At 43.7% G+C, this 122,042-nt stretch overlaps 2 protein-coding genes and 1 long non-coding RNA gene across 5 annotated transcripts; 2 read left to right on the top strand and 1 right to left on the bottom strand.

Annotated features, from left to right (window-relative positions):
* The first annotated feature begins 34,414 nt into the window (after positions 1-34,414).
* PHGDH (phosphoglycerate dehydrogenase) lies at positions 34,415-69,594 on the top strand. 2 transcript variants are annotated; one of them, XM_008516130.2, is made up of 12 exons: positions 34,415-34,764; positions 46,454-46,605; positions 48,276-48,341; positions 51,763-51,817; positions 51,916-52,014; positions 60,187-60,319; positions 60,846-60,994; positions 62,542-62,694; positions 65,713-65,845; positions 67,077-67,207; positions 68,154-68,391; positions 69,273-69,594. In XM_008516130.2, the coding sequence occupies exons 1-12, from the start codon at positions 34,627-34,629 to the stop codon at positions 69,425-69,427; spliced, it is 1,602 nt and encodes a 533-aa protein (XP_008514352.2). In that variant the 5' UTR covers positions 34,415-34,626; the 3' UTR covers positions 69,428-69,594. The 2 variants fall into 2 exon arrangements, with proteins under 2 accessions (XP_008514352.2, XP_070464203.1); XM_070608102.1 differs by lacking the exon at positions 34,415-34,764 and adding an exon at positions 44,551-44,837.
* A 1,882-nt stretch (positions 69,595-71,476) lies between these two features.
* Positions 71,477-75,243, top strand: LOC139081653 (uncharacterized). Its single transcript, XR_011536821.1, has 2 exons — positions 71,477-72,052; positions 73,171-75,243. It is a non-coding gene; the product is annotated as an uncharacterized lncRNA (long non-coding RNA).
* HMGCS2 (3-hydroxy-3-methylglutaryl-CoA synthase 2) lies at positions 73,782-93,778 on the bottom strand. 2 transcript variants are annotated; one of them, XM_008516127.2, is made up of 11 exons: positions 93,085-93,727; positions 92,253-92,770; positions 87,883-88,337; positions 84,453-84,578; positions 83,709-83,873; positions 82,108-82,273; positions 80,102-80,272; positions 78,818-78,924; positions 78,096-78,221; positions 76,455-76,585; positions 73,782-74,128 (listed from the first exon to the last, which is right to left on the bottom strand). In XM_008516127.2, the coding sequence occupies exons 2-10, from the start codon at positions 92,354-92,356 to the stop codon at positions 76,479-76,481; spliced, it is 1,527 nt and encodes a 508-aa protein (XP_008514349.1). In that variant the 5' UTR covers positions 92,357-92,770; positions 93,085-93,727; the 3' UTR covers positions 73,782-74,128; positions 76,455-76,478. The 2 variants fall into 2 exon arrangements, with proteins under 2 accessions (XP_008514349.1, XP_008514350.1); XM_008516128.2 differs by having other exon boundaries at positions 76,477-76,585; positions 92,253-93,778.
* Positions 93,779-122,042: the final 28,264 nt, after the last annotated feature.

Here is a 122,042-nt window from a genome sequence, read left to right as displayed (position 1 = left end):
GTGGTAGCAGTGTGGCTCATGCAGTCGACCGCACAGTCCTCTCTCTCTGGAAGTTTACAACCTCCTTTAGAAGACAGACAGGAATATCAAAAAGATCATCCAAGTCAGCATATGATCAGTGCTAAGTCACCAGAAGGAGAGCTGCTCTCCACGTCGGAGGAGGGAGAGATCACTTCTGAGTGGGTGGTCAAGGCAGGATTCCTGAAGGGAGGCAGAATCTGGAGAGGAAGGGAAGGTGTTTACTTGGACGTAGTGGAATCATGAAATGGAGGCATGGAGCAAGGACGAGAACGGAGTGTTTGAGAATGGTGAAGGCCCCAGGCTGACTGTAGGGAGGCCCCCTATGGAGGAGTAGGAGGGAGGCAGGAAAGGCAAGCTGAAATTAGATTGGGCAGGTTCTCGAAAACCATGCAAAGTAGTTTGAATTCATTATAATCGGGGAGATCCATAGTGTTAAACACCAGGCCCATGTGGGCACTGGATGAATGGGGGAGGTTGCTGTGCAGGAACAGCAGAAAGAGCAAGGGCTTTGGAAGGAAGCTCAACTTTGAGCCAAAGTCTAGCTCCTCAATTTACTAGTAGTGTGATTTTGGCTAGTTACTTGGTTTTTCTGAGTTTCAGTTTGTTCATCAGTAAAATGCAAATAATTCCCATTTCACATGGTTATAGAGCAGGTCAGCAAACCTTTTCTGTTATGAGCCAGATTATACATAGTTTAGACTCTGTGGGCCATATGGTCTCTGCCATTGTAAGGTGAAGGCACACAGACAATATGTAAACAAATGAGCATGGCCATGTTCCAGCAAAATTTTACTTACAAAAACAGTCAGCCAGCTGAATTTGACCTTTGGCCCATAGTTTGTTAACCCCTGTAATAGAGGATTAAATGAAACAATATCTGTAAAACACCTAGAACAGAATAAACTTTAAATAACCATTCCCACCTCTGTCAATTACTTTGCCCCACCAAAGTGGCTTGTACCCCAACTACCACACTCTGATGTAGTTGATACTTATGCCTGTATTTTTTTTTTTTTTTGAGGAAGATTAGCCCTGAGCTAACTGCTGCCAATCCTCCTCTTTTTTTTTTTGCTGAGGAAGACTGGCCCTGAGCTAACATCCATGCCCGTCTTCCTCTACTTTATATGTGGGACGCCTACCACAGCATAGCTTGCCAAGCAGTGCCATGTCCGCACCCGGGATCCGGGCCAGTGAACCCTGGCCCAACGAAGTGGAACATGCGCACTTAACTGCTGTGCCACCGGGCTGGCCCCATATGCCTGTATTCTTTATCACTTGTTTGTCTGCAGTGCTGGCCATATTGTCCCATAAAAATGGACTTCAAAAGCAATAGATTTCTTAGGGTATTATTTGCTAAAGGCATAAAGAAAAGGGACTCTTCCTGGTGGTAATCATAAATGAGAGGCATAGGAGGACATGAGGCAGTACCCTCCCTTTCCTTGCCACTTAAGGCTGTGAAAAAAGCGCAGGCATTCCACCTGCTGAATTTGTAATAGAACAGCATAGGGAATTTGGAATGAAAGGGCGCCCCCTAATGGAGATTTACAGAACTCAGTTGAATTCTATTTATTTCGCTACTCCAGCTGAAAGAATGAATGAATAAATGATGAATATACATACATTATAAGCAGTCTACTGTTTACAAGTCCCCTCACATGTGGCCTCATTTGATGAGCAATTGCCTTGTGGGATAATATTTCTCCTGAGGAAATTGAAAAGAACTGGTTAAGGACTGGAGTAAGGTCGTACTTCAGGAGGTGAAACAATAGAGGGAACAGGCTGGGCGTCGGCAGCAGACACAGTGGAGAAGGCTTACCAGAGCGAACAGTGGGAGACTTTGCCACCCCCTCAGTTTTACGCATTGCCAATGCCGTAACAAATTGAACTACAGTAAGAAACCATTGGTACATCTCACAGAAACCTCTCCCACAGCAAAGAAGTTCTAACTGAGCTTGACATGCCCTAGGCAGAGCAATGTTCCAGCTGGTAAGCCAAACTACCCAATAGGGATGACCCGATGGCTCTTTACCAAAGTCACTATTTGGAGTCAGAGGACACTCATCTGCAGCTGGCTCATCATCCCCTTCCCCTTCGCCAATAAGTCACTGCCTTAGCTGCTGAGTGAGGTTTGTTGACTGTGGGACCAAGTCCACTCATTACATACAGTACACACAGTCACCCTGAAGCCCTCTGGTAGTCACCCAGGAAAGAAGTGGAAGCACAAGGCTCAGAAGTAAGCAGGACCGTGTTAAAGAAGGAGAAACCAGCTCTTGTTCCATACAGTAACATCTCAATAAATCGGACATCTGATTCATCTTTGATCTATTTCAATAACAGGATTTGCAAAGTAAATTAAGAGCAAAACCAAGACTGTGGTAGGAAGTGTTTAACTTAAGACAATGGGTCTGAAGCAAGTGGAAGTATAAATCCTAATGAGTCTTGCTTGTTCCTTAGAGCAGTGGGAAAAGCATTCCCTTGTTTTCCAGGCTTTAGGACCTTTTACCTTCTGAATGCAGAAGCAAAACCAAATAAAACAAGACCAAAAGGCAGATGTAAGTGGCCATGAAGAACTTTTCCTTTCCTTCCTGAGTGGTGGTAAGAGCTCTGCAGTGAGGCTCCATGATTCCACCCTTTCTACAAGAGTGCACATCGTCCCTTCAGATGTCTAGCTACTGTAGCATAACATGTGCACCTTTCATATAGCCTACACATCCCAGAGCAGAGAAGACTGTTGCTGGAGACCTGCAGCCAGTATTAGGGGGAGAACTGCAAGGCTTTTCTTGTAACTGATCTTGAAAGGGACAACTTTTCTCTTAAGCCATTTCTCTAGGGGTCGATGTGTTAATTTAAGTGGAAAGGATCTGTTAGGACCAAATCACAGAGAAGGAAACAAATCTGGGATGGCATGGGGATTTCATGAATTCCTATTCCAGAGAGCAATGCATAAAATGTACCAGATTGGTTTTCTCTCTCATCACATTTGGGCTAGGGAGTTGGACTTTTGCAGAACTATTTTTCCCTTTGCGTCAATCATTGACTTAGCTGTCTCCAAATTATTAGCATACTTGGGCTGGTGGATTAGAGCTTTGAAAAGATTGGGAGAGAAAGGGGCCTAAAAACAATGTTTTTAAAAAATAAACTAAAACCAGATTTATGAATTGTGCAAAATGGGTTTTATGCCACCAGTGCTAGTAGCAAGCACAGTTAAGAAACCACAAGCAAAAGACATGACCATGTTAATGAGGAAGCACAGGAAATGAAAGAGGAAAGAGGTCACCTGAACACTGTTAAGAAAAATAGTTCTATCACACAGAGGTTAAAACATCATGAAGGAAGCATCATAAATCAACGGTGGAAGATGGAACTACTGAATAAACTGTGGCTCCCAAAAGCTAGTTGGACATTTGGGGGAAAATTTAGAAATTCACATGATACATCAATATATATTTTGATGGATAAGAGTTGAATATGGAGAAACATATTAAACCATTAGCAAATATAAACAAAGCCTGAAAGAAAGTCTAATTTCTGGAGAGGAAAGACAATTTTGAAATATCTTTCTGAATTTTGAAATTATCACGTCCTTTGACTCAGCAATTTAACTAGGAAAATGCAAACTTCATCTTTAGAGATCTAAGACCATTGACTATCTTACTTATTGCTGCCTCCATAGAATGGTAGGAATTCAATAAATGTGTGGAATAAACAAAAAAAATGTTGCACAACTTAAAGGTGTGTGTGCAAGGATGTCATTGCAGTTCTGGTTGTCTGAGTCAGGTGCCAGCAGTCACTCTATAGGTTCAATCTTGAGATTTAATCACCTGGAGATTTAAATCAAGTTGGCTTGAGAATCCTAACCCTGTGGGATGTTCGTTGCCTTACCTATGATTTTGGTGAGTTTTGGCTGTTTTATTTTCTGATAATTATTTCTGTCTTGCTCCGAGTTCTGGTCCCGTCCGAATCTTTGATCCCACTTGTGTCTCACCTCTTACAGCTGGCCTCATCTTTTTTTTTTTTTTTTTTTGAAGAAGATTAGCCCTGAGCTAACATCTGCTGCCAATCCTCCTCTTTTTGCTGAGGAGGACTGGCCCTGAGCTAACATCCATGCCCATCTTCCTCTACTTTATATGTGGGACACCTACCACAGCATGGCTTGCCAAGCGGTGCCATGTCCACATCCGGGATCCGAACTGGCGAACCCTGGGCCGCCAAAGCGGAACGTGCACACTTAACCGCTGAGCAACTGGGCCAGCCCCCGGTCTCATCTTTTTTTTTATCTGAACCAACCTACACGTTGAACTCAGTCCCCTTTCCTTGTTTTTCCATCTTCTTCAAACAAGACAGAGCAAAACAACAGAAACACTTCCCAAGGCATTTGGATGTATAGCAACTTTTACAGGTTTGAGATGACAAGTGGGATTTTTACTATCACACAAACTGACCCATTCAAAAATTCATGTTAGACATTCTCACACATACAAGTCCTTTGGTGGCTGTCTCATGAAGAATTTCTCACTGCTCCATTTCTCCACGGGCTCCTGTCCTGATTGTCACTTGACCTCCTCTATTCACTTCAGGACTTTCCTCCCATCTCACTAGTTCTGTGTTTCCAGTGTGTGCTTCCCCTTGGGCTACTTAGGGACAGTCAGAATGCCGCCCTTTGTTATGTAGAGCAATTTCTGCTCTCTATGCCCTGCCCAGACTGAGCCTATCTTTGCATATCTAAAGCTTCAGTAATAGGCTGGACTACTTAAGGAACCACGAATTTGGCCTCAAGCTTTAGCAACACAGATAATGGATAGAGATTTTTCACACTTCAGACTTTTCCTCTTTTACCCACCAGGATTTATAAAGAAAAGGGAAGCAGTACGGATGTTTGTTTCCTCTTTGATATGAAATATGCCTTTCCTCTCCTCTTAAAAAGCAGAAGTGAGTACAGACAGTTTGGGTTTAAAATAATATTTTTTCACCTAGCTACATTAGTAATACATAGTATGAAAATTAGAAATGATCCAAATGAGGGCCAGCCTGGTGGGACAGCAGTTAAGCTTGCACATTCCACTTCTGGGGCCCAGGGTTCGTGGGTTCAGTTCCCAGGTGTGGACCTACACACTGCTTAACAAGCCATGCTTTGGCAGATGTTCCACATAAAGTGGAGGAAGATGGGCACAGATGTTAGCTCAGGGCCACTCTTCCTTGGCAAAAATAAAAAATAAAAAAAAGAGGAGGATTGGCAGTGGTTGTTGTCTCAGGGCTAATCTTTCTCAAAAAAAGAAAAGAAAAGAAATGATCCAAATGACCATCAGTGAAAGGTCTCAGGTTAAATAAATCATGAAACAATAAATTAAAAAATGTAATAGATCCAGATGTTCTGAAATGGAAAGATGATCAAGCTGTGTTATTAAGTTAAAAGGAAAGAAAGAAAGAAAAGCAAGTTGCACGAAGGCAAGTTTAGCATGAAATTGTTTGGCAACGTCTGGATACATTTTTGGTTGTCACAACTGCGGGCGGGGGTGGAGTGGTGGAGGGGGTGGGTTACTACTGACATCTAGTGGTTAGAGGCCAGGGATGCTGCTAAACATCTTAGAGCGCACAGGGCAGTCCTCCAAACAAAGAATTTTCTGGTCCCAAATATCAGTAGTGCTGAGGTTAAGAAACTCTGTTCTAGACGAATGTACGCCAAACTCTTATCGGGAGGATCTCCAAGAGTTGAATTATAGAAGAATTATGCCCTTTTAAGTCACTAATTTCTCTGTTCGCATTTCTTTTACTGAGCTTATTATAATCTGAAAAAAATATTTTGAAAAGCTATAAACAGTTCGAAGAGATGGCACATTTAAAAAATCAATATATTTAATCAAATTACGCAGCTGATGAACAGAGAGGCAGAGGGCAAGACCAGAGCAGCTACGAGGAGAGGCATGGCTTGTTCCCAAAGGGCACCGCGAGCTGGGCAGTGAACTCAGAAAAGAATCAGCCCTCCGTCCACAGGCGGGAACGTCCTCCTGAGCGCAAGCCTCACCGTTGGCCGGTTCTGGCCCCGCCTCACTCTGAAATGCTCCACCTTCAGATTTGTGTCGGCCCAGCAGGAGGCGGCGTGGGAGCTGATTCGACTTCCTCCTGTCCAAACGTCACACCCAGAGCCCTGGGGGTTGGGGAATGTAACAGTTAGAGGGGCGACAGAACATAAAAGTACGCAGGAAATAGAAGTCATAATGCTGTTTGTTCTTCCAAGGGGTAAATTTTGCTTTTTTTCCCTTTCTTTCTTGTAGTTGCTTTGTTAAACTGGAATCTCTTGAGCGCCATCTGGTGGACAGACTTCTATTACCAAGTCGGATGTACTCTCCCCACTGCCCGCAAACACTGTTCACATTAGCCGCTGTCTTCATTTTAAGTTCCTCTCCCCGCAGGACTATGTCCTGTTTTCAATTTCTCAGCACCTTGTGCAATTCACAGATTATAGGCAACTAGAAATTGTTTGTTGAAAGAGTGAATATTGATCCATTATGAGCTGGGTGTGGATATTGGAATCAAGTCTGAACTGGTTTTGGGAGAATGAGCTGAACACAAGAAATAAGGTGTCCTGGTTGTGAAGAGTGAGTGCAAAATCCTTGCAACTAAGGAATAAAGCCAACTCCAGGCCAGAGAGCATCTGAGATCGTAAACAGGCTCCTGGGGAATACACGGGGAGCCGGATGGAATTCTCCTGGAGCCTAGACAGCTTCTGACAGAGTGGGCTCAGCCCCTCTCCGGGGATGAGAGCCATGAGGTGCACAAGCTCTCTAATATGTCATCTAACTCTTCCCTGTCATTTCAACTCTGCCCCTCCCTTTTTTTTTTTTTGAGGAAGATTAGCCCTGACCTAACTACTGACAATCCTCCTCTTTTTCCTGAGGAAGACTGGCTCTGAGCTAACATGCATGCCCATCTTCCTCCACTTTATATGTGGAACGCCTACCACAGCACGGCGTTTGCCAAGCGGTGCCACGTCAGCACCCAGGATCTGGATTGGTGAACCCTGGGCCGGCCAGAAGCGAACGTGCGAACTTAACCGCTGCGCCACCGGGCCGGCCCTCAGCTCTGCCCCTCTCAATTCCCCAAGAACACAGTTTCTGGCCTCCAGAGTGGGCCCCAGGGGAACTAGCGAGCACTTCCCCTTCTAACAGGGACAGCTGCCAACGAGTGGGCCCAGTGGATACTTGAGGACAGTGTTGCAATATTTTCAGACTTTTCAAAAGAAATGGAAATCCTGATTAGCATGTGAAATCCCTTAATTTCCAATATTGGCTCAAATTACTTTTGAAACACTCAGTGGGCCAAAAAACATATGTGTTTGTGGCCAGCAGTTACTGACCCATTAACCAGAGGATCTCTAAGCTCCTTTCCACTCTTCTGATAACTGTGGCTCTGACCTCTGCCCACATCCATGCTTGGCTGGTTTTGAAATGAGGTCGATTGATAATCCTAGCTCAGTGTGAACCCCAGGGTCAGGAGTGCTCTTTCTTTGAAGTTTCAGGACAGCGAGCTTCTCTTTAGGGAAAAGACCAAGGTGTTCCTCTTTAGGTAAAGTACTCCCAGAGCACCCCCACCCCGAGCCCCGCAGGACCACCCCATCTGAATACAGCTGTCTCCTGTGCTGCTTTCGGCTACAGTTCTCTGCTGCGTGTTGTGTTTTGCGCATCTTAACTAGATCAAGCCTCTGCATTCTGGTCTTTTCCCCAGGGTGTGGTCTTTTTCCGACTTTCTGTTTTCATTTACTTAGAAGCCTATGATGCTATCAAACTAGTTAGACTAATTGCAATCACACATCACATCCTAAAGGTAGTGAATCACTTTGCCAGTTGGTCTTTAAAAAGGGCAGGGTTGAATGTAGATCCCAATGTGTATATACATATATAATTATATATGTATATATGTGTTTATCAGTCATAATCAAAATACATATCTTCACTTTATTCACAAGTTGGAAGGTCTAGAGAACTCAGTGTTGCGAGAAAGAGTTCAGGAAAAATGTTTAACCCCTTCCCTCAGCCTTGCTGAGAGTTGTGGGGAAGTTTCTAGAGTTGTCAGTCACGTGTTCGTATGAGAATCTGATCTAAGCGACTGAGCCTTCTCTGAAGAAAAACACTCGGAGGCTTACTGTTGCCCAGTACCTGCACGTAGACCCCTTGGAATACGTGGACCCCCAGTTAAGAACACCTAATACAAATGAGGGGCGAGGCAGCTGCACAGAGCCTGTAGATCTAATTTGATTTGAAGATGCCCTGTTGACCATAAACTGTCCCTCAGTAAATCACACCTTTCATCAGAGCTGAACTAAGATTCCAAAACACCCTTTTTATGCTCCCTTAGGAACTCAGGGCCCTGTTGCATGCAGTTTCCCTGTGTCATTAAGGCCTATTAAGATCACATCCAACCAATAAGCATTCCCCCCTCTAGGTTTTTGCTGGAATCCTGTCTCTTCCATTTATGCTTGTCTCTCTCCCTTCAGCAGGATTAGGGGTAAGTTTCGGGTCAGAACTGGGGTTCTGTTAGCATTTGGGATGGGCTAACCAGAAGAAGGTGAGATCCAAAACAACCTGACTGTTCTACCAGATTGGGCTAGGCTTCAGTAGGAGGCAACGTGAGGATGTCCAAGGAGTTGTAGCAGGTAAATAACCAGGCAGGTGTGCAGTGTGGAGCCTCAAGAAAGCCTGGAAGGATATCAGGTGGCATCAGGAAGCTATCCAGGAAATTGAGGGTCAGGGCTTGGACTTTAATCTCTTAAGATTGGGAGAAGCAAGAGAAGAACTGGAGTTCCAAGCCAGGAGTCAATGTAGGAAATTAGAGACAAGAAAAGAAAACGGACACCCAGTCACCACTGTTACAGTAGAAAGTGGGGCATTTGAATTAAGGACAAACTCCACAAACAAAAGTGCAAGGTCTCAGCAGGACTAGCAGGAGGTTGACTTGCTTCTCAGTCAAGGACCTTTGGCTCTGTAGTTCCGAACACTCTTCCCAGGTATCAGTCCCTCTCTGAGTCGAGGATGGAGCTGAGCCTGCTAGTGGGAACCAAATGGATCTACTAGTAGGTCTTGGAGGTCTTGAGGAGATAGAGAGCCAGGCGGAAACCAACAGGAATGTCACTGGGATGCCCATCCTTGGTAGTATTTTATATAAACAATCAGAGGGAGAAGTCGGTGCTGAACACACCCTAAGCCAGAGGCAGGTAGTCTAGGGATATTTTCCTGGTTTTATTTATTTATTTGTTTTCCATAAAGCAAGTAGAAAGACAGCAGTGTTGCAGTTATAAGTATGAACTTTGGAGCCAGACTCCATGAGTTCAAATCTCAATTCTGCCATGAGGTTAGCTGCATGACATTGGCATGTTCTAAAACCTCTATACTCCTCATATAGAGGTTAATATAATTTCTATTGTATTATGGAAGAGATTGGAGGGGTTGTTATGAGTAATGAATGAACGTATATATAAGTGCTCATAACAATGCCTGGCACAAAGTAAACGCTGTATTCGTTGAAACAGAAGTAAAGCAACTGAAAACACTTTGACTCAGGCCACCTCAGTATGAATCCTGAGTCTCAAGTGAAATCTCTTGGATGAGGAGGTGTTCAAGAAATGGTGCACAATGATGACAGTACTGGGGTGGCATGAGGTGCTGACCACAGGACTCCAGAGACCTTTCGATATTTGGCCCTGATATATTTGGGTCTGGGTTTCTGGAATCCACAGTGTCTGCCTGAGAATGAAGAATAGGAGCCAGTACATCCATGAGGAGAAGCGTCAGTGTGGAAAATTCATAAGGTAATGGAATTGAACATTATTTGTCCACACAATGCAGTCCCCTCGGACTTCTCAAATTTTAACAAAGTAAAAAAGAAACCCTTGGTTTAGCCAAATATTATTTAAGGCCAGTTGATCTGAGCTTCTCAAAGTTGAGGACTGTGTTCAGTTCTTGTTTATATCCTCTGTGCATGGTAGAGGCCCTGCATCTGTTGAATCAAGTCCTTAACACAAAGCAAAGGTTTTTAGTTCTTACTCTGCTTGTGTGTGTCTAGGTTTTAAGAAGTTTGGAAAGACTGAGCACTAAACACAGGTGAAGTAGGGATTGCCTCAGAAAAAGAGGGATACATCATAAGAGGAGAGTGGGGAAAGAAAGGAAGAAAGGAGGAAAACAGAAAGGGAAAATGGAGGTTAAGAAGGAAAGGATTCTGACTCGAGGATTCTGTGTTAAACGGCATGTTGTTAAACAGAGTAGCACTGGGTTCTGTATTAGTGAGGGTTCCCTAGAGAAACAGAACCAATAGGATGTGTACATATACATGTAGAAAGAGATTTATTCTGAGGCATTGGCCCATGCAGTTATGGAGGCTGGCAAGTCCACAGTCTGCAGAGTGGGCGGGCAGGTTGGAGAGCCGGAAGAAGCGAGGGTGAGGATAAAATCTGGAGGCAGTCTGCCGCCAATCCCCTTCTGCTCAGGAGGCCAGTCTTTGTTCTGTTCTCTCAACCGATTGGATGAGGTTCACCCTCACATTATGGTGGGCAGTCTGCTTACTCAAAATTCACCAGTTTAAATGCTAACCTCATCTAAAAGTGCCCTCCAAGTTGACACATAAAATTAACTCTCACAAGCTCTACGCCCCCTTTGAAACCAAAAAATAACCTGTGGTTTTAATACCCTTATTCTGAAAGATAATTAATACATTTAATACATTTCTACTGTTCTTTTCTAATATATACTTTTCAAGTAAACAAGTACAAGTGTACTTCTATTGGAAAATTTTGGACATTGTTTGCAGATAAGTTCCTGCAATAAAAACAATTTGATCATGATAACAAGGAAAGTACCAAAGGAGATGGCACAGCAACAAGGTGGAAGGAACATGAGTCCCCGAATTAGCTCATGGAGTAGAGTTGCTGGCCAGCTTGGACTGCTCACTATGGGACCATTCTCTGTGAGAGACATAAACTTCAGGTTTTTTTAAGTAACTATATTTTGGGGCCATTGTTACAGCAGCATAGACTTTCCTAATAATATAAACTTTGGAACCTAGAAATGATTGTTGCCATAAAAAAACCTTAAATATGTAGCAACTGCTTAGCAGTCAGGGGTCGGCAGTGAGCACAAATATTGTGGTCCAGAAAGCTGATGAGCCTTGTGGCAGGCAGACACTCTCCCTTCTTTTCTCCGAGGGAAAAGTTAGCAACTCTCTCAACTGTGTTCCACAACATACATAGCTAATAGGAAATGCTTTTGATACCTAATTATTTCTGTGTATCTCTTTTCTCAGGAATATTTGCTTAATGGAGTTATCACCATCTAATGCAATGCCAGGTCTGTAAACATAAGTTGGATGAATAAGTACATAAATGCTCAATGAATGAATGAGTGAATGATGAGGGAATTATTTTCTGAGACTAAACAGGATGGGAAATATGTGGAATCTCCAGGTGTCCGGAGAGCCTTTCATTCACCCTAAGCTGTGCGACTCCCGTTATCATCCATCAATGTAACTCACTGGTAGAGCTTTGGGAGAGACTGGAAATGCCAGATAATAAATTCCAAACTTTGCTGACTCACATCATCGTTGCTGGCCCGGGGGAAGTTCTCTTTGTTTGCTACCTCAGATTTCTTCCTATAAAAAAAGCCATGATCAATCTCCAGGAGAATGGTAAACTTGCTATGAGATGACAGACAGGAAGGAAAAGATTTTCTAAAATTCTAAAATATGCTTTATGATAGATCTATGTTTGTTTCAGAATATGCCCTGGTCAGAGGAGATCTTTATATCTTATTCTTTCTGTTCTTCTTATGTCTATGCTATGAGAACAAGAAGGAATAAATTATTGAGAAATTTTAGGACAAATAACTGGAGAATTGAATTGTGTATCATATTAGGTTCTATAAAAACAATAATAAAATGAACAGAAACAAAAGAAAAAATTATCTATAATCCTACCATTTTACTATATTTAAGTTATATGTTCTGTTTCATACTTTATGCCATGTGGGTCTCTCAGACAGGCCCAAATATGTTTAAAGACTCGGATGAACACAATTTAAGGTATCTGGGCCTCCTGATACAATAGCATAGATCCAGTTCTGGGTTTTGCCTTGTTCATTTCACATTTTGAATGTGAAGCCAGGTTCCACTACGTGGTTCTCATAATTAGTATGTAAGTAGTTATAACAAATATTATATAGGATGAATATATCATAATTTACCTAATTGTTCCCTTATTTTGGACATTTAGGTTATCACTGATTTTTCTCTAGTTTGAATAGTGTGAATTGAGCAAGCACAATTTAAGCTGTCTTGACTGCGTGTTTTCCTATGGAGATATATTAGTTAAGGACATCGTAGTTTCTGTAACTCCCCAAAGTTCAAGGAACGTCACACTGTAACCGTTTATTTCCCCCTCATATAACTGTCCAGTGTGGAGTTCTTGGTTAGGAGTGTTGGGGAGGGTTCTGCCCCATATATCCACTAAGGGACCCAGGTGAAGGGGCTCTACCATTGTCAACACATGGCTTCCAAGACTTCTCTTGGTGCCACCATCAGCCAGCAGATGAGCAGGAGAGAGAGGTTCACGTGAGGGTTTTGTAAAATAAGATTCACCCATTTTAACGGTACAGTTTGATGAACGTTTGGTAATTGTGTACAGTTGTATAACCACAGTGACAATAAAAATATAGCCATTTCCAACACCGTAGAAAGTTCTGGTGCCACTTTAAATCTGAATCCCTCTCTCAACCCTTAGCCCCAGGCAGCTTTCTGTCAATATAGATAAATTTCAGCTGTTCTCGAATTGCATCTAAATGGAATACAGCATGTATTATTTCATGGCGTGCTTCCTTTTCTCAGCATATCCATGTTGATGATTGTATCAGTAGTTCACTTCTTTCTATTGCTGAGTAGTATTTCATTGTATGGATGCACCATGATTTGTTAATCCATTTACCAGTTGATGGACATTTGATTGAGTCCCAGTGTTTAGTTATTAGGAATAATGCTGCTATGATTTGCATAGATGCCTTTGTGAGTACCTATATTTTCATTTCTCTTGCGTAAATATGTAGGAGTGGGATTACTGGGTCAGATGGTAAGGGTATACCTAATTTTATAAGATATTTCCATACTGTTTAGTAAAATGGCTGTGCCATCTTGTATTCTCAACAGTAATGTCTGAGAGCTCCAGTTGTCCCATGTCCTTATCAATACTAGGAATAGTCAGTTTTTTTTTTTTAAGATTTTATTTTTTTCCTTTTTCTCCCCAAAGCCCCCCAGTACATAGTTGTATATTCTTCGTTGTGGGTCCTTCTAGTTGTGGCATGTGGGACGCTGCCTCAGCGTGGTTTGACGAGCAGTGCCATGTCCGCGCCCAGGATTCGAACCAACGAAACACTGGGCCACCTGCAGTGGAGCGCGCGAACTTAACCACTCGGCCATGGGGCCAGCCCCTGTCAGTGTTTTTAATTTACACATTCTAGCGGATGTGTAGTAGAATCTTGGTTTTCGTTTGCATGGTCCTAACAATTAGTAATGTTGAGCATCTTTTCATAATCTTGCTGGTTATTTGTATACTTCCTCGATTTAAGATGGGGTTACGTTCCGATAAACCCATCATAAGTTGAAAATATTCTAAGTCGAAAATACATTTAATACACCTAACCTACTGAGCATCATAGCTTAGTGTAGTCTACCTTGAACATCCTCAGAACACTTACATTAGCCTACAGTTGGGCAAAATCATTTAACACAAAGCCTATTTATAATAAAGTTTTGTAATTTACTGAATATGGCACTGAAAATGAAAAACAGAATGCTTGTATGGGCACAGAATGGTTGTAAGTGAATTGGTTGTTCTTCCACGTGATCACGTGGCTGACTGGGAGCTGAGGACTCACTGCCACTGCCCAGAATCATGACAGAGTATTTTACCACATATGGCTAGTCTAGGAAAAGATCAAAATTCAAAGTTCGAAGTAAGGTTTCTACTGAAAGCCTGTCACTTTCACACCATTGTAAAGTTGAAAAATCATAAGTCAAAACATCGTAAGTCAGAAACCATCTCTATTTTATCTTGTGAGGGATCTGTTCAAGGCTTTTGCCCATTTTTAAAAATTGGTTTGTCTTCTTATCATTGAGTTGTAACTGTTCTTTATATATTCTCAATACAAGGAAAGAGTGTACTATTCATTATCCAGTACTTTCCAATACCTTTAGATAGCTGTTTTTTGCATTATGTTCAGACTTGACAGTTGTTTTCTGTGAGGGGTTTGGTTCTGTAGCATCTTTTTCTCTCATTACAGGAAGTGGAAATTATGAAGAAGGTTTTAGGGGCCAAGACTGGAATTGGCTCTTATCAATTCTGCTTACATCCTGTTGCTAGAATTCAGTCACGTAACAACACCTAACTCCAAGAAGGCTGGGAAATGTGGTCTGTGAGCCCACAGGGTATTGTTCCCTGGAGAAGAACAGGATGATGATTGGCTAGCAGTATCTGCTGTGCTGGACTTGGAAGGAACATGTAATGGCAGAAATTCTGGTCCAGGAACATGCTAAGTCTATGTCTAGATCCCTTCCACAATAAGTAATCATGTAGGACCTACTGTATGCTAGATGTTGGGCTCTAGTAACTGAGGCTAATGTTTACTGAGCAGTTCCTATGTGCCAGGCGTATATAGACTCCCTGTAAATGCTTCTTGAGTGTTGAATGGGCCTAACTTCCTGGGGTGGCCTGAGGAAGACTATCCATACTTTCACTGCTACTGCTGTACCATGATGTGTTGAATGATGCCTCCCGATCTTGACAGCCACAGCAGGAGCAAGGTTGTAAGTAATGAGGCTGCTTGCTAAGCACACCCAGTTCCCCTGAGGGAAAGGATCATTGAAGAAACACAGCATTATTAATAGTCCCCAAACTTCAACAAGCCACTTTTTCCAGTCTCTGGATCATTATTTGTGGGCTTCTGTTGACCCTCAGGGGTTTGGACAAAATTCCAGTTTGCAAGCTGTCCTGCTGCTCTCTGCTTTGTCACTACACCAAACTCATCACAATGCACAACATTCTGTTCTAGAGCAGTTCACAGACCTATGTTTCTGATCTTTCAGTGGATTTCCTGCTTCCCTACATGGTTTTGCCAGATTTACTTGTAATAGCCCTTTGATTATCCAAACAGATTGGAAATTCTGCCTATGTTGTCATCTCTCTATCCAAAGCATCTAGGCACAAAATATATATTATAATAGTAATAGCTAGCATGTTGTGGGCACTGTGGCTCACAAAGCGCTTCCATATACATTATTCCAAATGGTCCACTCCATTTGGATGACCAGTGGTAGAACAACTTCACTTGTTCATAGACTTAGTAAAGTAAAATGTTTAAATTTTAATTTACCTTTTTCCTCATTTTACTTTCTTGATGCAAAGGTTATAGACATTGAAATGGTCCAAAGAGGTTCATTAGGATGGCCAGTAAGAGAAATAAAAGGACCAGACAATGCAAATAAGATCAAAGTCTTCACAATATTTTATAACTGAATGCTATCAACATATCCACACCTAGAATCTCTCATATATATACTCCAGACAAAACCCCACCACCTGATCATCCTCTCTATCCCTTCAATGCTTCCTGATCTCTTTTTTAATAACGTGCACATTCCTTTGATTGCATGGCTCTTCCTGATTTGGCCAATGTCCATTCTCTTGTGTCAGGACTCATCACTACTCCCTCACACCCTACACTCCAGTATTACTGATATACTTGCAGTTTCCTGAATATGCCATGGTTTCTCATGCATCAGTACTTTTAGGCATCTCATTCCTTCTGCACAATGTATGATTTATTTACTAGATTGCTCCAGAGGTTTTTCATTATTCAGCTCAGTGTCCCGGGCATTGGGAGCTTCCTCAGACTAGCCCTGAAACTCACCTAGCCAATCTAATTTCTATTAGAGCATCTGAGAACACCCTCATCAGAGTACTTTTCACACTGTTTTGTAGTAGTGCCACTGATTTGCATGACTGTGTGGCTCACACACTGTGAGCTCCTTAAGGATATAGATTCTTATTTTCATGGTTCCTGGCATATTTTAATTGAGCCACAAATATGAATAATCAAATACATAGATGAATAATTCACGCCATATGCTTCGATACTTTGTTTGACTTGTATTTGAGGTACCTTCTATAACCTTGTACAGATGAGCAAAGCAAGAAGGTATATTGGAGCAAAGGAAAGACCAATAAATAAAATGGCTTCAGGAAAAATAGGTTCAATGAAAATGGTTATAGAATAATAGAAAATAAATGGTCATCTTTGAACACATTTGCCTTTTTTTTTTATCAAGTATATACTCTTCAAACATATGCAGAACAATAGTGGCTCTTACTTCTCATCACTGTACAGTAATAACAAGTAACAGTTGTTTAGGATGCGTGTTTTCAAAGCGTTTTCACATACATTTTCTTCAGAACATGTTCACAACAACCCTGTTTTTCAGATGAGCTACATAGAGAAGTGATTTCTCAAAGATTCTGTAGCCACTGTATGACCAAACGGAACCTCTGTCATCTCTGGTCCTTAATTCAGTATGGGGTCATTTAGTGACAGCTTCTGATTATTGGATTGCCACATTATACTTTATCTGCCCATAAAACTTCCTAAGAGTCTCTGTTTGCCTTCTGGGGAACACAGAAACATACTGCTTATCTGCATATACTACACATCATCTAATAACTGGTTATACAGATAGTTGGAGCAAGTTGCTAATGAAGATATAATCATGGGCTTAATTCTAAAATTTACCAGTTAGCATGTCTTTTTTCCTCCTCTATTAACAGCCTAAGTCCTGTGTTAGCCTGTATATTAAAAACCTCTCCATGGCAGAAAAGATTTTTCCATAACCTACTTTTCCAAACTAATCTCCTTTCTTCCCCAACAAGAAATGTCCGCTACACCCTGGCCAGGATCCTCCCCCTTCACCTCCACCAACCTCCAATTCACATTGCTGCTTCCACATCTGTGCTTAGAACTCTCTGGAAAGGCTTGCTCTTTTTCATTGCTTATCCTATTCCTTCCTCAAGGCCCATTCAGCCAGTCCATGATGCTTTCCAGAAATTCTCGTCCCTCATGGTCTAGCTCTCCTCTGAGCCAACCACTGAATGCATGGTCCATTTTATTTTCTTGGTACTTAGTAACACTGATAATAATAACATAGTGCCTTATTACAGTTTTTGTATCCTCAACATTCACTACAGCTCATAACAAAGCCCTCAATAAATGTCAAAGAAAAGAATAGAAATTATACTTTCATTGAACTCTTCTAATACCAGACTCAGTTGAACTATCAATAAGAACTGTTTTAGGACCATCACAGGGCCTGGGCCCTGAGTCTGTAATGCCTGATGAATGAAGTGGGCTTGCTCTTGATTAAAAGAGAGCCCATGATACCAGTGCTCTAATTTGCAATTTTGACGGTGCAGTTCCATTTTCAGGTTATATTCAGCACTTTCCATGCCCTTTCCTAAACTTAGCCCTTTCTTTTCCATGTCTGATTTCCCAAATAGAATGTAATCTCATTTGGGAGCAGAGCATATATTTTATTTACTATTAGATTCCCCACATTGCCAATCTTGCACAGCACTTTGTAAAGAATAGATGTGTGATCAGTGTTTGTTAATTAGATAAATGGCATAGTGTTATGCACAGCTGCATGGTATAATGGTTAAAGATTGACATTGATGTCAAAAGACCTGCACTCAAGTCCCTGGTCTGCCACTCTCTGACTTTGGGCAAGTTATGCAGCATCATTGTATTTACCTACATATTCAACATTTCCAGGGCTCTTCATTTGTTTGTGTAGATCCAGATGGTATCATTTTCCTTCTGCCTGAAGGACTTCCTTTAACCTTTCTTAAGGTGAAAGTTTGCTGATGATTCATTGTTTCAGCTTTTGTATGTTGAAAAAGTTGTCTTCATTTTTGTAAGATGCTTTTGCCAGCTATAGATTTCTAGGAGGATAGATTAACTTTTTCCTTTCAGTACTTTAAAGGATGTTGTTCCACTTTCTTCTGCCTTGCATTGAACAGAAATCTTCCATCATTCTTATCTTTGTTCCTCTGTATGTAGCATCGTGGTTTTTTTTCCCCTCCTCTGGCTGCTTTTAAGATTTTAAGATTTTTCCTTTCCCCAGCCCCAAACTTAATTATGTGACAGTTGGTCTAATTTTCTTCACATATCTTGTGCTTGGGGTTCATTGAGCTTCTGAATCTGTTAATTAAAGTTTTCATCAAACTTGGCACAATTCTTGGCCAATGTTACTTCAAAAGTTTTTTCTCTCCATTTGTCCCCTCCTCTCTTTTTTGGGACTCCAATTACATTTATATTAAGCCACTTGAAGTTTTCCACCAACTCACTGATGCTCTCTTGTTTCATTATTTTCAGTCATATTATTCTATGTATTTTATTTTGGATGCTTTATATTGATGTTTTCAAATTCACTATAATGTCTAATCTTCTGTTAGTCCCATCTGTGACTTTCCACCTCAGACACTGTAGTTTCCATCTCTAGAAATTTGATTTGGGTCTTTGTTATATCTTCCATGCCTGTACTTAACATGTTCAATCTTTTCTTTATTCATTTGAATATATAGAATACAGTTATCGTACTTGTTCTATGTTCTTGCCTATCAATTCTATCATCTACGTCACGTTCTAGGTTGACTGACTTTTTTGCTTATTATGGGTCATTTATTCCTGCTTCTTTGCATGCCTGGTAGTTTGTTATGGGATTCTATATGTTGCAAATTTTACCTGTTGCGTGCTGGCCATTATTGTATTTCCATATATAGTCTAAAGTTGCTCTGGGATGTGGTTAAGTTAATTGGGAACAATTTGATCTTTTCGGATATTTCTTTTAAGCTTCCGTAGGTAAGACAAAGCAGTACTTTTGCCTACAACTTTTTTTACTTAGTACTGAGGCAAGAGAGAGTATCGTGTGAATTATGAGGGTTTCCAGTCTGGCTGGTGAGAATAGAAACTATTCCTGCCCCGTGTGAGCTCTGGAGATTGTTCCCTCTAATTCTTTCAAATTATTTCCCTGGCCTCTGGTAGTTCCCTTGCATGCATACCATGGCTGAAAACTCAAGGGCCTTCTGCTTACAGAGCTCCGGAATTATCTCTGTTTTTGGCTCTCTCCTCTCCACCACTCTGCATCACACAGCTCCATCTCCTTCAGTCAGTGAAACCACTAGGCTTCACCTGGTTTCTCTATCTCCGCCATGTGGCCTGGAAACTCTCTCCAGACAGTTAGCTGGAGCAATCGTAAGACTGACCTTGTTTGTTTCTTGTCTCTCAGAAATCACAATCTTTTGTTTTGATGTCCAGAGTCTTGAAAATCACGTTTTATGTGTTTTCTCCATTGTTTTATTTGTTTCAGGTAGGAGGGTAAACCTGGACGCTGTTATTCTGTCTTGGCCAGAAGCAGAAATATTACGCAGTTTCTTTTAGCCTCAATTTTCTCACCTTTGAAATGGTTTTGATAACGTCAGTCTGTTTTATGTGACTGGCTCATTGCTATTTTATAACCTATGCAATTCCTACGTAAGATCTTATTTGAATAGACAAAATGTGCATACAAATAACTGTGAGAGAAGTTACATTAAGATCATATCAATCATTTGCACATTAGTGAGAATGTGTTAATTAGAGCTTTTGCAAAAACAGAGTCAGAGTTGACAGTAAAATTGCTGGTAGGCCATTATTCTCTCTTTTCCCAGGCCTTCTAACTCTCCATGATACAAGATAGAGATTAGGGGTCTCATGTGGAAGAATGAATCCAGATGAGAGTAAATTAGTCAAGGAATTATTCCAGATGGCTCTAAAATACAATGTTAAATATTTCTACCGGAAATTAAACTACTGGACCTAAAGCCTGGTAGAAAAGGACATTGCCTCTTTGAGGACACGAGGGCTTGGAAAGAGGCCAACCCTGGCCTGAATGTGTGAGAAGAAGACCTAAGAAGAAAGAACAGTAATTCCAAGGTCAGGATTAGGAATGGGGAGTTTGCTGTCTAGAAGAGGAATAAAATTAGAAGAATTTGGACAAGAAAAAGATACAATACAGTACAGTCTAGTCTAGTCCAGTACAGCTTACAGTACGGTCAATGCAAACTAAATAGATGGAGACTTTGAATTTGTAACTTTTCTCACCCATATATATTTGTATTCTGAGATCCCCTGTGCACTGAGCTATAAAAGTATAGACTCTCGGGCTTGATATATATTGAAGAAGCCTGACCTTGGAGCCTGAGTTTTGAGGGGAAAATGATGATGTTTTAGAAGGTGCTATGGAGTGATGTTTGTCTGTCCTCCCCCAGAAATTCATTGTTGAAGCCCTAATCCCCAAAGTGATGGTGTTTGGAGATGAGACCTTTGGGAGGGAATTAGGTTTTAATGAGGTCAAGGGAATGGAGCCCCATGATGTGATTGGCTCCTCTCTAAGGGGATGAAGGGACCAGAGCTCTCTCTCTGCCATGTGAGGACCAGCAAGAAAGTGACCACTTGTAAACTAGTTCACCAAGAACTCAGCCATGCTGGCATCCTGATCTTGGAATTCCAGCTTCCAGAACTGTGAGAAATAAGTGTTTTCTGTCTAAGCCACCCAGTCTATGGTATTTTATTACAGCAGCTCAAGCTGACTAAGCTTTTTGCAGGAAAGTACCTCTGTCCTCCTCAGGTCTCTCTCATTCATTCTGGTAATGACAGGAGATGAAATGGGATGAAACTCTGTCCGGTGTCTACTTAAAGATGCCCATTTTGTCTTGAATTACACTTCCTATGTACATGGCCATCATTAAAGGGGTGAGAGTGCCAGGGTCTTCTCCCAACTCTGTCCTGCCTAAGACCCTAGTGGCATGGACAGATCAAACTGCACCTTTTCTAGGCGTTAATCACAGTGGTTGAATCTTCAAAGGTGTGTCAGGGGACTGTACCTCAAGCCACAGAAGATCCTTTTATCTAGATGTAGCTTCCATGTTCTTACACTACATCAATACTGCAAGGCTGAATTCCCTGCTTCATGCCCCATTTGCTTACATAGCTGCGTGCATTTGCCTCCCTTCTCTTACTCTTACTCTTACTCTGCTGATGCTCACTGTGAGGACACACAATCTCTGCCAAAGAGGCAGCCCAAATCCTGGAGGTACTAGAAAGATGCTCCATGCATGCCCTGCTCTCTGGACGCTGGCCACGCTGGCCTTCTTTCAGTTTCATGAACACACCATGCTCTCTCCATCTTCAACCCCTCTACAGATCTGCCCTCACCCTATCTCCTCTGCCTGGAGCATTCTTTCCCCTTTTCATGCTGTCTTTCTCCCCCTGAAAGGTTCAAAGGGCCTAGTTAACTTCTATTCTTTCTTCAGATATCATCTGAAATTTCACTTCCTCAAAGAAAACGTCCTTCCTTCCTCATAAGTCTTTTTTCATTAAAGACTCTCAAAGAACCAATTCTATATAACATTTGTCCTAGGTTGTAATTATACCCTCATTTGTGTGATTATTTGATTAATGCTTTTCATCTCCACTAGAAGTAAATTCCTTGAAAGCAAGGACCCCAGCACCACCTGGCATGTTGTAGTTACTCAATGATACATGTTTGTGGAAAGAATGAATGCGGAGTGAGGACAGTGTACCCCCTCCCCTCTCCTCACCTGCCACTTGAGCAGCATTCCCCTGTGACTCAAGATCACCTCCCTTAAATAGCTCTTTCATATATTGCCTATAGTATGTCACACATTGGAGTGTTCCAATGGCTCAATATCCAGCCCTTTGAACTGGTTGAGGGATGGGACGCATATTGTCCTGCATTTTCTGTCTCCTTTGTCTCTGGCCTCAGCCTCCTTAATAAACTAATTACTCTAGAGTGTAGATGCTTGAAGAGTGGAGAGGGGAAGGTGGGGAGAGTTCTCTAGTCACATTCATCTGGTCTCACTTTAGGCTTAACTGGCATGACCCAGTGTGTTTGTTTTTTTGTTTGTTTCTTTGTTGTAATGTAAATTCCATGGTTAATTAGATGTAAGGGGTCCAGTAATGTTCCTTCTACTCTTCCTATCCTCTAAAATTTCTTTTTGTTTTACTGCTCCTTGATCTCTCTGTCCTGGATGAAATTTTGTTCTTTTCATTTTGTATTGTTTCCAAGTATATTAGTTTTCTATTGCTGCTGTAACAAATTATCCCAAATTTAGTGGCTTAAAACAACACACATTTATTCTCTTAGAGTTCTAGAGTTCACAAGTCTAGTTTCACTGGGCTAAAGTCAAGGTGTCAGCAGGACACCTGGCTCCTTCTGAAGTCTCTAGGGGAGAATCCATTTCCTTGCTTTTCCAGTTTCTAGAGGCCATCTGTATTCCTGGCTTGTGGCCCCTTCCTCCATTTTCAAAGCACAACACTCCAGTCTCTGCTTTCATCATCACACGGCCTTCTCTCTCACTCTGACACTCCTATGTTAATCTTATAAGCACACTTGTGATAACATCCACCCAACTCAGATAATCCAGGACCACGTCCCCATCTCAAACCCTTAACATAATCACATCTGCAAAGTCTCTTTGCCATATAATGTAACATATTCATAGGTTCTAGGCATTAGGATGTGGACATCTTTGGGGGGCTATTATTCTTCCTAGGACACCAAGATACATTTCTCATTAAATATCAATATCTTGGATAAGTTCTCAGGCAACATAGAATCCCTGATTTCTGCCTGTTGTCACTGGTTATAACATTCAAGCCTTTGTGCTATTGTTTCTAAATTGAATATAACATTTTAGAGACAGAAGGACCTTCCATTTCATTTTGAAAGATTCAAGAACGGCACAATTAGAAGTTTAACTAGAGATTTAAAGAAATACTATAATCCCAATTTTATGACTTATTGTTGTGTAACTTTTGGTAAGTTATTTTATTTCTCTACATTGTAAAGTTGGGGTAACTATAATAATGTGTCAGATTTATCATTTTTAAAATGAGAATAATAGTGGTGTCTAGTCCATAGAATTGTTGTGGGGATTTGCTGGATTATACTTATCTAACACTTAAAAATGATCAAGAAATATTTGTATTATTGTTATGGCTATTTTGCATTTGCCTAATCCATGGAAAATATGAGTTTCTAACAAGAGGTTTATGGGATCCTAAGAGGCCCATGAATAGGTGTCAGGAGTTGCATGAGTCCTCAAAACTGTATGCACAATTTAGAAGGTGAGAAGGTTTATAGTTTCATCAGATTCTTATAAAGTTCAGTGACCTAAACAGGTTTTGAGACACTGGTTGAAGATAAGGTGAAGACAGCTTCAGATCTCAGAGAGAAGCCATCTGATTATTAGACTTTCAAGGTGGTAGCTCAAAGTCCCTTCTCAGATCAATAACCTTAAAAGATTTTATTAGAGCCTCTAGTGTTAATCTGAGTTTTGGAGACCACCATTAGCCTAACCCATAAAAGATTAGAATACAAACTCAAATGCTCCCATGTTTATCAATAGGGGGATTGCTTGTCTAGTGACTATAATACCAGTTCCTTGGCCCCCGTCACTCAACAGTTTTCTCTGTTGACAAGAGTCCTTCAGAAAACAGCACTTTAGCTTCTGCCTGTTTCTCCTTTTGCCATGGGACTTAAAGACGATGGGATCTGGAAAGAAACAGATCCACCCAGTGGTCCCTTACTGGCATTGGGGTATCTGGAATATAAAATAATTACTCAGAAGAATGGTAAAGAAAGGGAATTACACAATCAGAGGGATATTTTTATACAGACTATGATAGAGTCTGATGAATTCTTCCTGTACCACATCAAAGTACACCTTGCTAATGATCATGGCACACCTGTCTGTCACGTGCACTGTCTCCCTCTCTTTCTCCTGGAGCAGGGTGGGGTAGAAGCCAAGACTCACCTTGCCTCATATTTTTGGACATGCAGATCAGCCTTTCTATTAATACATTCTTCCTGAAGAAAAATGATGATATGATTAATTGTAGTAAGAGATTTTTTAAAATTGTATTTGGATGAAACAGTATTCTTTATCCCTTAATTTGATTTGGTGGCTCCCCAAACACCTTTTTCAGGCATTTACTTTCTCTCAGGATGGGTTACCTTCTCAGGTGATTAACTTCATCCATTATTCATTAATTCTTATTAGTTTCACTGTCAGAGAGTTGCATTTTCAAGTTCTGAGTGTACCTTACTGAGTGACTTCATGTGCCAAATTAGGGACTTGCTCCTCTGCTAATCATTATTATCATCATATGCACTGTCATCCTCATCATAATGACAATAAAAACAACACTGTAGGTGATGTCAGCATCATGGTGGAGTAAGTTGTTCCCTTTGTCTCTCCCCTTTAAGTTACAACTAAATGGACATTCATTAGCTAGCAGAGGATTCCCTGCAGAGGAGAAAAGGATATCTGAGAGATCCATGCAGCCATGCATCTGAAGGTGGAGAAACTGGATCCCTGGGAGGCACTGGAACTGGGTGAACACACCTCTCACCCTCAGTGCAAGTTATCTAGGTTACAGGTCCTCACACAATGGCCAGTGAGACTGTAAGAGGAGGTGGGGCAGCCTGGCCTGTGCAAACACTTTTGGAGTTGTAGCCCAGCCCACGGGAGTGGCCACCAGACCATGGTGGCTCTGCCCATGGAAACACTTACCACTCAGTGGTGCAGCTCTGCCCCCATGAAGGAGCCCTCACCAAGTGCAGCAGCTCAGCCCAGCTGACCATGAGTGCAGAGCAGCATGCCCAAAATAAAGTGTGCACCCCACCCACCTAGAACACCAGTTCGGCCAGTCCCATGCCAAATGTAGTGGTGCTGCACCAGAGTGACCTGCGAGCAGAGCACAGAGGCCCTGCCTATGCATGTGTGCGTGACCTATCAAGCAGCTGCAGCCAGCATGCAAATGCAGAGAAGCCTTACTGGCACAACTTCAAGCAGATGGGATGGGATCCGAAAACATAGCTTCTGGCCCCACCTCCTCAGCGGTGGCAGGTGGAACTTGCAACCTGATACTACCACAAATGCACTGGAAAAGGATCACTTCATCAAACACCATGAAAAACTACATTAACACTTCAGAGCAGAAGGAAAATGACAAGTGTCCAGAAACCAATCCTGAACTCACAGAAATTTACAATGTAAATTACAGAGAATACAAAATAGTTATCATAAAGAAACTCAACAAGCTACAAGAAAACTCAGAAAGACAGTTCAATGAGCTCAAGAATAAAATTAATGAGCAGAAGGAATACTTCACCAAAGAGATTGAAACTGTAAAAAAAAGAAAAAGAAAAATTCTAGATATAAGGAAAAAAATTAATGAAGTAAAAAATAACCTAGACTCCAGAAAAATAGAGCTGAATTATGGAAAACAGAATTAGTGACTTAGAGGATAGAATATTGGAATGATTCAGGTGGAGGACAAGAAAGAACTAAGATTTTTTAAAAATGAAGAAATTCTTCAAGAAATATCTGACTCAATTAGGAAAAGCAAGATAAGGATTATAGGTATTCCAGAGGGAGAATGGTGGGAGAAAGGAGCAGAGAGCTTGTTAAAAGAAATAATAGTTGAGAACTTCCCAAACCTGGGGAAGAAATGGGACTTACAAGTACATTAAGTTAATAGAACTTCTAAAGACATCAATGCAAAAGACATCAATGCAAAAAGACTTTCTCCAAGGCATATAATATTAAAAATGGCAAAAATCAATGACAAAGAAAAAATATTAAGGGCAAGGCAGAAGAAATTAAGATACAAAGGAACACCTATAAGACTTTCTGTAGATTTCTGAGCTGAAACCTTACACGCTAGGAGAGAATGGAAGGACATATTCAAAATACTGAAAGATAAAAACATTCAGCCAAGAATACTCTATCTAGCAAAACTATACATATACAATAGACAAATAAAAGCTTTCCCAGATAAACAAAAACTGAGATAGTTTATTACCACTAGACCTCCCTTACAAGAAATGAGGAAGGAAGCCCTCCTAACTGTAACAAAAGGGCAAAGGTTCACAAAAACTTGAACAAGGAGATAAATAGATAGAATCAGAAAGTTGCAGCTCTATATCAGAATAGGTTAGTAAACATTTAATTATAACATAAAAGACAAAGGGAAGGGAAGTATCAAAAATAACTATAAACACTTCAGTTTAGTCACAAACATACAACACAGAAAAGGAAAATTTGTGACAACAATGACTCAGAAGGGGAAGAGGGAGGGGATGGAACCTACTTAGGCTAATGGAGATAACAGGCTATCAGAAAATGGACCATCTTATCTATGAGATCTTTTATATAAACCTCAGGGTAAACACTAAACAAAAAATCAGACCAGAACCACAAATCATTTATAAAAAGAAAACCATCACAGAAAACCACCAAACTGAAATGGCAGTCAGACATACAAGGGAAAAGAAACAATGGAAATATAGAACAACAATATAACAAGAGGCAAAATGGCAGTATTAAGCCTTCATATATCAATAATCACTCTAAATGTAAATGGATTGAATTCTCAAATCAAAAGATACAGAGTAAGGACTGGCCCCATTGCTGAGTGGTTAAGTTCACATGCTCCGCTTTGGTGGCCCAGGGTTTTGTCAGATCGAATCCTGGGCATGGACATGGCACCACTCATCAAGCCATGCTGAGGCGGCATCCTACATGCCACAACTAGAAAGACCCACAACTAAAAATACACAAATATGTACCAGGGGGCTTTGGGAAGAAAAATGAAAAATAAAATCTTAATTAAAAAAAAGAGTCACAGAGTAGCTGGATGGATTAAAAAACAAGACCCAACAATATGCTCCCTCCAGGAAATACACCCCAGCTCTAAAGAAAAACATAGGTTCAGACTGAAAGGATGGAAGACGATACTCCAAGCTAATGGCAAACAAAAGAAAGCAGGTGTTGCCATACTTATATCAGACAAAGTAGCCTTCAAGTTAAAAAAGACAATGAGAGACAAAGAGGGGCATTATATAACGATAAAAGGGACATTCCATTAAGAGGACATAACACTTATAAATATATATGCACTTAAAACAGGACCACCAAAGTATGTAAAGCAACTATTAGCAGGCCTAACGGGAGAAATTGACAGCAACACAATAATAGTAAGGAACCTCAACATCCTACTTACATCCAGACAGAATGTCAACAAGGAAATAGTGGCCTTAAATGTAATACTAGGCCAGATGGACTTAATAGATATATATATAAAACATTCCATCCAAAGACATCAAAATACACATTCTTCTCAAGTGCATATGGATCATTCTCAAAGATAGACCATATGTTGGGAAACAAGGAAAACCTCAATAAATTTAAGGAGAATGAAAACATCTCAAGCATCTTTTCCATCCACAATGCTTTGAAACTAGAAATCAACTAGACAAAAAATATGGGGGAAGTCAGAAATATGTGAAGACTAAACAACATGCTACTGAACAACCATTGAATGAATGAATAAACGAAAGGAGAAATTTAAAAATACCTGGAGACAAAGGAAAATGAAAATACAACATACCCACTCTTATGGGATGCAGCAAAAGCATTCATGAGATGGAAATTCATAGCAATACAGGCCTACCTCAACAAACAATAAAAATCTAAAGTAATCCTAAATGACACCTAACAGAACTAGAAAAAGAAGAACAAAGCCCCAAATCAGCAGAAGGGTGGAAATACTAAAAATTAGAGCAAAACCAAATTAAATACATACCAAAAAAAAAAAAAAAGAAAAGAAAAGATCAATGAATTAAGAGCTGGTTCTTTGGGGAGATAAACAAAATTGACAAACCCTTAGCCAGACTCACTAAGAAAAAATGAGAGAAGTTTCAAACAAATAAGATTAAAAACGAAAGAGGAGAAATTACAATGGATACCACAGAAATACAAGGATTATAAGAGAATACTACGAAAAACTACATGCCAACAAATTGGACAACCTCGAAGAAATGGATACTCATACAACTTCCCAAAACTGAGTGGAGAAGAAATAAAGAATCTGAATAGACCAATCACAAGTAAAGAGATTGAAACAGTAATCAAAAACTCCCCCTCCCCCAAAATTCCAGGACCAGATGGCTTCTCTGGAGATTTTCAGACCAAACATTCAAAGATTTAATACCTATCTTTAATCTATTCCAAAAAGTTGAAGAAGACATAACTCTTCCTAACTCATTCTACGAGGCCAACATCACCCTGATACCAAAACTAGACAAGGACAATACAAAGAAGGAAAATTACAGGCCAGTATCGCTGATGAACATAGATGCAAAAATCCTCAACAAAATATTGACAAACCAAATACAGCAATACATTAAAAGGATCATACACTATGATTAAGAGGGATCCACACCAACCTTGAGGGTATTATGTTGAGTGAAATAAGCCAGACAGAGAAAGACGAACTCTCTATGACTCCACTCATAGGTGGTAGTTGACACCTAGACAAAGAGAACTGATCGGTGGTTACCAGGGGAAAGGGGGTGGGGGGTGGGGGGAGGGCACTAGGGGTGAAGTGGTGTACCTACAACATGACTAATAATGATGTACAACTGTAATTTCACAAGGTTGTTAACTATCATAATCTTAATTAAAAAAAAAAGAGGGATCTATACCAAGGTTGCAGGGATGGTTTAACATCTGCAAATCCATCAATGTGATACACCACATTAACAAAATGAGGGATAAAAACCACATCATCATCTCAATAGATGCAGAAAAAGCATTTGACAAGATCCAACATCCATTTATGATAAAAACTCTCAATAAAATGAGTATAGAAGGAAAGTAACTCAACATAATTAAGGCCATATATGACAAACCCACAGCCAACATCATAATCAATGGGGAAAAACTGAAAGCCATCCCTCTGAGAATACGAATAAGACAGGGGTGCCCACTCTCACCGCTGCTATACAACATTGTACTGGAGGTTTTGACCGGAGCAATTAGGCAAGAAAAAGAAATAAAAGGTATGCAAATGGGAAAGGAAGAAGTAAAACTTGCACTGTTTGTGGAGGATGACATGATTCTATATATAGAAAACCCTAAAGAATCCACCAGAAAGCTATTAGAAATAATTGACAACTACAGCAAAGTTGCAGGGTACAAAATTAATTTACAAAAATCAGTTGCATTTCTATACACTAATAATGAACTAGCAGAAAGAGAAGTCAAGACTACAATCCCATCTACAATCACAATAAAAAGAGTAAAATATCTAGAAATAAATTTAACCAAGGAGGTGAAAGATCTACACACTGAAAACTACAAGACATTCTTGAAAGAACTGAAATTGAAGAAGACATAAAAAAATGGAAAGATCTTCCATGCTCATGGATTGGAAGAATAAACATAGTTAAAATGTTCATATTACCTAAAGCAATCTACAGATTCAATGTAATCCCAATCAGAATCCCAATGACATTCTTCACAGAAATAGAACACAGAATCCTAAAATTTATATGGAACAACAAAAGACCCTGAATAGCCAAAGAATTCCTGAGAAAAAAGAACATAGCTGGAGGCATCACAATCCCTGACTTCAAAATATATGACAAAGCAATAGTAATCAAAACATCATGACACTGGCAGAAAAACAGACACACAGATCAATGGAAATAGAATTGGAAGCCCAGAAATAAAACTACACATCTATGGACAGCTAATCTTTGAGAAAGCACCCAAGAACATACCATGGAAAAAGGAAAGTCTTTTCAGTAAATGATGTTGGGAAAAATGGACAGCCAGGGCCAAAAGAAGGAAAGTAGACCATTATCTTACACAATACACAAAAATTAACTCAAAATGGATTACAGATTTGAATGTATGACCTGAAACCATAAAACTCCTAGAAGAAAATACACACAGTACACTCTATGACAACAGTCATAGCAGCATCTTTTCGAATACCATGTCTACTCAGGCAAGGGAAACAAAAGAAAAAATGAACAAATGGGACTACGTCAGACTAAAAATCCTCTGCAAGGGAAAGGAAACCATGAACAAAACAAAAAGACAACCCACATACTGGGAGATAATATTTTTAAATCACATATCCAACAAGGGGTTAATTTCCAAAATATATAAAGAACTCATACAACTCAACAACAAAAAGACAAACAACTCAATCAAAAAATGGGCAGAGGATATGAACAGACATTTTTCCAAAGAAGATCAACAGTTGGCTAACAGACACATGAAAAGATGTTCAACGTCACTAATTGTTAGGGAAATGCAAATCAAAACTACAATGAGATATCACCTTGCACCTGTCAGAATGGCCATAATTAACAAGACAAGAAATAATAAGTCTTGGAGAGGATGTAGAGAAAAGGGAACCTTCATGCACTGTTGGTGGGAATGCAAAGTGGTGCAGCCACTATGGAAAATAGTATGGAGATTTCTCAAAAAATTAAAAATAGAAATTCCATATGACCTAGCTATCCCACTATTGGGTATTTATCCAAACAGCATGAAATCAACAATTCAAAATCTATGCACTCCTATGTTCATTGCAGTATTATTCACAACAGCCAAGACATGGAAGCAACTCAAGTGCCCATTGACTGAAGAATGGACAAAGAAGATGTGATACACACACACGCGCGTGCGTGCACACACACACACACAATGGAATACTACTCAGCCATAAAAAATACAAAATTGTCCCATTTGCAACAGCATGGATGGACCTTGTGGGTGTTATGTTAAGTGAAATAAGCCAAACAGAAAGACAAACACCATATAATTTCACTCATATGCAGAAGATAAACAAACCCATGGATAAAGAGAATGGATTAGTGGTTACCAGAGGGGAAGAGGGTGGTGGGTGAAAGGGGTAAAGGGGCACATATGTGTGGTGATGGATAAAAACTAGATTACCAGTGGTGGTCACAATGCAGTATATAGAGAAACTGGTATATAATAATGTACACCTGGAATTAAACAATGTTATAAACCAACATGACCTCAAAAAACCCACACCACTGTAAAAGGAGATTTTTTGGTGTGTTAATATAGAGTGATCATAGATAATACTTGCCTCTCCTGATCGCTAACCCTTCAATGCTTTCCTGTCCTACTTAGAATAAAATCTAAACTCTTTACCTTGGTGGAGTGGTCAACGGTTGGTGTTGCCAGCCTGTCCAGTCCCCACTCCTCTTGTTTTGGTTCAAAACCCTGAACTGGATTTTCCTTTGGAGACCGACTTTCCTCACACTCTTAGTGTACACTTCAGATGGATGTGATGCTTTCCTCAGATCTGAAGTGGGTGTTTTCCTCAGGACTGACCAGTCAGTATATCCCTTCTGCTGGCCTCAGTGATTGGTTCTAGTACAGATACATGACCCAAGTTTGTCCAGTGAGGATCAGATGTGGAAATTTTGTGGCAATTATTGGAAAATTTATGAAATCTTCTAGGAAGCTAAACTGCTAGAATATATAGCTGAATCTTATATTCTTCACTAAATGTGACAGTCTTGCCACGTCTTGCCTTTCTGGAAATGAAGCAAATCCAGAGGAAAACAGAGAGAGGAGAGAGACACGGATGGTCAGTGATATCGTTTGAGCTCATTTTTGTTGGCATTTGATCTTTTCAGACACCTGAGTGCTCCCTTTTCTCCTTGAGCCAGTTTAAATTGAGTTTCTGTCATTTGCATGCACAAAAGTCCAGACTATTCACATGGCCTGAATGGTGTGGCCCCTGCCGACCTTTCCACCTTGTCTTGGGCCACGTTCCCCCTTGTTCTCCATGTGTCAAGAGCTCTGAACTTCTGTCAGTTCCTAGAAAAAACCATGTTCTTTCCTACCCAAGTGACTTTTTGCTTACTCTTCACTTTCCTCCAAATGTTGTCCACTGGCTCTTCCTCCACTTTCGTATCTCAGCCTAAGTGCTGCCTGTCAGAGACTTTCCTGACTCTCCCATACATTCCACACACAGCACACACACTCACATGCCAGACTGTGAGCCCACTGAGGGCAGGGTTCTCATTTGAAGTTGGGTACCTGAGCGTTACTGTAGATATTCAGTAAGCTTTCTTGTTTAACCTGACAGGTGACTCAGGGCCTGTGGGGATTTGTGAGCCTGTCTTGCAGAAGAAAGAGAATGCTTCCAGGGAGGTTGCAATCACCAGATGACCAGCCCCCAGCTGCTGCTGATGCCCAGAAGTCAGATTGCCCAAGGGCTTCCCCGGAGTGAAAGATTACCCCTTTGTTTCTCCAAAACTCCTCCTGCCAAGCCCCTTACCTCTATAACCACCCCCTGCTTTCTTCTCTTAAGGTGGATTTGAGAGAACCCATCCTCCCACCTTCTCATTATTGCCAATTTGAATAAAACCTTTCTCTGTCTCCAAGCACCAATGTCTCAGTGATTGGTTTACTGTGCGTCAGGTACATGAACTTGAGATTAAGAAGTTCAGTATCAATTGCCTTCAATGAGCATCAAATGGGCAGCTCAAAGGCAGCCTTGCTGGAAGCCTTCCTGGTGCCCCTAGGCTCTGCTGGGGTTCTCCCCCCTCCCCCGTCTCTATTTATAGTTCTAAAGCTTTAATGTGTAAAGTTCTAATACTTTAAATCGTTTTTTTTTCTGTCTGAGGAAAGAGGTGTGTCTTAGGTATCATCACAACCCTAGTGGTAAACATGGTACCTGGTACAGAGTAGGTGCTCGAAAATTAACTTTTGAAAGAAGCCTCTACAGTGTGGAAAGCACTGTGCTAATAGGCACTATTAGAAGAACATAAAGTTGAATCTCTGATCTTAATGAGAGTTGAGGGGCACAAGACATAAAATGTTCACATATGTTATATGACGCATTGTGAGATAACTTGAAGACGATGCTATAGAAATTTAAAGAGGTACCTTTCTGTTTATGCTTGTTTATGCTTGTTTATGGTAAAAACTATTACACACACTCCTTTCCATCTGGAAATGAACTCTTATCTGTTAAGTATTTTCTTAACAGGTTTAGAAGTATCTTTCATTGTATAGCTTGGATCCATTTTGAAAGTAGGTGGGGCATAAATAACAAATAAAGAAAATAATGCCCAGGTGACAGATGTGGAAGGGCCTGTGAGTTCAGACAGTAACCAAGATGTTTGACGTGGGGTAAAGGGGCGGGATTATACTTTAGAGATAGATGGTTTAGATTCTACACTGAACCTCTGAACGAAAGTAGAGGGTGAGTCCTGGGAGGAGTTGAATGACAGTGGGAACAAAAATGGGTGCTTCCCAAGCCCCTTCATTAGACTCCAGGGTTGCTGTCCGTTCCCAGGACCCCTGGGGGCTGCTGGGTACCTCCTGAGAGGAAGAGAAATGGAATACTCATGACTGCTGGAAGGTGGGAACAAGAAATCCTCCAAACCAGTAAACAGGACAGACAAATGATCTTTCCCATTGGGAGCATTTGGTCTAAAACCTGATTTGTGCCTAAACATTATCAGTTTCCAATCTTCGTTACTTTATAGTGTTGATACTGCATAGTTCTATAGGATGAGGAGCCAGCACTTGAGTTTTGTGAGTGGTGCAGGACGACAGCACACACGGTTAACTGGGCTGGATATGTCTATAAAACTGAATTCTAATTCATCTGTGAGCATCCCTGATTCTGCTTCTGATCCTCGGTGGCTTTAAATAATCCAAAACAGGATTTTCCACTTTTCTATAAAGTGGGGCATGGGAGAGCATGTTTGTTGTGGAGTTTACACATAAGGACTTAAGAGCTGGGAAACGCCTCCTTGGGCAATATATAAATTAGACCAGACTGATATCTCACTTTTCTTTTCTTCTTTTTCATAATTAGAGAGGAAGTGGAGGAAGAGAAACTGAACTTGAACAAACATTCTGGCTGATCTAAATGCACCAGCTCCTTGCTCTCTTTTAAACTCATAATTCACGCTGCATCATTCATTTGGAATTAATCACTGCTTTGTAAGGTCTCAGAAACAGTTTCCTATTGCCTTTTATTATTTAACTTTCCATGTCTATGTCTTTGGTACCCGTACCCTCTGATGTTAGGCCACCAGAGGAAAGGGGCTATGTCTTTAAGATGTTCGAGCTCCTTCAGCATCCAGCACAGTGCCTTGCACATAATTGGTGCGTTCAATAAATGCTTGTTAAGGAATTAAAGAATGAGTTCTTAGGAGGAAAGAAGATGAAACATTTCTCTCAGCGTGGGAACAAATATTTCTCAATTTATTTCAGATATGAATCAGCTAGTCAGCTTAAACTGTGCTTCTCTGTGCTCACCAGGCGTAGGCAAGGGCTTTGGGTGAGAAAGTTTTTGCCAGAGACTAATAAAGTAGGAGGGAATCTGAAGGCTCAGAACCGTGAGGAGGAGGCGGAGCCACCGACGGTTGGACCACTTCTGTCCAATCAAAAAGAGACAGTGGGAGGAGGAGGGGGAGGTAAAGGGGGAGCGGGAGATCGCGAATCTTGCCTAGTTACAGGAGCCCGCCAGCCGGAACGGCAGCTTCTTGCTTGAGGTGCTTCTGCCTAGGGGGAAGAGGCCGATTCCGAAGCCGTCTCCAGCAATGGCCTTTGCAAATCTACGGAAAGTGCTCATCAGTGATAGCTTGGACCCTTGCTGCCGGAAGATCCTGCAAGATGGAGGGCTGCAGGTGGTGGAGAAGCAGAACCTGAGCAAAGAGGAGCTGATAGCCGAGCTGCAGGTAAGGCGAGCGGGAGAAAGACAAGAGCTCCGTGGCATCCTGCGCCGAAACAGTCTGGCCGCACCCGGGCCAGCACGCTCCCCCCGCCACCCCCCCGACTCCCCACTCCCCCCCCCCCTCCAGTCCCTGGTATCAGTCAGTCCTGAGGCCTACTGAAATTATTGGGGCATGAGGGAACGGGGAGAAGCAGGGAGGAACAAACGGTGGCGAGCTGCAGGATGCAAACTTTCCGTTCAGTTTGCACCGCGTGTTTCACGTTGGCTTGCCTCCCGCGAGCTTTGCAAAGTGCAGGCTGTTCTAGCTGGTCCTGCAGGCTGCCCGCGGGGATGCCAGCGCGGCACCCTCAGCGCCTTCGCGCGCAGTGGCCCTGGCAGCCGAGCGCCGCCTCTTCCCCCTGCTCGGGGGCACTGGGGGGGAGGGGCGCCAAAGTGGCTTCCCGGCCGGGAGCCCAGGGACCCGTGATCCTTCCCCGACGAAGCCCTGGCTCGCCTGGCCGCGTCCTGCCTTCCCTGGGGGGCGCTGGCGGAGTTCCAGCCTGTCTCTTGGCTGCTGGAGAAGCTGCAGGGAAGGCGGCCCGGCTGGAGCAGCAAACACCTTGCCCGCCTTTCTGATGCAAGACTGCTGCGAGTTTTCTCCGCCCCTCGGTCTCCTGGGAGCTCTGGCAGGAAAGGGGGCGGGCCGGGGGCGCCCGAGATCCCTGGGGCCGCCCACGCTGCCGCCGCTGCCAACCTCCGGGCTCAGTCTCAGCCCGCGGCCGCAGTGGATCGCCTCACCTTCGGCCTCATCGCTGGTCAGGAATGACCAGACTGGACTAGAATCCGATCCCAAACGCCCCCAGGAAATTTGTATTTCTTAGCAAATCTTTCTCAGGAATGTATCTCAATTTGTTGTGATACACAATTAGCACCATCTGCATCAAATCTTTCCCTGCCTTGTTTGTAAGGGTCCTGCAAGGCTTGGCGGCCTCGTCCAGTCTTAGGACATTTACTTTGTGAACTCTTCAGCCCAGTTCCTGCACTTTTTACCTCTGTACTGCACCCAGCACCCCGGTATTTTCAGCACACTGACTCGAGGTATTCTCTCACCCCCAAACTCCCACACCCGCAGTGTAGCCTTCTATTAACCTCGCCAGCCTCAGTGCAGATCCACTCCCACGATTCTCTCTTCTGGGGCCCCTGAAATCAAACCTCTGAGGCGGCTGCTGTTGCTTTAACCGCATGGTCCTCAAAACTGCCTGCGCCTCCTTGTCTGCCCTTGTATTTGCTGCTGTTTCTCCATGGACTCTCCCCCATTCCCCCTCCACCCCACCATGGTGCTGTATCTAGCCCTGTCCTGCACGCAAGAGAAGTTTCTGACCCGTCCTTGCCTTCGGAAAGCTTGTAGGCTAGTTAGGGAGCCTGGCCAACTCTGAGATGATGGACCAGATGACCCAGTACTTGAGTGCTAAATGAGACCATCCAGCCGCCAGCCTCTGCCTGCTCACTACTGGAAGAGTAGAGACAAGGGAGCTATTAGCCTGGAAGGTGGGGTCAGGGGCTCAGGACTTGATCCTTGGAGCACAGTAGGACTGGATGGGAGGCAGGCACCTCACACTTGTCACCTTCTCTGTTGTGTGGGTGGTATCAATGGCCTTGACTCTGAGCAATGGCCAGAAGGCAGTGGTGTGGCCTCTAGGCAAGCTTCTGATCCTCAGCGCCACCAGACTACCAGGTTGGGAAGCCTGGCTTTGGCTTGGGGCTTTGCACCTTTCTTATGGAAATGAGAAATCTTACACTCTGGGGATGGGGTGGGGACAAGGAGGGATAAGCACAGAATTGACAAGGGGGGCCTCCCCTGTGGTGGAAGGGTTCCATGAAGTCGGAAAGTCAGCTGAGTGGGTGCTCAGAGTCTGGAGCTGAAACTTGGAGGACATTTTAAAGGCACTGAAAACTCCTGGCAGGAGAGCAGGTGTGTTTGTCATTGTTGGGCTCCTTGGGAGCACCCAGCCTTCGTGTCTGTCTTTGTAAAGCATTAGGTTCAGAATGCTGGTCAGCCCCTTTGGGCAGCCCCTGGAGGAGGGTCCTCATAACCCCGCTATGCTTTTTCACTCTGCGTGGAGAGGTGTCTGGGTTAGTGCCCTGCCCTCCCGGTTTAAACACCTTTAATCCTGCAGGAAGCTTGAGCGCGTTGCCTGAGCAGGCCTGGCCTCTGTGCCCACTCCTTGGTATTCTGGGCAGCACAGTTTGCTCTTTCTCACTCCGTGGTCAGAAGTACAATCACCTCCCAGAACCGTGCTCTTCAGGCTTGAAGCAGGTCACAGCTCGTTAGTGGGTGGTAATGAAATTGTTTTAATGGGTCAGCATTAGCATTTAAAAAAACAAAATAAAGAATATCAGAGAGCAAAGCAGATAGTAAGGCTAAGTGTTGTGTCATGAAATTTGTTTCAATTATGTGTGTAGTTGTGTGTGTGTGCTATGTGAGTATAAAATCACAGTTTAAACGTGTGTTTCTTAGTGTAGGTCTTAAAAAAGTTTGGAAAACACTGGATTGGAATAATAAAGTATCTTGTTTGGAACTCACAAAACTCTTAGATTTTGTACCCGTCTTCTGTCAGTAGGTGTCACATCTTAAATAAAGCTAATATGCAGGAATGTTTAAATAATCTTACCACGTATCAGTGGCTTTTAAACTTTGACCATGACCCACAATAAGAAATTCATTCTACATCATAACTCAGTATACACATATTGTACACACGTACATGCGTGTGCACACACACACACTAAAGTTTCGTGAAATAACATCCTTACTATATGTGATGCATTCTGATATTTTGTTCTGCTTCATTAAATAGCAATGCTGGTCAGAATTCACTCGCATGCTGGTAATGCATTTAACTTATGGAAGCACATTTATATCTTTTTCTCAGAATTTTAAGAAAGATAAAGAAAGGAGTAAATTTCCATGCAAGAGTTCTTCTTTTGAAAGTCTCTTTTAAAATAAGTTCCCAGTCTTTTTTTCTTCAAAGATTGGCACCTGAGCTAACAAGTGTTGCCAATCTATTTTTTTTCTGCTTTTTCTCCCCAAACCCCCCGAGTACATAGTTGTATATTTTAGTTGTGGGTCCTTCTAGTTGTGGCACGTGGGATGCCGCCTCAACGTGGCCTGATGCGTGGTGCCATGTCCATGCCCAGGATCCGAACCAGCGAAACCCTGGGCCGCCACAGCACAGCGCGTAAACTTAACCACTCGGCCACAGGACCGGCCCCAAAGTTCCCAGTCTTTACACTGGGGTTTAGTTTGCAAAGGTTAAATTGCCATCTACTTAATTAGGATTACACATATTATGCCAAATGCTGCCTACCTGCATTTTCCATAGCTGGGGAATGTGACCTGGGGAGTTTCTTTGACCTCCACTGTGATATAAGTCAGAGGAAAGAACAATGCTAGATTTGCCCCTAAGGCCAAGCCTGTCCTCCCTGGGAAAGGAGGCATGTGTGAGTCTGAGGAACGGGAATGGGTTTCCACGCTGAGTTAGCATAGTTTGTTGGGGACAGCCATAAATCCAGCAGAACAGTGGCCTGTTGTTTCCCAGCTCTAAGGCAGCTGAGGGATGGGGAGCTGGGAGGACAATGAAGTGTAGGGAGTGCCTGTTCCAGCTGGCGCTCATTCACTGACGCTGAATGCAGAGAGCAGTAGACATCAGAGGTGGTGTGTGTTGAGACAGATGCATTCCTGCCAGGGGAGTGCCGAAGAGGACCTCAGAAAGTTATAATCACCGCAAACTGCAGGGGGGATGCGGATGGATTTGAAAAGGCCTGCCACGGTTTGCATAAGTAGAGGAAAGGAGAGGGGGTAGCTTAGAGGGCGGCAGGGAGCCAAGTGTTGGAGAGATGACATGTGACCTGAGAAGGGGATGGTGCCTGGGAGTGCAGGGGTTTTTGAGGGGTCAGTGGAAGATAGGTTGACATAGACTCTCGATAAATATATCCTGATTCAATGAATCAATCGATGATGCAATTGAATGAAGTGGAGGTAGTTGAGGGTGTAAGACCTTGAAAGCTAGTGGACTCTGATCACGTGGGATGCCCCGTTCAGTGTGGGACCAGGGTCTGCTGAATGGGAGTCTCCACAGGCAGATTCGCCCTTTGGGACAGGTGAGCTCTGAATGCACGTCTGTACTGGTCTGACTGGATGCTCTTCAGCCTTCCTGGCTTCAAAGAAAGGTGGTTTGAGGGACACCACCCTTGAGGGAAAAGTAGAGAGAATACAGATTAACTCTTTATAAGGGCGATCTTTCCATAGCGAAGCTGTGCTTGTTAAAAAAAAATAGTACTGGGCCAGCCCGGTGGCGCAGCGGTTAAGTGCGCACGTTCTGCTTCGGCAGTCTGGGGTTGGCTGGTTGGGATCCTGGGTGCAGACATGGGACTACTTGGCAAGCCATACTGTGGTAGGAGTCCCACATATAAAGGAGAGGAAGATGGGCATGGATCTTAGCTCAGGGCCAGCCTTGCTCAGCAAAAAGAAGAGGACTGGCAGTAGATGTTAGCTCAGGGCTAATCTTCTTCTTCTTCTTCTTCAAAAAGTGCTGTTTCTGTGCTTGTCCTGAGTGCCTGCAAGAATGGGATGGACTGCTGGGGAGTCTGCATCCTTTCCTACAGCCACTCTGTCCTGTGGGAAGCAGATTCTCAAGGGTTCGGGAGAGTGGTGGCAGCTTTGGAGGGAACATTCAAGGAGGCCAGCCCTTTGGGGCCCAAGGGAATGATTGGGTCTAGCATCTGGAGCAGGGCTGGGCCTGAGATGTTGGATGTTGACCCTGAAACTTGATACTAGAGAGGCAAGGTAATAAAATTGTGGCTCTTTGGGTGGTTCCTGCTCCATACCTGCTTCTCATCAATTGAACTCTGACCTTTGGTCCTGGGCTGACCACTTCAGAAGAGGTTTTATTTCCTTGGTGTGTACCTCAGTGATACCTGAGGTACCATTGCTGGTGGTAAGGGAAGGCACACTAAAAATGTGCTTACACACTGCCAGATTGCCCTCCAAAAAGATTGTGCAATTGACACGATTTCCCTACATTCTCACCAATGCGGAATATTATCAGTTTTCTTTTTGCCAGTAGGATGCCTGAAAATACTGCATTTTATAATTTCCATTTCCTTGATAGGTAGTGTTTAAGAGTCATTTTATAAATTGCTGACCACTTTGCAGTTATTCTGTGAATTACCTACATATATCTTTGCCTATTTTTTACTGGATTCTATATCATTAAAAAATGATTTGTAGGAAGTCTTGATCATTTTAGATGATGAATCCTTGTTCTGTTTTATATGTTGCAGGGAGTTTTCTCCTCATATCAAGCCTGTCACTTGCCTTTGACTTTGTTTATAGGATCTTTTCCATACAGAAGTTTAAATTTCAACTGTAATTGGATTTGTCAGTGTTTTCTTTTTTATGGTTTCTGGGATGTGTGCCTTGCTTATGAACCTGTCCCATCCCGAGATCATAAAAATAGCCCCTGACATTTTCTTCTAAGGTTTATATTTTAAAAATTCTTTAATTCATCTGGATTTTTAATCATCCGTAGTGAGATAGGAATTAAATGTTTTTTCCCTACATTTTCCTAATTCCATTTATTGTGTAGATCTTTCTTTCTCCATCAATTTGAATTCTACTTTCATTACTTTCTAAATTCCCACATGTATGTGGGTCTGTTTGTCTAGCGCCTATTTGGTTCTGTTGACCAGTTGTCAATTTCTGAACATTTTCCTCCTGGCTCCCTTGCAACTTGCTCGCCCTTTTCAGAAAACCCTTGAGCACTGTCATATGTAGCTCTTATACCTTCTTATCATGGTCAAGAGAAGGGATTTCTGATGGTGGATTTTCAATCATGTGACATGTTTGAATTATAGTCACGTGCTGCATAACAGTGTTTTGGTCAACAACAGACTGCATATACAATGGTGGTCCCATAAGATTAGTACCATATATACAAGGTGTGTAGTAAGCTATACCATCTAGGTTCGTGTAAGTACTGTAGGGGAGGAAGAAATTTCCCTCTACCCTTCTAGGTTCTTCTGGCTGGTCTAAGGATTAAACTGACATGAGACAGAATAACAGGAGAAAGACAAACAAAAGTTTACTAACACATATACATGGGAGAAACCCAGGAAAACCAAGTAACTCACCAAAATGGCCAAAGCCCTTACCTTAAATACCATCCTCAGCTAAAGACAAAACTGGTGTTGGGGGTGGAGAGGGGGTCAGGAACTTCAAAGGGAAGGAAGACCATTCACAGGTCAGTGAAAAGGAGCAAACATTTGGAAAACAACTGTTTGTTTGGCCACACAGAAACAGAAGAACACGGAGGGGAGCCCAACAAACAGGCTTTTCTAGGTTCCTCCCTGTCTACCACCTAATTCATGTTTTGCTAAGGTGATAGCTCACTTCTTGAGACAGTTTTTTTATCTGAATTCTTTTAGACAGTTAAGCAAGGGGTAACAAGAAAAACTTTTTGAGTCTTTTGTTTCTTAAAAACAATCAGCCTGGGCCAGCCCTGGTGGCCTAGTGGTTAAGTTCAGTGTGCTCCTCTTCTGTGGTCCAGGTTTGGTTCCTGGGCACGGACCTACACCACTCTGTTAGTGGCCATGCTGTGCTGACAGCCCACATACTAAAAAATAAAGATAGATTGGCATGGATGTTAGCTTAGAGTAAATCTTCCTCAGCAGGAAAAAAAAAAAAAAACAACCTAAAATAATCCTCATGTTAAAGAGATACATTTTGGGGTAGCAAATGTTGTTCCTCTTCAGTACACTCTATGATATTTGCACAAGGACTAAATCACTTAATGACGCATTTCTCAGAATGTATCCCTGTCATTCAGCGACACATGACTGCATAAGCATACCTTGTTTTGTTGTGCTTCGCAGATATTGTGTTTTTTACAAATCGAAGGTTTCTGGCAACCCTGCCTCAAGGAGTCTGTTGGCACCATTTTTCCAACAGCATTTGCACACTTCATGTCTGTGTGTCACAGATTGGTAATTCTTGAACTGTTTTAAACTTTTTCATTATTACTATATTTGTTATGGTGGTCTGTGATCAGTGATCTTTGATGTTACTATTGTAATTGTTTTGGGGCACCACGAACCGTGCCCACATATGATGAACTTAATCAATAAATGTTGTGTATGTTCTGACTGCTCCACTGACAGGCCATTCCCCTATCTCTCTCCCTCTCCTCGGGCTTCCCTATTCTCTGAGACACAGCAATATTGATTTTAGGCCAATTAACTGTCTTACAGTGGCCTCTAAGTGTTCAAGTGAAAGGAACAGTCGTGTCTCTCTCACTTTAAATCAGAAGCTAGAAATGATTAAGCTTAGTGAGGAAAGCATGTTGAAAGCTGAGATAGGCTGAAAGCTAGGCCTCTTGCGCCGGTTAGCTAAGTTGTAAATGCAAAGGAAAAGTTCTTGAAGGAGATTAATAGTGCTACTCCAGTGAACACACGAATGATAAGAAAGTGAACCAGCCTTATTGCTGATATGGAGAAAGTTTTACTGGTCTGGATAGAAGATCAAACCAGCCCCAGCATTCCCTTCAACCAAAGCCTAATCCAGAGCAAGGCCCTAACTCTCTTCAATTCTGTGAAGGCTGAGAGAGGGGAGGAAGAGGCAGAAGTGAAGTTGGAAGCTGGCAGAGGTTGGTTCATGAGGTTTAGGGAAAGAAGCCATCTCCTTAACATAAAAGTGCAGGGTGAAGCAGCAAGTGCTCATATAGAAGCTGCAGCAAGTTATCTAGAGATCTAGCTAAGATAATTAATGAAGGCGGCTACACTAAACAACAGATTTTTCATGTAGGCGAAATGGCCTTATATTGGAAGAAGATGCCATCTAGGACTTTCATAGCTAGAGAGAAGTCAATGCCTGGCTTCAAAGCTTTGAAGGACAGGCTGACTCTTTTTAGGGGCTAATGCAGCTGGTGACTTTTTTTTTTTTTTTTTTTTTAAGATTTTATTTTTTCCTCTTTCTCCCCAAAGCCCCCCAGTACATAGTTGTATATTCTCCGTTGTGGATCCCTCTAGTTGTGGCATGTGGGACGCTGCCTCAGCGTGGTCTGATGAGCAGTGCCATGTCCGCGCCCAGGATTCGAACCAACGAAACACTGGGCCGCCTGCAGCGGAGCGCACGAACTTAACCACTCGGCCACGGGGCCAGCCCCTGCAGCTGGTGACTTTAAGTTGAAACCAGTGCTCATTTACCATTCTGAAAATCCGAGGGCCCTTAAGAACTATGATATATCCACTCTGCCTGTACTCCATAAATGGAACAACAAAGCCTGGATGACAGCAGATCTGTTTACAACCTGGTTTACTGAATATTTTAAGCCCACTGTTGAGACCTACTGCTCAGAAAAACAGATTCCTTTCAAAATGTCACTGCTCATTGACAATGCACCTCGTCACCCGAGAGCTCTGATGGAGACGTACAATGAGAGTAATGTTGTTTTCATGCCTGCTAACACAACATTCATTCTGCAGCCCATGGATCAAGGAGTAATTTCAAATTTCAAGTCTTATTATTTAAGAAATACATTTTGTAAGGCTATAGCTGCCATATATAGTGATTTCTCTGATGGATCTGGGCAAAGTAAATTGAAAACTTTCTGGAAAGAATTCACCTTACGGAGGTAGGCTGAAAGCTAGGCCATTTGTGATTCATGGGAAGAGATCAAAATATCAACAGTAACAGGAGTTTGGAAGAAGTTTATTCTAACCCTCATGGATGACTGAAGTTCAAGACTTCAGTGGAGGAAGTAACTGCAGATGTGGTGGAAATAGCAAGAGAACTAGAATTAGAAGTGGAGCTGAAGATGGGCCTGAATTGCTGCAATCTCAGGGTAAAACTTAAATGGATGAGGAGCTGCCGCTCATGGATGAGCAAAGAAAGTGGTTTCTTGAGATGGAATCTACTCCGGTGAAGATGCTGTAAAGAGTGTTGAAATGACAACGAAAGATTTAGACTGTTACATAAAACTAGTTGATAAAGCAGTGGCAGGGGTGAGAGGACTCCAATTTTGAAGGCAGTTCTACTGTTGGTAAAAGGCTATCAAACGGCATCAGATGCCTCAGAGACATGGTTCATGAAAGGAAAAGTCAATCAATGTGGCAAACTTCATTGTTGTCTTATTTTAAGAAATTGCCACAGCCACCCCACCTTCAGCAACCACCACCCTGATCAGTCGGCAGCCATTAACATTGAGGCAAGACCCTCTACCAGCAAAAAGATTACGACTCGCTGAAGGCTTGGATGATGGTTAGCACTTTTTAGCAATAAAGAATTTTTTAATTAAGGTACATACATTGTTCTCGTAGACATAATGCTATGGCACACTTAATAGAACACAGTATAATGTAAACATAACTTTTATATGCACTGGGAAACCAGAAAACTCCTGTGACTCATTTTATTGCAATATTAGCTTTATTGTGGTGATCTGGAGCCAAACCCACAATCTCTCTCAGGTATGCCTGCATTTGGGGAAGGAAGGTTGGGGCGGGGAAAATGGTGAGGATAGGTTTCCTTGGGCCTCGCAATTACTGAATTCATTTATTCGGCAGAATGTTTTACTGAGTATCAGCTATTCAAATGACCCTTGCTTTAGGGACGTAAAACATAAATAAGTAGGCCAGACTGCAGGTCAGAGAGAGGACAACTAAATGTGAAACAGGTAATACAAAACTAGGGGGAGGGAGTGATCTTCAAGTCCAGGGTTGTTGGCAAAATTTTCCTGGAAGAGAGGTTTATTGTGCCTTGTAAAGTTTGGGGTGTGTCCAGGCAGGTGGATCCTTTTCTTTGCAGCCAGTGTGGTGGCCTTGAAGGTGGGACAGACTGCAGTGGTCACTTTCTGCCCAGGCATTGGCTGATGTTCATCTAGGCTGCTCCATAGGAGGGGTTCAGAGTGCCCTCAAGAGTCCACCTGGTGCAGGCTGAGTGTTGACAGTCAGCCTGGACAGGGTGGCTCCTGTTTCGTTCCTCTAACCTTTCCATGTTGCTGTGCTTTGTAAACTCTGCGGACGTAGCACACGCGTGTAATGGTGAGTTTTGGTGTGTCTGTCACTGTGAGCTCCTTGAGGGCTGGGGCTGTGACTTAACTCATCTTGTGTTGACAGAACCTAGCATAATGCCAGCTACATACATCCCAGGCACCCCATAGATGGAAGGAAGAAATGAAAAGGGGAGGAGGAGGGAAATGGGCAGCCTTGATTTTGTTCGGCTTCAGTTTCTCAGCTGTGAAATGGGGTTGGACCAGATGCTTGTAAATGTTTCTTTGAATCTTACATTTTGAGGTTCTATTTCAGAACCACAGACATAAGGGGGCTTGGGGTGCCCAAGAGCACTCCTGCATCTGCCTCTCTGCTGTCAGGCACACCTCCAGAGAAATAACTCTGCAGCCTCTCTTGAACAGTCATTCCATGGTTTGGAAGCCCTCCAGGTCTAAATATTGTTTGCTTCAGCATAAGCTTCAGTCATCTTCTCCCCTCAGTTGAAAAAAATAGCCCTCTGCTCTCTCTCCATGTAGCTTGTCCGGACTTGTTCTTGGGCTCTGGGCTCGTGTACGGTAAATGCACTGGGGCCCTCGCCCTCGGAGCCAGGTGCCCGTTGACCTTTCTCTGTCTCCAGAATCCATGTGATAGGGAGGGAAGAGAGAAGTTTCTCATGGGATCCAGCTGGGGAAAATTCAGAGAGATTTACACTCATGGGTGTCAGATCAGATGTGGGAGGAACCTGAGAGGCCATCTGGCCGAACCCTCTTATTTTATCCTGATAGAGACCAGGGCTGGGGGTGACGTGACTTGGTGTTGGCAGACCTAGGACTAGAACCTCAGCTTCCTGATTCCAAGCTTGCTGCTCATGCAACGACGCTTGCTGCTGCTTTACCTGGGATGGCCAATTTGGGGCAGAGTATGCACTTGTTCACCTGCTCCATTTCTTGGGGATTCTCATTGGGTATCTGGGCAACAATATCCTGATTCTGAGAAGATACCTTAGGATTCTGGATGAACCTAAGGAAGACGGTCTTCCTTAAGGATCTAGCTTGGCCCAAGTAAAGTGGCTATGATGAATCCAGTAAATTTTATTTTGCACATTTGTATATTTTTAGTCTAACGCTGCCTGGTTTTCTGAGCAACTCTAGACCAGTTTAATTGTTCTCCCTCTTCCCCCTACTTTGAGCTCTATTTTAGGAAATGTTTTTCTTTCAACAACTTTGTCTTTTATTCACTTCATTTGTTCATTCAGCCAACCAACATGTATTGAGTGCCTCCCATGCGCCAGGCAGAGGGGCTTACAAAGTAGAATTTGATCCCACCTCTCGCCTTCAGTAGTTCAATGTCAGTGGAGGGAGTAATTTCCAATGAGCAGGGCCAGCTATGGTGCCATGTGCTGTCTCTGTCCTATCTCATTTCCTCCCCACACACTTGAGGCCAAAGCTCAGATTCATAGCTCATGAGTGGAGCTTGGATTTGAACCCAGGCCTGACTGATGGCAGAGCCTTTCAGATGTGTAAACAATATACGGATGCCATTGCCCTCCCTTCCTTGAATATATCCAAAGTCGGCCAGCATGTAGGAACTCCTACTTTGGGCAAAGAAGCTCTAGGAGGTCTTCTAGACCAATTCTGTGGACCCAGATGTTTCTTCTTCTGCCTCAGGATTGCGAAGGCCTTATCGTCCGCTCGGCCACGAAGGTGACCGCTGATGTTATCAATGCGGCAGAGAAGCTCCAGGTGGTGGGCAGGGCTGGCACAGGCGTGGACAATGTGGATCTGGAGGCCGCAACGAGGAAGGGCATTCTGGTCATGAAGTAAGTCTAGGAGGCCGGATCGGGGGCGAGTGTGGAGACTGACCACAAGGAGGAGGAAGAAACTTACTTTAGAAAAAGCCCAGTCAGAGTTAGAAGGACTTCCAGGAGGATGTCTGGTCTAGGCCAAGTCCAGGCAGGTGGCACGCACAGCTTAGTGGTTCTGAAGGTTTTTGACGTTGAAGCTCTCTTTGTAATCTTAAAATGCTTCCCAAACCCACTCCGCAGATATTTGCTTGTCTCCAGCCTGGTTCAGAATCAGAAGAATGTTGGTGAATTTATCTGTGTTCCTGCCCTGGCTCTGCCCCTCCCCTCATTGTTCTTCCAGAGCCGTGTTTTGTTAGCTCTGCTTTTCTCTGTCTCCCTGTGCAGTTGCTAGTAGGGTGACTCTACGTTCTGTCTCTTCCTCCCTTCCCTGCACCCTTCTGGAGCCAGGGCCCCAGTTTATTTTTAACACTCCAGGGCCAAGAGGAAAAAGGTCCCCATAAAGCTGTTTTTGCAGAAACCCAGGGCAAAGGCCATGTCAGCATGCCAGCCCGAGGCCACACTCATTTCTGGCTCCTGTTCTGGCGCTTATATAATGAGGCAAGACTATCTTCTGTCCACTTCTCTGTCCTGAAGCCTATTCTCTTCCCTTGGGAACCTCGTCGTCCTCCAATCCTTTCCCTCCACTTCCCCCTATAGGGTAGAGGTTAACTGACTGATCATCTGACTGAGGTCAATATCCAACAGTAGAAATGTTAACTCTTGCTCTGGACCCAAAGGCAGCAGCCTCCAGTCCCTGCACCTCTTCCAGCGTCCCCATACAGCCTGTTTGCTGGGGGAGCCAGGAGGCAGGTGGTCTTGTGGACAGACAGACTCTGAGAATCCTTTTGTCTTGATTTTTTTTATAGGTTCTCTTGACGTTTTTCTCTTTGTAACCTTCATTCCCAGAGATGAAAAGACCCAGTAGGGGAAGAAGGAGAATGAACATATGTGTTAATAAAGTCAAAAACAAAAAAAGCCTTTGAAAAAACAAAAATAATTTTGTGGGTTGCCATCTCTCTTTTCTGCAAAATGAGCAGAGTCGGCATTGCCCTATGCATTCAGGTGTGAGGAAGCTTTCTCAGCTCAGAACTTGTTGAGAGAGGAGGAGAAGTTGGCAGGTGGAGATAAAAATGTTAGCTTTGTTACTAATAAAAGCCAGGTTGGGAGACTTGATGAAGGTCTGTGGGCCATGGGCTGACCTCTGCATTCAGTAGACTTGCCCACCCATCCTGGGCACAGCCTCCGTAAGATTGATGGCAGCGAGCAGCGGGTATTCATGTTCTCTATAGGCAGGTAGATCCCGAAGTGAGAGGAGAGAGAAAAGGGCTGAGTCACACGCATCTCCTAAGGAGTGAGGCACTTCTCTGCCTCCGGAGAAGTGAGTTTGGGTAGAGAGGCCAGGTGGGTTTCTCTAACGGAGGTCCCTCCACATGAAAATAGAAAGCCAGGGCAGTGAAGTTTCCTTCTAACCCTGGGATCAGGGCGAGAGTACATCAGAGAACCCAGGATGGAGGCGTGGGGTTTGGATAAGAACTGCTAAACTCAGGGGGCAGGAGAGAGCACAGCACTCGAGGCTTTCAGTTGGGACAGGAGTGGGAATACCAGATATGGGTCCCCTGATGTCCCCTCTTTTCTTTGATCTTCAGCACCCCCAATGGGAACAGCCTCAGTGCCGCGGAGCTCACCTGTGGGATGATCATGTGTCTGGCCAGGTAAGTCCCTGACATCTCAGCAGAGCCAGTCTCTCTGGTATATCAATTATTATGACTCTCCAGGCAAAGTGACCCAGAGAAACTTAGAAACACTCAGCTTGGCGACATGCAGACTGCTAAGAACCTTCAAGGCCATCCGTCTTCTGCTGAACATCCGTTATACTGTTCCACGCACCAAGGTTGAGAGGCTTTCAGGTTCTAAGTGCTTGCAAATAGGAAGAGGGCGGTTACACGGCTGCTGCTCATTACCTCTCAGCAGGCTCATTGAGAAAAAGAATTTTGTGTATGATCTTCCTTTTCTCCTCAGTCGTTTTCTACTCTCCACACCCATCCTCTGTGCTAGTCGTAGTGGTAGGTTTCCACACACACTTTGCCTTCTCTAACTGCTAAGCCTTGCAAATGCCATTTCTGCTGCCTGGAGCATCCTTCCCCGTCATCTTTGTCTAAGTAACTCTTCTTTTTCTTCAAGAGTAAGCTCGAGTGTTAATTCATCCAAGCAGCTCTCTGGATTCTGCAGCTGGACTATGTCCCTCAGTCATTCCTGTCGCCCCTGGATCTTACCTCTGTCACTTTCCTTATAGATCTGTATTATAATAGAATGGGAAAAAAAGCTGCCCTGGGATGCTTGTGCACACTGTGGACTCATAACATGAGGGAACTCAAATGGCTAGATCTCTTCCTCTGCCAGCAGGAATTTTGTGGGTCTGGGCCTCTTGAGTAGAGGGGACAGCCTAGGAACCAATAGATATGGCACATAATGTGCACGAGTCTTAGTGTGTTGGGTAGTAAAATGATTGTATTGAGCAGTGCTGTTGAACAGGCAATTCAGGCATTTCTGTGGTTGGTGGGAAGGGCAAGGAACAATGGACAGGGTGGGAAGCTGGCCCAGGTCCCTTTGTAGATCCTTGGATCCTTAAAACAGAAGACCCAGGCAGCTGGGACTCCTCATTTCTCTGTTCAGGACTGAAAACGTCTGGGGATGGAAATTACTCTCTTCCACTCTTAAGACTTGTTCTCCCTCCTACTGGGAGAGAACCTGGAGGAGTTCACCTTTGTTCTAACTCTTCCTCGAGATTTCTACCTGAGATCTTAGGTCTTCCCTGATATTCACTGGCCAGTGAAGAGGAGAGGAGGCTGGAGAAAGGGAGAAACAGGACAGTTTACCCAGCAAGGGGACCTGGTCTGGAAGGGGTCCCTGGGCTGGCTGTCTGGATCTCCCAGAACCTCTGGGCTTGGATGCGTTTCCCCTGGAGAAGTGTTGAGGCCTCATGCCCAGGCTTCAAATACACTGTTGAATCCAGTGGTATTTTTTGTGTTTGTCTTCGTTTTTGAGTGAAGGAGGGGTCTCAGTGCAGCTTTCTATTAATTCTCTCACTTTTTTTCTGGCGGTGGAAGGAAAGGCTTGGGACCCAGGAATAATTTTCCCCTTATTCCAGGACCAGCTTTATTTATAGGTGTAGGTGAAGTGGAATGATTGAAGGAGGTGCCCCATTGCCAACTACTCGTCCACATCCTCATCTCATCAAAGATGCATCCACACTGAGAAATAAGCTCCCTATTAAGAAGGAATTCCTAGTCTCTCATATCCTATTGTGTGTTTGTTTAATCAGAGTGCTTTCCCGGCAGGGCAGCGATAGAAGAGAATGAATGGGAGCTGTGGACGGTACAGTTGAGAGCACTGGGTAGTGTGGGTGGAGAGCAGGCCTGCATGGGCCTCACAGTGGGGCACTTTGAACACATGGCAGGAGTTCCTCAGGGGCAGGAGAAGAACAGTGACACAGAAAGGAGAGGAGAATACAACCAATACAGATTCCACCACTTTGCCTACTTTGCCTCTGCTTCCCCTTGTAAGTCAGGCCAGCTACCATTTAATTATCAGGAGACCCCTTACCTACGTCATGATCTTCCCGACACTGGCCTGGTGAGGACGCCAAAATGTTGGATGTGGCGAGGCTCCTTGACCTTTTGGTTATAGCAGCCAGAGGGAGGTTTGGGGATTTCTTGCACTCTGGTTCTGCATCCACATCTCTTAGCACCATGGAGTCAGGTGGGCAGAGATGAAGAGGTGGGAACTGACAGGAGGCAGCTAGGGTCTCTGTCTCACTAGGCCAGAGGCACTTATCAGGCTAGCTTTGCTGAGAAGGGAGCACTTCCTCAAGGCAAATCATTGTCCTTGTTATATTCCTAGACGAGGGCCCTCTACTGAGGCCTGATGGGCCACAACAGGGAGATGGAGCTTCTTCCCCAGGAAGCTTGGTACTTATTCCCAGGAGTTGACGGGGCTCTGATCGTAGGAGCACAGGTTCTACCCTCCACCTTACCCTCACGTGGAAGTCTGTGTCCTGGTCATGTGTAGATACGAGTGAATGTTTTTTATAAGAAGTCATTGAAGTGGAAATACAGGAACAATATCTTGGAATCTCCTTTTTACACACACACGCTCACACGTGCACACATCACTGAATTTTGTGGCCGGCAGGAAAGCCTGCATTTAAATACTTGGGAGGCTAACTGGCGGGGATGTCTTCCTTGGCTTTGAATCGATTCAGCTACTTCTAGTTGGATGATGTTTAACCTCAGTGCAGTTTTGAGCATTAAATGAGTGAATGTGGTCTAAACATTTCTTATAGAGGGTCTAAAACAGACAAGGTTCTCCTTAAACGTTCTAGACGTTGTTTCTCCTCTAGAGAAGCCTGGATGACCAAGTCTTACATGACATATCTTGCCCTCTGACCTCTAACTTTGCCCTAACTTCTTTTATCCCTTCTAGAAAATACATGGAGACTCAGACCTCCATGTTAACCAGTAGGAGGAGATAGGCTGTGGAGGGAGTGTATGTGTGTGGAGTGTCTGTGTGTGTATTTGGTGGCAGGACGAGGGGTGGTGTGGATATTAGAAGTTTCTAGACTGTAGCACCCACCACTCCACTCTACCGTGAGTTGGTTGGGGCTTAAGAACTCTCAAGGAAGAATACGTAATCAGCTGTCCCCTGATATAGTGGAAGATGTCATAGATTGTGGCCCTGGATGGAGTAGGAAAATGAAAATCCTCAAACTTCTGGAGCACTTGATGTCATCACTTTGTTATCCCTACAAACCATGGGGGATTGGCTATTACTTTTTCTTCACCCTGAGACACACAGATTGACACCTCAGTGGCTGAGGTGGAATCAGAACCTCCTCCCAGACTCTTAGCTGGAGACAGAAATCCCATGGCTCCCAACTCAGGTCTTGCTGAGGGTTTCCCTCTGCTAGACTCCCCTGACCTGCTTCACTGTTGCTGAGCCTGAGCTCCCAGGCCCAGACTGAGCTTGATTCCCTGGGGCAGTGACTCCCAGGCCCCGGTTGTGTAGACCTCATGTTGCCTTCCTGGGCTGGTAGGGGTCTGGGTGGGCTCACTAAACCTCTGTCTGTCCTTACAGGCAGATTCCTCAGGCTACGGCTTCGATGAAAGGTGGGAAATGGGACCGGAAGAAGGTGAGCAGCTGACCTTGGCTCACCCCCCTGGGCCTGGTGCCAAGGTCCCCTCTTGGTGCTGATTTCAGCTTCTTTGCTTTTTGCTTATTTGGCTGCAGTTCATGGGAACAGAGCTGAATGGAAAGATCCTGGGAATTCTTGGCCTGGGCAGGATTGGGAGAGAGGTGGCCACCCGGATGCAGTCCTTTGGGATGAAGGTAAGAGAGCGCTGGGCCCCTTTGACATGGGGCTTCCTGTAACAGTTTTGGAAGAGGCAGCTTTGCCTGAGAGAAGCTAAAGGCTTTGTCCTAGGAGGGTGCGCCCTCCCTTAGGGCCCCTGACTAAACAAGTGGTCAAGCCGGGGAGGCAGGGAGGCTGGCCTGCTGATCTGGACACTTGAACTTGAAATCTGAGAATCCTTGGTTTGGGTCCTGCAGCCCTGAGTCCCAGTGGAACAGGGATGGGTCTTGTGTACCTTCCTTTCCTCCTCTCCTGCGAGGGTCTCCTTGTTTTGTTCCTTATCTGTCTCCTGTGATAATTCAGAAAACAGGAGCAAATTTATAGCCTTACAACAGAGCAGTTGTCCATCCATCTCCTAGGTCCCCTCCACAGTCCAGAAGAGATTGAAAGGTGCTTGTCTATACACGGAGAGCCCATGGTGGAGGGAAGAGCTCACATTTCTCAGAATTTATCCCTGACCCCTGCCTCTCCCCATGGCCCTGCCTTATCCTATTCTGGGAGCTCAGTAGGCTTCTGTTTGAGGGAGGGATGTCATCAATAGCGTTGCCACCCCCTAGGGCCAATCCAGGAAACCTTTCAAAGGAGGAGACCGCCCAGCCAAGAGAGGGGACCCCCAGGGGTGCCCAGATAGGCCAGAGAGACGAGGCAGCTGGCAGTGCTAGCCATGTTTACTATGGCTGTTGAGGGAGAGATTGTGGGTTCAAACTGCAGCCAGGAAGGCTTTAGTTAAATATTAAGGAAAATAGTTTTGAAAATCAGATCATTTCAGGTCTGGAAAAATTTACAGAGAGCGCTATGGAATTTTCCCTTTCTCCTTTGCTCCCTCCTTTTCTGTCTGTCCCTCCCACCTTCACAGAGCTAGAAGGGACCTTATTAATTAAGATTAACCTTTAATTTTATATTGACCTCTGGACTTGGTAAATTTTTGCTAAGGGCTCACAGCAAATGGATGGTAGACAAGAACCCAGGTGGGCATCCCCTTATACCACATTGAACATCTCCCTCCTTCTTCCTCTCCCACAATATTTATTTAAGTCAGCCAGACATCATAAGCCTCAGCACTGGGAAGAGCAGCTACCTTTTTCTAGATCTCTGAGAGAGGTGGGTGTGGCCCAGCAGGATCCGCTGATCATGAGAACCAACCAGAGCCATGCCCTTCTGTGCAGGGGTGGCAGGGTGCCATAAGCTACAAAGAGCACTTTCTTCTCCCTCCTCTTTTCTGAGGGCTCAAGGTAAAGATTTAGCTCATGCAGAATTCTGATTGTCTAAAAGCAGGGGTCAGATGTTAAGTAAAACTCAGAAAGCATGTAGCCAAACAGGTGAGCATTTCATTGATGATACCGTGGCTTGGGGGCAGGTTGCCAGGCCCAGTGGCCTTTCCATTCTGTTCACTCCCCCTGCCCATGGTGCCACGGTACGTGGGACTCTTCTAGCTCAGGAACAGTCATTGTCAAGAACTTGAGACTTTGGCAGTGACTTGACCCACACAAAAAACTCTACCTCATTTCCTGAATAATTGAAGTGATTAGTGAGTTTCTCTGTTTGTCTGGCACCACTCAGCTACTCCACTTCGGCCCAGGTCTGCTTCCGAGAGGCACAGAGAGATGTAGGACCTTGAGCATCAGCACTGGAGGTGACTGACACCCCTCAGACAGGTAGTTGATTCGAAGAGAGTTCTAGAACCTGCTCATGATTGTTAATCTGTGTCTCTGGGCATACCTTGCACGACACCCCAAATGTTTTATTCCAAGCATGGCTTTGAGGGGGCGGTGCTTTTATGTTGCAGCATGTAGCTGCTTCGCTACATGGGACATGCTGTTTGTAACACGTGAAATATGCCTTGGAATGTCCTCGCTCTCCTCGCCCATCAGCCCAGGAGCTGCCTGGCTCTGGTCATTCTGGAGTGGCCGAAGTGGCCTCTCTACATGCTCAGCTGCTCACTGTAACTGAACTCCCCAAAGCATTTCTGCGTCCACATGAATTTTGTCTCTGGGCAGAGAGATTACCGACTTGTATCATCCAAACCTCACTTGATGTTTGAGCAGTCGTGGAGAGCAAGATTTTCTAAAGGGCAAGGAAGGAAGATTCTTGAACAAATTGCGAAGGAGATAGTTTATCATCATCCAGACAGGAAACAATGATCAGAGTTTGCTAAACACAAGTTGTCTTAAACTGGCCTTGCTGTATCTTTGGAACGTGATATTAAACTGGTAGATTATGGAAATCCCTAGATGTTGTATACCTGGACTATTTGAAATTATATTTTAATTGTGTAGTAAGTGAATGCATTCTCATAAAAATGGAAATGTAGGTAAGGGTCTCTGACTATCATCCCAATCCTAGTCTCCTCAGAGGTGACATCAGTTTGATGTTGTCATCGCAGACTTTTTTTTGTGTTTACATGCAATACATATAGTTCCTTGCCTATAGGGGACTCTATAGAGAACAGAATATTGGCTGTGTTGTTACGATAAGAATGTATGACTTGAAATAAATAAATTTATCATATTTTTAAACTGTTGCGTGGAATTCTGTTTTATGGATAAATTGCTTTTCATTTGGCCGTTCTCTCACTTATGGACATTTCGATTTTTTGCAAATGTGGACTTTAGCAAGACATTGGTGAGGTCTTTCATGATACCCTTGGGATTAAGATGGAGATTGTGTGCTTGGCGCTCAGGGTTTAGTAAATGGTTGAAGGATGGATCCGTCTCAAACTGGAGGGAGATTGTCCAGGAGAGTGTAGGGCTCTGCCTTGTCCACCATTCTCATCAGCAGCCTGCATGATGTGTCATTTGTGGATACCAGGAAGCAGGGAGAGGTGGCTAATACTTAAGTGTGCAGAATCAAGTCCTAAGAGATATAGGAAAGCTAGAATCTTGGGCACCCTGACAGGAAATTTAGCTAGAATACATGTCAGCACCCTGCATATGAGCCCCCAAGACAACTAAACAGGCATTGGATGTAGAGGTATTTATAAAAAGCTTTCTAGGGGAGGAGACCTTTGGTTGACAATAGCACAGTGTGGTTAACAGTGGCATGGCTGATAGAAAAGGTAATGTAACTTTTGGTAGCATTAAAAGAAGTTTGGCTTCCAGAGCAAGAGAGGTGACATTCCTCATGCTCTGTATTGGTCAGACCCCCTGTGAGTATTGTGAGCAGTCGAGGGCTCCATGCTTTACAAGACTAGAAGCTCTGGAGGTAGAAGGTGATGGTGAGGGGCTCATCTGTGCTTCCTAAGGTTGAAGGCACTGGGGTCACTGAGCCCAGTCAAGACTTGGGAGTCATAGTAGGGGCCTTCACATAGCTAAAGGGCAGTCCTCTAGAAGAGTCATGCTCTTTAAGGAGTGGATCCAGGGAGGACCAGCAGGTGCAAGTCAGAGGGGACAGATCTACAGATAGATCTGGCCCCAGATGGAATGGGTGGTCTCAGGAGAGAGCGAGTCTCCCATCACTGCAGATACACATGCAAGACTGGATAACACTCGGCCAACATGTGAGCATGATGGAGGTAGAAGCAGACGCCCTTTAAAGCCCTGACAATTTTGAGCACCCATCACCTCATGGGCTGCCAGTTTCTTTATCTCTGAAATGGTTGTTAGCAGTGAGTTCACTGTGCAGTTGTAGGAAATGGTGTAAAATTGTTAAGGACTGTGGCTTGTTACAGGAGCTTAGGAGAATACTGTAATTAAAGACGTAGAGTAGGCCAGGAGGCAGGGGGACACTTTGAGTAGTTGTGGTCGGGTTGGCTGGGGCAGCACTGCAATGCATGTGAAGGTTATCTTCATCATCCCCTTCTCTCCCTGGCACCTGGGGTCTTAACCTCTGCCCTGATCTGTCACCCAGGCCATTAATCATTGATTAGGCTGTTAGTGGATGACAACATCTGACTCCTTCCAGAGTATCATGATTTCAGAGCTTCCCCTTCATATCACAGGAGTTGTAGGGAGAGACCATCTTGTGCTCAGATGTTGGGGATGGACGACCCCTTTCCTTTTCTTTCTTTGTCACTGTCTGGTCACTCAGGGAAGGGGGATATCCTAGACCTTAGCTCTGCCAAGGAGCTTAGCCAGGTGGCTTCCCAACACCACCTGGTGTGTGTGGTTGGGGGAGAGCCCACCTATGCTGCCACCCTCAACCAGCACAGGCCCGGAGGAGCCTTGGTTTGCCACCTTAGAGCAGCTGCTGCCTTGCTCTGAGCCGTATGGTGCAGACGTGGTTTCAGGATAATTCTGGCAGCCTGCAGCCTGCTGGTGGTCTGAGTCTTCCAGGTCTTATGCTCTCTAATCTTTCTGCTAGAAGATTTTTCTCAATGGTGTTGCCAAATAGCAGGTTGTAACTTCAGAGATACAACTCATTCATGGTGGCAGGTCCCCTAGAATGTGTTAAGAGGCCCAAGCCAGCCAGGAGCTGAGCCTTGTGCTTTCTCATCAAGGTTTTCTGTGAGGAGCAGATCAGCATCTCTTAACAGTTTCTTTGTGGCCAGTGTTGTGATGAATCTGATGTTAGCCCAGAGGGATGGACATTGAACCTGAGACACCAGTTGTCACAGATTGTTTTGGGTCCAACTAATGTTTACTGAGGTCCGCTGTGCCAGATAGTGTGCTCACAATGACCCTGTAGGGTCAATATTATTATCCCAGTTTTACAGATAAAGCTCAAGATAATAGGACTAATAAGTGGTTGAGTCCAGCTCAGACTCCAGGTCTCCTGACTTCCAATCTGGTGCCCTTTGCCCTGCACCACTGCCGCTGTCTTCATTCCTGATCCGTGTTTGTTAAACAGTTCCTGTGCTGTATCACTGTACTGGCCTTTCTTGGAACAAAAGCTCTTCAGCATAGGCAGCTCCTATCTCAGTCTGGTAACTGGAAATCCTACTAGAGCAGTGCTTTTCAAGTTCTTTCCAGAACCTTAGGTTCTAGAAAGGTGCCATAGGTACATGGGGAGGGGGCCCAGGGAGACAGCAGGTGGGGCTCTGGGCCTTCACCCCTGCAGCTGTGACCAGTTTTTATTTTGGGTTTTCTTGTGAGACTTCCTTGTGTGAGGGGGAGAGAATTCCAGTGCTAACCTCAAGAATTTGGCTTTGGGGTAGAGAAAGAGTGTGACCCTTCGGTTCCTTTGTTAGAGCCCCTTAACCTTGACCTTGTGCTCCTCCATCCACTGCTAAGCCAAGAGGGCCCTGGAGCAGGACGGTCACCCTCTTGAGGCTGCCTTCTATGACACCAGCTAGGTGGTCGCCCTGGAACACCGCTTGAAAAGCTGGGCTTCCTCTGCTGCCCCAGCATCAGGAGTCTGTCTGGGGCTGGGTTTGAGGTGGGGAATCCCTTTATGCGTCTCCCTAGGGCTCCTCTCCAGGAATAGTGTTCCAGTGATGTGGACGCGGAATTGCTCCAACTTTTGCATGTTAGGACATCTGACCCTTTGCAGGACACATCAGGACCCTACTCAGGCATGTGTCTCCTGGGCCCAGTGTCACCATTTCTACTCCCCCCAACATGGTCTCCTGATGTAAGAACCCCAACCCTGAGCTGAGGTCAGCTCCTGTCTGCCCTGGGTATCTAGAGTGAAAAATGAGAACAGGGCTTTTCTCAGCCTGATTTTTTTTCCCTGAGTTATCTGCAGTTGCGTGAGATACTGTCTCTCTGAAAGAAGCTGAGTCAGGGCCTGTTGACCACTGTGGAAGATGCTTATCTCCCACTCTCCCTATCTGCTCCCTTTAGCCTAGGCACCTGCACTAGGGGCACTGGGCCAGGCTCAGCCCATGGACCCTCCCTCCCGGCAGCCCCACACTGTTTCTTGGCTCCTGAGAGCCCAGAGGCGATACAGTTGTATGAACTCGCTCCATGAAACTCAGCTTTGTGACCTCCATAGGTGTTCTCGTCCTCTCCCCACTCCACACGATAAAAAGTACATCTGGATTAGAGATGAACAGGGCCATTATTCTAGCTAGCCTCAGAGCCAGCAGACAAAGAAGACATGTGAGAACAAGGGCAGGGATCCTGTCTCCTCCCCTGGACATTTCATTCTCCCCGCTGAGAGGTGAGTAGGTTGTATCTGAGGGGAGCAGCCATGTGGGCCTGCAGTGGTCATGAGCTTGTGATCCCCTAGGGCATGGGGGAGGCAGCCTCTTTCCCCAAAACCTCCACTGATGTTTGGGGTGGGGCCCACTTGCCTTTCCGTGCTCCATAAAGCTGATGCTGAAAAATGTGATCCAAAAGCTATACCTCATTCATAACCATTTTCAGTTTCTTCTCTGGAAGTGCTGAATTTGATACAGAAGTCTTCTTTGCCATTATTTTCTAAAACAACTTTTGTATTTCCCTAATTTCAAAAGAAATTCATGATCAGTGGTGAAAAGTTGAAAAGCATAGGAAAGTGTAAAGGAGTAAAACAAATTCCACCGCTCAGAGATAACCACTGTTGAAATATTATGCTTTATGTTCTTTGTGTTTTTTTATTTATTTATTTTTTGCTGCGAAAGGTTCCCCCTGAGCTAACATCTGTTGCCAGTATTCCTCTATTTTGTATGTGGGTTGCTGCTACAGCGTGGCCATGGGTGGTGTAGGTCTATGCCTGGGAACTGAACCTGGGCTGCCGAGGCAGAGTGTGTCGAACTTAACCACTAGGCCTCTGGGGCTGGCCCCTTTCTGTTTGTTTTTGTTGAATCCTGGGCCAAGTCTGAACATTCTCCTCTCAGGGTTGAGGGAACTTTCTTTTCAAGGAATATTGAATTGTTGAATGTTCTAGCTGGAGATGACTTTGAGATCATTCAACTAGCTCCTTTACTTAGGGTTGGAGTGCACAGGGCACTGACTCGTACCTTGACACACAGTTGACCTTGACAGTGACAAAGGCAGGACTCAGGTCCAGCCTCCTGGTTCAGTGTCATATCTTGGGTCCTGCAGGCCCATCCAGCTCAGTTGGCTGCCATGCCTTCTTGAGGACATTGATGCCTTTGAGATTCTCGTGGCTCCCACCCCTCTTTTCCCCAAGTCAGTGCTGCCAACATGGGTCGAGCTCATGGAGAGAGCCCTGGGAAGGCCTCCTGGGTGGACTGGGCAGGAAGTGGATAAGTCTTTGATGTTGCAAGAGAGACGCTTCGTGCCTGGTTGAAGACTCTTCCCAGCTGCTTGCGCTGGCTCAGTAACCTTTAAAGCATTGCCCTTGAGAGATGCGTGACTGGCACCTAAGACTGTTTCTGATGTAGGAGAGGAGAAGTTTTCATCTCACTCCAACCCCGTTTCCTCAAGTGGGTCTGTGGGCCTCCCCACTTCCCTCCTCATTAGAGGCTGGACACTAGGACTGCAGGCTCTGGAATCAACAATGGTTTGTGTCCCAGCCCTACCACTTGCCAGCTGTGTGACCTTGGCTAAGTCATTTAATCTCCGTGCCTTAGTTTCCTCATCTGTAAAATGGGGAAATAATAGTTCCTAACCCATCAGGTATGAGGTAGATGAAAGCATCTGACATCCAGTAAATGCTAAATAAATGTTCGCCATGATTAACTATGACTACACATCCTTTCTTCCTTCTTCTGAGCTTTGTCTTCTCCAGCTTTCCTCTTCCCATCACCAATATCCAGTGACCTTTGGCCAGTTTCATGAGGTTGATGAAGTTTATATCCTTGGGCTTCCTGCCTGCCCCTGTCTCCTAGGTCAACCTTTCTTCCTTCTCAGCAACCTCATGGAGGTCCTTCTGGGCACCCCTCCGCCAGCCGGCCCAGACCAAGGTTCTTTCTGGGTCCTTCTCATCTACAGTGCCTTCATATTTCATTTTCCTCCTCTCAGTGTCCTTGGTCCCCACTCTAGTCAAACCTGCCTTGTGGAAAGGATCTGCTGTTATCATTTACACCTCTGTGTGATGAGTCACCAAGTTATGCCTTCCAGGACTGGATGCATTTTAAGCCTTATCGAAAGCAATTTCATGAAAGAGGACCACACTCTGTCACTGGTGTGTCAGCACTGGGGTTTCACCCCTTCCCCAGTGACCAGGCTTGGACAACCCCCTTATATTGTGAGAAGTAAACTGGTGTTCGGAAAGGTATAGCAATAATGCTTGGTATATGGTAAATACTCAATACGTGGTTGCCATTATTAATAATACTAATAAGTAATAATGACATTTACTCCCTCTCTCTCGCTTCTGACCAGACTGTGGGGTACGACCCTATCATTTCGCCAGAGGTTTCGGCCTCCTTCGGCGTTCAGCAGCTGCCCCTGGAGGAGATCTGGCCTCTCTGTGATTTCATCACTGTGCACACACCTCTCCTGCCCTCCACCACAGGTGGGTGTGTCCCTACCTTGTGGTTGGCCACAGAAGCCACAGATCAGATTGGGTGTGTCCTCAGTCTGGGCCTTCTGTAGATGCCGGTGACTAGCTATGGGGAGGGCCCTGCCCAGGGCCCTCGAGCATGAGCATAGTGAGGCTTTGTTCGATGGCCTTGGATCAGACAGAGGAGGGGGGAGCTGGCTGAAAGTGCACGGGGTGTCTGGGTGAGCAGGGTCAACGTGTCCAACCAGTGACCCTGGGGATACTTTCTAGGGCCACCACAGGCCTATCTGATTCTGGGACCCACATGAAGCACTGATATCGCAGGGACTTCTAGTATGTTTCTAAGCTGAGTCTGGTCCAAATCCAGAACAGAACATCTGGGAAGGGAGAGGTGAGACCAGCAAGGCTGTTGTCCCTCAGGAAGGAGGCCTATGGGGAAAGAGCTGGTGTGGGGTCAGGGGAGGGCCCCCAGAGCCTGTGCCGGGCCCCTGGCATCCCGGGCACTGTCGCCTCAGGAGAGCTCTTCCCTCTCTTCCAGGTTTGCTGAATGACAGCACTTTTGCCCAGTGCAAGAAGGGGGTGCGCGTGGTGAACTGTGCTCGGGGCGGGATTGTGGACGAAGGCGCCCTGCTCCGGGCCCTGCAGTCGGGTCAGTGTGCTGGAGCCGCGCTGGACGTGTTCACGGAAGTAAGTGCCTGGCAACCGGCCGACAGTGGAGAAGGGGAGAGGTGAGAGACAGAGGGGCTCAGGGTGGGGAATGCCCAGCATGGACAAAGGCCTTCGGTTTACTGTCTCTAGTGTCCATGGTAAGTGGGAGAAATTGTGTTGCCAAAAATAACCCTTTGTGGTTCGAGGAGCCCTTGCAGAGGTTGGTACAGAGGCAGCCATGTTGTCTTCTGCAAAACCAAGATTTTAACTAGGACCCAATTCCTGGTCTCAGGCCCCTCGACTGCTGCTGTGTTGATCACTTCAGGGAAGACAGAGCAGCAAATTAGTTCTGAGGTGGAGGATTTGGGGCAGGGAGAGAAGGGTTTAATGTACAGATGCAGGTCTCTGATGAAATGATTCCCATTGCCAAGAAGAAAGTTCACCCAGTGTCCACAGGCTTTCCTTTCGTCTCTTCCCTGGGAGGGAAGAAAGCCCAAGGATAATTGTTAGTAGCATTCCCTGGGTCCCCAGGGAGGGCCACTCTCCTTAGGTCTCTCTGCAGGAGTGAGAGACTCAAGCTCTGCTCCCCCACTCCCCCCACCCCACACTTAGACCAGATGGAAAGATGAAGAGTGTGTTTCCACTTGAATCCTGTCAGCCTCTCTTAAAAATCCTGACCCCAGCATCAGAGATCCACGGGAAACAGCATGGGCTCTGGATCAGGCAGTGGGGGTTTGCTGGTTATGAGCTGAGCGGCCTTGGCAAGTCCTTGGCCTTCTCTGAGCCCCATAGTACTCACTATCTTTCCCTGCCCAGGGTTTGTATTCCTGGTCATCTTTCTCAACTAATTGTAAGCTCCTGGAAGGCAGGGTGTGCCTGGCCCTTCCTGTATTGCCGTCTCCCTAAGACAGCACCTCCCTTGCTCTGCTCGGCCTTCTGACCGGCAGCCGTAGGTCTACGTAGCCCAAATCCAGTAATAGCCGACAGAGCCCTGGGGACAATAACCAGAAGAGAAGAGGCCTAAGTAACATTCCCAAGGGCAGCACAGTGTGCTTAGCGAGCAGAAGGGGTGGGAGGGATACTGGGGGGCGGTAGAGGTGACCAGGTGGCCTGCCAGCCTTGGTGAGAGCCACCGTGTGGAGTGCCCGTGAGGAGCATGACACTGTGCTAAGACCTGAGGGGACGTGCTGCATGGATGCAGAGCTGATAGTTTCAGGGAAAAACCACTAACAGCAACAATTCCTACCACTGGTGGAGAAACTCCTGTGTTACTGGAGTATTGTCTCCACAAAACGGCATGAGGAGGGTAGTATGAACCCATTTTATAGATAGTGAAACTGAGGCTCAGAGAGATGGACATTTGCCCCAAAGGCGTGTGAGTGGTAGAGCTGAGATTTGAATCTGGCCTACAGCTCTGCCCACTCTGCTGTGGTGAAACATTCATGAGGAAGCCGTTATGGAGTCCAGTGCCCACCTTGACAAAACAGAAGCAGAAGGCAGTATCACTCCTGCCTTCCCCCCCACCCCCTCCTCACACCCTGGGGCAGTCCATAGCAGCCAACCAAGAGGTGTCTCTTTCTGGGTAGGAACCACCGCGGGACCGAGCCTTGGTGGACCACGAGAACGTCATCAGCTGCCCCCACCTGGGCGCCAGCACCAAGGAGGCCCAGAGCCGCTGCGGGGAGGAAATCGCCATCCAGTTCGTGGACATGGTGAAGGGGAAGTCTCTAGCGGGGGTTGTAAGTATCACCATGTGGGGCTGGGGCCTGGAAGGCAGAGTGAGGAGCGGGAGGAGGGCGTCCTGTTGATGGAAACGGTGACACCGGGGTGAATGGTGGTGTGATGACCAGATTCAGTCATGGGAGCAGAAGATAAGGGACTCCACTGGAGCCAGGCCTCTGGGTGGGAGGCAGGAGCGTCCCTATCTCTAGCCTTGGTAGCCAAGGCCTGGCACAGGGAGCCAGCTTAGCCTGTTATATTGTATCCTTGCTGCAGAGACTGGCTCTTCGCGGGGCCCAGCCTCTGGAGAAAGGCTCCTTTGTTCTCCACATTCCCTGGGAATGAAGGAGTGTGGCTGGGGTGACTGCTGGACGCTGGGGGTGGGAGCCCCATTAGGGCATACTCACCTCATAAGCTCCTCCTAGCACTCCCTTCATTGTGTCCATCTTAGAACCCTGGGCAGGGACTTGCCCTGTCCTGACAACCTGCGCCCCTACCACCCATTATGAACACTCCATGCCAGCTGGCCCCCTTACTTTTCCCAAATTAGGGCTTAATGTCCCCACGTCTTATCTTTGCTCACACTGGGCACTTCGTGGCATGTATTTCTCCTCCAAGCCTAACCTGTTAGACTTCAAGTCCTGTCTCACTCATCTAGTCTTTGGATGTTACTTAAACTCTGTTGGGTACCAGACACTCATGGCCCTTTGGGCACACAGATATGAGTAAGGAAGGCACAACTCTTCTCCAAGGGCTCGCCACCCCTTCACAAAGACTTGCTTGGCCTTTCCACCTCCATCTCAATCTTTTCACAATGAACCACATTCTCTTGCTATTAAGGTTTCTTGAGTTTCTATCTTTTCTCCTTAACTAAGTTCTAGTTTCTCTGAAGGCAAAAAACCAGTATGGAAGCTTTTCTGTGGCTCATGCGGCTCTGCCCAGAGCATGTAATCAATACCTCGGTGTTGACTGAATGAGGGTTGGCGGGGGCTAGGCGGTGGTTCCCGACCCTCAGCACCGGAGTGTTCACTGCTAAGGACAGACTATGGCAGGAAAATCACAGGATGCTCTGTCCAGCCCTGCCAGCCTGGTGTGAGAGCCCAGCTCTCTAGGCCCCCTTGCCGTCTACATCCTGAGAAAGTAAAGGAGCCAGCTACTGCCCTGTAGGGGGACCCCTCACAGGTGTAATAAGCAGGACTGCAGAGGCTGGTGACGGCCACACGTAGGGGTCACAGAAACACTTGGTCTGTTTGTGTCTGCACCTCTCTCTCTTTACTGTGTCTGTTGGCTCTTCAGGACAGGGCACGCTTTCTCATTCCTTGTGCGCGTCGTAGGCCTCTGAGCGGGTTCCTTCCTCCCAGGAAGTGATGCTGATTGGGACCCAGGCTGAGGTTTGAGCTGCAATCCAGGCTTGGCTTTTCCCTTCTCCCTTTTCACAAGGCGGGTTTCTGCCCTCACTGTTGCATCCTTTGCAAGTTACTCACATTGTCATTAGGTAGCAGTGGCATTCCAGGCCCTTTCATGAAGCGGACTCCTTAACACCACCTCCATCAAATGGAACCATAAAATCTCCCCGTCTTACTTAAGAGGTAAAATCTCTTCGTCAAAATAAACTTAGGCAAATTTAACTCTCCACACAAAGCCACTGATGGTCTTAGCGTAAGCATTCGGAAATAAAGACATTTTTATCACGTGGGAAATATCTCTCTCCCTAATTCTTTTCTGCATCCTCTCCAGTTTGATTCTGTTCTAACCTTTGACACACAAGTAACCTTAGGGTCAGGTTGGTGCCCAGAGGCACCCAGCTCTTCCTGGAGCCCTCCCTCTCGTCTTCTAGAGAAGATTGAGTACCCTCCTTTTGTTCTGCAGACCTGCGACCAGCCCCTCCCTGGGGTTGGGCTGTGCCCGCACAGAGGACCGAAACACAGCCTGATGTCTGCCCTCTGGGGCTTCTTGGTTGCTTACTTTTCTTGCACTTTTCTTCCTCAGGCTCTCGCCCAGCCAGTTGTTGTGTGGCACTTCAGCTCTGCTCCCAGCAGCTGGCCTTCTCTTGTCCGCTCCCGACCACCTCTTCCTTTCTGAGCCCCTTGGAGAGGGAGGGGCCCTCTCACCAGGCCGCTGCCCACACAGAGGCTCTGGGGGGAAGCCCTGCCTTCTTGGTTGTCCCCAACATCATGACACTCTCTTTAATTCTCTGCCAGTTATGTCTTTATGAAAACAGGAATGGAAGAACCATGCTTTCTTTTTTTTGCATCTTGTAGCCGTCTGTTTGATTTGCATCAAACCCCAGATTTCTAATGAAATCCTTCTTAGATGGTTCCCTTTGCAGGTTGCCTACAAAAGAAGTGGGAGTCTAGCCGGCCAGACCTAGACTTAGAACTTTAGAAGGATTTGTAGCTTCTGTCTCCTTCAACTGCCCAGCATTCCTGTGGTGGACTTCACAGGGGCCAACGTTTGAAGTATGATAGGATCACCAAAAGTATATAAATCCAGCTTTATAAATTGTGATATTTGGTCAAAGTGTTTAGTGACAGTGAAACACTCAGATTTTTTTTTATCAAGATAGAAAATAAAAATGAAGAGAAATTAGGAATGCCATCCCATAGAGACCTGCCACTTTATGTCCAAGTGATCCATGACTCCCCATACATCTTATGTCAAAGACCCACCTCCCTATGCTGTCCAGATCCTTCCCCAGCCCAGGAAAAAGAAGTCTCTTGTGGAGGGCTGGGGCTGGCATAGTCCAGGGAGGGGGAAAATGCCTTTTTTCCTCCCTTATGGCAAATTGCAATGGTCTTAACCTTTTCTGCCCTTTTCTGGCTCTACAGCTCTCCTCAGCTATAGGAACGAGCTGTTGTCTTGGTGGCTGATGGAGGTTGTCACCCCCCTAGACACCCAAAGCAAGGGTTGCCCTGTGCCTTCTGCTCTGCACGTGGAGCTGAGTCTCGGCAATAAGACCTTGTTGGGGAGCCAAGTAGGACAGGTGTGCCCTGCCCCACCTCCTCCTGACTTCAGCCCTGCTCCACCTGTCTCCGCAGGTAAACGCCCAGGCCCTTACTAGTGTCTTCTCTCCGCACACCAAGGCTTGGATTGGTCTGGCAGAAGCTCTGGGGGCACTGATGCGAGCCTGGGCTGGGTCCCCCAAAGGGACCATCCAGGTGGTAACACAGGGTGAGCTGGGGATACTGCAGAGATGGGGGAAGAGGGGCATGGACTCTGCACCCTCCTAGGTGTGTCTGCTGCAGGTCACAGACAGTGAGGGACTCAGAGGTGACCCTGGTTTTGTGCTTCCATATTCTGTCTGAGAATGTCTCACTTGCTGCTGAATAGGGACAGAGTGGGAGGGCTACAGAAAGTTGGGGAATATACTTAATTTTCACAAATCATGTTTATGCAGTATTTTTAAGATGTATGTGTTTTGGGTACAAGACAGACCCCCACAGGAGACGGAGCTTCACTTGAGAGGCAGGGGATTGGTGGAAGGAGTCCTGGATTAAGTGACAGGACCTCTGATTCTGGTTTTGACCCTGTCGCTTACCTGCTGTGTGACTTTCCCTTCTCTGAGCTGTGGGATCTTCATGTGTTAAGTGAGAGTTGGGGCGGGAGTGCCAGATGAGGCAGCAGGGACGTTTTCTGCTCTGTGACATACTAAGGTGGGCCCTCAGACAAGCTGATGGTCCTTGGGGGAGTTTGCTCAGCCGGGGAGTGGGAATGAGGGCAGTGCCCTCTGTCTGCCCCTTGGCGACTGAGCGGGCTCACCTTTGCTGCATTCCAGCCCTGTGTAGATGTGCTTGAGAGACCAGGGAGGCTCCAGTCCCCTCTACCCTGCAGAAGCTTGTCTGTCCGTTGACTGTTGGGAATCTACTCACTTGTGGAGAGATTGGGGGTGGGAGCAGGTGGACCCTGAGCATCGCCAGTACCAGTGAGGGCACAGCCAGGGATCCCTGCCGGCCTGGGTGCCCAGGCCCCGGAGGAAACGAGGCAGGAAGTGGGCAGCAGTTGCTTCCCTTGTCCCTTTCTGCTTCGATTTCCTGAGGCTGGCAAGGGCATGAGTGCCAGGTAGGGTGGGAGTAGGGCATTTTTCAAGTGTCCCCTCAGGGAATAGCAAGCAGCCAGGGTGGCCAGGCCAGGGGCAGGTTTGCGGGGGCAGTGGAGTGGAGCTGAGCTTTGGAGAGGAGTTTCTTAGCCTGGTGTGGCGTGTCCTGGGCATCCAGGCCAGGACTCTCATTGTGTCTCCCCTGCTGGCTCTCCACACTCTGGACAAAGCAGGACTGCCCAGGCAGGCTGGGGTTGGGCCCCAGGGCAGTAAGGAGCCTGTAGCCCAGAACTGGGTGCCAGTGGTCTCCTGCTGGCTCCTGTGCTGCTCCACAGCCCTCTTATGGTCACTTCTCTCTGTCCCCAGGGACGTCCCTGAAGGACGCTGGGAGCTGCCTAAGCGCCGCAGTCATTGTCGGCCTCCTGAAAAAAACTTCTGATCAGACGGATGTCAACTTGGTGAACGCCAAGCTGCTGGTGAAAGAGGCTGGCCTCAATGTGCGCGTCCCGCCCGCCTCCCCTCCCCTCCCCACCCCCATCAGCACCGTCCTTCTCCCCCTGCGTTTTCAGAGCAGCTCACTGCCCTGCTCATGGCATGGGAGCCGTGGGTGTGCGTCCTGCTGTGGGTGCTCTCTCCCTGTGAGAGGTAGCCATATTTCTTCATCTGCAAATGGAGGTACTGCCTGCCTCTGAGCGTGGCTAGGAGTGAACTCATACTCAGAAAGTGCTATCTGTATAAGTGCTCTGTGAACAGGAGGCGGTAGCAGCACCCCCATTTCACAGCTGAGGAAACTGCGGCTGGCAGGAAGCTGGGAGATAGCCCAGTGCTCTCAGCCTCTGACTCTCCATCCAGTGCTTCTTTTACTGTAGCCCCCGGTTTCTTGATTAGCTTGCAGACTCTGTGAGCTTGCAACACTTCCTCTTAGCCTCTGCTGTCCCTCACAGCTCCCCTTTGGCATCTTCTCCTCTGGTTCCCTGTTTAGATCAAAGTCTGTGTCTCAGCCAGTGGGAGCTGGCAGAAGCAGTGGGCAGCAGAGCTCCCACATCCCCATCCTTCTCTCCCCTCCACTCCCATGTCCCACTCAGGCCACTGATTCTGTGCAGGAACCAGCGAGTCGGAGCAGGAAAGGCCAGGCTGGGTCAACCTCCATGGCAGGCCTGCTAATCCTGGTCCTCTCAGCCCTGCCTCCCTCCCGCCATGCTCCTCCCCACTTCCCACTGCTCCCAGCCTTTACCTGTACCTGGGAGATCTCTCCTTGTCCTCCCGTTAGGGAGGCAGTGGCTGTCGCAGGAAGCTCATGCTCAGGGCACAGGCTTAGTCCATTTGCCCTCTTCTCCGGCCCTGAATTGCTGAGCATCTTGGCCAGGCTGAAACCCTACAAATCAGCCGTTAGGCTGAGGGAGGAGGTGGGCATAACTGCCCCTCCTTGCCTTCTCTCTGCAGATAACCACCTCCCACAACTCTGCTGCACCAGGGGAGCAGGCCTGCGGGGAGTGCCTCCTGACCGTGGCCCTGGCAGGTGCCCCCTACCAGGCTGTGGGCTTGGTCCAGGGCACCACACCTGTGCTGCAGGCCCTCAACGGAGCTGTCTTCAGACCAGGAGCGCCTCTCCGCAGGGGCCTGCCTCTACTCATGTTCCGGGCTCAGGGCTCCAACCCTGCGATGCTGCCTACCATGATTGGTAAGGAGGGGCCTGTAGGGCTGGCCTGTGCCCTTGAGGCAGGGGCGGGCATGTGGGGTGGTCCTGTCCTAGGACTGGGCTGTGTGGACCTTTACCTCTTTCAGTCCCTTTCCATGGCTTAGGGCATCTCTGGATCTGCAGCATACAGAGGGTCTGTCTTGCCAGTTTCCAGAGCATTTGGGGAGCAGATGTGGAGTTCAGAGGGAAGGTGCCTTATCTAAGGCTGTAGAACAGTGTGGCAGGGGTAGGACCCCAGAGGCTCCATTATTAGCTGGGCTGCTCACCCTGTTATGCACACAGTTTAGATCTGCCTGTGGAGCCGTATCATAGCAAGGAGCTCAGAGCCAGAGTGCAGGCTTCCTTCTCCTGACCGCAGGCCCTGGTGGCCCGCGTGATCGCACAGAAGCCTGTCAGGGCATCCCCTCCAGCAGCCGTGGGCGTCTTAGACCTGCCTCAGTCCCCTGGCGCCCAGGCCGCTGGGGATTTTAGAGCACTTCCACATTTGGCAGAGAGAGTGTCCACAGACCTCAGAGGGCCCAATTTCACCATCCTTGCCAGGAACTTCTCCCTTGCTTTCTTCTCTTGCTGTTGGTCTGGATAAAACTGGCAGCCAACAAGTCAGGAGATTGTTCTAGCTCTTTGTGACTGGATCTTCCCTCCCTGACTTGCCTGATGGTCAGGGTGTTCTGAAAAGTCTCCGGAATAGCGTGGGAAGATGGGCAGGCGCCCTGTTCTTCCCTCTCTCAGCTCTTCGATTCTGAGACCATCATCTCTCATTGCACTTTGATCCCAGGAGTCCAAGACTTCTGACCCCGCTGCCAGCCTCCCGCTTCTCCTTCCCCCATGCCCTGTGCCAACCAGGGGTTTCTTCTACTTGCTAGGCCTCCTGGCAGAGGCAGGAGTACAGCTGCTGTCCTACCAGACCTCAGTGGTGTCCGATGGGGAGCCCTGGCATGTCATGGGCATCTCCTCCCTGTTGCCCAGCCTGGAGGCGTGGAAGCAGCACGTGACTGAGGCTTTCCAGTTCCACTTCTAACCTTGGGGCTCACCAGTCCCTCACGGGGGCTTTTCTGAAGAAACTCGCCCACTGTGATCAAAGAGGAGAGGAGATCCACATTCCTGAGGCTGACACTGCTTATGCTGCAGACCTCTCCTAACCCCTGTAGTACTGCAGTGACCACCTAATAAAGAGCCTACCCCACATCTCTGACCGTCTTGGCGTTATCATTACCCTGAAGAGCCACCAGAGGGCATCCGCAGGCAGCCAAGGGGCAAGCCATTTTGGCTTGCAGTTTTGGCTGCAGGAGGGTAGGGTGTGTGGAGGGGAGATCCGGACCGGCGAACCGCGTGCCTGGCTGTGGGAGCTCTGAAGAGGATTCGTCCCCTGTCTATCTCAGGTTATTCAGAGACATTTTTACAGAAGCAGAGCTCAAGGTATTTCAGATTCCTGTGGTATTTCAGATCCCTTTCATCTGGAAATATCCATGCATATGAATAAATGTAATTCAGCAAACATGCACAGCATTATATGCCAGGCACTGGACTCAGTGGTTTGCCTAAGAGGAGGATTAAAACCAGACAGCTCCCATAGAAGTCTTCATCTGGTAGGCGGGACAGAGCATGCAGAGGTCACCAGAAGCAGGTGCTACAGGTGTCTGTGAATTCTGTTGGGTCCAGAGGCAGAAGTGCTTTGAGCTGAGGATGGTGTCTCCGAGGAGATGTTTGGAGAGATTTCACAAGGGGAAGGAAGCGTGAGCAAAGGCATGGGGCGTGAGGATATTTGGTGGGTTCATAAAACAGTCTAGTATGGGTTGGACAGTCTATCTCTTGAAATTTTTTTAAGATGATTATCATGAAACATAACAGAATGGCACTCCCTCACCCTATGGTTGTGATACTGAGCAATGGGCTTGCTCTGCTCCCTGCGATCTGAGCCAATTAATCACAATGAATTAGGGATCCAGAAAGGAAGTTTTAATTGGATTACCTGGCATAATCGGGAAGATGGCAGACTAATGTCTCAAAACACCATCTTCCAAAATTACAGGATCTTGAGGTAGTTATATAGGGAAAATGGGCAGCAAGGAGGGGGTTCCCTCAGGCATGAGGGACTCCAGGGTCTTTCATTGTTCCATTCTTCTGTCAGCTGTGATGGATACCTTGTAGGTGTGTGTGTTTCCTGCCTCTGGTCAGCCTGTTCCTGGAGAGAAACTCAGAACAAAGTTTTAATTTATCAAGCTATTGGGGAGTACATATGTAAGCAGGGGCCATAAATCAGGAGTGCATGTGAACTTTTTAGAGTACGTGCAGAGCAGCGAGTAGTCACACAGAGGAGGGGCTGGGTCATTTCCGTAACAAGATGGCCTTAGTTATGCTCACAGTTTCACCTTTTGAGGTTTTTTTCTCCCATCAGTAGGGGATGACCCATCCCTATCTTGTGCCCAATAGCAACTATTTTTAAGACTCCTACCCAGACTAAGAAGGCCAGGACAGGGCATCTGATGGGCGCTGACAGCAAACCCACCACTTTGGCCTCCTTAGTGCTATGATTAAGCTAAAGAGCCATAGGAACTCCACTAGTAACCCATCGCCATGCTAGCCTCTGCAGGGCACCCAGAACAGGTATGGTGTGGCCTTGCTCTGGTAGACCTGGGAGGGGATACGCCTGGATGTGAACAGCAAGGCTGGGTGTGAACAGCTCTGACCTTGAGCAGTGTTTAATTCCCCTAAGCCTTTGTTCCCTCATCAGTAAGAGGGATGATGATGCCTCTCATAGAACCACAGTGAGGGTTAAATGGATTAAAAAGTATTCATGGGAAGTGCCCAAAGCACTGGTTTCTTCATCCCCAGGGTTTTCTTTGCAGCTCTCACTCAGTGTCTTGCATAGAACCCCATGCACCAAAGAGCCCTCCCCTTGACCTTGTTGTCATAATGTTCAGCCAGATCTGGACACAGTGTGCCCTGACATCAGACAACCTGTTCCCTCCTACTGGAAAGAGATCTGTGCATCACGTGGCATCTGGTGAGCGAGTCACTTGAGCCGACTGATAACTAGAAAAACAGGCTGAGATTGATGAAGTTAAAAGAGCTCAGCTTTCAGCCTCTCAGCCTCTTTCCTCCAAAGTCCCTAGACAAACCATATTCTGTGCTGTAAGGGGATCAGAAGAATTCTAGAAACCCAAACTACTTGAGCATCCCAAAATATCTTCCTGGACATGGGTGGCAGGAGAAGGCATGAGACAATTTCATTGCACCAACCTATCCCGTGGCTGGCTACATAAATGCTCCCAAATTTAAAAAGGCAAGATTAATTTTAAAATCCAGCTGGTGCTACACACAGGGTGCTGTTTACTCCTTTGTGTTACTCTGTGGTTTGTTGCATCTCTGCACCACCTGGTCTTTTTAGAGTGGAATTTCATTCTCATGTATCGTGGCTGGGAAGCGGGAGGTTCTCTCTAAGCCCAGCGATGGAGGCAGGGTGGATGCTGGGACAGGAGGGAACTGGCCTCAGGATGCTGACTCTTGGAACCCGGAGGTTTAGAAGCACACACACATGTTTGTGCGTGTGTGTGTCCCCTGGAGACCTGAAGTTGCCTCATGGTCAGTGGGCTGGACCATTCTTCACGTCTGTTTTGATAGAACTTGTACATTCTTGTTTGAGGTGAGTGTAACAGCTCTGCCCTTATCTAGTGATCACTCCATCCTCTGGCCTGCTCTTGGTCCCTCTAAGCGATTTTTTGTGCACACAGGGAAGTTCTTTATCTGCATGAGAGTAGTGGTGACAGGACAATTGGAAAATCTTTCCCTCATATGCTGACCTTGCACAGGGGGAGAGGGCTTTGTTGAGAGCTGGCAGGAGTTAGTTTTAATGCAGTGGACCCCAGAGCTCCCAGAGGAAGGCTTAGGGCTCAGTGTCAAAGTTGGAGAAGAGGGGAGTTGAAGGGGCCAGGAATCTCTGTGCCATGGTGACAATGACCAAAGCCATCCTGGGTGCCCTGCAGTTGAACCAGGGTGGATATTCAGCGGGAATACAGGGGTGTGGATGGTGTCCATCCAACTGGTCAGCACCCTGATATCCTCGTTAAAAATTTTTACTGTCACCCCTGTGTTGTGTCCAAATGACTCCTGAGTGGAGGCGGGCCTGGCCCCAGCATTGGGTGATATGGAAGGTCCTAGTTGCTAAGGCCGACGGAGGCAGTTTCAGCACCAAGACCCTACAGGGAACTACATGGATAGAAGACGAGGCCCCAAGTCTCTTATCTCAAGAACTCAGGTGAATTTGGGCGTTTCTCCCATGACTATAGACACTACCCCAGAGATCTTAGGAGAGGCACATGTTGTCCTGCCAAGGTGCCAACTAGACTGAGGGCCCCAAACAGCTTGCTGAGGAGGAGCAGATAACAGGGGCAGCAAAGAGGGACTGCTGGGGGGCAGCTACAGCTGGTGTAATAGGAGCTCATCAAGCACCCCCAGAGGGCCGGGAAGGGAGTCTGCTGATGCTGGATTAGTGCTCAAACGGGTTTATTTGGATTTTCTGGTGCCTGTTGTCACATGAACAGCCTGGGCAAACAGTGAAGTGGGTGGGCCCAGCATCTCATTCCCATGTGCCCAGTGCCCCATTAGCCCTAGGGCCCTCCAGCCAGCCCTGTTCCACACCAGCAGAAACCATCGTCTCTCCTCCGAAGTGTCCCGTTCTCTTGGGGTGGCTGAGGAAACTGTCTAAAAGGAAATGAATGACCATAACTTAGTGTCTTTCACTCGCCCTCTCTCCCTCCTCAGCTCAATGCCCACCTCCTGGAACCATTGCTATTTTCTAAGAGGATCCTGGAAAAAACAGTGCCCAAAACCAAGGGGAACAAACAATCCTCTAATGGAAAAAATTCCTGCTAAGTATCCAAGCTTTTTTGTTTTTTTGGCTGCAGAAGCCCAAAACTCCACCTGTTAACCTCTGCCCTGTATTTACTTGTCCAGATAATATTGGCAAGGCGTGACCCGGGAACTTTGACCTGGAGCTCCCGCAGTCGTTTCTGGCCCCTGTCTGCTGCCTGTCTGCACCGTGGCTTCAGAACAGGGAAGGAAGCTTGGGGGGAAGCCCTGTTTCACCAGCTGTGTTTCTCCTGTGCTTCTCAGAGCATGGAACCTGGAGCGTGAGGCGAGTGCTCAGCAATTTGACCACTGTGGCGCTAAGTGTGGGGTCTGGAGAGCGGGGCCTTCAGAGCCAGGAGGTCTGGAAGGCTTCTCTGCATGTCCGCTGGTGTATTTCTTGTGTTCTGGTTTCCAGGAAATACAGGAGTCATTTCCTCCGTCTCTATTTTTTAAATTGTGTTATATTTGCTCAGTACCAGATATAAAATTTAGAAATTCACAGAAAACCTTGAGAAACAAAGATATAACAGCACAGAAATTTAATAATAACAATAATCATAACAAAGCTATAACAAACGATAGGCAAATCATCTGGATCTTGAAGGAGACAACTGATCCGTGACATTTCTGGAGGTTAGTGATCCACGGCTGAGCCTTCTCCCCATTCCTCCATCCCCTTTCATGAAGGGCGCCTCCTGCACTCCAAGCCAGTGACTGTGACTCCAGCAGGGAAAGGCGTGAAGGACCCACTCACTCTTTAGGGCCAAGAATTTTGGGGGCTACTGTGTCCAATCCAATCTATTTACAAGCTCAGAGTGCAGTTTTTCATACGATAGAGGGCAGAAGCTCTGCTAGCATACTTTTCCCAGATCTGTAGAATTCAAAAAAAAGAAGGACATTCAGTCGTGAGTCTCATCCTGGACACCTCCCACCCCCAGTACCTGCTCCTTGCCTGAGGCAAGGCTATGCAGAGGGCTCTCCTAACTGCATCCCCAGGTCTAGGGTGTTCCACTGTCCATCCAGCAACAAGTCTGGACACCTGAGTGACCTGTGCCCAATGCCACAGGAGCCAAGGCTGGGAGCTGGGCGAGGTCCCCATTACAAGTTCTGCCTATGATAGGAGAGCAGGCTGGGCAGTGCAGAGACAGCTCCACAGAGCGCTGCACTGACATGAAATCTTCATTTCAGTGAAAATCTCACTGGTGTAGGTACATTGCTCGTGTGCGTGATCAGCACGAGACAAGTACAGAAGCCCAGGTTTTCTCTTCTCAGGTACAGTGCAGCCTAAGCACTGCGAGAAACTTGTGGACCATGAGAAAGAGAGAGCCCAATTCAGAAACTCTCCCTTGAAAATCCCAAATTTCTCCCTTACTCTCTCTCTCCTCTTCTCTTCTCTTTCCCGCCTCTGCCTCTCTTTCTCTGTTTCTGATGACTGACCTAGCTTGACACATTTAGGAGCCCCTTCTTTGCCACTGACTTGCCATTAAGAACCATAATTCAAGCAAACAAACAAATGACTCCCTGGTCATGCCGAAGTCTGGTGAACGTGCTTACTGAGCTTGCTGTTCTCAACCACACCCTGCAGCCCCTGGTCCGCCTCGCCTGGCCCCTGGCATCCCAGCGATGGCACTTCCACAGCCTAGCTGAGGAGGCCCCACAGCGGAGAAGGTTGGCAGTGGTTCAGAATGAACTGGAGGCACCCTCATCCTGTGTTTCCCTGTGCTATCTGGGTGTCTCCTTTATCCATGGACTTCTTCCTCCTCTTCCCCTGCTCCACACCCTGCCCCTGACAAACCTTTTTATTCTTCCCCATTAGTCTACCAAACGAGGCAACAATCAAAAAACGGAAAAATATAGAAGTATTTGGGCATGGGGACTGTATTTACTGGGATTTATGGGTTGTAAAAAAATTGCTTCTCACTCTTCCATTCTGTTTTTCTTACCAATTTCAAAGATAAACTGAAGGGAGATATCTGGATCCATGAACTACAAGATTCTAATTCTAAATATTTCATTTTCCTTTAAAAAGCACCATAATTATGATCCATTATTCCACTTCTGGGTATTTATCCAAAGAATGGGAAACGTTAATTCAAAATGATATGTGCACCCCTATGTTCACTGCAGCACGATTCACAATAGCCAAGACTTGGAAACAACCTAAGTGTCCATCGAGGGACCAATGGATAAAGATGTGGTGTATATGTACAATGGAATTCTACTCAGCCATAAAAAGGTGAAATCTTGGTATTTGTGACAACATGGATGGACCTTGAGGATATGCTAAGCAAAATCAGTCAGACAGAGAAAGACAAATACCATATGGCTTCAGTCATATGTGGAAGATTAAAAAAAAACCAATAACAAACAAACACTTAGATAAAGAGAACAGACTGGTGGTTACCAGAGGGGAAGGGGGTAGGGGGAGAATGAAAGGAGTAAAGGGGGACATTCGTACAATGATGGATGGAAACTAGACTTTTGGTGGTAAACACAATGTTGTGTATACAGAAGTCAAAATATAATGATTTATGCCTAAGATTTATATAATGTTATAAACCAATGTTACATAAAAATTTTAAAAAAAGGAATTCTCCCATTTACCTCTTCCCCCAACCCTCTTCCATTAAATTCTTCACTCCTTATGCCTCTCCCCACTTATATCCCAATCCTCATTGCTTCTCCCCAGAAGGAATCAGTGACATAAGGATTGCTACATGGCCCCTAAGCCTAAGGCTCTCTCCAGCTGAGGCTTCCGGCTCTAACGGAGTCCCAACATCCTGTATCCATACGACTCTGTCCCCAGCACACTGGTATGTACCTTTTCTGAAGCTATTCATCTTTGTCACTGATCTTACCCCTTTGTAGCAGTGAGTTCTACAGGTTCAGGTTCACAGCCTGCTTCCCCTTATGGGGGCTAATTTAGTTCCTAGCAAGCTTCTAGGGGAGCTTTCTATCGTGGGCAGATCAGGTAAACTAGTTGACTTTTCTTTCACATTCAATATTTAAGAACATGCCCCTCCCCCAGCTTTTTGCCTTTCCAGGGCAAAGAGCCCCAAGAGTTTTACTTGGTCCTGATGGTACAGACTCCCCACCTTCGATCATTTCAGGAGCTCTGGACCCTTGCTGGCCTGATTATGGTATCAGAACTGCATCTGTTACCCGGAGGAAAGACTTTAGGGCTTTATGTCACCAACCTTGCTAAGTCTCATTCACTACCTTTAGACTGGACGCCGGGCATACTTTCGGCGATGGAGCTCATCCACTCGCTCCAGGTACCAAGTGCCTGGGAAAAGGCTGTTTGCATCACCAGGAGGTGAGAAATTCACTGTGGAACAAGGAGAAGAGTCAATATTCACAAAGAGCTCTTATGGGATTGGGGAAGAGAAAATAGTGATAGGGATGCCTATGGCTCACACAAAGCTCTCCTGGCTATGTTGCAAAGGGCTGTGAGGTCATCTGTAATACAGCTGATATAGCACTGGACCAACAGAAGAACCAGGAGGCACCATCTTGGATCTAGTACACAAGCGTTGGCTATTAGAAATTTTGTTATAGGAGTATGGCATTTTCCCGCAGTCAACGTACCCTTCCTCCATTGAAATCTTCATTATGTCCTTTTGCCAATAGTACCTAGCTTGAGGTGTGCCTCAGAGCCTCCTGTTTTCCGATAGACACTTCCTTCCTAGGCCTGGGTTTTCTGACTCTGATTCATTGTAGTATTTCAGCATTTTCTCCATTAATGTTCATCTCTGAGGTCCTATTTTTATTTTAATTGTTTTTCTTCTTTGCTCTAAGATGTCCCCCATTCCAGATAAGATCAATCAATACTAGGTCTAGATTTTCTGGAATATTCGTAATTCTGTATGTTCTGTTTCCTTTTCAAACCACTCTGCAAACCGTGTGTCCCATGTTTTGCTTGAGAAAATATGTTAACCATGGTTTTAAAACCACCATCTGGTCTCTCCAGTCTTAACTTTAGTTTTTGTTTCCTTTTTCTTTGTTGCTTTTTTGGGGCAACAATTTATTTTTGTTTGGTAGAGAAAAGGGACAGTTGGGCGGAGGTAGTAATATTTGTTGATAACTTATTTATGTACCTTGATTCATTTAATCTATTTGTCAATCTTGAAAAGTTAATTTAATTTAATTTAATTTAATTAATTAATTTATTTATTTTTAAAATATTTTATTTTTCCTTTTTCTCCCCAAAGCCCCCTGGTACAGAGCTGTGTATTTTTAGTTGTGGGTCCTTCTAGTTTGGTATGTGGGATGCCACCTCAGCATGATGAGCGGTGCCATGTACCTGCCCAGGATCCGAACTGGCGAAACCCTGGGCCACTGAAGTGGAGCGCGTGAACTTAACCACTCAGCCATGGGGCTGGCCCCCTAATATAATTTTAGAAATGAGACACTTGAGAAAAGTTCAATATTTTTTCACAAAGATAAAGACCTAGTGAGTATCACAGGTCAGTTTAGAATTGGATATCTAGCTCCAAAGTGTAGGCTCTTTCAACTGTTGCATAGATAGCATTTTCAAAAAACCATACATCTGGCTTCCATGGGACTATATTGTCCAGTATCCTGTCTTGGGGTGTTAGCTACAATCTATTCTGGGAAGACACATACTACCTCCTGCCTCTTCTCAACTCTGCCTTCTGCTTCCCCACCCGGTTCTTTCCCTGTTGGACCTAGCAGATTTTCTCCCAATCGTGTCTCATGAACGTCTTCACCATGTCCCGGTATATTCTAGACTTCTGATGAATCCCTGGCCCTCAGGTAATGGCATGGAATCTGAGAAAAATTGCCTTCTCCTCCTCTCTTCCTGCCCTTTTTCTTACCCTTGTGGTAGAAGTGTTCTCTTTCATCCATTATTTCTGTGAACTCTTCGGGAGACATACGCTTCCGAGAGGCGAGGCGTTTTGGCAGGTCTGATACACTAGATACCAGCTTCTCCAGTGGGGAGCCTGGTAAGCAAAAATGAGATTGTTAAATCTCCTTCATGGTCACTATCACTGCTGCCAACCATGAGTCCACTGAACAGCCAGGCTCTGTGGGAGCTCAGACTCTGCGGGAAAGTGCTCTGTGTATGGCTTAGACTGTTGAGAAATGATAAAGGTCAGCAAACGTAATGTTGCGGAACATTCAGAGACACACACTCATTTAGTCATGGTATACCCACATAGCACTTAGATGTGTGCCCTTGATTATAGCCATCATAAAATAATCAACAAATATTACTGGATATCTCGAATCCATCAACTTCTTTTTAATCAGTTGCAACCAACCACCATTACCTTTTGCCTGGACTATTTGCTGGAACAACCTGACTTGTTCCCCCATATCCACCTTTGTTCCTCTTCAATCTAATCTCTAAGTCTTAGCAGGGGAAGTGCTTCAAATACCTAAATTAGACAAACTTACTCCATTGCTTAAATCTCTTCAAGGATTTCCTTTGCTCTTAATCACAACATAATTCTGTCAAGAGGGGAGGTAGTTGTGAGGCAGTTTCTTTTACCTGATGAATCCTGCCAGAAGTTTCTGACAGAAAGACAAGACTCACCTGGAGAAGCATTCTGGGATGCTCGAAATGAGAAAAAACTTGCTGCCAAGCCAGAGCCATAAGAGAAGGCACCAATCCTGGAGCCAGCCAAGTCTTGGGCAGAGTGCCTGTAGGGAAAGAAATCAACCCCCTAAAAAATCGGCATCGTATTCTGTGCTTCGAATAAACCACCAACCTATCAGCCCAAGAGTCGACCTCTTGCAACTAGAAATGGGTTCTGGGCACTCTACACAAGGAGAGACTTTTGGGAGACTGGGGATAGGCCCAGAAGGAGGAAAACTTGCCGAGAGGAGAGTAGCTAAAATCCAAGATACAGAAGACACAGAGAGCACAACAGAATTTCAGGGTGTAAAAGGAACTTTTCCCCACCCAGGAGGACAAGATGAGTTCAGGGAACTCTGAAGGCATCTCCAAGTGGAGAGCAGACCACTAGACTCACCTTCAAGGCTCTCGTGTTGACTGGTAATGCTTCAGCAGTTGTAACTTTTATCATAGCCTCATTAGTAATAACTTGAGCAAGTGCACTCATATACATATACATATACATATATTTTCCTGTGTTATATACATGTACTATAGTACAAGTATTTCCTTATGAAACCCACAAAATAGAATATCAAGAGAAATAATAACAATTATGTGAGCACCTGCTGAGTATTACTGTTTTCATTACTTTAGACATTTAACACTCATCAAAATCCTAGAAAGCAGGTATTGCTATTGTTCATATTTTATAGATGGGGAAAGTGAGGCACATAGAGGTTAAGTATTTCTCCAAGGTCAAAGCTAATAAGTGGTAAAGAGATTTGAACCCAGGTTGTGGGCTCTAAAGCTAGACTCTCTTCATCACCATGCTTTACTAAGTACAGAGATTTTAAATGGATGAGATAAAAATATGCATAAAAGTTCTACTATTTTCTTGCTACATCCAAATGGACCTTGTACTTCCCCTGACATCATACTTGCACTTCACTTTAGAGACCACTGTTTAATACCGATAGTAAGTATGCCTATATATACACCTTTGAAAGAAGTTTCTTTCATTTTCCTTCCTTCCTTCCTTCTTACCTTCCTTCCTTCCTTCTCTCCCTCCATCCCTCTGTCCCTCCCTCCCTCCTTCCTTCTTTTCTTCTTTCCCTACTTCTTTCCCTCCCTCTCTTCCTCCCTCCCCCCACCACTTTCTTCCTTCTTTAAACAATTCTGAAACAGAAGAGGAACCACACCTGATTAACGCCTCAGACGGTGGGGCTGGGGGTAGGAGGTGGGGCCAGAGGCAGTACTCACTGGGCCAGAAGTGAGGCCAGGCACCCATAGAGAGATGAGGTGTACGTATTCCCATTGTGCGTGGAAAGGTAAAGAGAGGCCTTGGTTTTCTTGTTGAATATGTCCAGAGAGGCCTTTTGAAGTGCTTTATCCATGTCCTTGTTGGTGTAGGTGTCTTCCAGCTTTAGCCCCCTGTGAGGCAGCCAGAGGAATAGGCAAGTGAGAGGCCACCGGAGAGGAGGGAGGCAGCAAGGGGGAAAGTAACAGCTCTGGAGAGAAGACTTTGGGCACATGTTTTTATTATAGAATATTTGAAATACAGAAAAGCACAAAGAAAAAATGTCACTAATGGTTCTACCATTCAGAGAGAGCACTTAGGTCATACTTTTTGTGTAGAATCCATCCCTACCTGCAGACTGTTTACTGGAAAATAAAAGCATGCTGCACATTCTGTCTAGCATGCTTCCTTAACTAACTTTTCTCAATGACATTAAATCATCTACTGTAACATTGTTTTTAAAGGGTGCAGAATGGGCCATGATAAGATGTACTCGACTTTAAGCTTTCTCCCCATTCCTGTCCTCACTAGTTAAAACACTACAGTGAATAGCTACATGTTCTTTTAAACATGTGGAATTACTGAGTCAAAAGGTACGTGTATGTTTAAGGCTTTTTTTTCTTAAAGATTGGCACCTGAGCTACATCTCTTGCCAATATTCTCTTTATTTCTTCTTCTTCTTCTCCCAGAGCCCCCAGTACGTAGTAGTATATTATAGATGTAGGTCCTTCTGGTTGTGCTATGTGGGACACTGCCTCAGCATGGCTTGATGAGTGGTACTAGGTCCGTGCCCAGGATCCGAACCAGCAAAGCCCTGGGCCACAGAAGTGGAGGACACAAACTTAACCACTCGGCCATGGGCTGGCCCACATGTTTAAGGCTTTTGCTTCAAGTTTTTCTATTACTCCCCAAAACCCTTGTATCAATATATACATCCACTATTGCCCATTTTCAGATAGCCTAGTCAATTCTCAGTATTCAGATTTCAAAAAGGCTGTGTAAAGAAAATGGTAACTTGTTTAAATTTGTTACTAACAAGTATGCAGATTTAAAAATATTATTATGTGCATTTCTACTTTGAGGAAATTTCTTGTCCATATCCTTTGCTCAGTTTTCTACTTAGAGTGTTTATCTTATTATTGATGAGACTTTAATACATTACAGATATTAAGCTATTATCTTTGATATATGTTAGAATTTCTGTTTTCATGGGACAGGTCTTATAAGCAGTGTTTGTACTAATTTTGATGTTTTAGTTAGGGGCAGGGTTAGTAGTAGTAGTTAGTAATAGGGGCAGATGTTGGTAAAATACTCCAAAACTTGAAATAAGCAGATACCAAGAAGAAAGGGAAAGATTCCCCTCCCAGTGGAAACTCTTTGTATTGAAGATTCTTTTCTAAATGTCTTGAAGTCATGCATCAGTAAACAGCATTCATCCTGCTTTATTGACATCTGAGGGGTTGAGCTATCCCCATTTCACAGATGGGGGAAATTGAGGCAACAAGCAAGACATTAATTAGGCCAATGGCAAGTGAGAATGAGACCAGACACTCCCCAACTTGCCATCCTATACTGTGATTATTTGCTTCTAGGTGTTTCTGTCTGTAGAGACTGTGAGATCCTCTAGGCAGGGATCATGGAAGCACATCCATTTTTGCGTCCCTAGAGTTTAGTGTGACGCCTGACACATAGCTGGTGTTTGTAAAATGTTGATTGATTGAATGATTTTGCCACACTCCCTTTCCCCATTTTCTCATTCTCTGAAGCTTCTTATAGTCACTTGATCTAGAGGTACTGGCAAACTCTCTGTGCTCCCTGAGATAAAAGCTGGAGGGCCCTGGGCAGACAATAATCCATTTGCCTACCAATGACTTGGTTTCCTTTCTGTTGCATTGGAAGAGTGTCCTTTTTTCCCACAGGAGTGGAGTGGCATGAGGAAGCCTTTAGGCTCCCCATGAAGAGGACTCACCTGAAGGCCTCCAGCTCCTTGTAGAGGCTGGTCTGTGTGTCTTTGCTGGTTGACAGGAAGTCATTGAACATCAGGCGAGCCAGGGATTTCTGGGCCATCTTGCAGAAGGGTGTGTGAAAGATCATAAACTGTAAATCATCAAGGGTGAAAGGTCGATCCATGCCAACTGGAAGGGGAAGTGTGAAAGCAAAGATGTGGCATGATGCATGGGCCATTTAGAGCAATTGTCCTAGATCTAACCGTGCTGAGGGACTCTCGGCCTCCCAGAGAACTAGCTCCTACCTCCACAAACACACACAAGGTTTGTTCATTAGTTTTACAAGCACTAACACTTACTAAGCACTCTACTTATAAGGAAAAAAAGCAAAGAAATAAACATTTTCTTCATATCTACTATTGCCAACCTCTACGACAGATACTTTCCCCGAATCAAACTTGTGCTGTATTATTTTCTCTATTTTCCAGAGGAGGAAACAGAGTCTCCAAAATATGGAAGCTACGTCAGGTGTCCAAGGTCACCCAGCTTGAAAATGGCTGGTTCTGGACTTAGGTTCCGATGTCTCTGACTCGATGTTCTAGACTGTCTCTCTCACTCCAAAGACGAGGGCAATGCACCTTCTGCCCTTAGAAAATTTACAATTTAATGTTGTGATCCAAAGCAGCATCCATTGAATTCCATATGAAAATAAGGAGTAAAATTAGAATGCCATAAGAATGCAGAAGAGGTGAGAGTAGTTAGCCAAGAGCAATTTGACAGTGGATGGAGAGAGGCAGAGAGGTCCAAGTTGCCTCCATACCCATGGAGGGTGGCTGTGGCAGCCAGCATCCTACCCAACGCATGGAAAGGGGCAAGAAGTGTCTCCTTATGCCACCCTTAAGGCATCCATGCTCTGACCTTTCAGCACATGCCTTTTCCCATACCGAAACCTGCCTTTTGCAGATGCCCATCTGAGCATGGCTGAGCAGATAAGAACCCTTTTTAATTTTTTTAAAATAGGTTTCTCTGTATTTTTAAAAGAAGATTTATTTGTTTCTTTTCTGATAATGAAAGCAGTACATATTTTTTTAGCAGGAAGATTCAGAAACTAAATGCGAAAATAAAATCAACTTGTAACACTACCATCCAGAGAAAAATCACTGATAATGTGTATTGCATTAGTATACCTTTGTATACTGAAAATATAGGTGAGATTTTTCAAGATCAACCAGATCTTAAAAGGTGGCAGACTACACCAAGAGTCAAAGCACTCCTGACTCCAACAGAAACAAATCCCAGCCCCAATAGGATGTGGTTACTGGGCCTCACCACAGTACCTCCCCAGGCGGCTGGCACCCGCTGGTTTCATACTCGTGGCTTTGACCCTGAATTGTTTACTTTCTTTCATTTAGCTCAAGTTAGAGGCAATTTCATACTTGAATTTGGATGACTTCCAATTGGACTTTACCATAGACCCAGGGAAGGGTGTAAGAAGAAGGGGGCCTGAAACAATTCTCTTGAGATCATTTTCAGAGGAGAGAAGATACCTTGTCTTAAGCTTTTAGGACAAACTCTTGGCCCCGTGTAAATAGAGCCCCCACTTTCAGCCCTCCAAGCCCCATACCTTGCTTCCACTGGTTCTGGATTTTTTGACGGTATGTTGTGTAACATCGGTCCAAGGCCTGTAAGTAGCACTGAATGGAGAGCTTCCCATCCACAATCGGGTACTCTGAAGTTGCATCAGGTTTGTAGAAGTCATATACATTCTCCATGTGGGTTCCTCTAAGCCCTGGGAAGGTACACAGAGGGATTCAGGGACTGCACAGTGCAGCCCACATCCAGCAGAGAGGATGGGAGAGCATGTACAAACAGCCTCCTGGTCTTGATGTCTCATGCCCAAGCTCCAGCCCACTCAACATCCTGCACATGCTCAAAGGGAATTGAATAGCTTGTTGCTCTCATATAAATGAGATTTATATTTCCTTTTTCACACGTACATGGGCTTAACAAAACCTGGATTACAAGCCAAAAGTCTCAAAGGAAAGCCTTTCACTTTATACCTGGGTATCTTCTTACATCTTCAATTGCCAGTTTAGCTCCCTAAGTGTCCTCAGCAGCAGCAGCAACACCATTCATTCCGTGCATCATTATCCTAATGTGTGATGGTGCAGAGGAGAAAATCTCGCTGATCCTCCTCTTCCTCCTTGCCCTCTGCTCCCTAGTCCAGCCTTTTGAAGCAAGTGAGATCATCCCCAAATCTATACATCCACCCTGAGTAGTGGGTATGCCAATTTGGGATTCGGAACTATGCATTTGGCTATGCCATGCATAGTTTCTTGGTACCGTATATCCACAGTTTACTACAAACCTCTCTCCAGAGCCAGAGGTGCCTCGGGCCCAACCAGCATTGCCACAGCTCCAGCCCCACCTGTGGGGCGAGCATTACCACTGGGATAGACTGCGATGTCTCCACAAACCACCAGTGCATAGCGACCTATAATGAGAGGCAAGAAATAATGATCATCACCACAGGATCTGCAGTAGGCTATGTGCCCACTGTGTGCCAGGCAGAATTTCCCGTACTGGAGATAGACCAAGGAACAAAACCAAAAGTTCCTGCCCTATGGGCTCATGTTCTAGTGAAGCTAACTATGATACATTTGAAATGCGAAGCCAAAACTCAGCGTCCTGTTACTCTAGCTGTAAAATGCTCATTTATTCACAATCCTGTTTTTGAGTTCAATGAAAAATTTATTCATTGGCACTTTTGGAGAAATTTAGGGTTGTGCTGATCACCATATAGCACTCCATGGTCCTAAAATTCCTTCCAAATCACAGAAGGCCAAGAGCTAGGGAGGGAAACTAACATTTGAAATGCTAGCTAGATACTAGTTATCCTCAAACAATCCTTAAAATAATCCAATGAGGTGGGTAATATCCACATTTATGGATGAAGACCTTGCCTTCCAGAGAAATTAAGTAGCCATCTAAAGTCACTCATCTAGTGAATGTGAACTTTGATGTTCAAACTCAGTTCTGACTAGATCTTAAACCATGTGCTTTGAACAACTTAGTACTACTTTCTGTTGAGTAACCACATTTAATGTAGATGATCCATAGAAATTTCCCCTATAATAGACTATTATTCAATAAGTGATTGTTGTCTTGACTGTTATTTGTTCCACTTTCATCTTATAGTACTGCCCTTAAAACTTGAGTTTATGGGGGAGATATGGTAGTAAATTTAGTATTCTATCTAACCTGTGAGGAAACCCCAAGTATTTATCTCAGCACTGTATTGGGAGTCATATTTCCATATAATTTAATCCTTATGATAAGCCTAGATATTGGATCCAGTTATCTCTTTTTTATAGACAAAGAAATTGAGGGCCAAAGAACTTAAGTTGCTTGCCCAAAGCCACACAGCTAATAGATGGTAAGATAAGGATTCAGAGTCAGGATTCCAACCAAATGCATTAAAACCCAGGAAACTTAAGAATTCTAACAACTCCAACTCAAACCTCAACAAAATTGTATTGCTTTTTCCCCAACTTTATACGTATATATATATAGGAAACTATAGAAGCACATTTAGAAGCCAATAAGGAAAAGAACAGTAATAAATAGAGATAAGAATAATTTGTACCATGTTTAAAAATCTGAATAGATAAGTGTATGCTTGCAGGTACATAAGAACATTCTGAAAGAAAACAGAAATTTTTAGTGTTAAATTCTGGGAAGTTGTAATGGAGTATCAGATGGGAACTTTCACTTCACTTCACAGCCTTTTGTGTATGTGTATATATATATTTTTAACTATAAGTTTCAGTTACTTTTATATAAAAAAAAAAGGACAAGAAAAATGAGGTCGTCCAGGCAATCTGAGCCAGTATCTCTCTTCCTTTCCCTCATACCTGGCTGTCTCTCTGGAGTGGTTCAGAACTTCCTGGTGAGTCCCAGAACCACCTCCTACCATCTCATGGTCCCCAGGTAGATGGTTGGTCAGGTCAGAAGCAGAGATCTCATCTACATTGGCCTTGTCTGATCTGGGCAGTTGCCATCAGGCTCAAGCTTAAATATGATTTTTGGTTTAATACAAGCTAACAATTCACATCTCAATAGTTTCTTTAAAAATTTTCTTCCCCATAAAAACATTATATTAAAGAAAGATGCACTTGTAGCCCTCTCCTGTGGAATACTCAGCCACTCAGCACAATTTATTCATTTGAAATGACATGCTTGAAACTGATGATGCTCCCAAATATTGGCTCTGACCTTTGGTTAAAGGCTGGTGAGTGTTCCTTGCCCTTCATTTCTACTCTCCAACTAAATGCTTGGGTGGATGTATTGGTGGTGATGGTAGTTGGGGTTGCTTGAGAAGTAATAATGTAAGTGACAGGAGAAGCACTGTAAGAACAAATTTGATGATGTAGAGACTGGAACATTCCAAGTCAATGGAACCATTACTGGTGAGGTGATGCAGGGCAGTTAAAAAACACGGAATGGGTGTATGAAATTGCACTACCTTGCTGTGTCAACAGAGATAAACCATTAAACTCTTCTTGGTGGCTCCTTTTAAAATAAGGAATATCGGATTAGATAATCTCTAAGATCGCTGCCAACATTAAGGCTTCCTAATTAATTTTCTAATCAATGTTCATTATGGTTTCTAAGGTTTTAAATTCTAGTTTCCAACTTAGTAAATATAGAGTGCCTTGACTTCCTGGTTATTGTTCTTTCACATCTCCACAGATATTTTACTCAATCCTTTCACCAGCCCACAAGGTAGGTGGCAAATAAGAACTCTGAGGCTCAAAGAGGTTAAGGGACTTGTCAACAATTATTGACAGAGCTAGGTTTCTGACTTTCAACTTGTCCTGTTTCCCTTGGACCCTGTCTTGCTATCACAACAGGGGTTCTTCCTCTAATATAATATTGAGAGAAGATGTAAGTAAGATACAAGGCAATGTTAAGCAAAAAGTAATTTCCTAGGAAGTCCTTAGGTCCCTAGGCAAGGGAGAAAGAGTAGAAATACTCTTTGTCATGGTGTATTCAGTGATTCTCTGGATCTGTTTCTATCACTGTGTTTTCCCCTTAATACCTAAACTTGTTAAAACCTTTCAACATCACTGATCTCTTTCTCTCAGAGACTTTAGGAGAAGCTTAAGAGAAATAGGTACAGTGAAATAGGAAATACATTGGATTTGGTTTGGCATCTCACCCCTGCCACACACTATGTGTAAGATATCAGATCTTGGAGTGGTTAAGTTTGTGCACTCCACTTTGGCAGCCCATGGTTTTGCCAGTTTGGATCCTGTGTGCAGACATGGCACTGCTCATCAGGCCATGCTGAGGTGGCATCCCACATAGCACAGCCAGAAGGACCTCCAACTAGAATATACAACTATGTACTTGGGGGGCTTTAGGGAGAAGAAGAAGAAGAAGAAAAGAAAAAAAAGATTGGCAACAGACGTTAGCTCAGGTGCCAATCTTTAAAAAAATGAAAAGATACCAGATCCTGCATTTTTTCATTTATAAATCAGGTATAGCACTCACTTCCTAGGCTGCTGTAAGGACTAAATGAATGGCTATGTGAACATGCTACCTAATTAACTGCATAAAGCTATACAAGTCTAAGTGGTTATTATCATTGTGGTTATTGGATGATAGCAGCAGCTGTGTGAATAACTTGTCCTTCTCTCCCTGGATAAAACCACCTGGGGAACAGAGAAGCAAAACTGAGGATTCAGCCTCCAACCCCAGCTCCTTTCTTACAAAGGGCCTCTGGCAGCACATACCATCCCAGGAGCTAGATTCCATCCAGTTGGCAGCATTGAAGAGGGAGGCAGTGCCACCATAGCAGGCGTTGGTGGTATCTATGCCCTCAATGTCAGTGTTGCCCGAATCCTGGAAGAGCTCCATGAGCACTGTTTTGACAGCCTTGGACTTGTCGATGATGGTCTCAGTGCCCACTTCCAGCCGTCCCACAGAGTCCCATGGGAGCTGCGTGCGCTCCATCAGCTGCTGCACCACCGTCAGGCACAGGGAGTTGATGTCCTCCTGGACGGAGCAGAAGCCCATATGGGTTTGGCCTAAGCCCACTGTGTACCTCCCTGCTTCCACATTGTCATACTTCTCCAGGTCCGTTTGGTCCACATACTGGGCTGGGAAATAGACCTCCAGGGCAAGGATGCCGACATCCTTTGGCCAAGTATCCGTTTTGGCCAAGGGGACAGCAGGGACTGCAGAAAACCTGTAGTGGAGATAATAATCAAAATCCCACTAATGGTCTTCAGTCAGTTTCCTCAAAAGACAATACAGCAATCATTTCATTCATTTTTTATATATTTTTAAGCTATGTTATCAGATAAATACAAATTTAGGATTCAACAAAATCTTTCTGTTGAGTTAAACCTTTTATCCTCAATAAACGTCCGCTTCTTTACCTTTGTGATAATCTTGCCATAAAATCTACTTTTCCTGATAGTAAGAATTTTGCCCTAGCTGTTTGATTACTGTTGCATGATATATCCTTTTTTGTCCGTTTAAACTTTTAACCTCTTAAGTTCTTTACATTTAACATATATCCCTTCTAAATAGCATATAGTTGGATCTTTTTAAAAATTTTAAAAAGTCTTGCAATATTGGTGTTTTAATTGGAGTAATTAGTCCAGTTATATTTATTATGATTACTGATATAGTTGGGATTAAGTATACTTTCTCACAATTTGTTTCTATTTGCCTCATATAGCCTTTGTTTCTTTATTTCTCCTTTCCTGTATTCTTTTGGATTAAGCACATATTTGTTATTCCATTTTATCTCCTCTTTTTCTCTTAGTAATGACTCTAGAGATTACAATGTGCATTCTTTGCTCATTGTAATCTAACTTAAATTAATACTTCTATTACTTTTGGAACAATGCAAAAACCTTAGTTTAGTTAACTTCCTATATCCTCTCCACCTTTGGAGCTATTATTGTAGATAGTTTACTTCTACATGTTACAAACCCCATAGGACATAATTTTTTAAATTTCATTCATTTTTAAAGTACCCCACTCATTATCCCTCTTTCTCCTTCTTTCTTTTTCCTATACAAGTACATACCTACCATTTTTATACTTTTTAAGGAAGTTTTCTGCTTGATTTCATGCTGTCTGCTTTTTCTGATGGGGCCTCACAATCTTTACTGAGTACACTCAACACAGTGCTGGGTTCCAGGTGCACAGTAGTGAATAAGACACATCCTTTGTGCCCACAAAGAGGGCACAGTCTAATGGAGGAGGCAGACATTTTTACAGATAAATACATAGTGAAACAAGCAAAGGCTGTGAGAATACAAAGGACAGGAGAGCAATTCTAGATGGGAGCAGAGAGAAAATGGGGAAAGGGTCAGTAGAAGAGGGGAGAGATAATCTCTTCCTAGAACCATCCCCCTCTCTTCAACCCTGACTTCTAATACCCCTGGTGAAGATCTGGAGTTTCTCCTTCTAGCTCCAAGTACAGAGCTTACCAAGTCCTCCTCCCATATGTTTCCACATGAAAGTACCTGAAAGCTGGTTACTTTAGTGATAGCCTTCATTTTGAAGAATGAAAAGGTGAAAAGATGAAACCAAGGCACACACTGGTGAAGTGATGTGTTGAGACTAACTTTATCGTGTGTCATATGTTAGAAATATTCTGTGTTTTCACTGCCTTGGGTGCCAATGTTACACCTTGGACCTATACTTGTGAGTGCCACCAAGTTCCTGTGACTTGTATCTGGCTACAGAATTCCCAGTCATGGAAGAGCGACAGGATATCTCCACCGGCTTATAAATTTAGCTCTATGCCACAGGAATAACAACTCAGGTTGAATGTGTCTATCTGTCATCCTCAGAATTCTGGGCTTCTGGTAACCCTAGTTTTCTCATCAGGAAGGTCACTTTGAAGGACTAATGTGAGGCAAAAGTGGATCATATGATCACAAGATAGTGAGGCAAATGACAAATGTTCATCCATATCTGATGAGAGAGGTTTGGAATTTTGTTATCTGCCCTATTTATTTGGTGCCCCCCTCCCCCAAATAATTGGAGTTTATGTTCTCAAATATTTGTGGAGTTGCTTCCCCAGGACCTAGGAGCTAATGGTTATTCAATGCTTGGTCCTGTGCTTGGCTGGCTTTTCCCTCAGCATCATTCTCACTCTGCCTTCTCTGAGCTCACCTCCTCCCTCCCTCTCTTCCCAGTTAGAAATCTAAGGTTGCAGGGAGAGGTTCCAAGAATCAGTCACTTGGTAACTTTTGTAACTGTCTTGGCAGGGGGATGTTTCTGGGAATGGATTCCAGAGCCTTGAAGAAAAGTTAACATCTAGAGGCTTCCAGAAACATCAGGCCACCGGAGTTAAGAGTATCTTTCTCATCTTGTACTTTCTCTAAAGAATAACCGCTTAATTTAAAATCGGGTTTGTTCTGCTGTTGCTTGGTTCAAGAACCTGCATCAAGCTTTTATTTCTTTACTCCATCTCGCCTCCTTCCCTTGTGTTTCAAAATTTGTTATTACATGCCAGGCACTGTGCTAGCGAGAGGCTGCAAGGGTGAAGGGGGTGGGCAAAAGAAAAGAGGAGCTCAAGGTTCTTGAGGAGTTCCTCGACCAGTGGGAGGAATGAGATAAGCACATATACACACACATACACAACCCAACCGAGAATCAGAATATGATAAGGGCCACAAAGGGATATGGGCACAATCCCACAGGAGTTCAAAGGAAGCAGAGATTGCCTGTTGGGGGGAGGCTCAGGAAAGGCTTCATGGAAGAGGCTACATTTGAGATCAACCTTGATGGATGGGTGGAGCTTCTGCTGATGAAGAATGGGAGGGGGGTTGCAGGGGCAGCAGCCGTGACAGGGGGTGATTGAACAGCTAAGGATACCTGGAGCGGAGAGTGACGGGGAGTAGAGAGACGATACATGAGAAAGGCAGGAGCAGCACCACGAAGTGGAGGACATGATTCTTCCTTGAAGGTAGTAAAACAGATGCTGAGATGGGAGCAGTTCTCAGGTTGGATTGAGAGCTGATGCAGGTTGGGTTAGAGGGGAAGGACACACGGAGACAAGGAGACCCATAAAGAGGATTCTTAATAATCATTTAGGCCACTGAAAATGGGATTAGCTGTGAGTAGATCTGAAAGGGGATTATGAACGATGATTCCAAGGGCTTGAACTAATGATGTCAGGGGAGGGGCAGGCTGGTCAGGACTGAAGTTTGTCTCTTGGCGGGTGGCCAACTATTGCTTATTGAAACAAGCAAATCTACGTCAAGCCCTTCCTCACAAATACAAAAACAAGTTAAATTCTAAGCTGGGACATTTGATCAGTACACAAGGGATAGGTGAGTGCGTAGACAATGGTGGAGAGTCACAAAGAAAAGAAGAAGGCTAAGGAGCACTACTCCCTACCCCACACATCCATACAGCCAGGTTCCCTGGGTACCAGACAAAGGAAGACACTAGATCAAAGTCATTGTTCTAAGTATTCAAGGAATGCGGTGTAGAAACGGGAGGAAAGAAAGGGCTAGTCCCAAGATGCAGTGTATGGCTTAGGGATCCTGAGGGGCTAGCTATAGCTGTGTTACCACCAACACTGGGAGACGGCAAGCACTTGGGCCAGATTTGAGGAGTGTTTACAAAGAAAAGGAGTGCTTTTGCACTTCGGTGCACAAGCACATTGCACACATACGCACAAACACATTACATACACACATGCTCACCTTTACATCTCATTTCCCCTTTCTTGAAATCAGAGGGCAGAGAAACATCCTTTTTATCCTCAGTGCATTTCGAGCTTTGCTGCAGTGACTCGGAACAGTTGGTTATACTAACTCTGCAGTTGGCACAGAATCCTGAAGGTCTTGGCTGGGACTGGGGGTCAAGATGCGAAAGGTGGTGGAGAGGGGAATGCTGTGGGCCCTGGTGCTGATATTTCCACTGCTTTGTGCAGCTAGGGGAGTAAGAGATGTCATTTACAAATAGCAGGTGTCAGAGGTTCGGGATCCTGGAATTCTGCAGCTGAAAGGGGCTGTCTGTTTAAAGGATGAGATAACTGAGACCCTGAGGCCCCCTGCCTATCTTTTACTGGTTCCATGGCTTTTCTCAAAGAGTAACCTGTACAGTCCCTGAGATCAATGTGACTCACCTTTGGTGGGCTGCTGGAAGAAGGCGAGCAGGCATGAGTGGAGCTTCCTGCATCACTCTTTTCACTTGCAAGACCCGCTTCACTGGAGTCAACAGCCGCTGCATTTTCAGAGGAGCAAGCAGAAAGCCAGCAGTTCACAGTCTTTGGGAGAGATGCCCCGCGGTGCCCAGTTGGGCTTTATAGAGCCCTGAGACTCCTGCCTCGGAAGACCCACCCCTGCTTATCAGGGCTCAGTTGGCTTCTAAAACTGGTCCAAAGGTCTCGTTCAGAACACGAGTGAGTCAAAGAAAAACATCTTCCCTCCAATGTGTACATAGCTGCCCTGCTCCTGGGGATGTGTGGGCATCGATGGCTCTGACTCCTTTCTCGAGCTCTTGTGGCAGCCTTCTTTATGCACAGCCCCCTCAGGAGGCTATGATGTTCCTTGTTGTAACACACCCTGAGGTAACCCCACCTGGCTTGTCTGGGGTCCTGGTTCCTCATCTGAGTTACTCTCCTTTGGTGGTCCAGAATGCTTTCTGTGGAGTTAGCTGTTATTATTTTAGTGTATTATGCATAATAAGAAAAATCTTTCAAAACCAAAAGGAATGAATCTTTTATTAGTAGCCCTTTAGTAGTTGGGAGTTGGTATTGGCATGAGGGCAGAGGGAATGGTATTAGAGAGGTTATGGAGCCTGTTATATTTCTCCTGTCTCTGTTGTTACTCTTTACATGTATAGTTCCACCCAGTTTCCAAGTGGAGTATGCAGTATGCTACAGTAGGAGCACATGAGCCTCAAAGCATTGACTGTCATTTGAAGCTCAAGTTCTCCTGAGGGTACGGTCTACTTACAGATGAGGCCAGTGATATGTAGACAGGTGACAGGACCTTCCCAAAGACCTACAGCTAGTAGGTGGCAGGGTGGGGACTCAGTCATATCTGTTGACTCCAGATTCTGGTCTTTCCACTTTGCTCTGCTACTTCTCAGTAAAAAGGTTCCTGCCATCTGATTTTCCAATGACTCTCTGCCTCCATCCTTGTCTCCTGGCACCAATCTTCCTTTATCTTTTATGAGAGTCATGCCTTGATTCATTAGTTCATTCAGTTAACTCTCCTGTCTAATATGACACTGGAGAGTTAGAAGAGAAGAGCCAGAGTAGTTTCTGCTTTAGAGGAGACAGAGGTGACAATTTTCCTGAAGACAGGGAACTTCCAGGTGTCCCCAGAAGTCCAAGTACCTTAGATCTTCCATCATCTTTAGATTCTTGCCTCCAAACATCTTGATGCATTACTGCTCTAACCAAATCTTCCACCTCACTCTGTCACCATATGCCCTTTCACTGAGCCTTTTGCAAAGTTCTGTCAGCAATTTAAATTCTTCACTTTCACTCTTCTCTGAAAATGTCCTTTGCTTCTTGCTGTATTTCAAACTGTAGCTCTCAAATGGTGGTTGTGCTCTTTGCCTCCCCCGCATCTTCACCCCCTGGCCGCTAACACCCAATGTACCACAGTGCTCAGAATAAGGCAAATGTCCTCTTTGTTCTGCATTGATACTTTACTTTGCATTGATACAAAAATACTTCTGTATTTTTCCTCTCCCTCCTCTCAAAAGCCCCACTCTTTTCAAGCACATGACATCAGCCTGGGCCACCCAGTGACCTTTGTTCTTTCAGTCAACTAACAATCTTGTGCCATTCCCCTCATTCATGGAGACTGAAGCACGTGGATCACTGCCTTCCTCCCCACCATCAGTCCTCGCAACATTCTTGAAGATGTCAATCTCCACACAGATAATACATCCACTCTGGCCTCTCACTTAAATTCCCTGTTCCATGATCTTGTCCTCCACATGACTTCAGCTTCCTACTCCACATTCATGCTCTCGACTTTGTCATTACAGTATCTATACTACCTCTAAAATTTTAATTTTATGCAGCCCGTTTTCTAACAATATCTTTCCAGCTCACTTTTAAAGTACCCTCACCTTTTTCTACCACTGGGACCACCATTGACTCCTTTTTCACCATTATCATACCTCATTACCTCTTTTCTCTCTTTACTTAGTACAGACTACCCATGGTGCATCACCATAAACAATCCCTTGCACACGTCTTGACGAACACTCTCTCTGTCAGACTGGCCAAGCAAACCTTCAACTTTGGTTAAACTCACTCTTGGTCTACTCTATGCCTGTACCCAAGCAGCTAAACATGGCAGAAGAAAAGCACAACATTGTACCGACTAGTTAGCTTTACATTTACAACCACACATCTCAAGTGGACCCTCAGCATGGCCTGGCAATTCTACTACATTTTCCTGGTCCATGCCCTCTACCAATCCCAGGATAGCTCATCACAACTTCTCTTCTGTCTTCAGCCCCTCTCCTCCGCTCATTCTTAGCTGATTACTTTGACTCCTATTTCACTGAGGAAACAGACACAATCAGAAGAGAACTACTACATTTCCATTAGCAAATTCAGCAAATTTGTTGCTTCCACACCCCATACTCTGTCTTCGCACTGTTCCTATCTAAAGGAACAGTCCCAGTTCTGGTTTAAGACCAAGGTCACCATTGCATACTGGTTGTATTGCCTCCGCTCTATGTGGGGACTGTAGTCCTGCAGGTGTCCCTTTTCTTCCTCCTGATCAATTTCCTTTTCTATGAGGTTGTTCTTATCAATGTACAATCCCACCTATAAGTGTGCCAGCAAATCTATGCTCCCCTCTATAGCAAAAGCCATGAAAAATATTATGTTTTCAGTGTTTCACATCCCTACCTCTCACTCTGCTTTTAATTGCTCCATATAGGCTTTTGTCTCCAGCATTCCATTGAAATTCTTTTTGTTAAGGTCATCAGTGACTTCCTTATTGCCAAATCCAATGATTGGTCCTGAACATTCAGCTTACTAGACCTCTCAGGAGCACATGGTAAGGGTTTTCACTCCCTCTTTCTTGAAATCATTTTTTTTCATTTGGCTTACAGACCTGACGGTTCCATTGTTTTCCTCCAAATCACTGGTGGCTCCTCACAGCTGCTCCTCCTTTTTCTGGCCCCCAAATTTTGGAGTGCACCAGATAGTTTCTTATTGCACTCAGAAAATGGATAGAACTGAATAGCAATACTAGGTTCTTAGACCAAAATACACAAATATTCCCTCAGAATTATAGACACATAATAGTTCATTTTGATAAAATTCCAGGCCAAAATTGATCTAATATAAACTTCATTTAGTGTATATAATAAATTAGGCACTGTGCTCAGCACTGGGAATACAGATGGATAGATCAACTTTCTTCCTTTCTCTCTTTTAAGCCAGCATATGCTAAACAATTGCTGTGTACCAGGTACTGTGCTAAGTGCTTTTTGTCCACTATCTCATTTAATTTTCACAACCATCTGAGGTTGGTACTTTTATCACAGCTATTTTACAGATGAGCAAACTGAGGTTTAGAAATTTATGTAATGTGGTTTTAGATCTTGTAAATGGCTGAAGTGGGCTTTGAATTTAGGCTGTCTGGTTCTACACATTATCTGCTAATCTTCAACGGTTTTTGACCTGAAAAAGTGGCAGTTTCATGTGGTTCAACCCAATATTAAGTTGTTCTTTTGGAATAAGGGAAAACTGTAGGTTGAAGCAGTACCAGGAATATATTATGTAAAGTGTAAATTGGGGGAAATAATAGCAAAACCTCAGCAGGTGGTAGCTTTTCAGAGTGAATGGAATTCAGCTGATAGTCAAGTAATTGTACTCATGTACAATAAAGTAATTAGTTTTTCTATTAATTGCCCAGGGTTGAAAGAAATAGATTACAACACCTGGCTTTTGTATTTAACAAAGACATCTCTCAAACACTTAAATGAATTCACATTTTGATACTTCTTAAAACAGACATTTTAATTTTTGCTTTGAGATTTTGGAGTCCTTCAATTCCTGGCTACAGCTTTGCAGCTGGATTGTTGGTGAAAGGTAGAGGATTGGTTAATCAAACATGTCTCAGGTGCTAGACAAACATTAAGAATCAGAGAAGTTGACTAGTAGGGATTAACAAATTTAGACCTCTAGGGTGAAATCTTATGTAAACAATGTTTTTTACGCAATTCTGCCAAGAGAACTGGTTTAGGAGAGCAAAATTATAAACAAAGTTTCCAGGCATCCAGATTTACCCTTTTTAGCTCATGTAAGATTTACCCTTTTTAGCCATGTCTGCGACTTTTCTATCTCAGAAACTCACAGTCCTTGTTTCAACAAGTGCTCTGAAAATGCATTTACCCAGGATTCCCACGACTGATAAGTTGAGGTGGATCTCCTCCCATGCAGATTTACACTTTATATCTCACTCCAAAGGAAAGAAGCTTTCAGAACTCTAAGCATCAGAAAGCGGGCAAGAAAGTTATTTCTGTGGAAAGTCCAGGCTGGGGACAAGTCTTTACATTTTTTAAAATGAGCCCTGTTTATGTCGTACTAATACAATACAAACATATCTAGTGCTTTATCGGTTTTGAAGTGCTTTCACATGCAATCTGTGCTCATAACAGTTCTACCAAGTTGATTTAGACATTGAGGCTTCGAGAGATTGAGGGACCTGGCTTGCGGGTATGTGGTTAGTTCGTGGCAATGGCCTGGAGTAGGTAGCACAGTGGTATCTCCGAATCCAGGGCCCTTTCATTGCATCTACATGTGGATCTGCTGTGGAAGCGGAAGAGCCAGCGCTGCTCGGGATTTTATTTTTGATTAGCCAATCTCTTATTTGTCAGGTCTTGCCTTTTGTGATTACCTAACATTCAGACCTTTGATTCCAAAGCTTTCAGAATTTTGTGAGGAGGGGAGTACTGAGGCTTGAAAGTATAGATCCCTATCTAATTAGGTGAGAGATTCTGAGGAAAGCAAAGGAAATGGAGTTTGATGAGATTTCTCAGAAGAAAAACATTGAGCGCCGGTGTTTTGTTGTTTCTCGGGTTTCATCATTCCAGGTGTTACCTCATGATTGTTATATGATCGAGGGAACAAACTTGTCAAGATGATGTGTAGTCTCAAGTGAGAGAGATTCAATATTTGCATGGGGAAGACATAGTGTAGTGATGGTAAAATTGCCCATGATTCTCAGTAAGCAAATCTGGCATCATCTGTCGTCCCATCTCTAGCATGTATTGTCAATCCTTCATCTTCACAAACATTTAAACAGTTTGGAAAAAAGTTATGTTCTCACAGTCATTTTGTCAATAACAAATAATATATCACAAAATAACCAATTTGCATTAGTAATTTCCTTTTCTTTCTTTTGAGCTCTCAGAATTTTGTTGATAGATAATTTTCATGTATTTGTACTAATAGGCATAATTTATATTTGCACAGCATTTAATCATGTCCAAATTTTTTCTACACAGCAACATGACAAATTGTCATAGGCTGTTGAATATCTCTTCCCAAATCAACGTGGAAAGCACTAGAAAAATGAACAAAGCATGAATTTGAAAAAATATTAAAAAAAAAAAAAAGCTGTGAGAAATTCCTGAGGAGTCTGAAGGATGCCCTGGATGGAGGTGTGGGGATGGAGGGTAAGGGTTGGGGGGCGGGGGTGGAGACAGGGATGAGATTGGAAGGGGGCTGGAGCCTGGGGTGGAGGGTGGCTGGAGGAGGCTGTAGAGAGCATACAAAATGGAAGAACTCATGCTAAGGGCTTGGTGCAAGAAAATGGAGTTATGGGTGTAACTGGTAATGCCTTAAAGGAACACCCACAGAATGCCAAAAAACACAAAAACCACAGACACACCCAGAGAGAAGCAGATGGCAGGACGGCAGACCTGGATAAGATATGGAAGCAGCATAAAAGGAAGAGATGGAAAACTGACACCAGCGAGCCACACCCGAGAGAGGACGACTCGCTGCTGGTCATCTTGCTGATTCCAGTGCCTCTCGCCGTCCCCTTCAGCTGGATAGATTTCCCATTCCAACTTGTTGGACTGTGATGTGGACTTTGTGGACTTTGGTTTGTAACCCCTTGCATATTGAATGCTGTGTTTGGTGTTAATTGATATATTCTTATGATACTCATATGATTTAATGTGTGATGTTTGATTGAATCTCTATAAGGGGATGGGGGTTTTTACTGCTGTTCCCGGATCGTAGTCGCTTGTGACAAGAGAATAAATTCTGGCATTGTGGTAAGTCACCAAAGAGAGTGGACGATCCATTACTAACCGCTCATAACAGGGGCAGTAGGATTGTAGAAGACCTATCCTGGTGCCCAGTTCATGAAAAGAGTTGCAGATTAGCCAATCACACTGTGACAATTGCTCTAACAAACCTCCATCCTCAAACCCCCAAACTAGTGGCTCAGCAATGTATTCTCCTGGGCCATTGTTTAAATGGGAAACCTTGGTCAGGGGTGTCTCCTGGTGAAGTGGCAGCAAACGGGGATGGTCATCAGTGGCTATGTGATGTCTGGGCTCTCCACTGTGGACTTATCCCCTACCCCTCACCTGAAATATGCCTGGAGGAACACAGACTGGGGCCAGGCCTTCAGTGCTTCCCCAAAACACAGCACCAGAGAGTAGCCATTACCCCTAGCGCACATGAACTCATACACCAAGATAAGAATATGCTGAGGAATATAAAAGGAAGACAGCACACTGAACAGCGTGTACCATCTAGAACAGAATTTTTGACACAGACAGACCAAGAATTTAAAATAATCATCCTGTGCGCTGTTAACCTAAAAATACAGAGCCAAAATGAGAGGCAGAGAGGCATTTATTTTGGGATCAAAGAATTTCAATTTCAGATTCAGGTAGAAACCCAAACATTATGCCCCCTGGGGGTGAAAATCAGGGCTTTTAAAGGCAAAGAAGGGAGGTTTGCATTATAAAGAATGTTAATTGGGGTTGGCAGCAGAAAGCTAATTGTAGCTAAACATAATTGACTGCTAAGGCTAGCTACAGGGAGGCAAAAGTTCCCATGCTGGTCGCTGTGAGGAGCTGCAAAGTTCATGTTGTGCTCCACGTGGACCTGGCTAAGACCTATTTCCTTAATGGCTTCCCAGCGCCATTTTAAAGTCCTTAGACATAAGTGACCATGTTTTGTTTCACATTTTACAGTGTTTAAGAAGAGAAAGGAAGATTTCGTATTATAAGGCACTAGTAAGAAACTGTTGTTGTTAGTGCCCTTGAGTTGGTTCTGACTCCTGGCAACCCTATGGACAGCAGAGCTGAACCCTGCCCGGTCTTTTTGCCCCATTTTCTCTCCTTCTGGCACTGTATCAGACAATGCTCTGATGCTATTCATAGAGTTTTCATGGCCAATTTTTCAGAAGTGGTGGCCAGGTCCTTCTTCCTAATCTGTCTGGTCTTGAAGCTCCACTGAAACCTGTCCACCATGGCTGGTATTTCAGATACCAGTGGCATAGCTTTCAGCATCATAGTAACATGCAGCCACCATAGTATGACAACTGACAGACAGTGATGTGGTTCCCTGACTAGAAAGGGAACATGGGTCACAGCGGTGAGAGCACCTAATCTTAACCACTAGACCACCAGGGCTGGCTAGTAAGAAACTGTAGGGAAGGAGGAATAATTTTCCCTTTACCCCTTTAGGTTCTTGTCTAAGACCCCCCTCTGATAAAAGACAGATTAACAAGAGAAAAACAAACAAATTTAATAACATGTATATCTCCTGTATACATGGAGGATACTCAGGAAAATGGAATAAAACTCCCCCAAATGGCCCAAGCCACCACCTTAAGTACCATCTTTAGCTAAAGACAAAAGAAAAGTCTTTTTGTAGGAAAAGCATCTGACAATATTCACCTCTTATCTTTGAAGAAAAGTCAGCAAACTAGGACTAGAGAAGAATTTTTTAAGACTTGTTAAATGTTATATTTCAAAAACTTCTATATACTTAAAGGATAAATGTTGGTTTAAGATCAGGAATAAGACACGGCTGACCAATATTGTTTATCACACTGTCCTAGAGATTGTGGCTAATGCTATCAAAAAGGAGAAAGAAATAATAGTTGAAGGGATTGAAAAGAAGATATAAAACTATTATTATTTGCAGATGATATGTTTAGTTTCCTAGAAAACTCAACTAAAATCAATAAAATATTTGAACTAAAGAAAGGATTCAACAAAGATGTCAGAGATAATAACATCAATTAAAAAAATCAATAGAGTTTCTCTACAGTCGCATTAACCAACTAGGAACTATGATGAAAAAAAGAATCCAATTAATAATAGCAACAAAAACTATATGGTATGTAGCAATTAATTTAACCAAGACTATACAATACCTGTATGAAAAAAAATTTAAAACTTGAATAAATAACATAGAAGATGATTTAAAAAAAATAGAAACACATTCTATGCTCTTGGATGGCACAATTTAATATTATAAAGATATTTATTCTTCCCAAATTAATCTACAAATTCAATGCAACCGAATAAAAATTCCAGTTGGATTTTTTTTGAGGAACATGACATATTTTTATGAAATAGAAAAAGAAAAAGAATTTCCAGGTTTAGCCAAGTTAAACTTGAAATGTAAGAATAACGAGGGAGACTTCTACCAGTTATACAAATACCTAGTAACAAACAGTGTGGTTTTGGTGCAAGGATAGACCAAGCATTGGGTAAAATAGAATGCTTAGCAGCAGACTTGCGTCTACCTGGAAATTTTCATGGTACATATTGCATCATAAATCAATTGGGAAAGGATAGATTATTGAATAGATGATGTACTCTGTGGAGAAAAATAAAACTGAACTCAAACGTGGAGTTGGAGGTAATTTGGGTGTCTATCATTGGAAAGAAATTTGTAAAATGTGTTTGAAGGTCCAACACAGAGTGCTATGAAATGGCACACAGCAGCAGATCACAACAGCAGATCAAATGCACACATAGCAACATGATTGCACCCTAAAGGCAATGCTAAGTAATGCGAAGTAACATTTATGTCAGTTTAAATTAAATACTCACAAAACAAGACATTTTTTATCTTACAATTTTTTTAATCGAGTTCATAAGAGTTTACATCATTGTGAATTTCAGTCGTACATTATTTCTTGTCTGTCCCCATATAAGTGCTCCCCTTCACCCCCTGTGCCCATCCCCCACCCCCATTCCCCTGGTAACCACTGAACTGTTCCCTTTGTCCATGTGTTTGTTTATATTCCACATATGAGTGAAATCATCTGGTGTTTGTCTTTCTCAGTCTGGCTTATTTCCCTAGCATAATTCCCTCCAGGTCCATCCATGTTGCTGCAAATGGGATGATTTTGTCTTTTTTTATGATGGTATAGTATTCCATTATGTATATATCACATCTTCTTTATCCAATCGTCAGCTGATGGGCACTTGGATTGTTTCCATGTCTTGGCTATTGTGAATAGTGCTGCAATGAACATAAGGGTGCATATGTTACTTTGGAGTGTTGATTTCAAGTTGTTGGGGTAGATACCCAGTAGCGGAATAGCTGGGTCATATGGTAGTTCTATTTTTAGCTTTTTGAGGAATCTCCATACTGTTTTCCATAGTGGCCGCACCAGTTTGCATTCCCACAAGCGGTGTAGGAGGGTTCCCTTTTCTCCACACTCTCTGCAACATTTGTTATTTTTAGTCTTAGTGATTATAGCCATTTTAACAGGCGTAAGGTGGTATCTTAGTGTAGTTTTGATTTGCATTCCCCTGATGATTAGTGATGTTGAACATCTTTTCATGTGTTTATTGAGCATCTGTATATCTTCTTTGGGAAAATGTCTGTTCATATCATCTGCCCATTTTTTGATCGGGTTGTTTGTTTTTTTATTGTTCAGTTGTGTGAGTTCCTTATATATTATGGAGATTAACCCCTTGTCAGATATATGATTTGCAAGTATTTTCTCCCAATTGGTGGTTTGTCTTTTTGTTTTGATCCTAGTTTCTTTTATCATGCAGAAGCTCTTTAATCTGATGAAGTCCCACTTGTTTATTTTTTCTTTTGTTTCCCTTGTCTGAGAAGACATGGTATTTGAAAAGATCTTTTAAGTTTGATGTCAAAGAGTGCACTATCTATATTATCTTCCAGGAGTTTTATGGTTTCAGGACTTATCTTCAAGTCTTTGATCCATTTGAGTTTATTTTTGTGTATGGTGTGAGATAATGGTCTACTTACATTCTTTTGCATGAGGCTGTCCAGTTTTCCCAACACTATTTATTGAAGAGACTATCCTTTCTCCATTGTGTGTTCTTGGCACCTTTGTTGAAGATTAGCTGTTCGTAGATGTGTGGTTTTATTTCTGGGATTTTAGTTCTGTTCCATTGATCTGTGTGCCTGTTTTTGTACCAGAATCATGCTGTTTTGGTCACTATGGCTTTGTAGTACATTTTGAAGTCAGGGATTGTGATGTATGCTCTTTGTTCTTTTTTCTCAGGATTGCTTTGGCTATTCAGGATCTTTTCTTTTGTTTGCCATTAGCTTGGAGAATCGTCTTCTATCTCTTCACTCTGAGCATGTGTTTGTCATTGGAGCTGAGATGTTTTTCCTGGAGACAGCATATTGTTGGGTTTTGTTTTTTAATCCATCTCACCACTCTGTGTCTTTTTATTGGAGATTTCAATCCATTAACGTTTAGGATGATTATTGATATATGAAGGCTTAATGCTGTCATTTTTATCACTCATTTTCTGATTCTCCTGCATTTCCTTTGTGTCTCATCTTGTGTATTTTGGTCTAGCTATTGAATTACATATTTTTTTATGATGTCTTTCTTTATTTTCTCCTTATTTATTATTTGTGTCTCTGTTCTGCTTTTTTGTTTAGTGGTTACCATGAGGTTTATATTCAGAATCTCGTGTATAAGATAGTCCATTTTCTGATGGCCTCTTATTTCCCTAGTCTAAACCAATTCAGTCTCTTTCCCCCTCCTCTCCTAAGTTGTTTTTCTCAGATCTTATTCCATCTTGTGTTGTGAGTTTGTGGTTAAAATGACAAGGTTATCTTTGTTTTTGGTGTTTTCCTTCCCTCTATCTTTAATGCTACACTTGAGTATTTGCTGTCCTATTCTGATTCTGGCTACATATTTATCTCCTTACTCCGTGCTTTGTGACCCCTTTCTTCCTGTTTTTTTTATTTTTATTTTTTATTTTTACGGTTAGAGGGCCTTCTTGAGGATTTCTTGTAGGAGGTGGTCTTGTGGCTATGAACTCCCTTAGCTTTTGTTTATCTGGGAAAAGTTTTATTTCTCCATCATATCTGAAGGATATTTTTGCTGGATAGAATATTCTTGGCTGAAAATTTTTGTCTTTCAAAGATTTGAATATACCATTCAATTCTCTCCTAGCCCATAAGGTTTCTACAGAGAAATCTGCTGAAAGCCTGATAGGGGTTCCTTTGTAGGTTATTTTCTTCTACCTTGCTGCCCTTAGTATTCTTTATTTGTCATTCATTTTTGCCAGTTTTACTACTATATGTCTTGTAGTGGGTCTTTTTACATTGACATATCTAGAAGACCTGGAAACTTCTTCCACATGGATTTCCATCTCTTTCCCTAGATTTGTGAAGTTCTCTGCTATTATTTCTTTGAACACACTTTCTGCTCCATTTGCCTTCTCTTCTCCTTCTTGAATACCTATAATTCTTATGTTGCATTTCCTAATTGAGTCGGATATTTCTTGGAGACTTTCTTCATTTCTTTTTAGTCTTAGTTCTCTCTCTGCCTCTATCTGGAGCATTTCAACATGTCTATCTCCGATTATGCTGATATGCTTCTCTATGACATCCACTCGAGCATTCAGGGAATCCGTATTTTGTTTTATTTCTTCCATTGTGCCTTTCATTTCTAATATATTTGATTGAGTCTTCATTATAGTTTCAATTTCTTTTGTGAAGCAACTCCTGAACTTGATGAATTTTCTCCACATTCTCTTTTACCTTGTTGAGTTTTTTGATATATAGCTATTTTGAATTCATTGTCATTTAGATTATGTATTTCTGTGTTCTCAGGACTGAATTCTGGGTACTTTTTATTTTTTCTCTGGTTTGATATGATGTTTGATTTTGCTAGAGGGGGTGGCTCTGTTTAACACATCCTGGTATTATTTGGCTGGATTTACCTCCTCTTGCCACTGGGTGGGGGTCATGAGCCTCGTTTTATGAGCCCTCTGCCTTCAGCTGAAATCCCCAGTGGGTGGGGGGAGGGGTGCTTTCTCCTGTGTGCTTTTGGTGTTTTCTTGCTCTGCTCTCACTATCTGCTCTCCTGGGATGTTGACTTGATGAGATTATCCCCCGTGAGCTCTCCCCCTGGTAGAGGTCTTCCCTCTAGGCTGCTCAGGCCCTCTAGGATCCTTGTTGTTCCCATGAACAAACGTCCCCTCCCCTGTTCCTTCTGTCTCAGAGGCCTCCTGTGGTCCTGGATCACAGTCTTTAGGGGAGGGAGTGAAGTTTTTTCTTACCCCTTCCACCTCCTCTGAGGGACACTCCAGCCTCTCTGCCTTTCATCGTATGGCCGGGTGTGTCTCTCCAACGTTATTTGTGTTATATTTGGATGTCGTCTGTTGGAGTATGAATTCTTTTTGTCGTATTTTGGAGGGGAGAGTTTACCCAGAATGTTCACTCCATCATGATGCTCAACAAGACATTTTTTACACACACAAATACAAAGAGAAATAGTTGCCAGGGTGGGATGAGAGAGAGAGCTAGAGTGGAAAAATAAATGACAAAAACACAAATTTCCTATCCACAGCTACATGATCTTATAGTCCAGTGGTGTTAGCATAGACTTTGAAGTCAGGCAGATCTGGATTTGAATCCTAAATGCCATATCCTACCTGGATGAACTGGAATAATCATTTACAATTTCTTGGAGTCAGTTTCTTCACTTGTTAAGTGTGGAGAATAATAGTTCCTGTATCATCCAGTTGTGGTGATGGTTAAATGGGATAATAAATGTAAGGTTCTGAACACAGTGCTTTGAGCATAGTAAGTCTTCAATAAATGAATGCTTCTGTTATCCTGCTGTGTTGGGGAAGGATGAGAAAATGAACCAGTATCTATGCTGAGGAAGATCTGGCATGTTAGAAAGCTTTAGGTTTCATCCAATGCTTCCTCTTCTTGCCCACTCCTGTATTTCCTCCTGCTAGAGAGCCTGTGCCTCTCATCTAATACACGCTAGATGGACCATGAGAAATCAAAAGAGAGTCTACTGTGTGAACATTGTCAATCTTTCATGAGATAAGAATCATTTGGCTGTTTAAGGAAGGAACTTGGCAGCCTGTAAACTTGCTGGCTCAAAAATTTAGGGCATCAAACCACAGTCATTATGTCTGCAGATCATCTTTGATTGTAACTTGATGAGATAAAGGATTTTCTCTGTACAGTGGGTTGGGTTAGTCTGGCTTTTGGCTGAACTGAAAGCCCAGGATGAGAGGGCAGAATAAATTTCCTCTTGTTGCCCGTTGAAACTTTTTTTCTTTCTTTTTGAAAGCTGTTTGTGTTTGGTTAGGGGGAGGCAGGGTCTAGAGGAAAAGTCAGGTATTAAGGCCACTCGACAGAGTAAACAGGCTGAAAAAATGAAATTCTTTGCTCAAGTGGTGATGCCAAGGACTTTGGACTTCCTGTTAAAACTCTGGTGCCTGCAGATTATTGCTGAATATATCGAATTGTTAGTAAAAACATCTGGGCAGCAAATGTAAACTTTTTCTCACAAAGGAAGTTTCCTTGATTATTCTCTTCTTAAAATTAAGATAAAACTCATTTCAGAAAAATGCAAATAAGCAAACAGAAAACATACCACGATTCCATCACAACCAAGGTTAACACCTTTATGTTTACCCTTATGGATGGTTTCTGAACAAATATGTTAAAGGTGAAAAAAATATTACATCAACAGAGAAAACTCTAAGCACTTACGGATGACAGTGGGTGAGTGAATTTACTTCAAATAGCCCTTTCCCCATACCAGTTTTCTTCTATTCTAATTTAAAAATCACTCTTTTTTTTACTTTCTGTGTATAGACTACTAGGTTGTCCATGGTGTACTCCCCAAAGAAATGCTCTCCTCATATCTTTCATCTAGGCAAGATGGTCCGTCCTCCAGAGCCTGACTCACCCGCACTGAATGCTGTTCATCCACCATGGCTTATGCTGGTCTTTCTCATTGGCTTCTAGAATTGATTATTCTTGGCAGAACCATATTCTCCAATAACCCCTAGTCCCAATTTATCAGTTTCAGACTCCACATGACAGCTCTGCAATCAATACCATCTCCCTCATGCCTCTTGTCCTGCTGCCTGCACAATATGGATTGGGAGGATGATCAGAAACCCTCTCACTTCTTACCATATCAGAAAGTTTTATTCACCTTTTATTGAGTCAACAGATACAAATCAAATGCCTGCTATGTAGAAATTAATATACAAAGTGTTCTTTCTTTATGTGAAATAACATCTGCTAATTTCCTTAGGCAATAATTTGTCATAGAAGGAAGAAAGAAAACAAATAAAAAGGAAAGGATTAAAGAAAGTGGGGAAGGAAGGAAGGAAAGGAAAAGGAAGAGGGGGATGCAAAATCCTGGATTTGAATCCCAGTGTGCTACTAACTTGCTATGAGACCTCAGTCAATTTGTTTAACCTCCCAACCTTTAATTTTCTCATATGTCAAATTGGAATAATAATTTTAAGCATTTTAAGGCTTGTTGTGAGGATTAAATGAGATAATTTGCAAGTAATTGATACTTGGAAAGTACTCAATAAATGTTAGTAACTGTGGTGGTTAATTTTATGAGTCAACTTGACTGGGCCACAGGATGCCCAGATATTTGGCCAAATATCATTCTGGGTCTTTCTGTGAGGGTATTTTTGAATGAGTTTAGCATTTATATTGATAGACTGAGTAAAGCAGATTGGTCTCCCTAATGTGGTTGGGCCTCATCTAGTCAGTTGAAGGCTTGAAGAGAACAAAAGGGCTGACCCTCCCCTAAAGAAGAGGAAATTCCTCTTGCCTGACTATCTTCAAGCCAGGACGTTGCTCTTTCCTGCCTGCAGACTTGGACTGAAACATCAGCTCTTCCTGGGTCTTGAGACTGCTGGCCTTCCCATAGAACCCACATCCTCAGCTTTCCTGGGTCTCCAATTTGTTGCAACTTGTTGCAGTTTGTTGCAGGCTTGGAACTTATCAGCCTTCGTAATCACATGAGCCAATTCCTTATAATAAATCTCTCTCTCTCTCTCTCTCCTGTTGGTTCTGTTTCTCTGGAGAACCCTCACTAATGTGGTAATTAATATTATCATTTAAAATGATACTTCATATCTTTCATATACCTTTCCACAATGTTCAAGATATCTTTACTCCTCTGTCCAGTCCAGTCCTGTGGAAAATGAGATAAAGCCTTTAAAACCTGTTTGTTTTGTTTTTTATCACTTTGAGATCTGCTGAGTTAAACAGTGCCCAGACAGCTGGGGGAACTTTAGAGGCTGTGTGAAGCAGGCAAAAGGTCATCAACTTTAAAGAAGGAAACTGCAGGACCCCAGAAGGCTGGTAGCTAAGAAGAAGAATCTTCTCTAAAAGCTTTTTGTGAGACTGGTCAGCAGCCCGCCAGCCCTTTTGCCCCTGGGAGGCCTTTGGGGGTCTCATGGGAGGCCAGAGACAGCTGTAAGTCCAATGCACTGTTTTACAAAAGAGTTTTCTGTAATTTGAATCTAGACAATTTCAGACCTAGAATGAACCTTAGAAGAGTAGGGGAAGAGGGAGAATTCCCCAGCCCCCTTTCCCCTAAGGTTCTTATGGCTGGTCAAATAATTAGAAAGACAGTTTATCAGGAAAAAACAAAGTTTAATAACATGTATACATGGGAGAAGGAAAACTGAGCAACTTGCCACTATGGCCAAAGTTGCCCCCTTAAATATCATCTCAACTAAAGACAAACAAGGATGTTGGGGATAGTGGTTTGGGACTTCAAAGGGGAGGAAGGCAATTCACATGGAGTTGGAAAAGGAAATGTTTGTTAGACCACTGTTGATTGGGCCACCTATAGAGAGTGTGGCCCAGAGACAGAATTTTGATAAGATGGACTTATTGGTGCCTTTCTTACTATACCTATTTTATGTTATACTATAGTTATCTCCTGGTATTAGCTTCTTGCCGGATCAGGCCTTCTCTCTTAAATTCTTTTAGGCAATTTGAGGGAAGGCCAAATGTTCTTCTTGAGTCTTCTGAGCCTTTATTGTCTTCAGCTCGAAAAAATCTGCATACCAGAATGGTGCATCTCGGGGTGGCCTGTTCTGAACCCCATTAGAAGTCATCCAACTTGTAGACTCTGGGGAGTTAGTATTGCCATAGTTTTCGAATCTCTGAATCCTCACATAAAAACAGAGAGAGGAAAACCAAAATCTCATGAACATTTGCAATAAGGTTAAGTGATAATGCGTCCTTGTGACTCCCCAAATCCAAGTGAATGAGGGTAAACCAACAGTCACAAAACCTACGGTGGCATCTGTGAGGGAGAAAGCAGAGGGCAATCTGAGAAGAAGAGAACCCCCAAACAGTCAATGAGAAACCGCTGGAGAGAGGGCAGACCAATTTGGAAGCAGTAGCTCAAAATGGGAGTAGTTTTGCCCACCCCAATGCTGGTGAGTGCAAGCTCCAATTTCCCAGTCTCCAGTAAGATTTCAAGGGCTGAAGCAGCATAGCCAGTGGTGTGCTGGTAACTGTTTAAAATCCCAATTTCTAGCATTTGCTGATTTCCATGGTATAAATACTCCCATCATGGCTGACTGTAAGCTACCAACATGAATACGAAGTAAGGAAGAGATGTGTACAATCGACTCTTGCAAGGTGGGAGCCAGCTGCTGTGAAGAACCAGGGCTCTTTTCTGGGACCGGTTGCATACTGAATAGAAACTACTGGGAATGGAGTCAAAATTGAGGAGGACAAGGACAACAGCAATGAAGGAAAGAAGGTCCAGATAAAAATTGGGGAATGGAATGGAGCCAGGAAATCTCAGGGAGCAAGCTGCCATGTTTCTGAATGCTGCATGAAAACAAAAGAAGACGGAGCTCTGAAAAGTTAGAAAAGCCACTGTGAGCCACACTACCTTCTAAAGGTTCAGGAAAGCTAATGTCACATAAAAGTGAGCAACAGCAAAGTATCAAAGTACAATCCAATGCAAACTTATTATGAGAAGTCACTTAACTCCGTGGTTCCCAGACCAGCTGCACAGGAGAATCACTGAGGGAAATAGAACAAAACTAGAGAACACTCTTCCTGTGCCATTTGTTCTGGATAGGAGGCCACACTCCTGACTACCCACAACGAGTTAAACTGACCTAAGCGGTGATGTTGACAACAGCCTCCTTCCACTCAGACAGCAACTTCCTACACCCTCATACCTTTCTCTTTGTTGCCCAGAGATGGTCACCTGGAAGGCTTTCATGTGCCAGACTGCCTCATTCTAACCAAGCATTGTCCATTTTATGTTCTATTCCTCCGTGGCTCTAAATGAGAGCTGATAAATCCATGACGATTAATGCTTCTGCAATTATTTTTAGTTAATAGAGTTTCCCTCCCCAATACTTTCATACAGCAGCTGTTGTATTGCGTCTGTTTTCACTGTATGACCCTCAAGGAATCACCAGGATGGGGATTTCAAAAAACTGAGGCAGGCATGTAGGGGGGAGATTTTTATCAGAGGAGCTTTAGTGTTCAGGTTCTTTGGTGGCAAAGGAAAGAACCCCGAGCAGACTAGAAAGGAGGGTTGTTCATCGTCTTGGGAAGAGTAGGAACAGGGACCTTTGGGAATTGCAGTAGTATGAGTTCATGGGTCATCCCTTTAGGGTGCCTGTTAGGTAACTCAGTTCCCAACAAATTTTGATTCTCAAGATTCAAATTCCAGAGAAAGAAATTTTCATTGGTCTCTATCAGGCCACATGTCCATTCCCTTGGTAAGTAAGTGGAATTTGATAATTGGCAACTCCAAACAAATATGGAATTTCTCAAGGAGTGAAGCAAAGGAAAAAAAAAAAACCCAGATTTCTGCTAGAGGCCTTTCTCGAGGTATGTCTGGTTCCAGTCAGCCCTGTTAGCTGACTTGACACTCTCTTGTTGAACGAATTCTAAATGAGTAATTCAAGATATTAAACAAACAAAAAAATCAACCGAATGTGGCTGGCTTGCATGTGCCTTCTGTTCTACCCCACAATATTCCTGTCACTGGACCTGCCATTCACCTGGAGAATCCTCTCATATCACACATCATTGATGAAAGATTTTGTGTTGAGACAGAGAAGAAGGTTGTATTGTACACCACAAACAAATGAACTAAAATCCTATTAAGAAACTAGAACTGTAATGCCTATCACCAGTAGAATGAATGAATAAACTGTGGTGTATTTGCTGACTGGAATACTGCATAGCATGAGAATGAATGATCTAAAAGCTGTGCAACAACACAAATTATCTCACAGATACAATGTTGAGTGAAAGAAGCCAGAAAAAATGAGTGCAGATTGTATGATTCCATTTAAAGTATAAAACAAGCACAACTAATCCAAGCTGTTCCAGGTCAGGCTTGTGGTTACCCTGAGGTGAGGGGTCATGACTGGAAGGGCAGCTTCTAGGGCACTGGTCATGCTCTGTTTCTCTCTCTGGGCGTTGGTTCCATGGGTGTGTTCTGTTTGTGAAAATTCATTGAGGTGTGCACTTTGACATGCATGCATTTTTTGGTGTATATTATATACCTCAATAAAAAGTTAAAGAAATCTTATTAGACTTTCCTGCTCTTCCCAAAGGCCCTCCTTGGCTGCCTGGCCAATGAGGGGTCTTCCCTCTCTCAGCTCTCAGCCGTGTCTCTGCGGTACCCCTCATGCTCAGGAATCTTTTCAGCTCCTGCTCCAAACACGTGCCCTTCTCCGTTTTGCACAGCTCCCTGGAAGGTGTAGTTTTCTGTTCTGTCTGCTCCTCTCTCAGAGGACAGCCTTACCTGGCCTTCTGGCCTTCACTAGTTCTTCCACAATTCTTGTAAATAAAAGGTTCTCTGTCCCATTACATTTTCACCTGGGAAAAGTATTTGCAAATATTTGCAATTTTGGATTAACAAGTTCTTGAGGATGGATTAGAAGAAGAGACCTGGTATTCTACTAACTTAGAGTTCAAACATATTTCTTCATCTTCCTTCTCCTCCCGGCTTTCCTTTCCTTTCCTTAGGGAAGTTAGAAGCTAAGTACTAGGGCTGGGAATCTACTGATCATGCTGTGACATTTGGGATTGTAAAGTTGCCCACAGCCTCTCAGGCCTCACCATTTTCAGTGCCTCTTGTTGGTATATAAATACTTCAATGCCCTTGCCCCTCATGTGTGATGACTCTGAGGTACGTGTAGTAGGCTGGCCTCTACAGTTCCCCGGAGGGATTAAAGCTCAAATTGCCCACAGTTTGTAAGGTATTAACATACTCCGTTGCAGATTTCCCAGGATCATCTCCGAATTCCATGTGAATCCTGTCTCAGTGTCTGAGTCTGGGGGAACACAGACTAAGGTGGTGATCTACCTTCCTCATAAACATAACACATGCCCGTGTGCACATGTACACATATACACACAACGAATTATATTAGTGTATGGTGGACACATCCTAAGGTGACCCGCAATGAGTCATACCCCTTGTATAATCCCTTCCCCTTGAATGTGGATGGAATCTGTGACTTACTTCAAGCCAACAGACCAGGGCAAAAGTGATGGGCTCATCACTCCTGGGCTTATATTACACTACAGGAGAGAGAGACTCTCCAGTCAGTTTTGAAGAAGCAACTACCATGTTTGAGCTGCCTATGGGGATCACATGGCAAGGAACTGTGGGTGGCTTCTAGGATCTAGGTCTTGCCTCTGGATAACAGTCAACAAGAAAACAGGGACCTCAATCCTGCAGCCACAAGACGACTTCTGCCAACAATCTGAGTGAGTTTGGAAGCATATTCTTCCCATGTTGAGATGAGAAGGCAACCCAGCTGACACCATATTTTCAGCCTGTGAGATCCTGAGCAAGAGGACCCAGCTAAGCTCTGCACAGGCTCTTGACTCGTGGAAATGCTGAGATAATAAATGTGTGTTGTTTAAGCCACTATCTTTGTGGTAAATTGTTGAGCAATAGAAAACTACTGCATTCTCTGTGGAACCTTCTGACCTGAGATGGGTACCTGTTTTTGCTGGCAGGGATCTGACCTCAAGTCCCTCCAGATCCAACTGTGCTGTTTGATTTGTTATCTCAGGACAGCCAATATTGACACCATTTCTTGTTCTTCCTGAGTTGTTTTCACCTAAAGTGAATATTTGGATGGGCCACTAATTCTTTGGTGAATACAAGTTTCTTCATTAATGTTTGTCCTTAAATTCTTTCTGGAGGGCTTGATCCAGCAGAGCCTAATCCTTCCAATGTCAGGACCAGGTCAAGGCTCAAACCTGTTCCTTGTTTCAAAAGTCTGTTGGGTTGTAACTCAGTTTGTAAAGTTCTTTTTTCCTTCCTGTGTATGTCAGTGACTTAACTCATGAATTTGGGAAATCCTCTAAAATCCTGTGAGGCTGAGGCTTTCTCCTCTGCTCTCTGGGAAGTCATGAGAAGTTTAACAACATCATTTGGCAACTCTATATTTTCAAACACTGTTTTACAGGCTTCCAAGAACTTCCCTATAGGTGTGAAGTGGAACCAGCTTAGCATCCTCTTGTTCTTGCTTTCTGATAATCTGCTTTATCCAGCATTTCAGTACTGTTTCCAGTCAAGACTTAAATACTTCTTCCCTGGAGACGGGGTACAAGTGGAAGTGATGGGAGAAGACTCTTCCTGTATCTCAGCATTTCAGTCTGACTGAATGGAGCTTTCATTCATGCTTCACATGTCAGCCCTCATCTCCATCAGTTGGCCCCAGCTTGGGCAGTAGGCATGCTCTTGTAATCCAGACTGTGTTCACTTGTGTCCAAAAAAAGAGGACTAGTCTTTTAAGAAATTCAGAGACAAAGGTAGAATCTTTTTAAAAAAATCACTTTTAAGTTATTTCCCTGCTCTATTATCATACTGGAAGTTAGAAAATTTAATCTTCTGTTGAAGCTGTATTCACCCTCTCTTCTTCTGTGAATAATTTTGCAAGCTATTTTATATTTTCTCCCACTAAAAAAAATCTTCAAGTAGGGTCCTTTCAAACTCTGTCTTATCATAGTCCACTGCTATTCTAAAAATCAGCAGTGGTTCTGAGCACCCAGGCCACCCATGTACATGGATCATTCACTGAGGCAGACTGCTCTCTCAAATACTGGTCTGATGCTGTCGCTCTTGGTCTCACTGTTGTTCTGATTATTGGAGAGTGGTCAGGCATGTTCAGTTGATGCATTTGTCCACTGCCACAGGAAAGGCACTTCTGGTCTAGGTGTTGGCCCGCACTTGGGCTCTAATCTCACCACTACCTCAGGCCCCTCTCTCATGCTCAGCCGTTGTTTCCTGAAGAACAACCACTGTGTTTGTAACTGAACTCAATGGGTTTGTCTTTTGAAGTGCAGAGCTGGAAAGCACAACCAAGGCTGAAATGGGTGGAAGAAAAGGTTTATTGCTTGCACAAGCAATGAAGAACATTGGGGATAGCTCCCAAAGCAGTGTCCCCCTAGCTTAGCGCCAGTGGAGACTTTATACACCAGAGTCAAGAAGAAATGTTATGATGGTGTAAACTGGGCCCAATTGGCACACGTGCAGGCCGTCACATAATGAGTTCAAGGTGGCATTACATAACAGGTTCAATGCATCATGCCATGACATAACGAGTTCAAGGAACATGTCATCACATAACAGGTCCATGGCAACTTTTGGACACATAGAGCTGGAGCAAACTGAAGGGGTCTTGCTGCAACCAAGTAAGTTTCACTGTAAGATGGCAACATCTACAAAAACAGGGACATCAACCTCTGGAAAAGAGCACATTTAATTTTCTCCTTGTCTGGAAAACATTTGGCAGACCATGTCAGTTATTGATCAGATTCTTGGTAACCCTTTCCTTGCCTGGTCCCTGGTCACATGTTGGGAGAGCTGCTTCCAGGAATTTGCAGAATAAGCCACAGGCAGGACCAATGCCCACCCTCTTCTTCTCCAGAGTGCAGTGTGTTACCCCCTTCTGGAACTGCTTATGCAGATGATCCATCTCTTTCCCTTTGACAATGTTGCTCACTGTGAATCTCAGGAACTTTAATTAAGTCTCAAAACTTTCTGTTAAATCCTTATCCCAGGAAACTGAGGGCCTGAGGCAATGTACAGTTGCAATATATTGAGAGTAGCCATTTAAGTGTGTAATTTCTTGAACTAGACGATTTGCTACAGCGGTCTAGGGATACACATCACCATGTTCCTAATTTAACACCTTCCTTGACAGTCAGTTTCATTAAATCATCTCAACGATCCTTAAAAAATTGTATTTCTTTTCCATTGTGCAGAAGAGAAAACAGCTTCTGAGAGGTTGAGTGAGCTGTTCAAGGTAACACAGCTATTAATTGACTTACCTGGGGTTAGAACCCAAGTGAGATCAACAGCAAAATTCATGCTTTTTCGTTATCTTCTGACATGAAGGAAGAGAACTCCTGGGCTGATGGGGGAATATAAAGACTTGCCTGATGAACCTAAATACTGAAAGGTGTTTCTCAAACTAGAGCCGTGCACCCCTGGTGCTCTATAGGAATAATTTGAGTTTGCCGGTTTTATGAAAAAACTTCTACAAGTGTATTTTTACTTTACTGATAATGTGGGTAAAAAAGATAACTTTCAGTATGATATGTTTAATTACTTTCTGAGTAATGCCTTGAAACTTTCATGCTGCATTTGCATTTATGGTAAAATTCATTGGCACCAAGTTGCACTACTTTGTGAGCCAATAGGGGAGAACACAGGCTGACTAGCTAGGTCACATGCTGTGGAGAAGAGGCAAAGTGTTGCTGCAGGGCTCTCGAAGAATATAGGCCTTTTTTGATTTAGACAGAGAAAAGCAAAGTGATATTTGAGCAACAAAGTAACTGTTGGCCTCCAAAATAATCTGAACTACAGCAAAACATACCAGACTCCTTTCGTAAGCCGAGTTTAGTTGCAACAAACTAACATTCTCTGTTGAATCAAATTAACCTGAGTTTGAAATTTGTTAAATATATAGTTTCATTTCTATTTAATATGTCATTTTTCTTGGTTTTATAAGAGTGACAGCATAAAGGATATATGCCTATTTTAACGTTTGTATGTCTTACTATAAGAAAATTACTTCTTATACACTAGGGATCCACAAGTACATTTCCCTATTAAAAAATCTGAACCTTACTCAAATTTGAAAGCAATATTTTTTTATTAAAGGATAATAGCTTTATTGTTTTTGTGTATATTCTTTAGCTATTTTCTTTGTGATTACCATGGGGATTACATTTGACATCCTAACGCTCTAATTTGAATTTATACAGGCTTAGCTTCAATTACATACAAAAGTTCTCCTCCTTTAGCAGCTCCATCCCCACCCCTTTCAGTTGTTGATGCCACAGAATTACATCTTTGTATATTGTGTGTCCAAAAACATAAAGTAATGATTTTTTGTGTGTGTGAGGAAGATTTGCCCTGAGCTAACATTTGTTGCCAAACCTCCTCTTTGTTTTTCTGGAGGAAGATTAGCCCTGAGCTAACATCTGTGCCACTCTTCCTCTACTTTATATGTGGGATGCCTCCACAGCATGGCCAACCAGTAGAGTAGGTCCACACCCAGGATCCAAACCTGCAAACCCGAGCTGCTGAAGTGGAGTGTGTGGAACTTTAACCACTCGGCCACAGGGCCTGCCCCATAAAGTAATACTTTTTTAATGCGTCAGTCTCTTAAATTATGTAGAATACAAACTATGGAGTTACAAACTATTGTTACAATAATACTAGCTTCTAGACTAGTACATTTCTTTTAAAATGTTATTAGTTTCTTAAATCAGGTAGAAAATAAAAAGTGGAGTTATAAATCATTGTTGAAATAATACTAGCTTTTACAATTGCCCATGTATCTGCCTTTACTGAGATCTTTATTTCTTCATACAGCTTCTAGTTACTGTCTAGTTTCCTTTCATTTCAACTTACAAGTCTTCTCTTAGCATTTCCAGAAGGGCAAGTCTAGGGGTAACAGACCAACATAGCTTTTGTTTATCTGGGAATGTCTTAATTTCTCCCTTAATTTGAAGGACTGTTTTGCTGGATATAGCATTCTTGGCTAACAGTTCTTTTCTTTTAGCACTTTGAATATATCTGCCAACTGGCTTCTGGCCTTTAAAGTTTCTGATGAAAAATCTGGTGATAATATGATTGAGGACCTCCTGCACTTGACTAGTTGCTTCTCTCTTGCTGCTTTCAAAATTCTCTTGTCCTCTTTGTCATTTGACATTTTGATTATCATGTGTCCTGGTGTGGGTCCTTTAAGTTCATCCTACTTGGAGTTCATTCAGCTTCCTGGATATTTATATTCATGTCTTTAAATTTGGGAAGTTTTTTGCCGTTATTTCCTCAGATATTATCTCTGCCTCTTTCTCTTTTTCTTTTCCTTCTAGGACTCCCTTGATGTGTATGTTTGTCCACTTTATGGTGTCTCATAGGTGCCTTAGGCTCTATTCACTTTTCTACAATCTTTTTTCTTCCTGTTCCTCAGTCTCAATAGTTGCCACTGTTTTATCTTTAAGTTCACTGATACTTTCTTTTGCCTGCTCGAATCTGATGTTGAATCCCTCTAGTGAATTTTTGATTTCAGTTATTGTAATTTTCAGCTCCAGAATTTATTTTTGGTTTCTTTTTATGTTTTCTATCTCTTTATTGATATTTCCACTTTGTTCATATATTGTTTTCTTGGCTCTCTCCATGTCTCCCTTCAGTTCTTTGACCATCTTTAAGACATATGTTTTAAAGTCTTTGTCTAGTAGAGCTGACAGCACTAAATTTTCAGGACTTTTCTATTGGCTTATTTTTTTTCTTTTGAATGGGACATATTTTCTTGTTTCTTTATATGCCTTGTGATTTTGTTGTTGTTGAAACTGAATATTTGCATCTAATAATGTGGTAGCTCTGGAAATCAGATTCTCTCCCTTCCCTAGGGTTTGCTGCTTTTTTGTTATTTATTTATTTATTTATTTATTTTTTACTGTTGTATGCTATCTCTGTGCTGAAGATCAGCCTGAGGTGTAAACTTAAGGTCTTCTCTGAGACTGCACTTTCCCTGGGCATACACAGTCACTTTCTAATTTCCCCCCTATATACAGTTGCTTTTGAATGTGCTAGCCTTCTATGTTTGGCTTCCAAAAGAGGAAAAAGGGGGAAATGAAGGGAAGGAAGGCATGGGCTCTTTAAATCTCCTGGAAGTCACTTCAGTTTTGGGGGGAGGGGTTGCAACAATGCAGAGAGCTGCAATAAAAATGGCCATGGCCTCTGCGTCTGCACCTTTGTAATCAGAAGCAGCAATCAGCAATCAGAGCACAGATCCCCAATATTTGGAGCATGGAATAGATTATTCCTCATTGGAAATTTGGATTTATGGTCTGATGATTTGATGATCTCTGTAAAGGGATTGGTGATTTATAGAGATTTTGTCTCTGTTGAGCAAGACAGCACAGGTAATTTTTTCACAGTGAATCTGGTTTATTGGTTTTTCCAATCAGGTGTTTGGTTTTATGGTCTGATCATTTGCTGATATCTATAAATGGATTAATAGTTTATAAAGATCTTGTCTCACTGGGTGAGCAATGACAGAGAATTTGGTTTATTAGTCTTTTTTGTTTGTCTATTTGTCTCCTTTGAGTTCAAAGCAATTAAGAATTTTTGCCTGTTTGGAAGAAAACAGCTCTTTGGTATGGACCAGGGAGCTCTGTAATTCTGTGTTTACTCTTTTTTTTTTAAAGATTGGCACCTGAGCTAACAACTGTTGCCAATCTCCTTTTTTTTTTCTCCCCAAAGCCCCTCAGTACATAGTTGTATATTTTTAGTTGTGGGTCCTTCTAGTTGTGGCATGTGGGACGCTGCCTCAGCATGGCCTGATGAGTGCTCCCATGTCCATGCCCAGGATTGGAACTGGTGAAACCCTGGGCAGCCAAAGTGTAGCACGCTAACTTAACCACTCTGCCATGGGTCCAGCCCAGTGTTTACTCTTGACTCATGGCTAAAATACCAGAGTTAAACTTACAAGTTCCCTTTATCTGAGTTTAGATGTCTATGTATATAATTCAAAAAGGCTTTTATGTCTCATTGTGTGAGGGGATAATATTTTCCTACTTGCAGCTGGTATTAGCAAGCTGAGTTATCAGTTATCTTAAGTAAAAGGATGTCTGTTCTGATTAATTTATAGAGATAAATAAGGGCCTATATAAATTGAATATTTCTAAATTCCCAGAAAATAAGGAAATTGAACTTCTAATGCTTTCAATGTATTACATTTAGAAAGTATTCTTATAGAGACTAACTCAAAAATGTTTTAAGAATTCAAGTTTACATAAATTAGGTAAATATTTGGCAAATGAGGCCAGTTAAATAATTTTAGTTTAATAGAAACAGCTAAGCCTTCACTGATTTATCAGTGTTGAGTATAAGTGTAGATTTTTATTCTACGTGGGTATGTTCTTCCCAAGTTTATGCAGACTTACGGACCAAATAAGCTAGCATTACTTCTACCTTAAAGTTTAAATTTATGAAAAACGTAAACTTGTGTTTTAACAAATTGACTCCTTATTCTGAAAAAATTTATTTCGACAATAATTATGTTTTATATTATGTCAAACTGAAGATAATTTCCAAGATGTAGACTGATATTAAGTAGAATTAATTAATGGATATTCATTGGAGACCTACATAATTTCTAAGTGAGATAGAACACTGAAACATTAATTACTAAGCAAAATTTTGACTTTCTATATTTTTGTTGCCTCTTGTATGCTACAGACAGACTATATATGTTTGAGTCTACTAATGAATGTGCTCATTTTTGCTATTTTGAGACATTGTATAAAAGATGGCTATGGAAAGTTGTGTTGTAAGCATGAGCTCTGCATTACTGCAAAGATGCTGGTGTGTAATCCAAGTTATCCACTCCTCAGGTTTCTCTGTGAAATAGAAGTTACTTCGGTTAAAAGTTATGATTAATATATGTGAATGAGACTCTTTTTAGAAACAATAATTTCAGAGAAATACAACTGTGTACATTGTCAAGGAAATGATTAGTTTTGTCCTAAAAGACTGTAATGTTGGTCACCAAATCTCTTTGCCGGCTTAAAGCTTATTGAGGACCCCAAGAAACTTTACTTGTGGATTATAACTACTAATGTTTGCCACATTGAAAATTGAAAAAGAAATTTAAAAGTGCTTACTTATTGATTCATTTGAAGATCACGACAATGAATGTTAATAATATCTTAGCAATATCAGAAAGTTGGTTTTCACCTCATGGACCCCCTGAGATGGTCCTAAAGTAAAGTATTAATTTGTTGGTCCTCAACTAAAGTGTCAGCCTGACCTGAGAATGTGGTGGCTTCAGGAGGACACATGCCCTGATCTGCTGTCCAATCAAGCCCCCTTTCACGTCACTTCTCCATGAGAGGCTCTTCTTCGCTTGCTTACTCCTCCCTAGAAAAGAAAAACTCTTTTGTCTGACCCTTGGGACACTTGCAGATCTCACGGTCAAGGATAGAGTCTTTTGAATACACCTTGTTTGTTTAGATTTGAGTTGCAAACCATATTCATTTTTACATAATTATAAGACTAAATGAAAGCTTAAAAATTTCATCTCTAGGCATGGAAAACACAATGTAACAAATGAAGCCAACTGTGTATCCCTGTTGTAGAACCACCATATGGATTAGAACTGTTCCAAGAGACTTTAAAAAATAATTTACCTGTATCTCAAGACAGTAACAAAACCAAAAGCCACTTTTCCCGATTGCGTTGTGAGTGGTGTTGTTGCTATTATCTTTATTATTTTGTTCATATAATGTGGAGAAAAGCAAATTAGATGTTGTGGGATATTGTAATTCTATTATTCCTGTGTCCTTAAAAACAGAAATGCTTGGTGTTAGAGAAAGGAGATTCAGATGAAAGACAGGCATTCAATAAAAACCCTGTAGTTCCAAATTTGATTTGGTGGAGTTTGTGAATATGTATGAATACATAAATACATATTAACATGAATATGCATTTCCTAGCTCTCTCCACTGGAAACAAACCAATGGCAATGAGTACCTCTAGGATACTCAATTTGACCTAAGAATACCATTTTGCACAAAAAGAAACCAGAGATTCTTAGAGAAATGACTGAGTCCATGTCAGGAGCAGTAAGTATTCAAGATGAGACAGAAACACTTTGTTGTACTGATATCAGGAAAGGCCTCAGAGATTATTAGCATCTTATCGACAAGATTAAGGAGACAACTTGAACTGATGTTTATTGTTGAAAGAGAAGATAATTGGAGCATCAGTAAAGACCACATTGCAATGGATTGAACTACCTCCATGTGTCTGAATCCTGGAGTTCACATTGATACAGGAAAAAAAAAACAAAAGGAAAAAAGATAAGACACTAATTGGCAAACACAAGAGGATGCCAGGGGACCAGCCCATTTAGTGGCAGTTTTCTTTACAGACTGTACCACTAAATTACTAAATAGTATTTAGGGGAAGATTCTCTTTCTACAAGTGTCCCAGGTAATAATAACACATGATAGTGGAACATCACCATTTTGCTTCACATAATCAATCAATAGATGTGGGCCCTGAACATAAAGGGCTGCTAACGCCATTAGAAGGGACACACAGGACATGATGTGTCCCCTGATGGAAGAGCACACGTCACTTTTGAGTAAGTCTTGCCAACATATCAAACATGAATCTGATCAATCTCTATGTCTGCTGGGTCCAAAAAAGTAGCTGTTACAAACGTGGCTATTGAATATTTGGAATGTGGCTAGTGGTAAGGAGGAAGCGAATTTTAATTTCATTCAATTTATAACTCATTTAAATGTAAACTTAAAAACTGAAAACATGAAAAATATTTTTTATTAAACACAGCTTTTTAACTTTGGTGGAACAATTTCCCTTAACAGTAGCAATGTATAAAATGAATATTTTGTATTGTTGTGTGCTCATACTTTTTAGTTTCCAATATGGCTACTAAAATTTTTAAATTACATATGCAGCTTGCATTTTCTTCCTATTAAGACAGCATTGCTCTAGATTCTACCACCCACTGAGAGGAAGTATGGAGGACAGAGGCTTGTGTTAAAGTATATCCAGATACAAAATCAGCCAAAGTGAGACAGTGGCAATGCTACAGTACAAAGGACTCAATTTCATCACAAATAATTAACAAAAGAGGAGAGAACAAAAGCAAGAGAGGGACAGAGAGAGAAAGAAACTTAGGAAGACCCTATATATTCAAGAGGCCTAAAGACATATCCAATTGATGATAGTTTGTAAATTTTCTTTGTATCCTGATTTAAAGAAACCAACTTAAAAACAACAATGGAAAAGTGGAACACTGTCTATTTCATGATATTAAATATTTTAAATTAATTAATGAATAATTGTAATGTTATTATGATAATACTTTCAAAAGCGTCATCATTTAGGGAAATACACTGTTATAATTAGGAATGGAACATGATGTCTGGGATTTGCTTTAAATAATATAAAAAATGATAAGTAGGTGGGATTGTGTTAAAACAAGTTCAGCTATAAGTTGATAATTGTTGAAGCTGGTCAATAAAGATAAGAATGTTCTATTATAGAATTCTATTTTTGTGTACTATTGAAATTCTGCATTTGAAAAAGAATGAGAGAGA

This window comes from Equus przewalskii, unplaced genomic scaffold (genome assembly GCF_037783145.1).
Source record: "Equus przewalskii isolate Varuska unplaced genomic scaffold, EquPr2 ChrUn-13, whole genome shotgun sequence".
Lineage (NCBI taxonomy): Eukaryota > Metazoa > Chordata > Mammalia > Perissodactyla > Equidae > Equus > Equus przewalskii.
The sequence above is the reverse complement of the archived record's forward strand: the minus strand, read 5'-3'. Positions and strand labels throughout refer to the sequence as shown.

What these genes read in the sequence shown, in the direction of transcription:
- PHGDH (XM_008516130.2), top strand. Translation starts at nt 34,627, where the DNA reads ATGGCCTTTGCAAATCTACGGAAAGTGCTCATCAGTGATAGCTTGGAC. An exon ending in TGCAGTCCTTTGGGATGAAG is followed by an intron (nt 52,015 to 60,186) that starts GTAAGAGAGCGC and finishes GCTTCTGACCAG; the next exon opens with ACTGTGGGGTACGACCCTAT. An exon ending in GATGCTGCCTACCATGATTG is followed by an intron (nt 68,392 to 69,272) that starts GTAAGGAGGGGC and finishes TCTACTTGCTAG; the next exon opens with GCCTCCTGGCAGAGGCAGGA.
- HMGCS2 (XM_008516128.2), bottom strand. Translation starts at nt 92,356, where the DNA reads ATGCAGCGGCTGTTGACTCCAGTGAAGCGGGTCTTGCAAGTGAAAAGA. An exon ending in CTTCCAGCAGCCCACCAAAG is followed by an intron (nt 88,338 to 92,252) that starts GTGAGTCACATT and finishes TCTCCACTACAG; the next exon opens with GTTTTCTGCAGTCCCTGCTG. An exon ending in AGAACACTTCTACCACAAGG is followed by an intron (nt 76,586 to 78,095) that starts GTAAGAAAAAGG and finishes CTTGTTCCACAG; the next exon opens with TGAATTTCTCACCTCCTGGT.